Here is a 137,535-nt window from a genome sequence, read left to right on the forward strand (position 1 = left end):
AGAATTGCATAGCAAAGCCTGGTCATGTCATTTCAAATAACCAGGAGGGATGCCAACAGTGAATCTCAATACCTCAGGTTAAGAAGGAAAACATCTCAGACATTGGCTCACTTAAGGAGCTTACAAAGAAACTCAAGAGTAGAGTGGTGTATCAAAGAGAAAATGGACTTTCTGGTGAAATAGTAGGGTCTCAAATCCCAGTTCTTCCATCAACTAGTTGTATAGTTTGAACAAGAGAACCTGAACATCCTCTAAACACCTGCTTCTTTACCTATAAATAATATTAACTTATTAAAATCATGGAAAAATAGAATGTTATGTACCACCTCCTTTGTGTATATTATCTGTCCAATAATGGATTCTTTACATGAGCACCAATTAAGAGTTAAATTACAGTGTTCACTCATCTGGAAGAGAACCCCAACATGGCATCACACACTCAGCAGATCGAAGGGTTTGGGACTAGAACACCCATCAAAACACCACCCAAAGCCCCTACTGGGTCTTACAGTCAAACCAGCCATTCCTGAGCCCATTTTACCTGTTAGGGATTGAGTAGTATCCTCTACACTTCATATGATTAAATTCTAATTCCCATACCTCAGAAAATTATAGGAAATAATATTGTCTAAGATATAATTATATATACTAGATTGGGTCCCCAGTCCAATGTGAACCTACCAGAGTAAGGCACACCCTCAGTCCCATAGGACTATGTCCTTAAAAGGGAGTAGGGGGCTGGAGAGATAGCACAGCGGGTAGGGTGTTTGCCTTGCACGCGACCGACCCAGGTTCAATTCCCAGCATCCCATATGGTCCCCTGAGCACCACCAGGGATGATTCCTGAGTGCAGAGCCAGGAGTAACCCCTGTGCATTGCCAGGTATGACCCCAAAAGCAATAAATAAATAAATAAATAAATAAATAAATAAATAAATAAATAAATAAATAAATAAATAAAAGGGAGTGGGGTGGGGGGGTGGATACCACACAGACACTCACACAGGGAGGATGGAAAAGTAAGACTGCAGTAACACTGCCACAAGTCAAGAAATGCCAGAAGTTAGGAGAGATGCCTGGGATGGACTCTTCCTTCGAGCCTTCAGAGATACAGGGCTTGGTCTCAACTCTCAGCGTCTTAACTATGAGACAACACATTTCTGCTGGGCGGGGGAGGGTCCAGCTTGTGGCTCTCTGTATGGCAGCCCTGGGAAACTAATACACACCCCCTGTCGGAACCACTCTGCCATCTTACAGAGCCCAGACACTCTTAGCACAGAGACTGTACCCTCCACCACATGCCATCACCCCTCCTCCACCTAACGAGGCCATGATGCTCCCATCCCATCTTCCAGAATAAAAGTGGATCAAACAGGTCTAGTATGTGTAGACAGATGTAAGGGCAACCAGGACACAGTCGCTCAGCTGGCTGCACCTCATGGTCTCCTAGGCCCTGTCTGGTTCTGATGCCTCCTACAGCCCTTTGCCCATGATCGAGAGGCCTGCACATGCACAGAGCATCGTGGAAAGCATGCTACCTCTCCAGGATAATAAACAAGCATTCATCAGTGCCAAGTTCTTCCGATGGGTATGTTCATCCAACTCCTCCTTCCTATGACTTCCATTACTTAGTCTATCTAATCTCCCTTTCCTCCCGGAACGATGTGTAAAGAAAAGGGAAAGTCTAATCTCACAACTCTGTGACGGTTCCCCCAGTTCCTGAAGACTTTTACCCTGTCCATCCTCATTTTCTTTTGTCTCATCAAGTCATCTGACCTTGCTCACCTCCATTCTTCAAGTGAAAAGGCAAAGTGCTCGTGTGTACTGGGGAGGATTTATTAAGTCAATGTCTGGATCACCACAGCTTCTGAGGTGGGACTTTGCAACTTGACAAAGCAAGTCACATGACTGCTCCCCTCCAGCCTTTCTCCAAGATGGGAGTCGCATTTAGAGGAGTTCTCTGGAGGTGGGAGAGGACCCGGGGGCATTGGAGAGAAGTTGACACTGCTGATGGGACTAGTACTGGATCATGGTAAGCGTGAACTCAACTTGAATAACTATGCAAATCATAATGCCTTCATTTTTAAAAAAAATTAGAGACTGTGCCAGACCTGGGTACAGAGACCAAGGGGATTAAGACATGGTGGTGTCCAGACTATAGACTCCTAATGGGCAGCTGATCTTGGTACTGATACAATATGGCAAAAACCCTTCATCCAAAAGGCAGTGAAAGAAAGTTAAAGGGAGAAGAAATTAAGGTGCCCTCCAATTTAAAAAAGATTCTCAGAAAGTTTGGTTAGATGATTGTCCCCATTAGAAGAAGTAAAAGATGACCTGAAAACAACCCCTGACCTCATTCAAAGACTTCATTTTTACCCGATACCCAGGATTCCTTCCTGGAGTGTAAATTCCCTGAAAAGCCAAATCTTTCCAGGACATGAAACTGTTGGCTGCCCTTTTGAGGGCTGAGAGCAAAGAGCTCCGAAATTTATGCACGACATTAAGCGAGATGCCTCGGTATCCAACTAGGTTAAATTGCTTTCTATATTTAAATTGCCTGCTAGCTGGGTAGATGTGGGAGCCACAGCTGTGAAATGGTTAGTTCCAGCCAGTAAATAGAAAAGCATAAATCCTAATGGATTAATCTGTTATAATTAGACAATTGTATGACTTTGACACAGAGCCCAACTCTTTGGAGAAAGAGAGAAGGGTAAAGCCCCTCTTCAGGTAGGGGGGGCAGCACTTGGCAAAAAAGAAGAGTCAAGGATAGAAGGTGAGCCCTCACGGTGAGAGAAAGTGGGCAGCAGGTAAGGACCCCAGGGGCGGGGGCAGAAGGTGCAGAAAGTGGGAGCTAAGAGGCACCCTCCTCATCAAAGAAATCCACACCAGAACACAGACTCAACAGCGCTGAAAATATGAGATCTAAGCTGCAACATGCCCGTCCCACTGACAGGTAGGGCATGTGGTGAGGGCTGGGTGGGGAGGGAATATGGGAACACTGGTGGAGAGAAGTTGACACTTGTGGTGGGATGGGTGTTGAAATGTTATATACCTAAAACTCAACTATCAACTCAACTTTTTAAATCACCGTTCTTTAATTAAATAAAAAATTGCAAGTTTAAAAAAAATCCATATAAGTGGATCAACATGGAAAGTATCATGCTAAGCGAAATGAGTCAGAAAGAGAGAGACAGACATAGAAAATTGCGCTCATCTGTGGAATATAAAATAACAGAGTAGAAGACTAACACCCAAGAATAGTAGAAATAAGAACCAGGAGGTTGGCTCCATGGCTTTGAAGCTGGTCACACATGCTGGGGGAAAAGGCAGTTCAGATAGAGAAGGGAACATAAAGTAAGCTCTGGTTGGAGGACCCGCTCGGGAGGGGAGATGCGTGCTGAAAGTAGACTATAGATTGAACACGATGGCCACTCAATACCCCTATTGCGGACCACAACACTCAAAAGGAGAGAGAGAGAGAGAGAGAGAGAGAGAGAGAGAGAGAACAAAAGGGAATGCCCTGCCACAGAGGCAGGGGGGAAGGGCGGGGGGGGAGGGGAGATGGGATTGGGAGGAGGGAGGGATACTGGGTTCACTGTGGTGGAGAATGGACACTGGTAGAGGAAGGGGTGCTCGAACATTGTATGAGGGAAACTCAAGTATGAAAATGTGTAAATCTGTTACTGTACCCTCATGGTGACTCACTAATTAATAAAAAAAAAGAAATCCACATCAGAACCTGACCCGAAGACAGCAAACACAGCCCACTTCTCCCTCTCCCTCCTTTCCCTTGACAGTGGCAGTCTTTCCTTCTGCTCTTCAGAGGATAAATGCTCTTGAGAAACTCTCTTTGGGATGGTGAGTGGTGAGAACTTTCTGAACACTGACTTGAATGCTTCCCTGCACTCTCTCCTCCCACTTTGCCCTCTTGCCCCGCCCAGGAAACCCTCTCACAGGAGGCTTTCCAGGCATCCTCCCAAAGGCAGCTGGAGCCATCCTCACACGCTGAGGATGAGGTGTGGAGCCAGGCTGGGGTGGGCAGAAGGATGGAAATTGCAGTGTAGAAAGAGGCAGGACTTTTGGTCCAGAGCAGGTGCCAGTCATCCTTCAGCCCTGACTTAGGATAACGACGCTGTCTAGAGCCTAAGAGTTTGGTTGTCTAGGTCTCATGTGGGCTGGAGCAATAGCACAGCGGTTGGGCTTTCACCTTCCTCTCAGCCAACCTGTGTTCCATTCCTCCGCCCCTCTCAGAGAGCCCGGCAAGCTACTGAGAGTATGGAGCCCGCACGGCAGAGCCTGGCAAGCTACCTGTGCGTATTGGATATGCCAAAAACAGTAACAAGTCTCTCAATGAGAGACGTTACTGGTGCCCGCTCGAACAAATCGATGAGCAACAGGATGACAGGACAGTGACAGGTCTCGTGTGAGTTAAGATCTTGTTGATCTTAAATTCCAGAAAAATTGAAATGCCTCCAGAGATCATCCTTGGACCTCCAGGACCAAAATGACCTCTGTTCTCATTGTGCAATCCTGGGCCTCCAGGATAGGAAAGCTGAAAAATTATCTGGAAAACTAAACACAATGATTTCTCAAAAACATTATGAAAAATAAGAGTGATAAGAGCAAATCGCTGGGGCAGATGTTAAGATCCGCCTCAACTACAGGAAGCAAGTGTCTGAAAGCCAGGAAGGACCCATACCAGGATATTCAAAACTCAGGGCCCCCACATATTATTTATGGGCACATGCATCTAAGATTTTTTTAAAGGAGATATCATCACCAACCTGTCAGATAAGGGTTGTCTGTATCATTTGCCTAATTATTTGGTTAATAATTCAAAAAAAGCTTTTCATCAAAATTAATTCCAGATGAATGGATTTTATAACTCATAAATCATAATAAAGTCATAAGAGGAAACTAAAGATGGAAATTTAATTCATCATCAATTTGGAAAAAAGTGTCTATGCCTAAAGAGAAAGACTGAGAAAATGTTCTACATGCAAAATTAAAATTTGAGCATGTCAAAATCTGTTATAAATAGGCAAATGATACTGGAATAAAATAAAATAAAATGAGGATATAATTAAACACTGCTTTTTAAATTTTTATACAGTGCTCATATCTGAAAAAACAAAAAACATTTCAGTTAAAAATAGGGGCTGGTGGTGCTGGAGCCATAGTACAGTGAGGAGCTTGCCTTACACATGGCCGACCTGTCTTCAACATTCAGCACTGTGTAGGGTTCCCTGAGCACGGCCAGAAATGAGCCCGGATACTGCTTAATGTGGCCCAAAGACAGTACTCAGGACAAGGGAAATAGGGGCCAAAGAGATAGTTCAATGGGTAAGGCACTTGTCTTGCACACAGCCAACCCAGTTCAATTCCTGGTGTGGCACGTGGTCCCCTGAGCACTATCAGGAATTATGCCTGAGCACAGAGCCTGAAGCATGCCTGGAGCAGTGCCAGAGGTGGAAGAAAAATCAAATAAACAGATATATACAAATAAACAGATATATACATAGACAAAGTAGATATGTCAATAAAGAGATCAGACACCCCCCAAAAAAATAGAGACAAGGGGTCTAGATTACCACACGAAATACAACCAGCTATGAAATGCCTCCCTTCCCCCTGTTGAAGCATCTGTGGGGTGAGACCCCCCAATCTCGGCTGAAGGGCTTGCCAATCGCATTCCTTTGCTTGTGACCTCACACATTTGCTCTTGTGGGGAACATGCCCGACTAGGGGCTGGAATATCTTTTCTTTTTTAATTTAGTGCTCACCAGGGGGTGCCCCTTTAGTCAGTGCTCACACACCTCGCTGAAGGATCACTAGAAATCGCATATATATATGTACATGTATATATATATATATACACTCACATACCCTAGATTCAATCCCTGTACCATAAGAACAAAAAAATCCACCAAATACATATATGTATGTATACACACACACACACACACACATATATGTATACACATTCACACACTCAGAGAGAGAGAGAGAGAGAAGACAGAATGGAACTTTTTCATAGACAGTAGTGATTACCTGGGAGTGATAGAATCCGGGTTATTATCATTTTTGTCTTTATTTTTCTAAATTTTTTTAAATTTCTATATTAAACCTATCTCACTTCGGTAATTCGGGATTAAAAGTATTCAAGCTTAGTGAGAAATGGTTAGTCCTGTATTTCAGGAAAGAAGGAAAGCTTCAACTCTGACAGCCTCCTCAGAAACGCTCAGCAGAGGAGAGCAGGCTTCGGTAGGGGTGTGAGGCTGGTGGCCAAAGGCCGCTCATGCGCCTAAGGGGAGCGTCCTGCTGGATTCCCTCCTGCCTGGAGTAAATCAGAGCCCACCAGCCATGCCTCACTGACTGCTCTTATCCACGAAAATAAGCTGCACTGGATGCCCCTAATTGCACTCCCTGGCTGCCGAATGCACCACACACCTGCTGCCTCCTCACAGGCCCCAGGGCCCCAGCAAGCACCACCAGCCCCAACTGCCACCTCAACGCTCAGCCTGTCTCAGGTACCGACAGCCCCTACACTGCACTGATGGGCTCTCCTCACCTCACCTGTCCTTCCGTCTCAATGCCACATTCCCATCTGCCAGTCCTTCTCCTCCCTAAAGCACAGTGCTCTGTGGTTCCCAGCCAAAGCCATTCAAGGAACGGTGCTGAGCTAGCCCTGTGCACCAGGGACAAGAAGAGATAAGGGTATTGTCACTGCCCACAAGGACTGCGTATCAGGTGTGGCGGACACCCAGATCAAGGCATTATTTGAGGGGCTAGAGCGATAACACAGCAGGAGAGAAAGAGAGAGAGGAAGAGAGAGAAAGGAAGAGAGAAGAAGAGACAGGAAGAGAGAGAGAGAGGGAGAGAGAGGGAGAGACAGAGAGGGAGGCCCTGGGTGGGTAGTGGGTGGTAAAAAGTGGTCAGAATCTGAGCTGGAGTGATAGCACAGCAGATAGGGCTTTTACTTTGCACGCAGCAGACCCAGATTCAATTCCCAGCATCCTATATGGTCCCCTGAGCACTGCCAGGAGTAATTCCTGAGTGCACAACCAGGAGTAACCCCTATGCATTGCCAGGTGTGACCCAAAAAGAAAAGAAAAAAAACATCATTTGACCCAATGAGAACAATCATGAAGGACTTTCTGGAAGAGTTGGTGTCTGAGCTGCATCCGAAAGGCTCTGTAGGAATCAGTCAGATTGTGTGTGTGTGTGTGTGTGTGTGTGTGTGTGTGTGTGCGTGTGTGTGTGTGTGTGTGTGTGAGTTTCCGGGAAACAGTCTAAGAAACTAGACTGAGTAGAAGCCCAGCAGTGGGAAATTGATACACAAGAAGAAGCCCGAAAGAAGCCTTAAAGGGAAAAGAGGGAGTGTGACCAAAGTCAAGGTGTGCAGAACTGGGTCTACACCTCTTCAAAGTGCCTCTCCCCGCCTGGCCCCTGTTGGTTCGTCCAGGTGCCTTCCCCAGGCTAAGCACAAGGAAAACTGTCTGCCCAGATTCCCTACAGCCAGCCTGAGGCCTGCAGGTAGCTTCCTGTTTCCAGATAATTGATTCCTGGCCTGGTCCTCAGGCCATCTGGGGCTGGGGACTCTGGTGGCCCTCCACTTGATCCAGGTCATTCCTCTCCGGCCTCTCTCACGCCTGACCCTCTTGCTCCCAGATCTCCTCACTTGTTGACCTCAGGGTCGCTCAGCCCCTGCTGGCACCACGCTCCCACTCTCCAGTGCCATTGGCAGCACTGAATCAGGCTGGTCACAGTCTCTCCTGAGCTATTTCTTTAGTCCCTCCAGGGCACCATGTGCCTCAGTTTACCTCCCACTTGGCCAGTGCCTCCTGCTCGGTCTCCCCTTCCATCTGAACTCTCACTATGCCCCTTCCTTAGGGCTCTGTGGCATCCTGGTGGCTCAATCTGTCCTCATGATGGTCACACCAGAACCCTAACTCATACTCCATGGCACTGTGAGAAATGTCTCTTGGATGTCTTAGACTCAGCCCAAACTTAACAGAGCTGAAGTCCACTCTCCACCCTCCCCAGTCCTCCGGACGTCCAGTGGCCTCACATCCCCTCCCCCTCCCCCGCAGGCTTCTAGCTTGTTGCTTAAGTCCTTAGAGCTATAATTCTTCTTAGGAAAAAAAATATATATAAGAATAGCTTTCAGAGCCCTGGATTAGGAAAGGATCTTACAAATAGAGCATAAAACATGCTCACGTTCAAGGGAATATTGAGAGAATTATAAATAAAAGAACTTTTGTTCTTTAAAAATGTGTTATTCAAAAATAAAAGGCTGAAGTAGGAAATGATATTTTCATTTTATGTAATCAGCAAAGAACTTGTCCAAACTATCTGTCCAAATATATAAAGAACTTCCAAAAGCCAAAAAAATAAAAAGTAAAAAAAAGACAGGCCACCCACTTTTAAAATGGAATAAAGAAATCATTTTACAAAGTAAGTATGTCCAAATGGCCAATAAAGACACAAAAACCTGCTCAATCTTATTAGTCTTCGGGGAAATGCAGATTAAAACCACAATGAGACATTGCTATCCACCCAGCAGAATTGCTAAATGAAAAAATTAAATAAATAAAGACAAAGCCAAATGTGAGTAATGATGTGGAACACTAGAACAGTCATATTGTTGGTATGGGAGTAATTGGCATAAACCGTGTGAAATTGTTTAATGGTATCTATGAAGAAAACATATTTGTATAACCTATGACCCAGAAATCCCATCCTTTAATGCATACCTATGGAGCTGGGAAGACACCTTGAGCGGAAGAGCATCTATTTGGCGTGTCCAAGGCCCTGAGTTCCACTGCCAGGTTCCCATGTCCCCCAGCCCAGGACCTCAGCAGCTCTTATGGCTCTCAAGAACTGTCAGACCTGAGCACTAAACAGTGAGGTCCATGGCACTGGGCTGGTCATCAACTAGAGTGGCCCCAGCTGTCCCTCCAACACTACTGAGGTGTAGCCTCTATAAAAACATGAAAACCAACAAAAATATCTATGTAAGGAGGGCACTCAGCATCGCACACAAGAATATTCATAGTGTCATTATTTATAACAGCCAAAACCTGGAAGTATTCCAAACTGTCCATCAACATCATATTGGACAAGAAATTGAATAAGAAATAGTCGCACAATACAGCACAACAATGAAATAGAGTGAATTATCACTAAATGAATTATGACTAAGTGTCATAATTTTGAGAGAGGATATCAAACCGGGGGGGGGGGAATGGCACATTTTCTATGATCCTGTGTATATCAAGCTCTAAAGGAAACAATTAATTTATGGTGTCTGATTGAGATTCACGACCGCCTTTGGGAAGAAGACATCTCTAAGAAGTCTGAGAAGATGTCTTCTTCTAGGGACTGGACTGTTGATGTTTGATCTGGGCTGTGGGCATGCACAGTGTCAGTGTCTCTGCCCCTGGCCCTTCCAGTGCAGCCTAAGGTGGGACCCTGGGAGCAGAGGGGCTGGGAAGGAAGCAGACAGCACAGGGAAGGGGCAAAGCAAGGACACGCCATCTGTGGGATCAGCCTGATCCAGAGTCACAGCAGGAACTGTCCAGATGTTTGTCCTCCCCTTTGAATAGGAGACTGGTCTCTGTCCTCTGCACTGGTTGGTGGTTAGCAAGGAGCGACATAGGAGTAACTTCCCAGGTGAGCTCCTCACCGGGCTAAGGGCACCACTCTGGGACAAGGAGACAACTGTGAGTATGAAGCCACCAGCACTCAGAATCCATGGGGAGAATGTGCCTCTGTAATCCCTGGGATCCCCCGAGTCCCCACTGCATCACCCATTGCTACCGTTGAATCCTTCCTTAGATAAGGAATTGTTCAATCCCAGAGTGTATTTGGAGACAACTTTGGATCCAGCCTGCATTTCTCCTCTCTCTCTCTCTCTACCACTCATCACATCTGCACTTTCATGATTCAAGACAGATAAGGAGTCTGACCACATTTTTTTTTTTTTGCTTTTTGGGTCACACCCGGCAATGCACAGGGGTTACTCCTGGCTTTGCACTCAGGAATTACTCCTGGCAGTGCTCAGGGGACCATATGGGATGCTGTGAATCGAACCTGGGTGTAGGATAACATAGCCTCAGGTAGTTTAGGTTTATTGGGTTACTCCCATCACAGTGCTCCCATTCCTCTTTGTTTATTTTTAGCTTCTTTCTTAGTGTTCTGTTGACTTGTAAATACTGTTTTTCTCTTCTCCTTGAGTCCTTTGCATAGTTTATTCAGAGCAATGTCCTTTTTGTATGGACACAGGAAGACGTAGCAAATGCTATGCTTTTGTAACCTGGGAGTCATTTGACTCTACATGATATTTTCCTCCTGGGCATCTGTTCTCTCGACCTAAGCCTCAGCTGCCCTTACTTCCTAGCACCCCCAAAGCAGGGTCCCGACGAGGGACGAGACAGACCCAGGGCAAGCGGTGAGTTGTGTGCTACCCTGGCATCGAGATGGGCCTGGCCAAAGTGCCTAATGCTTAACTATAAATGTTGTCATGATCCAAACAGTGATAACTAGATTTGGACCCTGCTAGGGTGAGGAATGATTAATCTGGCCTGAGTCTGGCAAGATGTTGCCAGGAGAGCTGCCTTGCAAGCCTCAATGTATCTCTTGCTATGTCCATACAAAAATAACTAGTATTAAGATGTTAATAAGTGTTTGGACTAAGGAAAGGAAAAAACCTTAAGAGTCAGGAAGGGCTTTGGAATGCCCTGCCCTCAGGAAGGGCTTTCTTCTGTTGATTTTACTACCTGGCTGGGTGTAGCCTAGAGGGCAAGGTGGGAGAGACAAGTAGGAGGAGAGACAAGAGAAGAGAGCAGCAGTTGATCCAGAGAGAGGCCGGAGCTGGGAGTGCAGGAGATAAGAAAGATGGAAGATTGAATAAACGGTAACTAATCAGCAACCAGCTTGGTCCTCGTTCTTCCCTTGCCGGTCCTTGGCCAACGGCCGTCCCGATCCAGCCCATACACAGCGGTTCCGGAGCACCCAGCGCGGGCGGTGAGACAGAGCCGCCCCAAGAGCCCGAGAGTGCATACGCCCCTCGGCGAGCTTTAGTTTTTTTACAACCGTGTCCGCCGCATGCAAAGTAAAAGCCCTACCTGCTGTGCTATCACTCCAGCCCCAGATTCTGACCACTTTTTACCACCCACTGCCCACCCAGGGCCTCTCTCTCTGTCTCTCGCTCCCTCTCTCTTTCCCTCTCTCTCTTCCTTTCTCTCTTTCTCTCTCTCTTCCTCTCTCTCTTTCTCTCTCTTCCTCTTTCTCTCTCTCTTCCTCTCTCTCTCTTTCTCTCTCTCTTCCTTTCTCTTCCTCTCTCTACCTCTCTCTCCCTCCCTCACTCTCTTTCTCTCTCCCTCCCTCCCTCTCCTTCTCTCTCTCTCTCTTTCCCTCTCTCTCTCTCTCTCTCTCTCTCTCTCTCTCTCTCTCTCTCATAATAGCTCAGCCGCCAAACCCAGCTCGTCCTCCTCCTACCATGTGGTTAATCCCAATAACAGCAGGATTCCTTGACACCTCACCTGGACCTGTCCCTTCTCTCCCTACGGCTTTGCATCTCCCTTGGAGGACAGTCCTCACCACAGACTACAGGACCCTTCTGTGTGATCTGGCCCCATGACATCTCCAGTCCCTTTCCTTGCTTCCACTCCCCACTCGCACCCCATCCCCCGCCCCAGCCATGGGGTCTCTGCGCTGTTCCTGGAACACACCAAGCCCATGCTTGCCTGGAAGCTTGGGTTCCTCTGACTGAAAAGATTCTCCCCAGAGAGCCAGAGAACAAAATACCTCATTTCCTTCCTGGAAAGCTTTGCTCTGATACCACCCACACAGTGAGCCCAGCCTGGCCAACTGACTAATAATAGAGTCCCACCCATCCCCGTGCGCCCCTCCAGTCCCCATACTCCATGATTACCATATTTTCCCATGGCACTTATTATCTTCTAATGCACTCCATCATTTACATTGAATAATAAACATACAGCTATTCCTCGCCTGTCAACCTACTCACTTACGTTCATGCACTCACTCAATTTATACATACACTCAGACACACACATTCACACTGACAAGCACACACATGTTCATACACTCACAAAAACACATAGGCACACACTCACACTCACTGACACACAGACACTCATACACATGTACAGGCATTGGTCCACTTTGTGTCTAGGGACCCAAAAGATCTATCACCATATCTGAGGAATTCATGTGTTTCCCTTCATCTTTTTTTAGGGGATGATGTGTAGAGTCAGCAGCCCCCATTAATTTGCTCTTCTCACCAGGGGAGGGTGTCCCTGGTATCTCATCCTCCAGTCACATAAAGCACCTGGCCCAGTGTCAGCCACTCCAGAGGGCAGTTTTCCTTTTCTGGAAAAGGGTCGTCTGTACCAGCCCATTGCAGACATCTCCCCTGCTCCCTCTGGCTCCAACAGTGCTGGTCGTGGAGCAGAATCTGGCAAGTATTTGTGGGAAGGATGAACATTTAAGTTGAATTTAGAAGGTACCTTCTGCAATAACTTTAAAAGAGCTAATTACAGTGTGTCATCTTCACCCCCAGAGAGAACCCACAGGACTTCCACAAAATTTCCCCTTTGACTAGGGGACCGGGGATAGGTGGGAAGTAATGATAATAAACTGGCTGCAGCTCAGGTGGGTTTATCAGCCCCTTCCTGTTCACTGGGAGCAGGCCAGAGATAACCAATGGCCTGGAGCAGAGGGGAGAGGTCACTCCCAAGTCTCAGGGCAGGTGGACGTAGCGTCCCCCTTGCCATGATGGATGGCAGCAACCTTCAGCTTCTAATTGCTCCCAAAGAATTCATGTATGACTCTGGCCCCAAATCACACACGTGGGGAGAAAAAGGACAGAAGCCAAGGCAAGAGGTGAAGTCAGCAAAATTGGAATCACTTGAGAAATGGGGAGGAGGAACCCCCATCTCAGCCTGCCCTATAAAAGCTTAAGTGATGAATTTTCTTCCTCCGGTTGACTTTTTGTAAGTGTCTCTCTCCTAAGTCATTAATAACTAATTTCACAATCGCTGCATCATGTGACAGTCATAAAATATTGCCTGCGCTTCTCCCAGCAAATTCTAGTATTGAGCCAATAATTGAATCCAAATTATCTATTAAGTTAATTCTTTAGTAGACAATATTTTACACTTGAAGTCATTTTTCACAAGTACTCTGGAATGAAGTAATTGTGGAATTAGCGATGACTTTCCCCCCTCATGAACAAGTAAAAATAACACCCTGGGTTCAGCCTGGAGGGTGTCAGGCTCTGATGAATTTTTTTCTCTTGCATGTTTCCTCTTCCCACCAAGAACTAGTTCTATGTCCTCCCACGTCACTGGCAGGCCTCGTACATGATCTCCCCTGAGTCCTGGCCTATGTGAAACATGCAGTCACCTGGCACCCTGTCAGCCAGCCCTGGCTTTGTGAGAAGACTCGGTTGCTCTTGTGTTATTTAAGGCTGGTGCAGAGTTGGGGCTGCAGAGATAGTGCAATAGGTAGGGCACTTGCCTTGTGCTCGGCCGACCTGGGTTTGATCCCCAGCACCCCATAGGGTACCTGAGTATCACCAGGTGTGCCCCAAAGCCTACAAACAAGCAAACAAAAAAGGCTGGTGCAGAATGAACTTGGGAACGTCCCACTCCCCACTCCCTTCCCAGACACTGAACCTCCAACCTCCTTTGTAGCCACAGCCCTGCTTCACCCACACAGGTTAGAGTGGGCGGGCTGGCCCTGCTGGGGACATTTGCACTGAGTCCCTCTCACAGTCCTCTGACTTGGGGACAGAGGACCCGCCACAACTCTGTCAGCTCCCTAACTTAACAACGTGGAATTGTATGCACTTTGCAAGAAATAGTCACTTCTCGGCTTGCAAGTTCCCATGGGTCTGGGAAGACCGGAAGGAAGAGATGCAACAGATAACAAGGAGAAGGAGAACGACACCCAGCATGAGGGCCACGCCCGAGCATAGAGGGGCAGGAGTCCAGAGGACGGCTGGGAAGTGGGACGTGAGCCCACCTCCAGGGTTTGGGAAGTCCACGAAATCCTGGGTCCTCTCTGGGTCCCATTAAAACAGGCTCTGGTAGAAGCTGTGGGTTGAAGCACTGTATGCGTGAAACTCCCTCAGTAACGAAGAGTTCTGCAAATAATGGTGGCTCAAAGAAAGAAAAAAAATATTCAAAGTAAGTAATAAAACAAAATTGGCTCTTGAAACACTGGTGGAGGGTACAGTGGTCTGCAGCTATAAAATAACAACTTTGATTCTACTAGAAACAATGATACCTCAATAACTGTTTCACTGTCACTGTCACTGTCATCCTGTTGCTCATTAATTTGTTTGAGTAGGCACCAGTAACACCTCCATTGAGAGACTTGTTACTGTTTCTGGCATATCGAATAGCCACGGGTAGCTTGCCGGGCTCTCCAAGAGGGGCGGAGGAATCAAACCTGTGTCGGCCGCGTGCAAGGCAAACGCCCTGCCCTCAATAAAGCTCCAGAAATAAATAAATAATTTTTTCTTTAGCCTGGGACTTCTGCTGTATTTCAGGACTCAGTGATAAGATAAATCCCATGTTTCTACACAGGCCTCAAGATAAACCAAAACTCCTGAGGATGAAGGGACAGGGTCTAAGCTGACAAGTCCAGAAGCATAGCCCTGCCCCTCCGCACTGTCACCCCCTCTTCCTTCGTCCTCTGCCAGATGCTTTCACAAGGCATCTGGGGGCCCTCGAGCCCTTTCTCTCATGAACCCACCAACACTGAACCCTCACATGCAAAGCCGTGTGGAGTGGCCCGTTCATCCCTCCTGCGCACACGCCACACCCTTGGTGCCAGTGGCAAGACAGACTTGCTCTCATCCCTGCTCTGGACCAAGACTCCTCATTATCTAAAAGGAGGTCCTTGGGTGTGGGTGGAGACATACTTCAATACCTGGGAAACATGATTTGAGTGCAGGAGACCTAGTTCTGTCCCTGGCCCCCAGCACCTTCAAGGTCGGGCTTAGTACTCTCAAGGTCCCCAAGAGAACGAGAAAGCTAAACTAAATGAGGAAGATGTACTCATGTTTTCCTGTCAGATGGGGCCACTCTCTGCAGAGCTGATTTAAGTGAGTTTCTGTTATAATCCAACAAAAGAGCCTTTACCAAGGTCCTCTCTTGCTGTCCCCAACAGCTTGAGAATTGGGGGTCGGACCCGGTTCACGTGTCACCTTCTTCAAAATAAAACAGGGGGGCTGCTCCTCCCTCCTGTGGGTGCCGCCTTCGCAGTCACGACTTTCTTCCTGTTCCTAATTTACTGAGGAATTGGCTCTATCGATGGTTATTGCTAGAAATGAGTGTTGAATTTCATCTTTTTTAATTATGATTATCCTTTTATTATTAGTATTCTTAGAAGTAGATATTGAACTCCAACAGAAGCCTTTTTTGCAACTCGTGTGCTAATCATATGATTTTTTTCATCTTTGATCCATTAATGTGGTGGATTGCCAGACTTTTTGCTGTTAATTCACCCAAGTTGTTCACATAAACCTGACAGGATTACAGCAATTGTTTTTAATACAGCACTGGGTTCAGTTAGCTAATGTTTTATTTAGTATTGTTTTCATCTATTTTTGCAAGCTAAATGTGCCTATAATTTTTTTTCTCCTGTCCTTGCCTAGTTTCAGAGTAACAATTAAACTACCTTCATTAAATACAGCTTTTTTTCTTTTCCTATCTTGCAGAACAGCTTCTACAACACGAAGCTTAGTCCTCTATAAGCACTTCGTAAAACTCAGCTGGGAGGTGATATGGGTCCAGGACATTAAGTGGAAAGACTAACTATACTTTGAATTTATTTACTTATTACTGGTCTCTTTGGGTTTTCTTTTTATTCTTTGCCAATTTCCCTTTTCTTAGAAAACTATCTTGTTCATCTAATTGTTCAGATTTGTTGGTGTTTCATAACAGTTGTTTATAATACTATTGAGTTATTTTTTTAAAAGCTGTAACATCTGTCATTTTCCTTTTTATTTGGTTTTATTGTACTCAGTCTTGACAGAGTTTGTCTATTTTAGTAATCTTTTTGAATGACCTGCATTCAGCTTTTGCTAAGCTTTTATTATTTTAATTGTAAATTGCTATTCATTTCTTTCTGCCTTTGAAGCTGTTATTTTCTTTTCTTTAGACTTATTCTGCCACTACTTTTTTTGTTTCTTGAGACAAATGCTTAGCTTATTTATTTTCAGTAGTCTTTGTTTTCTAAGAAGTGGGTTTAAAGCTACACATGTTTTCCTAGTTCTATTTTATCACAAATTTTGCCATGTGACTCATTCATTTATTTAGCTCTAAATAGTTTTTCAAAGGGCTGTGTTATTTCTCTTTTGATACAGTTTTAATAATTTCCTTTTTGCTCTTCAATTTTTTTGAGATTGCCTTTATGACCCAATTTACAGTCATTTTTTTGTGAATGTTCCACACACAATAAAAAAACCTACATGTAAAGTTATACTATGAACACATTTAACTTATTAAATAAGCTGTTCCCATTGTTCTTAAACGGAAATTTTTTTTCTTCTATAAACTTACATGATATGAGGAATACGTTGAAAAATATTCATCTAAAAGTGTCGGTCTATCTCTTTCTCCTTATTTTGCAACTTTTAAATGTGTGCATATGTAAGTGGGTAGGAATGTATATGTTTTATAGAGAGATATGCATATATTTTTGTATTTTTGATTATTGTATTTTATGATCTTTTATTTCTCTTGTCAGATGTTCCTATCTTTTTCCTTATAAATATTTTTGTTTATATTTGACTGTTACATCTTCCTCTGCCCATGTGTTACCATCTTCTTATTTCATCTTGTATAAATTCCTAAACCTGATGCTTTAATCCAATTTAAGAGTCAGTATTTTGAATTATGAGCTTGATCCCCATAGATCATCGTAAGCTGATGTTATATTAAGAAATACGCTGTCATTTTACTTTACATTTTATATTACCTAGATTCCTTCTTCCCTCGCACTGGGTGGATAAAATTTCTCTTGGGGATCTGAAAACTCTATCTTCCATCAGATGATCTGACAGAGTTCTTCCATTACCAAGGCCAAGTTCTTAGCCTCACAATCTCCTGACACCACAACCACACACCCCACCCTTTTTTGGCTTAGTACTAAGGAACATCTATCATTCCATTAGATGTGTTTTCCGAGTACTGTCCATAATCCCTCTTTCCCAAGAATGAGAACCTTTGTTTTTTGTTCATTGTACCCATGAAAAAGTTCTGCTGAGGTCAACTGCTGCAAGATGGCCTTGGTCTCAGCCCTCTGAGACACCCCACCCCACCCCACCCTACACCCTCTACCCACCCATTTGCTGGCTGGGTGCATCCTTTAGCTCAGTCCTGCAAAACGCCAGCCTTTTTGGTTCTGAGAACTGCCCACACTAGGTCCAGCCTCTCCTGGAACTGCATCCAATCAGCACCTTTCCCGGCCCTTCTTCTGCAGCTCTCAGGCAGCATGACAAGGAGGTGGCTCTCCCTGCCTTTTCCCGCTCCCGCAGATGCCAGAAGAGGCTTAAGCTAGGGAGCAGGCTGGCAAACGGGAGAGAGGGGCAGCGTTAATGCTCCAGGAAGTGCTCCCTGAAGGGCCGTGAGCAGGATCAGCAGCACAAAGATTCATGCTCTTCACTGAACAGGCTCCTTTCGCCTTTGAAACCCAGAAAAGAAACCGCCAGACCCCCTGACTGCTCATGCAGGCCGAGATCTCCAACCTCTGGGCCTTGCATGTGTCCCCTCCCCGCGCCCCTTGCCCACAGCGCCTACCACTTAATCCCAGTGCGCATGCCCAGTGGCAGCCAGCCCGCTGCCGGGGCACAGTACAGGAGCAACCTCTCAGGCCCTGACCAGGTTGCGGCGTCTGGCTAGCGGCTGCCGTTTCTTCTCGAGGGGTCTACAGAACTTACCACCGTCCACTGAGATGGTGACAGAAAAAAAGAGGCGGGAGGAGGGAAAGGAACGTGCAGGACAGTGCTCAGGGTCAGTCTCATTTGTTTCCCCCCACTGAGGTCCACCCACCCTTGTTCATCCAGTCCCCCAGAATGGGGTGGGGGATGGGGCGGCAGCAGCTCACCCAGCTGAGAGCCTCCCAGTCACCGGTGGCCTCCAACCAGACTCTGCTCCCCACTTCTTAGAGACTTCTTAGAGCACTGGCCCCCACCAGGCCTGCACCCCACCATTCTCATCCCTACCCCACACCTGGCCCTGCATGCCATTCGTCCCATCACTAACCCTCACCATATGACAAGCACTTTTTTTTTTCTTTTTGGGTCACACCCGGTGATGCACAGGGGTCACTCCTGATTCTGCAGTCAGGAATTACCCCTGGCGGTGCTCAGGGGACCATGTGGGATGCTGGGAATCGAACCCAGGTCGGCCGCGTCCAAGGCAAACGCCCTACCCCCTTGTGCTATCACTCCAGCCCTGCCAAGCACATTTTTTCTGTCTGCACCAAACTCTGCTGCCCACCTGGGGTCTCTATCACCCAGGCGCTATTCACCAGAGCCCCCTTAAGTGTCTCGCACCCTCCGGGCCTGGACAGTGTCCGGTGCGCGGGGCACTCTCCAGCACAGTGAGGAAGGCACAGATGTCTACACTGCTATCCAATTGCCTTCGGATACGAACAAATTGCCCAGGAGGCTCGTCTGGCCTGGCAGGCGGGAGGAGCTTGGCTCCAGGCTCCGAGAGGACTCTGGGTTTTGGCCAAATGCGGATTCCAGAGCCCCTTCTTTCTTTCTAAATAATGTCCGTCCAGTTGAGAGGAGAGAAGGTGCCTCTCAAGGCCCGAGGAGAAAACAAGAAGGCCCCTGAGTCTAGAGTCTGATGGGACAGTGACAGCCTCGTCCCTGGAGGCCGCCTGCTAGGTGTCCTCCCCATACCAGACCCCCCAGTTGGACCTACTCTTCAGGGGCGCCCAAGGGGGCAGGGCTGCTCCAGGGCCCTGACGCCGGAAGTGGAGAGAGGGCAGCTGGGACTCTCACTCCTGCTCCGCAGGACTGGCCCCTCCTCTGGGCCTGGAGGCCTTCCTGAAAGGAGCCAGAGAAATGCGTGTGCCCCGGTAGGACTCCCAGGCAGCCAGTTCCCTGAAGAGTCCCCTTGCTAGGACCTTTTATCTGAAGGGTTCTCTGATGGGATCTCTGCATCCCTGCATCCCTCAGCACTCCTCACTCTCCCCTGCCCCTCCCCAGGACATCGTCCCAGGACTCTGCCAGCAGCACTGGCTGAGAGCCTGCCAGTCGTCGGGGGCCTCCAACCTGACTCTGCTCCCCACTTCTAGCACTGAAACCCACCAGACCCTACCTGTCCCACCACTGACCCCCACCAAGCCTTACACCCCACCTGTCTCACCACTGACCCCACCAGGGCCTGAACCCCACCTGTCCCACCACTGACCCCCACCAGGCCTTACAGCCCACCTGCCCCACCACTGACCCCACCAGGGCCTGCACCCCACCTGTCCCACCACTGACCCCACCAGGGCCTGCATCCCACCTGTCCCACCACTGACCCCCACCAGGCCCTACACCCCACCTGTCCCACCACTGACCCCCACCAAGCCTTACACCTCACCTGTCTCACCACTGACCCCACCAGGGCCTGCACCCCACCTGTCCCAGCACTCCTCCTCTGCCTGGCACTCCTCTCTTCAACTCCTGCCCCAACTGCCCTAATTCTGCCCAAAGGATATGAGGCCACTGATGTTCCTGTGGGGAGCCCACTCAGGGCCCCCCAGGGACTCCCCCATCTCTCTTGACCTTATTGTGTAGCTCTAACTACCTAACAACTGCAGTGTAATTACAAGCCCCCTCGCAGGCAGCCTGGCCCGCAGCTCCCAGGGAATTATGCACTACTTACCGGGAAAGTGTTGCTAATAGAAAACAGTAGATGAACAAGGGCTGTTGCCGGCACCTCGCTCCCTTCCCTTAATTTACAACAAACCTCTGTTTATTGAGCTGGTAACATATTTGAACACTGACTCATAAGAGGCCCTCTCGCAGACACCGTATATCTGGCACATAATTCCCCTTCCGCTGAGGTATGTGTGGAATTCAGCCCAGACAATTTACAGGGCCATGTGGGGAAGAGCGTGCAGGTGACATGGAGGATCCGGCCAGGCTGACAGTGGCGGGAAGCCCCACTGTGGCGAGGACTCTAGGCCCCACTCATGGGCAGCTCCCCGAGGTCCTGTTCTCATACTCATGTGGGGGGGTTGTGTGAGGAGTCTGGGGCCTGTCTGGGTCTGTACCCCCACTGGTGCTGGCCTGATGCTCCCATTCTTTGCTCTCACGAGGCCAGGGGGAAGGCCAGGCCAGGGTGAGCATGCCCATTGTACATATAAGAAAGCAGAGGCTGACAGCCACACGCTAAGGAGCAGCTTAATGTCACTGAGATTTTATCCTTTGTCCCGCACCTCCACATCCTGTCTCATTTCTTTCGGATCATGCAGAGAGAATAAAAGGGAACAGCTGCCCTCTCCACTGCCTCTGGCCGCAGGACACACAGCAGAGTGCCAGTGGCTGGCTGACAACAGGACTTGCATGAAGAAGAGGATGGAGAGACAAAGGCAACTGGCTGGTGTCAGAAGCGGGAGATGGGAAAGGTGGAAACCAGCTTCCCCAAAGCTGCGCCTTCAGGGCTCGGAAAAGACAGCTGCTAGGACACTACCCTCCTGGGGAGAGAAGGTGAGAGGATATGTGTCCCTCTATACACACAGCACACACACGCTCACACACATGTACTCACACTCACACTCACAGACTCACACACACACATAGACATGCACTCACGTACAAACTCACAATCACGCACACATACACTCACACTCACGCACTCACATACTCACACGCATACAATCCACGTATACACTCACACATACAGTCACACACATATACCCACACACTCACACTCATACATTCACATGCACTCACACATATACAATCACACACACATACACTCACACACACATACATATGCTCACACTCTCACATAGATACACATACATATACAGTACACATATTCTCATACTTTCACACACATACACTCACACCCTCAGATAGTCTCACACACATACACACACAGACGTACTCACACATATACACTCACACACAGAGACACACACACTCATATACAGACACACACAGTCACACAGTCACACTCCCACACTCCCACACACATTCTTCCTCCTGAGAAGCAGGCTCCTGAGGTTGTCCCATGCTCGGGAATGTGACCTCACTCGTGGGCTGCAACTGGTCTGGTTCATATGGAGCAACGGGAGAAAGGCGGGATCCTGGGGCCATGGGACAGTTTGCTGGAGGATCAGGCAAACTATCAGAGCTAACACCATGCATAAGGTTTGTATTTAACACACAGTAGGTGCTCACGGACGGGAAATCCCTTCTCTCTTCTCTTCTTTTTTTTTTTTTTTTTTTTTGCTTTTTGGGTCACACCCAGTGACACTCAGGGGTTACTCCTGGCTTTGCACTCAGAAATTACTCCTGGCAGTGCTTGGGGGACCATATGGGATGCCGGGGATTGAACCCGGGTCGGCTGCATGCAAGGCAAACGCCCTACCCACTGTGCTATCGCTCTGGCCCCCTCTTCTCTTCTTTCTTACTAAAAGGTAGCAACCTTCTCTCCAGAAAGTCTTCTCCCAAAGCTCCTCAGAAATACCCGATGTCCCGAGCCAGGATTCGGGCGGGAGTGACGCGCTAAAGATGCAGTTCCTGGGAACTTCTGGGAGGAGGGGGAGCACGGCTGGTCAGGGGCGCAAACCAGTTCCAGAGAGGCTTCCCGCTAAGGCCTTGGAAAGGTCTCCTCAGCGGGTCCCATAGAGAGGCCCTGATGGTGATCAAACGCCGGGCGTCCACTCCAGCACACATGCCAAGACCAAGAGCTGGGGGAGGAGAAGTGACCCCTGAGCCCCGAGAAGGGGCTTCTGTGCCCCCCGCTGTTCTCTAAAGGCAGAAGTGAGGAGAAGGTGTGCAATCAAGAGCTAACTGAAGCCAGGCAGAGGGGCGTGAGGGGAGAGGGGAGGAGGGGAGCTGGACGGAGGTGCCGTGCTCTTCGGCATGCAGGCAGGAGCACCCCTGTGTTCCACAGGGGCTGCGACAGGTCCCAGTTGTGTTCAGTCTCCGCAGGGTGGTGGCACCTGCAGAAAGGAGATGCAGGGAGGCAGGCGAGAAAGAAAATGAGGTCCAGAAAGGTGTGACAAATCACGCCAGGTCGCAGAACTAATTAATAGCAGCCTACATCACAGATTCCCAGCTCACAGTCCCTACCTCCTTCCCAAAATAGGGTCCCCGCGTGCACGGGCGGAGGCGCCATTTGCTGTCCATCTATAATGAGGGTCTGTCTGCTCTGCTGGAGTGAGGTGTGGGGTGGCGGCTCGGCAAAGACTCCTGAGAAGGCCCCTCTCGCCAGGACGCGCGGTTCCGGGGGCTCCTTTGTGTGAGTGGGGGTGAGCCCAGAGAGACCCAACCGGCCGGGGTTCCACACCTCAGTGTTGGTGTCTGTCTCTCCCTCCCCCAACATCAGGAGACCAGAAAGACGGGTGTGGTGGGCGGAAGGCATGGCCCTGTTCTTGTTCCTGGCCTGGTCGTCTCTTGGGCAGGGTGAGGAGGCGCTCAGAGCCTGAGCCCAGGGACTGGACACACACAGGCCCGCCCTCCCATTTGTGGGAAGCAAACACAGGACTTCCGGGAGCAGAGGCCCGTGGGGGACGCTGGGGAGCAGAACAGTGTCAGCAAGAAGCACTGCTGGGGGCCAGGACAGACAGGGACCCTGAGAGACTGGGGGAGGGCACACGGGAGGAAGGGACTGTCCCTCTGGGCCCCAGCTCTCCCCAGACAGCCTCTGGCCCCTGGGAGTGTGAGGTGATCCTGACAGCTCCCTTCTTCAGCTCAGCTACTGGAGTGCCAGAGCTCAGCAGTGGGGGAGGAGGAAGGGGGTCAAGGACCCCCCCCAACACACACACACACACACACACACACACACACACACACACACACTCATGCACACACTGACTGTATCTCCCCTAATGCTTTGGCTCTAGAACCCGGAGGAGACGCTGCTGCCTCCAGGAAGAGAGAAGTGGGCATCAGGAAAGAGACTGGGCTCCACTCCACAGAGTTGAAAGGAAATGGGGGAGGAAGAGCAGGCCTCAGCACCCCTGGGATTTGTGTATTCTCGAGGCTCCTTGATTCTCCCCAAGGTGCCAGGGAGCCAGAATTTCACTGGCAGCCTCAGGAGGCTGTCCTGGCTGCAGGGTTTCCCTCCGCCCTCTCTTTTCTGGCCATGAAAAGCTCAAGTCTGGGGCCACCAGGAGGAACCCCCCCACACACACACACACAACTTTGTCCCAGGGAAGCCAGGAGATGACCAGCCAGGTCTCTATTCCCGGGGTCGCAGGCCACAGGCAGGGGTGGGAAAGGGGGGGAGGGGGAGGGCCAGCATCTCCCTGTGTCTAGAAGCTGCTCCCCAGTGGAGGTGCAGCTCTGGGCCCTTGCAACACAGTTACAGAGCAATCATCATCATCATCACCGGATGGAGAAGACAGGCCAGTGGGGCTCGCTGCTCCTGCCATCACCTGCCACCCCAGACCTGCCCCGTCCCTTGGGCGACTCTAACCTCTCTTTGTCTCCTTGTGAGCAGCCTATCAAAAGCCGGGGCTTTTCTCATTCCATTTCTCTGAGACCAGAGGTGGGAGAGGAGGGGAACAGGAAACAGGGAGGAAACAAACTTACAAACTTTTTCCTTCTGGCGCGAAAGAAAAAAAAAAACTGATGATCAAATACCCAACTACAGGTACAGCAAGAAGTTGTGAGAGGACAAAGAATGGAAGACTATGCAGCTGTAAGAAATAACAAACTAGTATCTCCATGGAACCAGGAGATACCATGCTGAGTGAAGTCAGGAGGAAAGGGACAGATGCAGAGTAAATTCTCTCACATGTGGGACTTAGGAGAAGGCAGCAACAAAGATTCAAAGGCAGGGGCTGGAGTGATAGCACAGCGGGTAGGGCGTTTGCCTTGCCCGAGGTCTGACCCAGGTTCCATTCCTAGCATCCCATATGGTACCCTGAGCACCGCCAGGAATAACCCCTGAGCATCGCTGGGTGTGACCCACAAAGCGGAAAAAAAAAATTCAAAGGCAACAGAACAGGGGAACTAACAGAATAAAAATTGGGGCAGGTAAGAGGGAGGGTGAGCGAGAGGAAAGGGGAGAGAGGTGGGTGTGCTGGTGATAGGTGTGGTGCGGAAATATGTCCAGGAGAAACCATTTATTTATATATTATAAACCTACATAAATAAATAAATGGGGGAAGAAATAAAATGGGCAAACAGTGGCCAGAAGTCAACCACCTTGAGCACTAAGCAGAAGTAGCCCCTGAACACTTCCGGGTGAAGCCAGTGGGCCCCCATGGGCAGTTTCATGAGGCGGACAGGAGAGAGATGGTCACTATCACCTTATGCGCCTCTGCCACTCCGGGACCAGCTGGGAAGGCTAGGACTGATCAAGTCAGTGGAGGAGCCTCTGTATGGCCCGGGCCGGAGCCTCGCCAGCCCCATCAGGTGACCATCGAGCCACACCTGACGTCGACTTAGTCTTCTCAGCATGGGTGTTGATCCCCACCCACCAGTTTCTTGGAGCCAGGGACTCGGGCTGGGGCGAGGAATTGCTCTTCGCAGGAAGGGAAAGCCATACCTAGGCCTTACCAGGGTTTTTTGTCCTGCTTCACAGAAAGGAATTTCAGGAGTAAACAGCAGTGGAGTAACACAGGTTGTATTTGGAGGGCTTTAGGAAGGGGAAGGAGGGAGAGCGAAGGCAGAGAGAGTAACACGCTCAAGAGAGAACGTGGGTTCTCCAAGGGCAGAGAGAGCTCCAGGACACATCTCAAGAAGGGAGAGTTAGGGGCTGGAGCAATAGCACAGCGGGTAGGGCATTTGCCTTGCACGCAGCCGACCTGGGTTCAATTCCCAGCATCCCATATGGTTCCCTGGACACCGCCAGGAGTAATTTCTGAATGCATGAGCCAGGAATAACCCCTGTGCATCGCTAGGTGTGACCCAAAAAGCAAAATAAATAAATAAATAAATAAATAAATAAATAAATAAATAAATAAATAAATAAAAAGACGGGAGAGTTGTTAGTGTTGTTGCTAGGTCACACCTGTGATGTAGGCAGGCACTACATGCTCAGGCACCACATGTGCTTGGCCACGTGGGCACAAGCAGCACCTGGGCTCGGGTAGCATATGGCCACTCCTTTGTTCCAGGTGGCTTTTATAGGGCTTCTCCAAGCTACTCCCACATGGGGCTTCTTTTTTTTTTAATTTTTTATTAATGAATCACTGTGAGGTACAGTTACAAATTTATGAACTTTCCTGTTTGCATTTCAGTCATACAGTGATCGTTTACATTCCTCCACCAGTGCCCATTCTCCTCCACCAGTGTTCCCAGTATCCCTCCAACCATCCCCACCCCAGGATGCCTCTGCGGCAGGGCATTCCCCTAAGGATGTTGGGAGGACCCATTGGGGTTTCAACCATTGGGGTTGAAAGATGTTTGCCGTGTGGGGCTTCTAAGAAAAAGTCCGTTGCTAGGGTTGTTGCCTAGGGGTTAGAGTTGGGAGTGGCCAATGATCTTCTTTGAAATTCCTTTCCTGGCCTTTGTTCCTGCTGGAGCTTCTCCTGGAGGGAGGGTCCAACCTTCTCGGGGTCTGTTAGCACCAGGTGAAGTATTATCAGGCATGAGCTCATGAGGTGGGCTCTTTGCATCCTTGGGATATTGGTTTTACTTCCTAGGAATTCCATTGTCGTGGGGGCCCTTCCCTGTCTACCTGCCTACATCACAGGTGTGACCTAACAACAACACTAACAACAAAACACTATCTGGGAAGGGCAAGGGGCCCTGCTGGGAGGACCCCGTGCAGAGGCACAGAGAACCCTGCCTGAGATCCCCACCAGAGCCCCTCCTGCTCCTCCAAGCGGCTCTCAACCCACTCAGGCACCATTTCTTTTTTTTTTTCTTTTTTTTTTAATTGAATCACTGTGAGATACAGTTACAAAGTTTTCATGTTTGAGTTTCAGTCATACAGTGATCAAACACCCATCCCTGCACCAGTGCACATTTTCCATCACTAAATGTCACCAGTATACCCCCGTTTCCAAACCTCCCCCTGCCTCCATGACAATTTCCCCCATACTCATTGTCTTAATGATCCCTTCTCTATTCCAGCTGCCTTCTCCCCCAGCTCATGAGGCAGGCTTCCAACTATGGAGCAATATTCCTGGCCCGTATATCTACTGTCCTTGCATATCAGTCTCATGTTATGTTATTTTATGTTCCACAAATGAGTGCAGTCATTCTATGTCTGTCCCTCTCTTTCTGACCCATTCACTTAGCATGATACTCTCCATGTCCATCACTTATAAGCAAATTTTATGGCTTTGTCTCTCTTAACAGCTACATAGTATTCCATTGTGTCCATGTACCAAAGGTTCTTTAACCAGTCAGTCATCTATTCTTGGGCTTTTGGGTTGTTTCCAGATACTGACCATTGTGAACAGTGCTGCAATGAACATACAGGTGCAGATGTCAGTTCCACTGTGCTTTTCTGCACCCTCAGGATATGTTCCCAGAAGTGGTATTACGGGGCCATATGGAAGCTCAATTTCTAGTTCTTGAAGGACTGTCCATATTGTTTTCCAGAAAGGCTGGACAAGTCAGCATTCCCACCAACAGTGAAAGAGTGTACCTTTTTCCCCACATCCATGCCAGCACTTGTTGCTTTTATTCTTTTGAATGTGTTAGGGACCATTTCTGCTTAACTTCCAGGCAGCAGCCAGAGACAGGCTCCTCACAGATATCAGCAGCAAAAGGCCCCAAAGCAAAGCCCCACATTCCTGATCCAGCATCAGCAGAGCAAAGACAGCGTCAGTGCCCGAAGGACACAGCCCTTGCCGGGTACAGCTCCCAGGACAGCTCCCAGATGCGGGTGAATGCCCAGGGTCCGGCACTCCCCCAGGGCAATTAATTGCCAGTGTGACTCATAGCTGCCCTCTTTATACACAGGGGTACCAGAAACTGAGAACCAGCGTGTCTTTAGCAGGAAGCATCACTGTAGTGGGGCGGGGGTGGGAGAGTAGGAGGGGCACCCTGGGACAATGGTAGAGGACAGGTGGAGGGTGTGATGTTGCATGTTTCATGCATGAAATCGATATTGCAATTCACGGTGCCTAAATTAAAAAATGTTTTAAATAAAGGCGTTACCAGTGCTTCGGGAAGGGGAGGGAGGACTAGAGAGACCCCATCGCTTTCTCTTGCTCTGGGTGTGGGGGTAGGAGAGAGCTAGCTAGCTCTGGGTGTGTGCTCGGGACTGTCTCTTAGGACCCCCGAGATTACCCGAGCACTGCAGGAGGAAGAGTGGTAATTAGAAAAGACTTTTCCGGATTGTGCAAAACGTAAGTCATTTCACAACGTGAACTGTGATCAATCCACTCGACATCTTCGGAGCCAGCAGAGCCGTGATTCTCCTGCAGGGGAGAAGGACCAGCCTCACCTTAGACAGCGCAGGGTGGCCAGAGGGAGGAGAATATATCAGGCACATGGAGTATGGCCTTGGGCCTTGAGGTGTAGAACAGCGACCCTGGGTCAGAACTTGCAGGGGATGCTTCTGCTGACTGGCCCCAGCCCTCCCCAGGAAGGAAAGCTCCAAGAGAACATGCATGACCAGGCCCCTCCATAAACGAGCTGGGCTGATACACTCCAACATGCAGCCCGCACAGTCCTTCTGATTTCATTACATTAGAAGACGCAGACTTCGGGACAGGTCAGGTAATGTATCTGTATCCCACAAAAGCCCAGCCAGATGAAAAGGTGCACCCGGAGATGCCCGCTCCCGCCTCCGCCGTGCCCACGGCAGGAAGATAATCCTTTGATCTGGCTCTCGCTTATTTTCCAATGTTTCCTTATGCAAATGCAACACAAATGAACATATATTCTTATGACTCCCCTTTCTTTCACAAAAGATGCAATTCTATTTATATATTCAGCACCTAGCATTTATCACTTAACAAAGATGTCCCAGAGCCTCCCACACATCCCTGGCTAGAGAGGCACCTGCCTCTGCCTCGTGCCACAGGCTGCCCCACTGAGGAGAGGCACCCATTTGTTTAGCTGCCCCCTGTTGCTGGTCCAGGGGTTGTTGTCAGCCTTAGACTGCTGTACAGCACACCAGGGCATCCAGATTGTGCAGGTGTTGCTCTTGGACAGATTCCCGAAAGCAGGGTTGCTGGGCAGAAGAATGAGCACATCTGTGATGTAGGTTGTCATCATCCTCACTCCTCCTTAAGATGTTTGCGCTTTGCCCTCCACCAGCAATGGCAGAGACCCTGTTCTTCCCCATCGTGGGCTGAGTTCTGTGCTTTGTTCAGAACCGCAACTTTTACCAAAGCTAAGAGGTGAGCAATGCTTTTCTCTCAGCCCAAGGGTCAATTTCCATCTCGATCCTGGATGGGTTGAGCATGCATGCAAAGGGCAAAGGGCCATTTGCATTTCTTTTTTTTTTTTTTTGCTTTTTGGGTCACACCCGGCAATGCACAGGGGTTACTTCTGGCTCTGCACTCAGGAATCACTCCTGGTGGTGCTCGGGGGACCATATGGAATGCTGGGAATCGAACCTGGGTCGGCCACATGCAAGGCAAACACCCTCCCCACTGTGCTATCGCTCCAGCCCCCCATTTGCATTTTCTTTGGAGGAACTTGGTGTTTAGGTGCTTTGCCCATTTTTCTATGGGCTATGGATCGTCTTGACTTCTAATCCGATTTATATCAGCAAGATTAACTCTGTACAAGATAAGTTGCAAATACCTTTCAGTTTGCCTTTTGTCTTTGCTTATGCTATTTAGGTCATGCATACATTATTTATTTTCATATAGAGAAAAAATGTATTATTTATATAATTTCATATAGCTGAATATATAAGTTTAATGCATTTAAATTTCATAAAATGTTGACTGACACATGTTTTATGATAAATTAAGAAATTATTTTAAATCAACGCTTTCAGAAATTTGAATAAAAACAAATGTCTGTGCATTTATACAAAATTTATCTAAATAAATATAAAGTATTATATAATATGCTAAAAATATTATGCAAAAGATAAGGGACCAGCCTAAGTGTTATCCAACGGATGAATGGAACAAGAAGGAGTAGCCTGGGGGCCGGAGCGATAGCACAGCGGGTAGGGCATTTGCCTTGCACTCAGCCGACCCAGCATCCCATATGGTCCCCCAAGCACTGCCAGGAGCAATTCCTGAGTGCAAAGCCAGGCGTAACCCCTGAGCATCACTGGGTGTGACCCAAAAAGCAAAAAAAAAAAGGAGTAGCCTGTAAACACACTTGAATATTATTCAGCCATAGACAGGAACGAAAGCACCTGTGCTAACCAAAATATGAACATTAACAGAAAGGAGCATGAGACTAGTAAACCTCCAGGAAATCAAAGTGGGTTTTATAATGAGGTGGGGGCGAGAAGAGATCACAATCCAGTTATGGGGTCTGAAGGCAGGTGTGTGTGAGGGGGGTTGCCGAGTGCTCCCCATGTATGACCATCTCTGTGCCGCATACATACCATCTCCCCATGACCATCTCTGTGCCGCAGACAGACACCCCAGCGCTGTGCATTCACTCCTGTTATTTAGGATTTGGGAGAGGACCCCGGGAGAAGCCCCTCTAGACCTGTGATCTTATTTCAGTCCCTGAACATGCAATTTCGGGTTCGGGATGCCAGCGTCACTGTGGGGAGACAAACAAAGATGGAAAGTTTTGAGTTTGGGGGTGCTTCCTGCGTGCTAAGACTGAGGATGGGGGTTCTAAGGAAGTCTAGAGTTCCCACGCTCCAAGAGTGCTGGTGAGTCGGCAGTCTGAGGCTGTGTGAGGCAGGCCTGGAACGCTGGGGCACTGAGTCTGAGCCCAAACAGGCACCAAAGGACACTAAGACTGGAAGGCACTTAAGGGATGCTGGAGTGAGCCTCAGGGTGCTGAGGTCACATAGTCCACCATGTCCAGCTGTCCTCGAATGCCCTCCTCCCCAACCGCCTCCGGATGTGTCAGCACTATCCCATACTCCTGCGGCACTGGCTTCATCTCTGGGCATTTGCACATCCCCTGAGCCCCCCTGCCTGGCATCTTCTGTCCTTTTGTGCAGACTCAGCTCAAGCTAATGACTAAGAAGTCACCCTAATCATTTCCTGTAAGCCACAACAATGGGTGTTGAACTGTCCCGTCGTGCCCCAGGGCTGCAGAGCCCCGGCAAGCACTTAAACCAGACTGTGCGGTATGCTTTGCTCCAGAGAGGGCCTGACCTTTGGACTCTGAGTTCCTGAAGGACTCGGGGCCCCATCTGTTTCTGTGCTAGCGCACAGAAATCCAGTGCATTCGTTTATAAAAATAAATGAAGTGGCTCAACAATCTGCGTGAAGGGGTCAAATCGCAGCCCTCCACTGCCATCCCAACTAAGTAACCGTGGATAAGGTATGAAATGTTCCAGTTCCCATGCTTAGTATATAAAGAAAAAGTAATTTCTCCTCAGAGGGTTAAAGATGACACGTGAAATGCCCAGGAGGCACTGGGTGCTAATTACTCCCCTTGCCATGAATGAGATTTTACTTCATGAGGCCTGAGGCGGAGCTTTAACAAGAGTGTCCGGGGCTGAGTCCATCTGCCATACTCTGACCCTTCCGATAAACCTCTGCGTTCCAGCGGCGGCCAGAGCCAGCTAAGCCAAGCTTGAAGTTTCTCAAGTCAAGAGTTTTCCTGGGTTAGGAGCACCCGGGTATACCACAAGTTTCTGAAGTCTGCCGGCACTCAGAGCCCAGCAGGGCACCCACACAATTTACAGTACCGTGGGCTTCCCAAAGCCTTCATCAGAAACGCTTACTGAACAGCAAACCCCTACTTCACAGAAGGTCCCATCGGAAAACCGCTGACAAAGGCCCGGTTATGTAACTGAGATGGCAAATAATTAGCACAAATGCTCCCCAACAGAAGTGGAAGAAACACCCCCTAAGGCCTGAGTCATTCTCCAGAAACAGACCGCAGAGAACGTTTCTTGCATTAACCCAAGTATCAGGAAAGGATTTTCCTTCCTGGAACAGGCTTAATTGAAAACCTCTGGAGGACAACCGCCTCCATTCCAAAGGAGATAAGCCAAGGCCTGGGATCGTAGGGCAGGAGGGAGGGGGTGCTGCCAAGTCTTTCTTCGCTCCTGGACAGCGGGCGAGAGTGTGTGGCTACCAGTCACCCAGCACAGGACGCCTGGTTTGCAGGCCAGGACTTTTTTTGGTTTGTGTCCACATCCAGCAATGCTCAGGGCTCAGTCCTGGTTCCATGCTCAGGAGTCACTCCTGGAAGTGCTCAAGGGACCATAGGTGGTTCTGGGGATGGAGACCAGGTGGGCCGTGTGCAAAGCAAGTGTCCTACCCACTGTACTAAGGCTTCAGCCCTCGTGGCCCGGGCTTCCTCCCTGAACAGCCTCAGGTTCAGCCTGAAGAAGCTCTGGAACGGGTGATGAGGCATCATGTCCCCTGCTCTGTGCTCGGTCTGTGAGGACTTCAAGTAGGGCACCAGGGCAAAGGGGAGGTTGGCAGGCAGATCACTTCCCCTAGGAAGGCCCCCCAGCCTCCCCCGGTTGCCAACGGTACCCAAGACTTCTTTGCCTCAGGTACCCAGGGAAGTGAGATGCCCTGGCCAGGAGAGATTCTTTCTCATGAAGGGTTAATCCCAGCTTCCAGCCATGTGGCATGAGTTACCTCATAGATTTTAAATCGGCAAGGGCTTCATAAAGAGCTGCTGAATGAATAAGCTGTGTGCTTTAAAAGCCCATAAATGTGGATTTAATTTTATACTGTGATTCACATTTGGAATGTTGCTAAATGCCAGTCTGTGCGTGTGTCTCCGTGGCTGCTCAGAAAGGACACGCGTTGGTGCGTGCACGTGTGTGTGTGTGTGTGTGTGTATTTTGTGTGCATGCATGTGGCTACACGACACAGCCTCAGAGGCAAACTTCAGAGCCTTTATTTTCCGCACGCAGCAGCACCCAGTCATGTTAGTAATACTGTCTTTGCAACATTGCCTGTCAGAGCTTTAAACTTTGAATTTGGGGGCTGGAGTGATAGCACAGCGGGTAGGGCTTCTGCCTTGCACGAGGCCGACCCGGGTTCGAATCCCAGCATCCCATATGGTCCCCTGAGTACCGCCAGGAGTAATTCCTGAATGCAGAGCCAGGAGTAACCCCTGTGCATTGCCGGGTGTGACCCAAAAACACCTTTGAATCCAGCCCCTGAGACAAATCAAGGCCTTCAAAGTTAACGCCCCACCCCCATCCCTTCTTCCCTGATGCCTTCTTTCCATGTGAGCCCAGGGCAAAGGTCCCAAGCTGCACTTCTCACCGCAGCCCAGAAGGAAGGGTCCCCCGTCCCTCAGCCTCTCTGGCTTTCAGCTTTCACAGAGGCTCCAGAGGGAAGCAGCCGCTGGCCTACTTCTCTGGGATCCCTGGAGGGTGGAGTGATCACAGCTGCGAAACAGCACTGTGAAAGCACAAAGTGCCACACCTGCCCCTCGAGTCCAGCACGGCCCCCACACCGCAGGCCCGCCAGACCCACCTCCAGCACCAGCCTCCGTGGTCACCTCATACAGTACCATGGACTTTCCACGAGGAGCAGCAGGAGGGAGGGAAAGGTGGGTTTTACATGAGCTATGGACTGGCGCCACTGGAGCAACAGACCCCAAGTCCTCACCTAGTAAAAAGAGAAGTCAGACCACCTGACCTCAAAAGTTCCCCCCCCCCCGCCCCCGCCACATCTGTGTGAGCAAACCTGGAAACCAGGCTGCCTGCAGGCTCTCCAGGGATTTGTCATGCCCAGCACTGAACCAGGAAGTCAAGATTATCTAAGAGGACCCTGAGACTGTTCTCAATGGGTTTAAAGTCAAGTTCAAATGGGAAGATACAGCAGGCCATCAGATCTCTGTGCTAAAGATGTTGTTTTACTCATCATACAAGTTCGTTGGGTGCTTGCTATGTGCCAAGTACCTATTACACATTTTACTGACTTAAACTAGTCTTTTTACTAAGCGACTACTCTATAAGGAAAATATTGTTTTCTCCCTTTTTATAACTAAAGCAACAGGAGATCAGAGAGACAAAGAAACAGTGGCAAAGTTCACACAGCTGTCCAAGAGAGTCAAGAAAATCTGTTACAGTTTTACCCCAAAGTTTGTGTTCTAAATCACAAGCCTCAAGTCAGCAAAGATTGTTTTGTGGAAGAAATATTTATTCATTCATTCATTTACATCCACCCCACCCAATTCCCCAAAACTCCAAAGTAGTGTTGGTAATAAAAGATGTGCAATGGCTGTAAATGATCTAAATGGAAAATAGAAAAACCCACGCGCAGGAGGAAGACGATTCTCTCTGACACCTGAACTTCATGCCTTATTTAACCATTTGTTCATTCGTTCATTTGCAGTGCATCTAGTAGCACCAAAGTTCCAAATCCAAGTGTTTGGGGCTGGATTGTTGAGCTGACAGGGGTGGATGTTGTACGTGTGAGCATATAGGTATATGTGTACATGCATGCCTTATGTGTGTGTTTAAGCATCTATGTGCCTTGGGATGTGTACATGTGTGTTCATGTGTGTGCGCTGAGAGGAAGAGAGTGAGGCAAACTGCCTGACTGTGTGTGGGAGGGAGCAGAGAGGCAGGAGCCCCGGAGTAGTCTCTTTCCGAGACTTGGAGAATGAGGTTTCCTTGAAGAATGGATATGAAAAGTTGGGTAGTGCAACTATTCCAGACATCATAGCCTCTAGAGCGCAACGTTTAATTGCGTTTTCTGGCAACCCAGGCAAAATAAAAAGGAAATATGATCTGCTTCATAGTGGTCTAACATCAAGGAGGACTTTGTTTTCCCTATATTATCCCCATACTTAAGGGACGTTGCTTATAATGGGCAGTACCCTCTAGAATGCAAACCTTCATCAAACTACTGTGATCTCTAATGACACCCCAGGGAGTGAAACACGGAGGCTAGAATGTCCCCAGCACCCAGGGGACCAAACTAACACAGTCCTTTTATATGACTTTCTAATTCTCAAACTTGGTGCCACAATCGAGCAAGGATGTAAGCAGAGAGGAAATGAGAAGGGACCCTGCTTTTCTAAGCGCCCGCACTGAACCCTTCATGTACACTGGCTCATTCAATACTCCCAACTCTCCAAAGGGTCACCTGACACTCCCCCCCCACCACATTACAGGTGACAAAGTGGAGACTGCCGGTGGTTCTGTGACTTCCCTCTCATGGATACAGCCCTTGAGAATAGGCGTGCAGAGAACTCCCTGAAGGGCAAACGCAAGCTGGACCTGATCCAGGAGGACTCGGCGCCCAGTGGCCCTATCCTTCTCCCAGCATGAGGCCAGCTCCACCAGAAAAAAGGCAAGGAAAGTGGGGGGACCCCCGCTGCCTCCACAGCAGCTGCTTCTCTTTCCAGACACTCTCCGTTCATTTCTCTCGGGGGGTGTGCGCAAGAGTGGACTGGACAGCATTTTAGAAACCCCAATGAAGGAGGCTTAGTTAGACTCTTTGCCAGTTGCAAATGAGAGCAGCAAGGAAGCCAGGCAGGGGCCACTGAAGGAAATGGGGCCGAATCAGTGGGGTCACAGGACCTACAGAGTGGTCTCCCCAAGCACCCTCAAGGGCTGCTGGAGACCATGAGCAACTCATGGATCAGTGGAGGGTCAGACCAAGGTCTTTCTGTGGCCCGGTCACATTTCCAACCCACCTCAGTGTGGTCTGTTAGTCAGAGTCCCTCATGGAAACTCAGGGTTTGGTTTGGAGAATCGTAAAAGATTAATCAGTTCTAACCTCTCTGTGTCTGTCTGTCTGTCTGTCTGTCTATCTCTGTCTATCTCTGTCTCTCTTTTGTCTCTCTCTCCTGCCTCTCTGTGTCTCTCTGTCTCTCTCCCACCACCCTTGCCCCCGTGAACCCCATGTAAGTATTCTGGGTCCAATTTCAAGGTGACTGTGTGGGAAGAAGCAATTCCCACACCACTAAGCAACTCCCAGACCCCTTCCGGGTACCTGAGAAGGCCAACTGAGAAGGCCCACACTCCATCAGCAAGAAAGCGACAGGTGTCCAGGTGAAAGGCACCATCTCCCAAGACCACCCTCCCCCTAAGATGTTAGTTGTGAGCCCAGGCTGTTAGCTGTGCTTTTGAGTCAACTCGGTTGACTCTTCATAGAGTCCATTCATCTCCTCGGGCCGCTGAGAAGTCAGGAAACCCGCTGACTCACTGCTTATTCCAAAGGCTCAAACTCCAGAACGGCCAGATGGAAGTGTTGTGTCAGCCAGGGTGAGAAAGGAGTATGGCACTTCCTGTCCTCTGCAGGGCACATTCTCCCCAAGTGTCTACAAGTCCACCCACCTACAAAAGTTCTTTGAAACCCCCACTTTGAGCCGTTCAAGGAGATCTCATTACCAGGCCCACTGAAGAACTCGGTTATGGACCACTGAACTCAGCCCCTAACCCCGTCTCTCCCAGATGGCCCGGAAGCTCCAACCCTCTAATCACATGAATGCTTTCCCTAAAGTCACCCCCACATTGTGCCAAAACATGACTTTATTGCTCTCCAGTGCCAAGGAAATTCCAAGACTCTGGGGAGCAGAGAGGTGGAAACTGTGAATAAAGGCCAAACACATGTAGGAATTTGGCCTTTATTCCAAAGGGCTGGCGTGATAGCACAGCGGGTAGGGCATTTGCCTTGCATGCGGCCGACCCAGGTTTGATTCTTCCGTCCCTCTCCGAGAACCCAGCAAGCTACCAAGAGTATCCCGCCCGCACGGTAGAGCCTGGCAAGCTCCCCGTGGTGTATTCGATATGCCAAAAACAGTAACAACAAGTGTCACAATGGAGACGTTACTGGTGCCTGCTCGAGCAAATCGATGAGCAACGGGATGACAGTGACAGTGATACAGTGATACATGTAGGAAATATGATCAAAATACAAACTACACGTTTCTTTGGAGGAAGGGCCCTACCCGGCCTTTCAGAAGCATCTCCCAGTGTGGTGCAAAGCTCACATCCAGCAGCAGTAAAACCCGGGCCCTCCACACGCAGGGCAAGGACCATGATCCAGCTCTGAAGTTCCTGTTTGAACTCAGCACACAGTATGGAGGTGCTGCCTGTGAGGGCGCTGTGGACAGAGGAAGGAGCGGTCTGGTTTGAGGTGCCGGCTTCAAGCACACGCCCTCACACTGATCCCAGAGAAGACCCAGGAATCAGCATACACCAAGCAGTTTTCGAGTGGAAGATGATCTGCAGGTTGAGAGAGGGAGGGCAAGCAGTCCTGGGTACCCTCCACCCACCACTTCTTTGCCGCATCTGTGTGACCCCCGAGCTGAGGCAGAGATACATGATCATTTCCCTCTGCCCCTCTGTGTTCTCCCCACTGCTGGTGGCCGCTGACCCCAGCCCGGCCAGCACCCCTCCCTCTCCAGCACCCGAGGCTGGGAAGATCGTATCATCAGAAGGCTGCTCTCCCAAATAGTCTTTTCATGAAGTTGTGTTTGTTCACCGGCACACATTGGAATCTTTCAATTTTATCGTCCTCCTGAGATTGTATCTATTTCCTCCCCATTTCGAGAGGCAGCTGTTGATCTCGGTTATAATGGCCTGGTGATTTCTAACAAGCTCCTCGTCCCTCGGCTGATGGCCTTTCTCAATCACATACTTGAACAAGCAAGACTTGACTTCCCCCTTTATTATCAGTAGCTCTGGCTTAGTCAATAAAGCCGCCCCTTCTCGCTCTCTATCTTAGGGCCTGCCTTAACCCTTCAAGCTCGGGCCCGCTGGGTTTCTACACTACACGGTGGGTTTCTCTTTCCCCAGCCTCCCCGCACTCCCTCCCCCCCAAGCCATCTGGCCACTGTGCAGCGCAAGCATCCTCTCTTGGTACTACTTGGGAAGGCTGGTAGACAGCTGACTTTTCACAGCTGGAGCATCCTGTTTTAACAGGGAGAGCGAGACTGGGTAACCCAGGACATGTGGCTATTTGAAGGGACGGGGCGGAGAAGTCCAGCTGCCCATCACTTAATTCCCAGACGAGCTCCCTGCTCAGGAACTTAGCCAGACTTGCTCAGACAGATGTCCTGTCTCCCCTCCCCACAGTCATGGTGCTCCACTTCAAGCAACCTCATCCTCGCTGACCATGTCTGGGTCCTGTGCTTGCTGACTCAGCCCAGAGCGCCCTTCCTCCTCCCCACCAGATAGGGGTCTGCAAATTCATTCTTTTAACTGGGAACACAGGGGGTTGGAGGGATAGGACAGGATTAAGGCACATGTTTCGCGCTTATGCAGCCCAGGTTCAATCCCTGGTGCTGCATATGGTCCCCCAAGCACCAGCAAGTGGCCCTGGTGGTCCACAGCACCACAGGCCCAAAGCAGCACCACACCTTTGGACCATAGCACTGAACCCTCCACCCCCAGTACCACCAGGAGTGATCTCAGAGCCCCATGAGCATTATATGGGAGACTCTCCCAAAATTAAATAAATAAACATGATTGCCGGGGACGTATGGAACCACCTCAGAAAAGAAGCCTTTTCCTGGGGTGGGAGAATGTACTGGAAGCAGGAAACATATATGAGTCTGCATCTTAGCTCTGTCCTTGGACTGCTTTGGTGCGCGTGGGCTCTTGGAGACCAGAATTCACAGGGATTTGCTTTTTCTCATTCCATATTCATTGTGATTTCCCCCTGCTTCACCTGCTCTCTCCTGAGGCCCAGGAAACTGCCCACCTCCTTCCCCGCAGTCATTCAACAAGCACGTGCTAAAGGCCACAGCCTGCCTCATGGTGCTGAGACCACAGCAGTGAAACAGCCCCGGGCAGCCGCTCCTACATCTCAGAGCTGCTCTTGGGGTGGGAGGTAGCAGATCATAAACTGTCCACACACACCGACATGTATTGTCTGTCCAAAAGGGTAAGTGCTTTGGAAAAGTTAAGTCCTCAAGAAGGGGATGCTGGGTGGGAGGTCTCTTCCATCAGAGGCTTGCATTGAGTTGGAGTAGAGGTGCCCTACAATGACAGAAGGTAGGTCCTAGAGAACTAGAATGGCTTCGCAGGAGAGTTGGGGGCTGTGCCGGCTCTCGGGACTCATTCATCTTGGGTATCGGCTGGCAGGACATTCGAGCTCCCTACCCCTGTCCCAGAGCCTGCCTGGGGAGAGTGAGCTGGCACCACAGGCAGAACTCAGCAGGGCTTGGACACACGGCTCCTGTACTGGGCTGATGGGGCCATGGATTTCCAGTGTTGAGTTGATGCCTTCCTAGTGGGTCCCTCAGGATTCAGTCATCTTTGGCACACCTTGGCTCCTACCCTAAGGGCTGCTGCCATGAAACCCTACCCACCCACCCCCGTCCTCTGCCTTTTCTGTCTCCTCCCTGCACTTGTAGATACTCTCTGGCCCCCAAGTATGCAGGCAAGTGTGGGGTGATACCCAAGATGAATGAGTCCTCAGGAGCTAGCACAACCCCCAACTCCCGTGGAAGGATCCCCGGGATGTCAGGGTTCTCCTCACCCTGTCCTCTCCACAGTGGCCTGCAGCCCCAAGGGGGAGATGTTTGCACACATTTGAGTGGCTGGCAAAGGGTCATACCCATCACTGGGTGACCCCTTTAGCCCAGCTCCAACCATCACTAAGTTCCAATCTCCTTCATTAGAGGAATCCTTGACTCCAGCAGCTACCTCACCGCCATGCGCCCCAGGAAGAGATGCCAACTCTGTAGATACACCTGGATGGGGCCTTCCGTCCCTGGGAGGCTGCCCAGGCTCTTCACGTGGGGAGATGAGAATGATCACAGGTCACTGAGGGCTTCTATTAGCCCCAGTGGATTGAGGTAAAGGCTGGCTGGCCAGAGCGGCCATCATGGGGATTACTGAGTCCAGCAGGCTGGGCCTGGGTGAGGGCCAAAGCCATTACTGACACTGATACCCCTTGCACATGGAGAGAGGGACAGGGGAAGTCCAGGAAGGCTCCTGGAAATTTCTCCCCAGCTGCTGGGGCTCCCTCAACCTCAATGCTGCCAGCCAAGGTGCTAGTGCCAACTTCCACAGAGGCTTGCGAGAATCCTCCAGGGCGGGGGCCTCGTACAGGAGACCCAGGAGCTCAGGCGCCACAGGCTTGGGTTAGAAGGCAGGAAAAAGCAGACACCCCACGCAGCCCCGGGAAACACTGTCTGGCCAGGAGAGAGGCAATGCCAGCCAGAGTTGTGGCAGCGTCCATAGACTTGCACAGGTGTTTGGTAAGAACCTGGGCAGCCAGCAGGGCACAGAGCACCAGGGGGGAGGGGAGTGACACCTCCTTCTAATCATCCTGTATCATCCTGTGCTGGGCTGCAGGCTCCACTCGAGCGCCGTGGAGGGACCCCAGGAATGATGCTCCCTCCTCAGGGCAGAGGTCCATGGTGGGCTCAGGGAAGCATGGAGGGGATAAGCCAAATTTCAAGCTCCCTCTGGCAGCACAATTTCTCGGTGAGCATGCAGCCTCATGCTCCAGCCTGCACCTCTGGGTCTGCCTGGTTTCAGACCCCAGGCAACGCCTCCTTTCCACTTTGTTACTCTCCAACTAGCGTGTGAGCCCACCCCTCTGTCAGTACTGGCATCTCACCACCCCTCTTCCCCGCTCAGATGACTTCCTCCCCATCAAGCCACTCCCTGCTGCCGAAACCTGGCAGGCAAAGTGCTGCAGCTGGGGCTCGGTCTCACAGAAATCTAGAACAGATCTTACAGAACTTCTCAGTATGGCCCAAGACTGTTTTTATAGATGCATTTTTTTTTATGGGCACACAACAGGGCTCATTATTTACCTAGCGCCTCTGACTGCTTTCAAGCCGTGATGGCAAGTTGGTACTGACAACCAAGATGGCCCCGGGGGGTCTACAGGATCTATTACTGGGCACTTTGTAGAGAACTCTTGCTGTTCTCTGATGTAAAGCAGCTTCCTCAGGCCCAGGGAAGTCCTGTGACTCCACGGAGGTAACTAACTAGCTATGAAATAAATGGCCAGGTCACCATTTGATCCCCTTTCTGGTACACCCCACACTTCCTACAGAGAGGAAGTGGACTGGGACGTGTCTTCAGACTCAGTTAGGAAGTCACGCTCTGGAGAGGTGATTGTCCCCAGGGAGCGTTAAGGTGACTTGTTCCTGACTCCCCAGACTGGGTTTGGGGGCCTAGGACTCTGTCCCTTTACACAGTACCCAGGAACCTGTGTAAATAAAACTAAGTTAAACTGCTCTGCTCTGGCCCCAGGGACCCCTCGGCCTGCCTGCTGTCATGGGGGCATCTGCCAGCCCCTCTGTCCTGCTTCAGTCCAGCCCGTCGGAAGTTTCTGGTTCACTCTCAGAGCTCCTAGCCCTGCTCTGTAGGTTGGGCAGGAGCATAGCTGGAAAGCCCAGGGGGTAGTCTTACATCACTCCAAGAGAGAGGATGCTTTAGCCTGCACCATCACAGTCCACCACGGGCTACTACAGGCCACCAAGCCCCAGCACTGTCCAGCACAGACCACCCCAGGCCACCACAGGCCACTCTACGGCACCACAGGCCAATGCTGGGCCGTTGACTGGACAGTGGCTAAAGCCATCTGTATTTGCATCTGAGCGCTGGCCCCCTGCCCTCTGCACCGTGCTGACCGCAAAGAACCTCCTCTCTGCTTCCGTCTGCTCCTCTTTAGCTGGGGGTACGACTTCCCTGCCTGAACCCCGCAGGGAGGTCATGAGTTAATACAAGGCCACAATACCGGCATTTGTTCTCAGTGATGCAAGTAAGATCCTTCTAAAACGTCTGTGCCCTTTTCTGCTCTGGGAAGCACAGCCCCGCCCCTTCGCAGGGAACTGCAGGTGGGGCGGCTGTTGAGGCTGCTCAGGGGGAGCTTTCAGAGGCGCTTGCGACAGCTCGTGCAGTTTCAAAGCCCTTTCAGTCTACGTCCTTGCTCTGTCGTAGGTGCAGTGACGCAGAAGTGCGGCTGGGTGCTTTAAAAACACATCATTGCTGCCAGATCCAAAGCAGTGCTCTGAGCAGCCGGGCTGCAGAGCAAAGCGGGGTGGCGGCCCCATGTCCCCTCCCTGTCTCCTCCTCTCACTCCCCGCCCAGGGCGCTTGGTTATCATCTCAGGAAGGCAGCAGCAGGGCATGGGCACAGGCTGAGCCTGGAGTCAGAGCCCCCCTTCCTCTGAGGATGTCGCCTACCTTATTTACCAGTCTGGTCTCCAAATGACTGGCTTTTTCTAGAAACTCAGCCATGTTTAAGAGATCGCTATCTCTCCACTGCGTCTCTAAAAGAATGGTTAGTAGGCTATAAATACACTCGCATTAACAGCATGTGTGACCAATTTTATCCTGGGCATCCCAGCCAGCTTAGGAAGGAGGCCTGATTTAAACGCACCGCCAGAGCAGAAAGGGTGCTGCGAAATTTCTCCCTTCTGCCAGCCACACTGAGTTTGCCCTCACATAGGTGAAAGCGAGTGTGTGAGGTCGGGAGTCGGGGACAGGCCTCCGAGACCTGTTCTTTGGGCCTGCAGTTAGGCCACCAAGACCACCAAAACCCAGCAACCAGCAGTGGACCAGCACGAGAGGCGAGGCAGGCCTGCTGGGGGGGGAATCACAGAGCACTGCTGTGACTGGGCAAGCAGAGGGCCGGTCTGGAGAGGCCAGTACCGGAGCAGAGCAGAGAGGCTGTACCAGCTAGAACCCAAGCCTGCGCTGGACTCCTGGACTGTGCTCTCGGCTGGATGCAGCAGCTCAGGGGGTCTGTTTGCTGAAACGAGGACAGAGGGGTGCAGGCCAGGCAGAGGGTTGGTGTGTGGGTCCTGCCTCAGCCAAACTGCCCATGTCGGAAGCTGCTCCAGGGAGGGTCCTGTGGGTTTTCACACGGGTCCTGGTAGGTAGCCTAGGAAACCAGACGAGCCGCCTTGTAGACAAATGAAGCACCCAAATCAGCAATACCACTCCTGGGAAATATCCCGGGGAGGCAAAAAGGTATAGTAGAAATGACATCTGCATTTGTAGGTTCATTGCAGCACTGTTTACAATAGCCAAAATCTGGAAAAAAAAAAACAAAGTGCCCAAAAACAGATGACTGGTTAAAGAAATTTTGGTACACCTATACAATGGAATACTATGCAGCTGTTAGAAAAGATGAAGTCATGAAATATGCATATAAGTGGATCAGCATGGAAAGTATTGTGTTGAGTGAAATGAGTCAGAAAGAGACAGACATAGAAAGATCGCACTCATCTGTGGAATAAAAAGTAACAGAATAGGATTCTAACACCCAAGAGTAGTAGAGATTAGGATCAGGAGGTCTGCCCCATGGCTTGGAAACTGGCCTCACATGCTGGGGGAAAAGGCAGCTGAGATAGAGAAGGGAACACCCAGTAGAGAATGTTGAGAGGACCATTTGGGTTGAATGATGCGTGAAAGTAGACTATAGACCAAACAGGATGGCCACTCAATACCTCTATTGCAAACTACAACACCCCAAAGGAGAGAGAACAAAAGGGAATGCCACAGAGATGGAGTGGGGTGGTGGGGGCTGGGGAGGGATACTGGGATCATTGGTGGAGGAGAATGGGCACTGGTGGAGGGATGGGTAAACAATCACTGTATGACTGAAATGCAAACACAAAAGTTCATAAGTTTGTGACTGTACCTCATGGTGATGCACTAATAAAAAATAAATAAATAAATAATAAAAATAACTGATAATTACCATTTTTTAAAAAATCAGGAATCCCCAACAGGCACAGCCACAGAGAGAACTTTCTGTCGACTTCTCTGACCGGGCAAAGGCACAGGGGCATCTACATTGCATGTGGCTGCCTCTCCCCACAGAATGATAAATGGAGGCACCATCTGCTGATGCATTTCTCTTCTCTCACCCAGTGCCAGAGTTTAGGCTCTGATTCCCGATGTTGCTAAGACACGGCCGCTGGTACAGTCAGTGCACAGCCTTGGTAGAGTGCAGCGACAGAGCCGGAACCAGGAACCGTGTCCCCCAGAGGAGCACAAGCGAAGCGAGATTTCCCCATGATCCCGCAGGAGACGCCTCACGGCTCAGCCAGGCTGCCGGCATCTGTTCCTCCCGCCCTCCTCCCTTTATCCAGTCCAAACCTTAAGTCCCACACCTGACGCATGCCCATCCCACCCAGGATTGGAGGAATGGTCACGTGGCCCCAGTGTACCCACTTGGACAACTGTCACTGCAGAAGAGGCAGCTGACCCCCTAGACCCAGCTTTGAGACCTGTTTGGTTCCCATCGGCCCGGAGCCTCCCACTTCTCTTTGGCTCTCTGAGCCCTGGGTTAACCCGCCTTTGCTGCTTTCGAAGAATCAACTCCCCCGTGGACTCCTCGGCCACCTGGACCCGGAGCAAGGCTGCAGTGGCTGGGATGAGGGTCAGCCCAAGCCTCCAGGTGAATTCAGAGTTCACAGCAGCTCTCAGTGCTCGCCACCATGCCAGATGCTCCCCGTGCAACCAGAAGGGAATGCCCTTGGGAGACCGAAGGACACCCCAAGGCTGACAGAGTCGGAGAGGCTCAAGGGCAGCCAGAGGGACACGCCCACCCAGATGTCTTCCCTGCCCCCTCCCACCAAGTGCAGCACACATATGCATGTGAAGACAGACATGCCTGCACGCACGCGCGCGCACGCGCGCGCACACACACACACACACACACACACACACACACACACACACACGCTGGCACACCAGCCCAGCAGACTCTGGCTGCTCCTCTTTGGGTAACTGGGAGAGGACAGCAGGCCCGGGTCCCAGTGAAGTCTGAGTGGCGAGTGGAGGAAGAAGAGAGATGAAGACACCACCATGCAGGGCTGGGAGTTCAACCCACAGTTGTTCAACCCACAGTTCTCTGCTCCCTGGAGTAACTCAGGCGAGCCGGCGCCTGCCTTCGCTCCAAACCCAAGGCGAGCCTGAACCCCCAGCACAGCCACACACCAGCAGGGCCGTCCCGGGCCAAACACACTCACCCCACATGTGACTAGTCACCCCCTTCCAGGTGGCGACAGCCATTGGCACTGACTGGGAAGGGGACTTCCAACCTGGTGACAGCCCCCCAATGGAGCCCTCGTCCCAAGGACACAGCACAGGAGACAAACTCACTCTCACCCACACACTCTCCCCAAGCAGCAGGGAGGCCCAGCGGAAGCGCCAGGCCAGGAACAAAACCGGCGCAGCAAGGCGGAAAGGCAGAGGCAGACTGCGTCCTAGTACATTTATTGGAGCCTTGGCTGAGCATGAACACGGATCAGGACCCCCTTCCATGGCCCGGTCAGCCGACAGGCCAAGAACCCAGGGATCGGTCTGTTTTCCCGCTATAGACAACATTATTAAAAAAAATAAACTTTACAATAATACTTTTTTTCGCTCATCTGTTGGGTATTACTTTGATAATTTTGTTTCTTTAAAAAAAGGAAAGAAAGGGGAAAGCACATGATATATGTATATGGGTGTGTATATACATATATGTTGAGGAGCCTTGTTATGTACATAGAGGGGTGTCCATCTCCAAAATGAGGGCGCATCTGTGAAAGAGGGGCGGGGGGATGGAGAAGAGACATCCGAGACGGGAGCCTGGTGCAGGTCTGGGCTGTCCCCCTCAGCAGCCCCTCCCCACGATGAGACGCCCCCATCTGGGCCCACGAGAAACCCCAGGAACCCACAAGGTACCTTTTCTCCTTGATTTCAAGACTCTTGGTTTGAAGAGGCAGCATCTGGAGCCGGTGCCAGGCTGCGTTCCCTTCCCCACAGGGCACCTCCCAGTTTGGCTCATCTTCCATCACCCCCCTCCAACAGGCCCAGAGCCCACCCGTGGTATCAGGGGGTCAGCACCGCGCTCTCCACAGTCAGATGCAGACCTGCCTGGGCAGAGAGGGGGGACAGCAGGAACTCCATCCTCCTCCGAGCCGAGCAGACAGATACGGAAGGCAGTGGCCCCGTGCTTCCTCGGCCTTGTACTCTGCCATCCCCTCGCCAAGGGCCCGGGAAGGGGGAGGGGCAGAGGTCCAGGGCAGCAGTGTGGCCATCCTGCCCCGGCCTACTGCAGGCCAGAGGCCCCCAGCCCCCGGAGCTGCAGGGGTCTCATCCAGATCTCTTGTCAGTGGGGTCCAGAGAGAAAAGAACACCAGGAGAAACGGAAGGGTATTTCTAGAGCCTTCTGCCCTCCTCCTCAGCACGCGACTGCCCTGGCCAGACCTCACGGCCAGCTCTCAGGTGGACCTGCCTGCTATTCTGTTTGGTTTAGAAAAAAACTTCTCCAGAGAAGAAAGCTGGGAGGAGACAGTTTCAGAGACAAGGTGGGGGGAAAACTTTTTTTTTTTTTTGCAAGGTGTGTGTCAGTGTGTGTTTCCATATTGTCCAGAGTTTCCATTTCTTGTCCAGGGAGCTTCCAGAAACCTCCAACACAGGTCCCAGCGCCTACGAGGCGAGCTTCAGCATGAGGAGGGCCACAGTGGTCAAGGCAGCCGACGGTCGGACCCTGCAGGGGCCTGAGTTCGGTCTGATCACCTTGTTGCTCCCCGGAATGATGTTCGTTGTGAGCTGCGGCCCAGCCGAGGGAGGCAGAAACAAAAGACAAAACCACACATGTCAGCAGGACCAGGGCCAGGCTAGAGAAGGGCTCGAGGGACGCTCCAGCCAGGCGAGAAAACCTGGCCTCCCCGGAACTGGGCAGCAGTCCCCAGGGCAAAGCATGGCCTCCCCGGCCCTGCTCCAGGCTAGCTCTGCCAGGAAGAGGCACCCAGAGCTCAGGGAAGCACAGGAGAGGGCAGAGCCCCAACCCTAAGTGTGTGGGTTCTGCCCCTGCACATCCGGCTCTTGGCTCCTGCAGAAGCTCCCTCCCCGTCTCCCCCCACTTCCTATCACCCACATTAGGCCCATTCAGCACGTGGCCAGCAGGCCTGGTCCCAGCAGCTCCTTTTGGAGACCTAGTGACCTTTTCTGTCCCTCCCTTCTGGATCCCAGAGTCAGGACACGGCAAACGCCACAACGTTTGTCACCAAGTCAGGGCGGGGGTGGGGGGCTCTGCTCAAAGGAGCCCCTTCTGTCTTGTGCTTCCACCTTTCCAGCAGAGCGAGTGGAGCACCCACCCGCCCACACCCCAACTCCGGTCTGGTCCCCTCCAACACCCGACCCCGGGCCTCACTCACCTCTGTGAAGCACAAGCTAAACTCTTTGGAGTTATTGGCCTTCAGCTCCTGCTCCTGTGGGGGGGAGGGGAGAGAAGGTAACACTCAGGAGGGTCACCAGGACCCTGTCCACAGCTGGGACGAGCACAGACACTCCTGGCACCAGCTCCATTGCACAGAGCACAAGACACACACACTCAGTGCTGTGTCTCCTGGGAGCTGCAGATAGTGCCAACTCTGCTCTCCAACCACAACACAACAGTCAGGAAGCAGCTGTGCGTTCAGTGTCCAGGCACAGACAGGGCTGCCCTCAGCAGGGCGGGGACTGCCTGTGTTTTCTTGCACTGAGCAGGATCCCAGCCCAGGAAATGCCTTCCTAGGTGCACGCATGAATGAATGAGTAAGTCGGTGAATGAATACATGCATGCCACAGGACAGAAATGGCCCCGCTGCCAGCTCCCACAAGAGGAGGAGGAGCCCTCTGGAGGGAGATGTCGGCCAGCAAAATCAGGTGCTGCTCTTCCACCCTCAACAGCTGTGTGAGCTGGGACCCCACGAAGGCTAACTTAGTGGTGACTCGGGATAACCACTTGGATGCAGACGCAGAGGCAGAGGCGGATGGAAAAAGCAGTTCCTTTGTGTGCAACGCCAGAACAGTGATCCATGACAACCAGCTGAAGGACCTGGTGTTTCTCTCTGGCCTCAGGTGGCTCATTTCCTAACACACTTGTTGGGAAGATCTGGCCACCAGATGCCACCGGGAAGCCCAAGAAATCCAGGCTGAATAGCTGCTCTTGGCCGGGAGTATCAACAATCCCTTGGCCTTCAAAGGCAATCCACCACCCAGGGCATCTGGTCAGCTAAACGAGGCCCCGGCTGTCACACTGCAGCCCCAGCCAAGAGCAGAGAGTGGAGCCGAGGCTGCACGTGGAGTGTGACCAGGAGGGAACAGGGCCCAACCCAGGAAGAGCCAGTCCAGAGCTCCAGGGAGCAGGATCCAGCCCTGACAGGCCTCCCACCCCATCCCCAAACAAGGACACGTGTGGCTCCAGCTAGAATCTTGGGAGCCCCTGCTCGCCCCTCTGCAGTAGCGGTGCTGTCACCACTGTCTTCTGCCTGACCGCCCCTCAGTCACCTCCCCAAGCAACTCCGTGCTCCTGCAGCCTCCTCCTGAGACACGGCATCCTGCCCCCTCGCTCCTGTGCTCCTGTGCTCCAGGACACCCCAGGATCTGTGACTTCTTCCTGGGCCACCCCCTCACCCCCAACACTCACTAAATTCGGAGCCTATGAAGAGTCTCAAGTGACCACTCTGATTGAGCGCTGATTGGCTGCTTTCTTCACGAGCCCGGGTCATGCACAAAGCTACTCGTTACTTAAATATCTGTAAGGTTTCAGCAAACAACCGAAGACAACACAGAGCCTCCTGTGATGGGGCACTGGCCACACCTGCATGCTCTGGGTGGTGTGGACACATCCAGGTCAACCATGCCAAGAGGAACCCACAAAGCCGGCACCAAGCCCTAGAGAGGGAGTGGGACTAAGGGCCTCTTCTCAAGTGGAGAAGGGGTGCAGGACTCTCAGCACCCTGTGTCAAAGGCAAGGGTCCAAGATAAGAGGACAGTGACAAGACAGCACAGCAAGGACAGGACACAACAAGGCTGTACATGGAGCCCATAGTCATGGAGTTCATGTCGTGGAATCCCCAGTCACAGAGTCCACATCATGGAGCACACAATCATGGAGTCCTCAGTCACGGAGCTCATGGTCACAGAGCCCACAGTCACAGAGTCCTCAGTCACAGAGTCCACAGCCATGGAGACCTCAGTCACGAAGTTCTCAGTCACAGAGTCCTCAGTCACAGAGTCCACAGTTATGGAGACCTCAGTCAGAGAGACCTCAGTCAGTGTCCACAGTCACAGAGTCCACAGTCAGAGTCCTCAGTCACAGAGTCCACAGCCATGGAGACCTCAGTCACGAAGTTCTTAGTCACAGAGTTCACAGTTATGGAGACCTTAGTCAGAGAGACCTCAGTCAGAGTCCACAGTCATGAAGACCTCAGTCACAGAGTCCTCAGTCACGGAGACTTCAGTCACAGAGTCCACAGTCACAGAGTCCTCAGCCACAGAGTCCACAGCCATGGAGACCTCAGTCACAAAGTTCTTAGTCACAGAGTCCTCAGTCACAGAGTTCACAGTTATGGAGACCTTAGTCAGAGAGACCTCAGTCAGAGTCCACAGTCATGAAGACCTCAGTCACAGAATCCTCAGTCACGGAGACTTCAGTCACAGAGTCCACAGTTACAGAGTCCTCAGTCACGGAGCCCACAGTTAGAGTCCTCAGTCATGGAGCCCACAGTTAGAGTCCTCAGTCATGGAGTCCACAGTCATGAAGCCCTCTCTCAGGGAGTCCTCAGACAAGAAGCCCATAGTCATGGAGTCCACAGTCGTGTGGCCCACAGTAATAGAGTTCTCAGTCATGAAGCCTTCAGTCACGGATCCTCAGTCATGGGGCTCACAGTCCTTAGTCACAGAGCCCACAGTCATAGAGTCCTCGGTCACACTGTCCACAGACAAGACTCAACCAAGCTCTCTTTGTCACCTGGTGGTTCTAAGGAAAGTAAGGGGCCGGAGAAGAGCTCTGGGTGAATCCCAAGATGCAGGAGCCGTCCATTCACCACAGCCCAGAAAGTGAGGCACTGAGAGAACTTCCTTGTAAACTCCAGAAAGCACAGGGAAGGCTACAGGACCCCACCCCTCCAGCACAGGCTGGCACCCCTCCCCAGTCCTGACAGACTGGGAGTCAGGAGACTGGATAAAAATGGAGGATGAGTTACTGTGACAATTACTCTGAAGATTTGGTGCTTGTGGGGGGAAGGTGGGCCCAGGCCCACCCACTGAGCCCCTGCAAGGGGTATTTGGGGGTCATATGTGGAGAAAAGTCCTGCCACCCAATGCCAAACCTCAACCTTCCCTGACAAGGAACTCCACCCACCTGGTCCTCCCAGCTCCAAAAAAGGGAGGCCTAATTCTGCAACTACCTCCATGAGAACTACCCTCGGTTACCTCCACACCAGGGAGGTAAATCAGAGGACTACAGACCTGACCTCCAAGCCTGAGGAAACACCCCACAGGGCTGCCTTTAGTGTCCCTCTCCCACAGTGGGCGCTGCCAGGCCCTGGGCTGGTGCAGACTCTTCTCCTCCTGGAACCCTGAATGCTTACTGAGCCACCTTTATCTTAGCTTTCCAGAAGTTGTGATTAACCATCAAAAGTACATAAATCAGGCACATGATGAACCAGATACACAATCAACAGATCCATTACTTCACACCTTCACCTTTTCCTCTGGGGGTGAGAACACCCAAGACCTGCCCTTTTAGCAAATCTCAGGTACAGAATATTGTCACCTACGGTCACAACTGCACACCAGCTGTCCCCCACCTTACTCATCTCTAGGAGAGTCCAGTGAACACCCACTGCTGCTCCTCTGGCCTGCCTCCCCTCCCACCTTCCCCACAGCTGTGTCCCCACAAGCTGTCCTTCAGTCCAGCCTCCCTGTCCGTTCCAGCCCAGACTCCTCTAAAACAGCACCCAGGAGCCTACTGCTCCTCCCTCCTGTGCACTCGCTGTTGGTCTACATTGGGCCCGATTTGTTCTGGGAGTGTGTGACAGAAAAAAAACAGACCATGTGTTCTAACTAGAACCAACCTTCTAAGCAAAAGTTAATGCTATAGCTAGTAAGGGAGTTACAAATAGCCAAAGGGCAACAGAACTGAAGAGTTGATCCAAAGAACTGCATTGACATGAGGGTGGGAGGGTGCATGGGAGGGGTCTTTGGGACACTGGTGGAGAGAAACAATCTGGTGGTAGGTGTGGTGTTGGAGCAATATATGCATGAGACTACCATTAATAGAATCATAAAACATAATATCTCGATAAAAACGGAGGATGAGTTACTGTAGCAACTACTCTGAAGACTCGAGGGGAGCTTAGAAGGAAGGCTGTGTGAAGAGCCCTATGATATGCCTCCGTGTGCCACAAGAGCCCTTCATGGCTCAGACTGTCAGATGCTTAATGAGTTGCCTGACCCTCCACAAGACCACAGGACCACAAACATACAGGCCACTGTCAGCCTCATTCACTGATGCCTTCCTAGCATCTCACAGAAGACTTGGGACACATTAGATGCGTGGATGGATGGATGGATGGATGGATGGATGGATGGATGGATGGATGGATGGATGGATGGATGGATGGATGAGTAGGTGGATGGGTGGATGGATTGTAGATAGATGAATAAATAAGTGGATAGATAGGGGGTGAGGAGTTGGTAGGTTGGTGGATGGATGGGGGATAAAGAGTTGGTGGACTGGTGGATGGGTAGGTGAATGAATGGAAAGAGAGGTGGATGGATAGGTAGCTCGATGGGTTGATGGGTAGATGGATCAACAAATGGGGGATAGGGAGATGGACAGATGGGGAGGTGGTTGGGTGAATGGGAAGGTGGATGGGTAGGTAGATAGATGGGAGATTAGGAGATGGGGTAATGGATAGACAGAATGACAGATAAGCAGGTAGATGGATGGTTGGGCAAAAAAATGAATGTCCCAGATTTTTTTCTTTTTCTTTTTTTTTTAATTTTTATTAGTGAATCACCGTGAGGTACAGTTACAAACCTATGAACTTTCATGTTTGTATTTTGTTTACATCCCTCCACCAGTGCCCATTCTCCTCCACCAATGTTCCCAGTATCCCTCCCACCACCCCCACCCCAACCCCCACCACCCCACCCTGCCTCTGCGGCAGGGCATCCTTTTGTTCTCTGTCCTGTTGAATATCCCAGATTTTAAAGTCAGGTAGAGATCTGAAATTTCAGTATACTATTAACCAGCCACGTCTGTTGTGGGAATGTGGTACAGGTCTCTGAGTAGCTGTGCAGAATAAGAAGGTACACAGCTCAGTACATGAGACCAACTGACAGTGCACACTAGCCGTAGGAGGTGACCATTCCATCCCTGGTGTTCCCATGGTTCCAAGTCCCAGCCTGTGACAGAGCAAAGACTTGCAGGTGTGGGCTTCCAGTTTTCTAATTTCCCACACTCACCCCTGACATCCCCGGGCTTCCCTAGGCCTGGTCCCCTCACCTGGACAGACGTGCAGGTGGTGATGACACTGGTCCCCAGGCTGGTGCTGTCACTGAGATCATCTGGCAGAGAAGGCGTCTTCTCCAGCCGAGGGGCCTGCGTCGCCTGGGAGGAGGGGCTTTTAGGGGACAGGTTCACATCAGTGCCGTTGCCAAAGGCCTGGATGGCATTCCCTGCGGGAGGTGGAGAGCAGGGGGACAAAGAAATTAGAGGCCTTGGCTGGCACGTCTGTCCCTCACCATCCCTGCAACTGGCCAGAAGCACAGGAGGGTGGGTGGCATGTCCCAGATCAATTAGGCCGAAGCTCCCCTTAGACACCCATGTGGTGGGGACAGGCAGCACCCTCACTGTGACCTCATCCTCTCCTTGTCCTCTCGATGGCACTCCTGTTTTGCCCCATGATGGGCTCCCCTGGCCCAGACACTTCCAGGTCCCTCCACTGGCAACCCAGGACGCCAGATTCAGCACCCCTCCCTCTCACAGCACTCGGGGCGCTACACCCACACCCACACGGCCAGACAGATTCCCCAAAGACTGACTAACTGGACTTCCTGGATACAATCTGCCCCCCAAGACTTCCCCATCTACCCAGGAGCCTAAGCAGTTCCCAGCATGGCCCAGACCCAGCCATCCCGTCTGTTTCCGACCCAAGCCCATTGCCAACATGGCCAGCCCCTGGATTCTGGGTACCATCATCCACCCAGGTTTCCTAGCAGGACTCCCAGACGCCCTGCAGGTCACGAGCCAAGCCCACAGCCCCTAGCTCGCTCCCCATCTCTCCTCCCACACCCCCTGCCCTATGGGGGTCATGTCTTCCTCCTGAGCACTGACCCGCCCTTCCTGCGGACTCTGTGTTGGGTCTGTGGTCAAAGCCACATCCCGCCATGCAAGAGAATGACTCTTCTGAAATGCAGCCCTGCGCACAGCACCATCGCTAACCACCGGTGGCTAGTGCAGGGCCAGCAGATTCAGGGCAGGGAGGACCCTCTAGGGAGGACCCTGCTCCACAGCAAGGCAAGGGGTCCGCACCACCCTAGAGCCACCTTTCCCCGATGGAAGAGGCTTCATCTGCCCAATGTCTGATGCCCACCCGTGAGAAGCCTCCGAGGTCTCCGAGAGCGGATGGTCATCCCACCTGCTCTCCTGAGGAGCCCCGAGCACACCCTCTAACACTGCTCCTGCTGGGATCAGGGTCCCTGAGGGTACACCTCCATCAGAGTATAAACTCCTCCCCAGGGCCCCATTGTATCTAAGCCCTGTATAAGATAAGGGCACAGAGGTGGGAGAAGAGGGAAGGAAGGAGGGCCAGCTCTAGTAGGGGGCACCTGCAGGCTGTGGGGGGCACTCACGGAGGCACGGGTTCTCGGTGAAGTCGCTGAGGAATTTCTCGCACTCTGCCTCCATGTTCCCGCTCCCGCGACAGTTGCACCAGGGGGACACCACGATGCCAGTGGGGCTGGAGTCCACGTAGTTGGGTGTCACGTCAAACCCTGGGCAGAGAACGGGGAGCAAGAGAGAGAAAGCAGTAAGAAGAGACCCAGGACCTCAGAGGATCGGCTTGGGTCACCCCCTTCCTTCGGGCCCCCTGAACACACACATACACCCCAACTTACAATCCAAACCACATCGAATCTCAACAGCCACAGGGCGGGTGGAGGGGGGGCATCAGGGCAGGGATCCGGACATGGAAGTGACAGCCCGGGGCCCCTCCCTGGCCCCCTGCCCTCACTCTTGTGCACACAGCAGCATTCTAATACTGCTTCCCAGTACGCACCCCCAAGAACCCATGCAAGGTCCCCAACCCCTCATGCAGCCTCAGTCCCCCTGTGTGATCGATACAGTGATAGGAATACCTCCCCAGGTGGGGGGATTCATGTCAGAGTTAAGATCCCATAGATAAAACAATCAATGATACTAGTAATGAAAAATACTAGTATTGAAATACTAGTAATGATGTTAACTAACGATCATATCAAATAATGGTCACTAAGTCGTGGAAACCGCTTGGCAGCCCCTGAAATGTGGGACCTGGGAAATCACTGATGTGACCCCCTTGCTTCTAGAGTCCTGCAGCCCACTGGCCTCTCCTCTGGTTTCCCACCGCAGCTCAGCAGCACAGAGACCGCTGGGTCCTGCTGTCCCCACCGGCCCTGCTCTGGGCCTGCCCGCTGTCCGCAGCTGGACTTCTGGAGGAGCCGTGTGCAGGAGGCAGCTTACCGATCATGCCAGCATAGGAGCCCAGACACGCCTGGTAATTGTCCGCAGGGCAGCTGGTGACTGTCTGGTAGGAGGCGCGACAATTGGCGTGGAAGTCGGCCAGCCGGGACCTGAGTCAGGAGGAGACCCGTGAGGAGAGTTTAGTCCACGGCTTCCTCGGTGTGAGGGGCCCCCAACCCCCGCCTCTTGGCCCCAGGAAGCCATGAGGGGAAACCAAGTCCCAGAGCTCCTTGAGCGCAGACTTGGCTGGATCATACAGGCCCGGGGAAGCTGGGCTCTGCCTTCTGCCCACCACCCCGGGGTGACTTTGCCCACATCAGTCCTTGAACACACTAGGGACTTTCTATGTGCAAAACGGGGTCCGGCTTCCGCCTGGGATTCCCCTGGGGCTCACAGGAGCCAGTCCCCAGGCAGTAGAACTTAGAGTGGGGTAGGGGGTGGGGGTCCTGTGGGTGTTGCTGACCAGGCTTGGTGCCTTGGACTGGACCGAAACCTCCGCGGCCAGCCCTCAGATGGGCCGAGGTGGAGCATCCCTGCTGTCATCATGCCTCTGTGGGCACAGGGGCGCTGCTGCCACCTCCACTCACTGGACCCAGAAGGCTGGTGCCTGGCACCGACCCCTGAGGTGGCGAGAAACAGGGAGCCCAGGGCACCCGAGAGTGACCCGCACAGCAACCTGCCATCTCTGCCGCTCCTGCCCAGCTCAGGGACCCACCTCCCTCATGCCCACCTCACCCTGGGCCCTTGGCTATGCGGAACTCAGACCGGTCACTTTACTTCAGTCTCATGGGCCCTGCAAGCAGAGAAAGAACCCGGCCAGTGGCAGACTAGCAAGCAGCCTCGGGCCTTCAATGCCCCTGTGGCCAGGGGGAACTCTGCGGGGAGACTCCGGACAGGGTCAACAACACCCCATCACTAACCCCCACCCACAGTCTGTCCACACCACGACACTTGCCCAGGGGCCACCCCAAGCTCTGATCCCCACCTCCTGTCACTCTTAGAAGGAGCAGGTAGAGAAAGACCAGAGAGTCAGACCGGAACCACCTGGGCGGAAGGACGTCAGCTCAGGTAGCCGCATCCCACCGTGGGTCAACTCCCAGCTCACCCCATGCTCCAAGGCATGGGGTTTTGTGGTGGGGAGAAAACAGCCCTCGGGGCTCCCCCATTCAGCTCTCTTCAGCTCTTGGGGCACTTGCTCCCCAAAGGACTACCAAGGGCTCCTTGTTACATGTGTCATAGGTGCTTTCTCGGGGGTCCTATGGGTGGACCGTGCAGAGCACAGAGCGCCTGGAGGGCCATTAACATGTCACAGTCGTAAATCACATGGTTCCGGTTTGCGTCATTAGGAATACGATCTGTAAAGATCCCCCCACACCTACAGTTTCTCAGCCCATCTCATGAGAACTGCACTGAGGACAGGCTCCCCGACTGGGCAGAGGCAGCTGCTCGCTTTAGGAAGGACCAAGAGCTTGTCAAGGTCACCAAGAGACTGAGCAGCTGGGCCGAGAGCTCCAGCCACAGACAGATGCCCTTGATGCTGGTCCCCTCACCTGTGCAAAGCTCTTTTTTTTTTTATTTTATTTTTTTTATTAGTGAATCACTGTGAGGTATAGTTACAGAATTACAAACTTTCGTGCTTGCATTTCAGTCAAGTATCCATCCCTCCACCAGTGCCCATTTTCCACCACCAATGGTCCCAGCATCCCTCCCACCATCCCCACCCCACCTCTGTGGCAGGTGCATTCCCTTTTACTCTCTTTCTCCTTTTGGGTGTTGTATTTGCAATACAGGTACTAAGTGGCCATCATGTTTGGTCTATAGTTTACTTTCAGCACACATCTCCCATCCCAAGAGAGCACTCTAAGCATCATTTACTTGATGGTCCCTTCTCTATCTCAGCTGCCTTTCACCTACCTCCACCCCGATTGACATGGAGAGTATCATGCTAAGTGAACTGAGTCAAAGAGAGAGGGACAGACATAGAATGACTGCACTCATTTGTGGAACATAAAGTAACACAATGGGAGGCTAACACCCAAGGATAATAGAGATAAGGGCCAGGAGGATCACTTCCCGACTTGGAAGCTGGCCGGGAAGGACTCTTATTTGGAAATAAGTTCCTTATAAATATGACGGAGGGGACTGTGGGATGGGGGAGGTCCTTGGGATAAGGACAGGGACCTCCTAAGAAACGCAGAGGAGAGGCCAGGGGAAGACAAAGGCAGACACCCACAGTTCAGGACACCGAGGTCTGCAGGGAACCACAGGGCTTGGCTAGGAGTGATTTCCCCTCCAAGCCTTCAGGGTGTGGCCCTCCTGGCTCCCCGTGTCACAGTCCTGCCTCAGGAGTGTGAGCCAGTCTGTGCCTGTTGGAAGTGGCCCAGTCTAAGGAGCGGCCCCAGGGGCTGGAGCTATAGCACAGCGGGTAGGGCGTTTGCCTTACACATGGCTGACCCGAGTTCGATCCCCAGCATCCCATATGGTCCCCCAAACACCGCCAGGAGTAATTCCTGAGTGCAGAGCCAGGAGTAACCCCTGTGCATTGGGTGTGACTCAAATAGCAAGAAAATTAAAAAAAAAAAAATTTTTTAAAGAGGAGCTGCCCCGACCACTGTGGGGAACCCCTCTGAGACAAGGCTGGCCGGCTGTGTCCCTGCAGAAGGATCTGTAGGGACAGGGTCGGGCAATGGGGAGGGCTGGAGGCACAGAGAAGTCAAGATCGAGATCCGGCAGAGTGGGGCAGGGATGCTGGCCGGATCCCGCGCCTCCAGCAAGCGCCCAGGATGGAGTCCACCCCAGTGCCGGCTGGTCACTGAGGGCTGGCCGCCTCCTGCCTCCCCAAGGCCCACCGCAGCCCTGCAAAAAGTAGCCCCCTTTGGACCAGCCCTGCCTGGGCTGTTCCTGGCCGCATCTGGTCTGGACCAGTGACACTTAAGCATAGACGGACGGACGGACACCGCCTTGTCTGCTCCAGCTGCAAACCAGCCTAGAACGGGAGACTCTGGTCTGTCACCACTCCCATCCTCCAGCCCCGATAGGCAGGCCAAAAGAGGGGGCACGCCCTGTGTTCCTCTCTGCTAGACCGAATGCCCGACCCGCTGTGATCGACAGACTGACACGCATGCCAGTGACATGCATGTCAACACAGCAGCAAAAAACAGGGGTTGGCAGGATGGCGCAAAGGGTTGAAGGCTTTGCGGGAAGGAGCCCCGGGGAGCACCTCTGCATGGTGGGACAACACCCATTTCCCTTGCCGAGGCGAACCTGGCTCCCACACAGCTGAGTTCAGAGCGTCCCTTTCCTCAACCGCAGATGGCCAACAGCTACCGCAGATACCCAATGTCACTCTCCGTGTCACACCGAGGACACTGGAGGAGGTGCAGTGACTCCCTTTACCAGGCCCTGGGGGACCCACCGGGCAGGGCCACTGGGCCCCTGAGCCTCGGCCTCCTTCCAGCAGGCACGATGGCTCCGCTCAGAGCAAGGGAGGAGGAAGCAGGTTGCAAATGGTCCATGTCTCCCTTCCCAGCTCCCTGTGGCCTTGGCTGGAGTGTGACATAGGGGGCCCTGTATGAGGTGCCCCGTCCGAGTGCCTCTGACCACTCAGTTTCTCTCCACCCCTCGGGACATGCCCTCCGCAATAACGTCCGTTGTCTCCAGTTGTGACATGCTCCACCCCAACTCCGGGCCAAGCCTGCGCAGGAAGGCCCCGCCAGCCTAAGATGTGCTCCTCGAGGCCCAGAGCTCCACGGTGCCCTGCCCAGCAGGCCAGCTTCGGGCTGGGGCCACTTTCCTCTGAAGCTGCTGGGAGGTCAATGGTCTCCCAGAGCTATTCTGGCTGCCAGGAACAAATGTTTCCTGGGTTCCCATCGCTCTGCAGACCTCTGCCCCACAGAGCCCCAGGAAGAGACCGTCTGAGAGGAAGGAGGGAAGAAAGGGGAGGGAAGTGATAGAACAGACAAGGCAAGAGACAGGGAGCCATGGGGCTGGAGAGACGGTACAGTGGGAAGGGCACGCTCCTTGCATGCAAACGACCTGGGTCTCAGCCCCGCTCCTGTGGTCCCCTGAGCACAGCCAGGAGTGATCCCTGAGTACAGAGCCGGAAATAAGCCCTGAGCAGCACCAGTTGTGGCCCAAATACAGAATAATAGAACCAATATGAAGAGCCGATGAACCCCCGCCAAGTCCATTTCAGCAGCACCCAGTGAAGACTGCCAAACGCGCTCAGGGCAGCAGGTGGGCCTGCCTGAATCGCAGACTCGCCCTGGGCTTGTTTAAGTCACAGCTGTAGCCTATTCAATCACGGCAAGCTGGAGAGGGGAGACGGAGGGAGAAACTGGCCCCCCGCTAAATACTAGATCCAGTTGGTCTGAATCTCTGACATGCCATGATGGTTTCTAGTGCAAGTACACCCTGTGCAGTTTCTGGGACCTACGTATCAAAACACATTTTCATTGTTTATTTAGAACTTCAATGTATGTGAGCATCCTGTGGTTGAACCCACTGGATCTGGCAACCCTATTTTTTGGGGGGCAGCGGGGGGTGGGGCAGATGGGCAGAAGAGGGAGGGCAGCATGTGCATAGAAGCAGAAATCACTCAGACGAGGGCACGGCAGGGATGTCATGGAGGCAGTGGTTCTCAGAGGGGGTCCTGAGACCATCGACATCAGCACCTGCTAAGAACTGTGAGCATGCTACTCCCTAGACCCACAGCAGACAGCCACAGCCCTGAGGACGGTCCCCCTAGGGGTTCTGAGTGGCCAAGGATAGAGAGGTGATCACTTGCAGAGCTCTTTGTGTTGAACCGGGGGGCCCCTGACACCCCATTCCTTGCTCTAAATAGATTTTATGACAGAAAGGGCTCCTGTCACATAATGAAGTGAGCAGGAGCTCACACACACACACACACACACACACACACACACACACACACACAGAGGCAAGCTACAGTGAGGATGAAGAAACTGGACCCCCACTAAATACTAGATAGAGTTGGTCTGAATTTCTGACATACCATGATTGTTGTCCTTCTGGTCAAGAAGGCACCGTGGGGCAGAGCCCAAGAATGTGAAGCTACTGTTTGAGCCCCGTCACAATAACAAAGAAACATGCAGCCATACACAAACACGCAGACACACATGCACACACACATGCATGCACACACACGTGCTCTCGTGCTATGTTTCAAACTTAATGAGGAGAAAGCACAGGCACCCTTATCCAGGGGCCCTGCCTTGATCCAAATTGAAAACATCTTCCCCCACACAGACTCTCCAGCCCCTCTGGCCGAATTACACCGCCATGAACTGCTCCTGATGAACCCAAACCACCAACACATACGCTTTGGGTCTGAGTTCCTAACAACTTCACAGCATTTCCATCGACCAAGCTGCTGCACCTGTTCTGTCGCGGCCCCAGGAACCAGTGGGTGGATGACACAGCAGCTGAGGCAGGCCACACACCCCGCTGCCCACACACCGAAACCCAGCACCTGCCGAGAACAGGCGGCTTCTGTCTGCACAGCGGGTACCTGCCTCGTGCCATGAAAGGGCACTGGAATGTTTCATGGCGGTGCAAGGTAAAATCCCCAGGGATGCGCCTCAAAGACCATTTATGGCAATGCCCAAAGAGCAACTCTGCTAGACCCCGGTGCCTTGGAAATGGCTGTTGGAGGCTCCCTCCAGCAGTGGGGAGCTTGGACACACACATTCAATATTATGTGACACCAAAAAGGGGAAAATGGATTTCTGTCACACGGCTGATTTCTGACACCTCCAGATGTCACACTGAGATCACTGAGGCCACCAGAGCTCCCTCAGGGGACTGCCACCCTTCTCTCAGGAAATCAAGCACCCACTTGACTTGGCTTAGTCCCTTAGCTCACGGTGAACATTTACTCTTTCTTAGGAACAGCAGCTCCAAGCCCTGGGGTGAGCGAAAGCTACTTCCTCCCTTGCTCGGCTGTTCTGATAAGGTATTCTAAAGCCTCATGGCTTCAGAGGACACACAGTCCAGGGCCCAGAACGTTCCTCATGGCCCACTGACAGCTCTGGCTTGAGGAAGTAAGCCACGCCAGGCCGAGGGGTCCCTTCCCTGAAGCTCTCCTCCTGCTCATCCTTGAGCACTGTGGGCGGAGCTCAGGAACGTGAGGCTATTGTAGGCACCTCGTCACAATAACCAAGAACCATGCAGCCAGCCTACACAAAGCAGTAGACACAGGGGACATGGTGCGGGGGGCCGGAGGTGGCCTTTACAGAGAGATGAGCTGGTCCAGGCAGTGGATGTGTATGTCCAACGCCTGAAACTTGCACCACTACTTTAATGTTACCTTAAAAAGGTGGTGGCGGGAGGGAGACGGAGATGAGAGGAGAGGCGCTAATGATTTATATTTGGATCCTGGAATACATTCCTGCCCCTTCTACAGTGGACTGCAAACCAAGTTCCTTTCTGTATCGTCTGAAGACAGCTGGGGCTCTTAAAACAGAAGCACAGAGCTTTGCTCTCTGATTTGATTAAGATCTTCTCCATCCCAGTTCAGATCATCCAGAAATGGCAGGACAACAGAAAAGGACACGGGCATGCAGGAAGAGTCCGTCTCACATGCAAATGAGCCCATCTTCAGGAGCACTTCAACAAGAGCACCTTGGGAACGGCTGATGGCAGGATTCAGGAAGAGACAGAACTGGCCTTGAGTCTCTCCCTCTCAATTAGAGAGGCCCCGTGCAGATGAACGAGTCCCAGAAAGCCTCCATGGCTGCTCAAGATGACAAGGACGTGAATTGTGCCAGTGTAAGAAAATTCAAACATGCAATCATCTTGAGGGAGAGAAAGCAGGAGACAATGCCGCGTGCGCACTCTGGCTATAAGCGGGGAACAGTCAGCATATACACTGCCGAGTCCAGAAGTAACTCTAGCAGATAAAAATAGAAGACACGGTTCCTTATGTTCTCGTTTAATACAGTTGCTTCAGGATCATAATTATTTCTTTGAGTTTAATTGAACGACGCCTCAGGAATCCTGTGATTATAAACAATGATTTTTCTAAGCCTTCACTTAGAGAGTTTTATTTGTTCCAGAAATTCAACAGAGCCCGTCTGCCAAAACAGAAGCTGGGAGAGGAGAGCTACCACCTGACGAACTGGTTCCTGCAGAGGCCACCTCCAGCTCCCCAGGGAGCCTGGAGGCTGAAGACAGCCTGGGGACTAGGAAGCCAGACCCAACCTCCCGGAGGTGACCAAGACCTCAGCACAGGCCGCTGCACGTGGGAATGTAGGACCCCTCTGATGGGCTGCTACCTTTTGAACTCTGAGGCTGCTCAGTCTATCCAGTCCTCCAGGGAAGGGCAGTCACTGTGACAGTCCACCTCCCAGACCAGCCTGGTGACCCTGGCTCAGCTGCCCACTCCTGAGGGACCCTGAGTAAGTCGCTCAACCTCCCAAGGCCTCTGTCCTCTCCTCTACAGAATGAAGGTGACTAGAGGCTACATGGCCAGGGTTGGGTCAAATGGTCAATGAGCCATGTTACTATGCTTAACCAAAGGCAGCAGAGGGGTGGGGATAGGGGGTCTGCACCATCAGGGGACACCACCAACCATGCCAGACCATGGGTAGTGTGTGGCGCCAGCCCTCAACAGGACCTAACATCTCTGATCTACTAACCAGCACCCCCCTACATCTACACAGCCTCACACTAAATGCTTTACTAACTCGCCATGTTCCACCCTGGCAACCCTTCTCCGAGGTTAGCCTCCAGCCCCCCATTGTAGGGATAATAAAACAGAGGCCTAGAGAAATCAATGACTGACTTAGCTTAAGAGCCTTAAAGTCAGCCCCTCCCCTCCCCCAACCAGCTCTGGAAAAGCATAAAGGAGGAAGGTGATTTCTCTCTCGTGTCACTCCAGGGATCAAGTAGGAACCCACTCCTCCAGCACACCCTCTTTCTATTCAGTCTGGAGCTCATTCCCCTCTCCTTCAGGTGAGTGACGCCAGGAGCTCGGGACCTCACTAACCAGATGCATCAATCCAAGCTAGCCTCCAGCACACACTCAAGCCTTCTTCCAGAGTGGAGAGGGACTGCATGGGCCAGAGCCCACCTGAGCCCACTATAATCCCCCACCATGGACCAGAGATGGATGCTTGTCATCTGGTAGAGACAGTCATTGGTTGGATTCATTGGGGTCCCATGAAAACCCAGGCATTCAGAACATACCCTTTCCCCCCAATCCCTTCACCTGTGTTCCAACCTATTATTAGGCAGTAAGAGGAGAAAAGAATTAAACGTATGCATCATTTGATTTTAATTGAAGGACTGTTCTATTTCATTGAACTGCTAAGTAAGCTGAACAAGAGATTGTGTTTACATAAGCAAACCCCGAGTCACTATAGACTTGCTGTCACATTAAGTCAATACTTATGAAGGCTCTCTATTTAATTATTCAGTGAGGATTGACTTATTATTGTGTTAAGAGTGTGGTTAGCCTTGAGCTAGGTAGCCAGCCAGCTGAAAGATTTCTTTCAACTTCGTCTGAATGCAGATATGGTTCTGGCTTTGAGTAAAAGGCTATGTTTCCCCACTCCCCTCTCACCCACACCTGCCCCTCTCCCGGTCCAGCACAAAAGACTCCAGGTCCACAGTCCTTCATTCACAGCAACTGGTGAGAAAACTGTGCCAGGAAGTGGGCAAAAGCAGCTGACAGTGGCTGTCCCTGCCAGAGTCTTCCTAACCCTGGGCATTAGTCCTAGGACTCCACCCTGGAGTTCCGTGAGCTTTGGGCTTGTTCTTAGTTTGAGCAGCTTTTATCCCTGCCATTCCCGACACTGAGGCCCTCCCACTCAAAGAATGACTCCCTCCCAGCATCCTTTGACTCCAGCCTCCTCTGAATGTGCTTCTCGCCCTCACACTCCTTCCAAACCCACCTATGGCCCATTGTTAGATATCAGCCAGGTTCTGACATCAAATCACATTCCCTGAAACCCTACACATGAAGGAAATTTTGTCAAAGATATATAAGGCACAGGTTGAACTTTACAAGAAAAATAAACATCCAACCCCCATCAAAAAATGGGGAGAAGAAATAAACAGAAACTTTCTCAAAGAAGAGATTTGAACGGCCAGAAGGCACAGGATAACATGCTCTTCATCACGAATCATCAGGGAGATGCAAATCAAAACAACAATGAGATATCATCTCACACCACAGAGACTGGCACACATCCAAAGGAACAAGAGCAACCCGTGCTGGCATAGATGTGGTGAGAAAGGAACTCTTCTTCATTGTTGGTGGGAAGCCCAACTGGTCCAGCCTTTTTGGAAAACAATAAGGACATTCCTCAGAAAAACTAAAATTGAGCTCCCATTTGACCCAGCAATATCACTTCTGGAATTATACCCTTGGGGCCCAAAAACATACAGCAGAAACACCACCTGCACTTCTATGTTCACTGCAGCACTATTCACAATATCCAGAATCTGGAAACAACCTGAGTGCTGACAACAGACAAATGGATAAAAAAAACTACAGCATTTTTTGAAAAACAATATGGACATTCCCCCAAATCTAGAAATTGAGCTTCCATATGACCTAGCAATACCTCCTCTGGGAAAATATTCCAGGGATGCAAAAAAGCACAGTAGAAATGACATCTGCACTTGAATGTTTATTGCAGCACTGTTTACAATAACCAGAATCTGGAAAAAACCTGAATGCCTGAGAACAGCCGACTTGTTAAATAAACTATGATACATCTACACATGGAATACTATGCAGCTGTTAGAAAATACAAAGTCATGAAATTTGCTTTTAAGTGCATGGACATGGAGAATATCATGCTAAGTGAAATGAGTCAGAAAGTCAGTATTGAATGACTGCACTCATTTGTGAAATATAAAATAACATAATAGGAGACTAAACATCAAGGACAGTAGAAACTAAGGCCAGGAGGATCACTCCATGGTTGGAAGCCTGCCTCATGAGCTGGGGGAGAAGGCAGCTGTGATAGAGAAGGGATCACTGGGTTAATGATGGTTAGAGGTATCCCTCGGGATGGGAAATGTGGGCTGAAAGTAAACCAAGGACCAAACATGATGGACTCTCAGTATCTGTATTGCAAACCATAATTCCCAAAAGGAGAGAGACAGACAGACAGACAGAGACAGAGACAGAGAAAGACAGAGAATAAGAAAGAAGGTGCCTACCACAGAAGCAGAGGGTGGGATGGGGATAAGGGTGGCAAGAGGGATCCTGGGGAAATTGGTAACTGGTGGTGGAAAATGTGCACTGGTGGAAGGAATGGGTGTTCGATCATTGTATGACTGAAACTGAATCATAAAAGCTTTGTAATTGTATCTCATGGCGATTCAATTTTTTAAAAATTTAAAAATCATGCATTCACAAAAAAGAAAAAAGAAACCATGGCACATCTACACAATGGAATACTACACAACTCTTAGGAAAAATGAAGTCATGAAATTCACCTATAAATGGACATCTCACACTGAGGGAGATGGAGGGGGACAGACAGAATGACTGCATTCAACACACACACAATAAAAGACTAACATCCATCGGGGCTGGAGCAATAGCACAACGGGTAGGGCGTTTTCCTTGCATGCAGCCGACCCGGGTTCGATTCCCAGCATCCCATATGGTCCCCCAAGCACTGCCATGAGTAATTCCTGAGTGCAGAGCCAGGAGTAACTCCTGAGCATCGCCGGGTGTGACCCAAAAAGCAAAAAAAAAAAAAGACTAACATCCATAGCCAGGGAAAACAAGGGCTAAGAAAACTGCTCAGTGGTTGGAATCTACCACAAATGTGCATATAGCAGAGGGTAGGTAAGATAGAGAAGGGACCAGTATGACAGTAATAGTTGGAAATGATCACCCTGGACAAGATCTGAGGGTTATAAGTAGGTAAAGGGATATAACTGATAACCTTTCAGTATCTGTACTGAAAACCACAATGCCCAAAAGGGAAGGGCTTGGGGTGGGGGTGGGGGGGTGAAGAGAGAGAGAGAGAGAGAAGTGCTGAGAAACATACACTGATGGAGGAACGGGCATTGGAACACTATTCATGAGCAGCTTTGTTAAGGGTCTATCTCCGAATGATTCAATTTAAAAATCTTTTAAAAATTAATTTTTTAAAAAATGGGAAATGGCCAATGATCAATCTCTGTTGATCTGTGTCACCTTAACTCTTTACAGTCCTCCTCCTGTCTCTCACCCACAAGCCCTTAGAGTAATACCAAAAGGTATACATGTGCCAGTCACTAAGTTTCATAAATCTTTCCCGGTGGCATTCCTCCTCCTAACACCCATGCCTTATCCCAACTGATTCCTCTTTACAACTTCTTCCCCTTCACCTTTCCAAACCCCACTCTTCTAGGACATTTTCTGTGGCAGTCACCGCAATAGTGTACATGGTCCGCAAACTTTAATTATTGTTCTTGCGCCACCACAACATCTTCTCTTACGTGTTTCTCCTACTAAATTCTGAGTTCTCTCAGAACAGAAACTATCTTATTCAAGTTTATTTCTTCAGTGACCACAGTGTCTGAAATTGAATATAGACTCTGGATGGAGAGAGAAAGGAAGAAGAGAAGGAAAGAATGGATGGGAAAATCTTAGATGAATGGGTGGGTGAATGGCTGGTGGTTGGATGTGTAGTAGACAGGTAGAAAGATGAGTGGATGGGCAGGCGGGAGGATGGATACGTGAGTGGGTGGGTGGGAGTGTCAATCAATGGCCAATGAATGAATGAATGTACAGATGTATGAATGAATGAATGTGTTTAGGGTGGAGACAGCAACTGTATCTGGAGAAAAGGATGACTTCCCTCTCGTTATAGTCAAGTCTCCTAACATTTCCCACAGAAAAACATAATTACAAGGAAATCTCCATCTGAAAGCTCAACAAAACTTATCAATGTTGCATTAACTTGGGCAGCATCTTTGCCCAGTCCCCCAAAATGCCCCTTAGCTGGTCTGTCTTCCTCCCTCCAAGGATCCCCCTTGGGGTCTGTTAGGAACTTGGAAGGGATCCTCACTATCTCCGGTAATAGCCCTTCACTAAAGGAGGCCCCAGTGGCCTGCAAGCATTAACACACATCCTTAAGCACCACTCTTAACATGAGGAAGTACCTTGGGGACCTGCAGAGGAAACCCAGTGGGTCCCCATGGAGGAAAGCAGGGTAAACCGTCCGTTCTCATACATCACAAAGGTAAAGGGAGGCAGCGATGGGGCAGAATATTCAGATCCAAAACCTGCTGCGGATAAGCCATAAACTCAGGGAATGTTGCTACACCTCTGTACAGCCCTGGCTCTGGGACCTGCTCAGATGAGTGTTTGATATGAAGCCACAGCTACAAAAGGACAGATGCAAAACAAAATTCACAGCATGCATGCTGAGTCTTTCCCCAGAAATGATAGGAGACAGAGCATTATGGGATTATTGCACCCGAATTTCCTTCCACTGGCTGGGCTGAGAGCTGCCAAGGCAGGAAGCAGAAGTGGACAGGAGGCAGGTGTGGCCGAGGGCAAGAGGACTGTAAGCAGCGGGCCAGACCCAATGAGTGGCAGCTGGGGTCTGCTCTCCAACAGCACAGGGAAGATGTGAGTCTGCGCACGCACACACACACACACACACACACACACACACACACACACACACACACACACAAATACTCCTCCAGGCCTTCCAGAATAAACTGCATAGACAAATATTTTTCCTATCAAGCAAATGTCCGGGTAGCTATGCCACCACTAGGAGTCTTTCTCATTATATAGACTAATGAGAATGCCGAGCTTCTTGGGAGCAATTTATCAAGGCAACATCCATTATAAATGACATTTTTCCTGAACTAACAAAGGATGGGAGGCCGGGGAAACTGGTCAAAAGAAATGTTTATCTGATTCCAGAAAGCATTGCAAATGAATAACCCTCCCCCTTGCTGGCCCCTCTGAGCACTGGCACCCTCCCCCACTAGACCCCACCACCCACTCCGGGCCGCAGGGCAGAGGCTGGGAGAAGGGCTGGCTCCCGGGAACGCACCGCCTGGGAAGGACAGCAACGTCCTAAGCGGCGGCATCAGTGAAGCATATAAGACCAGATTATTTGTGGTCCCAACTTGCTGATGCAAGATGAAACTACAGCAAACTGCAGCTGCTGAACTCAGCTTGTTTGGCCTTTTTCTTCCTCCTTTCTCCTTCGCTGAGGTTAGTGCTTTACAAAAAGGGCTTTAAGAGAATAAAATCTATAAAATGAGGGGTACCAACCTGTCAGCATAAGGGCAGGCAGCACCACCCAGGTAGGCGGTTACGGTTTCATTCTAAGGGCTCTGCCCCCGATGACCGCCCACCATACCACCACCCCCCCCCCACCACCCCCATCACAGGCCCATCCTGGAAGGCTTGGCCATGGATGGGTCCTCCTATTTCCATCCTCCAACTCCAAATCAAGCCACAACTCCAGATCCCCCTTGACATGAGAAGGCAGGGTGCCAGTCCCCCCTAGGAGCCATGTTCCTGCCCAGGCTCTATTTCCACCGATGTCTCGAAGAGAATAGCTAAAGACCAGTGAGGACACAACACAGCCATGGACAGCTGCTGTCCCTGAGCCCCGCTGGGTTGGTCACCAGCCCTCTTAACCCGGACCGAGCTTCTCAGGCACCTGGAACTTCTGCAAATGTGAGCTGAAGCTCCCAGCTTCATCCAAGGAGAAGACGAGGTGTGTCATCACTCCCACAGGTGCCCTGGAGTCTCTCTGTGAGGGCCACGGCCAGCCAAGGAAGGGGAGGACTTAGCTCGCCGAGTAGCCTACAGGCCTGGCAAAGCTCCTCCCGGCTCCCACCAGCCACCCCTGCCCTGCATGGCTCTGTCAAGCTCACTGGATAGGGACAGGTCACAGGGGCACAAGCGGGCATGGTGGCAGGAGATCAGTGGAGCTGGCAAAAGCCGAGGGTGCATGTGGAGGTTTTGGGGGCAGTATCAGGGCAACACTCCCAGGCCTGGACAAAAAGAACAGAAATCTTGCCGGGCACCTACACTCCAGCCAGAGGCTGAATGGGCACAGACAGAAACAATTCCTGGTGGGACTCCCTCATGAGGGTGAGCCCCCCACCCCACATGGGCCCAGGGAGCCCCCTTGTCTCTTCCAGTCCTGGGGGTCACAGTGAAGAGATGGGTTTCCTTATCGGGGGGAGCAGCTGTCAGCTCACATGAGTCTGCTGGCTCCTTGGTCTACGCGGCCCAGACTCCAGCTCTGAGCATGCGGATGGGTCACGGCTCAGCTGCCCAGTCGTGGCCGTGGTTCTCAGCACGGTCCACCACCAGGCTCTCCTTCCTGCCAGGATCCAGATCTGCTGGCAGAGCTGAAGCCTCCCAAAGGAAGCCTGAAGTGAGGGGCGGCGGGCCACGATTGCTCCTGCACGTGCACCTCTTCCATGGCCACCCACCACGAAGCCCAGCTCCACCTTCCTGACACATGTGGGTTCCGGTGCCCAGCTCCTGGGACTGCCATCAGCATGGGGAGCAGGCACAGCTCGGCAGGTCCACTCAGGTGGTCCCCACAACAGCTGGCCCCTGACTCCCTAGACAAGGCCCCTATGAAGAATTGAACAAAGGGCTGGAGTGATAGCACAGCGGGTAGGGCGTTTGCCTTGCACGCGGCCGACCCGGGTTCAAATCCCAGCATCCCATATGGTCCCTTGAGCACAGCCAGGGATAATTCCTGAGTGCATGAGCCAGGAGTGACTCCTGTGCATTGCCAGGTGTGACCCAAAAAGCAAAAAAAAAGAATTGAACAAAGCAGGAGAGACGGGTTCAGAGTACAACCGGGAGGGCACCAGCCTTGCTTGCAGTTGGCCCGGATCGTATCCCCAGCAGTCCATAGAGTCCCCTGAGCCTGCCAGGCAGAACCCCTGAGTGCAGAGCCAGGAGTAACCCCTGAGCACTGCCAGATGTGCTGCCCCGCCCCCCCGCAAAAAAAAAAAAACACCTGCAGGCAATGGGAAGGCACCAACTGTGGCCCAGACTCAGGAACAAGGCAGCAGCTATGTCCAGTTGGTGCTCTGTGGAGGAAGCCTGCAAGGCTGCCCCCTCGGGGGCCTGAGCTCAGAGAGGACCAAGCCCACGGAGTCGGCCCCGGGCCCCAGGCCGAGGTCCCACAGCTTCCTGTAGGGAAGCGAAAGTCCCCTAGGACACTGTGTGCCCGCAGGTGGCCCTCCACAGCATGCACAGCTTCCTGGGCCCCTCCTTGCTGCCCCTTAGCCTACTGGGCACCAACTGGGTTCCTGAACTTCCTCCAGGTGCTAGTGCTGGCACAGAGGTTGCTGTGCCAGGGAAGGAGCAAGTAGGGTTGGGGTTCCATGAGCTTCGTGCGGGTGAGTGGCAGCAAGGAAGGCGGTGCAGGGAGGAGCGGCCTGCACGCGCATGCTGGGTTCAATGGGCAGCATGATACCACATGTGTCCATGAACACCGGAGGACAGTCTCAGCCAGAGCCCTCCCAAACCAGGAATGGCGATTTGAGATCCAGAGGGCAGGTGCTCTGTGGGCAAAGGGTCACTGGAGAATGCAGACGCCCAGCTGAGGACTGAACATTGCCCCGAAACAGAGCAATCGAGCCCGAAGGCTGGCAGGTATGTTGCCCCACACCCCTGCGATTCAGACGCAGGAAGCACCTTCAATGTCCTCCGCCAGCAGAGTCCTGGGGGACACGTGAGGAGCCCTGGCTAGGCTGTGACAGGGTCATCCAGGCTCGAATTGGGACTGGCCTCCACTGACCATCCTAGAGCTGTCTTTACCCAGTGCATCCGTCAACCCCATCCTGTCCTGGAAGGGGGTGAGGGGCCAGCAGCACGCACCAGAGGCCCCTCTTCAGGGCAGAGCTGGACAGGTTCAAAGCAGTCACTCCTTGCAAAAGCTGAGTTTACACCAAATCTGAGATTCCCAGGGCTGGGATGGGAAACAGGCCACCCTGCTTGGACTCAAGGCAATAGGGGGCCCCCAGGAACAGACTGAAGAGGCTGGGAGGCTGTCTGGGCGGGGGTGGGGCAACGGTGCTATAACAAAGTGGTACCCAAGGGTGGAGGAAGGCCCCGTGGAAGCCAAGCCAGCCCTGACACTCAGGACAGGAACCACAGAATAGAGGACTTTCCATAACGGTCCCGTCAGCTCCGCCTCTGCATCACTGAGACTGACCAAACTCAACAGGGAGAGCTCACAGTTTTGAGTGTCCACTCAGCACTGCTGAGAGCATCGACTCACTTCATCCCCATCCTCACGCACGCCTTGAGAGAGGCACCTCACACTGGCCCCATTACAGTAAAGGAGGAGGTTTGAGGCAGTGCAGGCCTGGGACTCGAACTCAAGCCTGATCCCGGGGTGGGCCCCTGGCCCTGTCCTCTCAGCCATGTGGACTGGACAGGGCCACTGTGCCTAGCTGGGCTGTGACTGTGTAGACGGAGAGTGGTGGAGGTGGCAGAATCCCAGACACTCCTGCAAGGGCAGAGGGTGCCCTTGAGAGTCACACCAGACTGTGTGGGGGTCCCTGGGCTCTGGAGCAAGGCCCATCCTGTGGGCCCCGCCAAGGCCCAGCAGTGCTTGGTGGACACACCACGGCAACCACAGAATAGCCCTTCCCAGCCTGCCCTCTGCCCACAGAGAATTGTACCCACTCTCTCCCATCCTCAAAAAATAACCCCCTGGATTTCCAGCCTTTCTTTTTTTCAAACGGGTCCTCGTAAACAGTGCTCAGGGGCAGCGTGGGGCCCACACTGTTGGGAGTGTTCAGAGACATGCCCAGGGAAGAGGAAGGACACGCAGTGCAGGGAGCAGGCCAGGTCCCTCCCCTGGAGCGTCCCTCTGACCCCCAGTCTCCTGTACATCTGAGCCGTTTCCATCCGCCCTCATGGATTATTAACTCATAGAATATACCCTCAAGGGCTTTTAACTGACGTGAACTTGGTAGGCCACTTATTGGGTGGAGGGGGGGTCACAATGATAGCAACAAGCTGATCTGTCCTGGTAACCCCCACCCCACCCCACCCCCATTCAGAGAAACAGAAGACCCAACCTAGTGCACCGGGACCCTCGGCTGCTCTGAAAAGTCCCGGGCAACCCCACTGACCTAAGTAACATGGGTTTCCCCTTGGCGAGAGGAGGGGGGTGTCAGAGGGGGTGTGGCCACACGCTCTGCAGAGGGTTTGGGGAAGCTTCCCACTGCAGGACACCGTGGCATTCTGTGGCAGTCTGCGGCATTGCATGGCAGTCTGTGGCAGCCCCTGGCACGTGGCTGCATCGCTCCCATGTCAGCCTCATCTACGTGTGACAGGGTCTGCTCTCCTAGTCTAGTGATGCTTGTCACAGGATTGAGGCCACCCCATCTGTCTGACGAACCCATCATCTCCGCAAAGATCTATGAGGACACCCGCCAGGCCCCAGTGGAGGGGTGGTCCAGTCCAAGCAGGGTGGTCCAGTCCAAGCACACTCCCTACTGCCCTCCCACCACCACAAGATCCTGGCCTCCCCTCCCCTCCCCATCTGGCCTGGGGGGTCACCTAACCCTGGATGACTTTTACTCCCTGGGTCTTGGTCTATGCTGCTAGCCCTGGGCCAGCTCCCCTGGGGACACAGGTTCCCTTGGCCCTGTTAGAGGGTTATGGGGAGCCACTGGAGAGAAGCCAGAGTGTCCCCCACATCCTTCCCTGGGACCTGAACACTGCAGTGATGCTAGAGGCTTCGAGTCCCTCTGGGCGCCGAAGCCCTACCCGAGCACAACAGCAGAGGGCCCAGACCTCACCTCCTTGGGTTCCAGATGCCAATCCCAGGGCTCAGAGAGGCCAGCAGGAAGCCAGGTCTACTCGAGTACACTCTGGGGTCAGCCAGACCCAGGGGTAGCCACGCTCCCTCCAGCACCCTCCTCTGCTGGCGCCACCCTGTTCTGACTCAGAGCCTGGGCATGGCTCCTCCTCAGGGCCCAGCACACCCTGCCAGCGAGGACCGAGGGCCACAGCACAGCCCCACCGAGAAGACAGAAACCTGGGAGCCAGGAAAGACGGGCTTCCCGGGTGCCACACCCAGGGATTCCGGTTCACTGCGTCTTAAGAGGGATCCAAGAATCAGCCCTTCAGATGACTAAGACGTGGGCCATGGCTGGGGACACAGGAGCACAATGAAGAGTCTTTGGATTGGCCCTGATTTAGGGGCTGCTCCAGCTTTTACACTGTGTGACCTTGGGCATGTCACCTGCCATCTCTGGTCCTCAGCGTGCATGTCTGAACAGGGAGAAATAGTGAGTGCCTATCCCGGAGGGCTGAACAGAGCACGAGGCGTGTGCTCCTGGCACGTGCAGGGCCAGACACAGATGCTTCTTGTCGGGTGTCCGCAGCCCATCTGCCTGGATTGTGTGACCCGTGAATGATGCTATAAACAGCCAAATGCCCTTGGAAGAAGCGAGGTTTCCCACCCTGCTGGAGGACAGTATCGCTTCACTTAACATTGTTTCATCAAAATGTTGATGAGAAAAAACAACCCCTGTTGATGTTAAACAGAATACGGTTATTCAAGGACCTGCCCTCATCAGACATGAGTTGAAAAAGCCATTTTCCAAGAAGTCACTGCCGCTGTGGCAATCCCCTTGTTCGTAAGCCCTGTGTGAAGAGATTCCCCAGGGGTGCCTACCTGCCCCGTGGGGCAAGAGCCAGGCCACGTGCCAACAGAGAATAGACACAGCAGGCTAAAGCCGTGTTCATCTCCTTTTCTTCTTTCCGTGTCCATCAGCCACCTGACCCACTGAGCTGGAGACTTCAGGCGTTAAAGTCTGTGCCCTCCAGCAGTCACTTGCACTCCGAGACACCCTCGGGTGCCTGCGGCAGGCACGGCTCTGAGCCCTGGCCACCTGGTCCCCCCTCCATAGAAAACAGCCAGAGGAGCCACTGAACCAGTGGCAAGAGGGGACCAGAGACACAGTGAAGGACACAGAAATGCCCAGAAAGCAGAGCCCAGTGACAGGACTCCAGCACCGGGGACACCCCGGGTCAGAGTCACCCAAAAGACTGCCACCGCCCCATCCATGCTGCACAGTGTTAGGTGACCTTCCAGGTCCACATGGGGACACGGCATACACTTGGCACCTCCCAAGCATCGGCGGCAGCTGTTGGGACAGACAGGTGCTCAGGCCAGGCAGGGGAGCAGGCTGAGAAGGGACCCGCACTCCCCCCTATAGCTCCCGCCAAGGGATTGAGATGAGAAAGGCCCAAAGCTGTTTCCCCTTCTTGCCTCCATGTTCCCTTCCAGAAGGCCGGTGGGAATTTTAGGTCTTTGCTTCTGCAACCTCATGAAGGCAGGACCCTCTCATCAAGTCTCACCGAGTCTCCCCAGATCTGGTGAGAGGGGAGTCAGCGGAGGGGGCAGTGTACACCCCAGACAGGAGAAAACCTGGGTCCCCTGTCCTAGCCCCAAGAAGGGATGCTGGTTGGTTTCTGGGAACGAGATCAGAAAGTTTGGGGTCCCTGGTCAAGTTTAGGTGCTTGGAGCTATGGACCAGGGATGCTCACTGTGGGGCCGAAACCCTGCTCCCCGCTTCCCGCACCTGCAACCCCCAGATTCCCAAGCTCAGAGAACAGGGATTGTGCATGCGACCGGGCAGAGCTGGGGTGGGAAATCTGGAGCTCACCCCAGAGCTCTGCAGGGGGGAGTCAGAGGCTTTAAAGCCTCAAGACATCTGCAAGGGGCTGGGGCCCGACAGGAAGGATGACAGCTTCCGGAACACGGGCTTCAAAGACACACTGACCCCTGACTGAGAGCTTCTGCCTAGTTAGGAGGGGGCTCCAGGCGTGGGGACAGGGGCTGCCCCTGCAAGATCCCAGAGGCAGGAAACCAGCGGCCTGCCGGTGACAGGCTGGAGTGCAGGCCCCTTGGGAAGTGGGAGACACGGGGGGGCGAGGGGGCACTGCGGAGGTAGGCAGAAGGGGCTCAGTCAGGCCCCAGGTTCCCCTAGAGCCTGAGCAAAAAGGTTTGGGCTGGAGCACTTGCACATTTTGTTCTGAGGATTTATCTGACGGCTGCTTGCTGCTGGCCGGTTTGATGGCAAAATCCATTTCCAAATGGCAGCTCCTCGCCCGTGAGCCGCGGGGAGCACGGGCCAGGAGCAGCCCAGCTGCCTGCCGCAACTGCTGCTCCCCAGGGACCCACCCAGCAGCGGCCCACCCCCACACGCCCCCGGGCTCCTCCCCAGTCTCCAGGCATCACAATGGGCCCGGGCCTGGCCTGAGTCGGGCAGAGGAGGCTGCTGTCGTGCGAACGGTGGCGAGGCCTGCTGTCCCTCAGCCTCTGGGCAACACAGAACCCCCGGCGTGCCGCGGCCTCCACATGCACCCTGCCTGCCTGTGCTCCTGGGGCCCCGGAGACAAAGGAAGAGAAAGCCTGACCCCCCTCCATTTGAACCACCTGGCAGGTGAGGCCCGCGGCCGAGCTGGGGGCCACTGGAAAGCCTGCTCTAGTTAAGATACATCTATCTGCAGCATTCAGAAAATAGCTATCTACAGTATTGCTTTCAGCTATAATGGAAAACTGATGGCTTTTATCTCCCCAACTTTATGACTATTGATGGGATAGAGGCTGAGGTTTGATGACCATTTAATAGCCGACCCTGTGCAGTTAGAGGAGCATCAGAAAGCAATGAAAGCGCCGAGATGATTGTCTGGCAGAGAATTCTCCGCTGAGGTCCAGGAAGCAAAACAACCACCCTCCCCAGGCTCCCACAGAAGAAGAAGAAAAAAAAAAAACCAAAGTCATCATCCTTCCCTTTTCTTCCCCTTCTTTCTGCCATTGACCTCTGGGAGGCTGGTTGCGGGTGAGCAATGCAGGCGTGAGCCCTCGTGGGCAAAGGGAGGAAAGAGGGGGCGGGCTCTGGACTAAGGACCCCAACAAGGGACCACATCCCCCAGTCCTTCCTGCCCATGTCGCAATGCATCAGGGATCAGCTGGGTTTCTGGCAGGAGCCCGTCCTCTGGATTTGCCTCACAGGCTTCTGGGAAAGGGCTGGAAGGGATGGGAAGGACGGAGAAGACTGACCCAGCCCCGGGAGCCAAGTGTTCTTAGACCTTCCGTGTTCAGCTGGCAGCCAAAAGCCACTGCCGATGCCCGGGCCACCCACAAGCCTTCCTGCCATCTGCCCTCCCGGGTCTGGGCTTTCTGCCCCGCCCCCAGCTTCACAGCTCCCCCCTCACCCCCAGGTCCACAAACCAAAACCCTAGAGGGAAACCAGGCTTTCAAGCATGTGGGGAGAAGGAGGCAATTTTTTTGCAGTGTTCTAGTGCCTTCCCCAATATTCTCTCATTTTCCACAATAGCCCTCGAGGTGGCCAGGATCAACTTGAATTCTATCCAGCTCTGAGAAGAAGGAAACCGGGAAACCACCACTAGCAGCATCGTAAATCACACAACTTCAATCAATAAAAATACATGGAAATAAATGATTTTTAAATAAAATTTAAAAAATGAAAGAAGGATACAGGCTTCAAGACGTCCCGAGTCTCGTGTCTCAGGCGTCGGGCCCCAGTCTTTGCCCAATTTGCCCTCCACCCTCCCGGCGGCTTCAAAGAACAGGGTGCTGGCTGGGGAGGCCAGCGCGGACACTTTGTCCCCCTCCCGACTCCCTAGCCATGCCTCTTGGAGCGGATGCCTTCACCTCTCTTTGCCTCCATTTCCCCATCTGTACAGTGACATCTTGCCAGGATGCACTTCAGCATGTCCCCTGGCTGTGCTTTGCGATGAAACCGTGGCTCTGTGGATAGCCACACAGACACGTGTCCAGACACAGGATGCCCTGCTCTGCCCACAGCCTCCGCCTCTCCCGAGAGCATGCCCCTCCTGCCGCCACAGGCCACAGGAAGCCACAGGAAGCCCACCTGCCTGCACAGAGGTCACCCTGGGCTCTCCAGCACCCGCCCCGCCCCCGCCGCCATCCTTCAGGCAGTGCAGAGCTCACCCCCTGCCATGGGTGCTCAGACCCATGGTGACCCCGCAGCCCTCTCCTTCCCCACCCTGGGGCCCACTGGGTTCTCTCTCCGAGGGCTGCTCAAGCAGCCAGAATGCAAAGGCCGGTCCCCGGAGAAAGCAGCAGAAGGATTGTCCCTAAAGCCTCCTCCTCTCCGGACCACTGTGCTTCCAGCCAGAGTTTCTGTGCGGGTGGTGTCAGGAGTGAGCAGAGTCGCCCAGCCTGCTTTTCTTCACGCCCCTCCCAAGAGCTCCAAGTGCCGGGAACCAGCCCCCCCGCCCCCCACCACCACCACCAGGCAGGGCCCTTCACGGCAGCTCTCCCCAGGCAGGGCCGAGCAGGCCCGCACGACCTCTGTGGCTGGAGCAGCAGCCTCCGAGCTCACGGGTCACCACGGGGCAGCAAGGACTTGTTGATCTGCCAGGGAGTTGCAGACCTCTCTGCAGGAACCAGGGGAGAGCAGCGAACGGCACTCATGGTCCTGCTTTTGTCTGCTTAGACCTTCCCCCAGAGACATGAGCACTTAGCGGAGAGGAGCAGAATACCTCCACCGCACCGCTTCTTCCAGACTCCGCCCCAGCACCCTCCAGGTTTCTCCACGGGGCCTCATGGCCCCTCAGCACCACCGGCCAGCTTTGTTTGTCTCAATGATGCCAAATACATCCGTCCCTCTCGCTCTGCCCCAGGGTGCAGCACTCCTATTTGATATGATGCGGCGGGTCATTTCAGGGGACGCAGAAGTAGCAGCAAATCCATGAATTCACCGACCAGGAAGGTACACCCTGGCTTTGGACAGCCGGGTTCCTGCACAGATGCGACCCTGCCCCCTGCCCGGTGACTTCACAGAAGGAGGCTCCCCAGAGCCTGTCCTGAATCTCACGGGCTCTTCAGCCCTTGACCTGTATGCTCTACACCAGAGGAGAGTTCTCACCCAGCCAAGGAGAGCCCAAACCCAATATGGAAGCTACCAGAAACATCTACACCCACTGAGACGGGATGCTAGATTCCCAGGCCCTAAGCATCCCAATGCTGGGACGAGCACGTCGAGAGCCAGGAGCTCTTCTCATGACATGGGAGTCCCCCTATCGCCTCTGAGAGCCAGGGAGGTGCTGTCCCCAACCCATGTCTGGGCTCCCAGACGGGCAGGGGTGTCTTACGTGACAGCGAACCAACGTGAAGACCAAGAGCAGGGTACCACACGTAATCACATCGTTTTTCCTGTGATGAGAACTTTCAGGCTCAACTCTGAGCAACTCTCCCCGGAGATAATGCCGTACTGCCAAGACAGCCCCCCAACCGCACCCCTCGGGAAAACTAGGCCACCTCTCCAGTCCAGTAACCCTGCGTCCTGAGGCGGGGAGCGTTAACAATCTGTTTAGGGAAGCAGAACAGCTTACCAAATAGCCCGTCGCCTCTTTGTGGAAGGAGGGAAGGAGGGGAGTGCATACTTGAAAGGTCGAGCAGTATATGCTCCCCCAAATGTTAACTGTGACTTGTTTGGGGGGTGCTGCAGTGTGTGCTCCTAAGTGCGTGCTGAACATCAGCAAAAGCAATCAGGAGAATTTCATATTGAAAATCTGGTGTGTGTGTGGGGGGGGGAATTAAAGAGGGACAGGAGGCAGGGAGGCAGCGAGTATGAAAGGAAAGGAGTGGGGGGAGGGGGAGTGTCTCCAGAGCATATAAGCCCTTCCCAGGACTGAACCCCAGGGAAGAGCAGCTCACAGAGGGCCTGAGGAAATTATGGGGGCCCAGAACGGCCCCCTACCCAGACACTCCGCTAAAGCCTGCAAGGGCCTCTGGTCTCTCTGTTCTCTGCCTCTGAGGATGGGAAATCACTACTGCAGGCCTCATTCCCATTTCCGGGAGATGTCAGATTGGTCAGACTAATGAGCAGAGGAGGGACCAGGACTGCAGCGGTGTTAGAATCATCTCAATGGATGTGTAATTAACATATAACATTATTTTAGCTTTAGGAGCACATAATTTAATATTGCTACATATTACAAAATAATCATCATAATAAGTCTAGCTGATATCCATCACCAGACATAATCACATAATTTTCTTTTAAGATCGACTGAGCAACTCACATGTACAATGAGGTAGAGCCAATACAGCCCCCAGCCCCACACTCAGTGCCCAGACATACTTTTTTCTGAGACCCCACATTCCGTGCCCATGACCCCCTTCTCCCAGTCCACCTGTTGTACCCCACAGCAACACAATCCATTCGTAGGTGGAGTGGGGGGTTGTTCTAAGTTTTAGATTCCACACACACATGATCACATGGCTTGTCTGTCTCCAGTTCAGCAGAGGGCCCTCGAGGGCCAACCGGGTTGTTGTAAATGGTGCATTACTGCGTGGTACACATTCAGCACATTTCTTCAGTCATCCCAGTATTCCACAGAGAGCTAACCCCGGACTCTCTCCCAGCTCTCCCGGAGTGCGAGGCCTGGAGGGTCCTGGGGCGAGGGGCTGTCTGCTCAGTGTCCCCGGGCACCCCCGAGCTCTGGCATCTCACATGCGCACACAGACACACTCGTGCACACTCCAGCCCACTCTCTCCCTCACTGGCACCCTCACCGCACCCAACCTTCTCCTCCGAAGTTTCCTGGGGGAGCCTCTTCCCGAGTACCCCCCCCTCCTCCCAGCTCCAGGACCCGACCCCTCGCCACCTTCGGAGGTTCTTCGGGCCACGCTGCTCCCTCCGAGTGCCCCTGGCCAGGGTTTAAGCCTTACAGCACTTAATTAAGCAGGGCCTCCTCTTCCTGTTTAATGTTTTCACACGGGTGAGCCCCGACTCCCCAAATGAGCTTATAAGCTCTTTGAAGGAACTAATGTTTACCGTGTGCCTGTGTGCCCGGCCCAATGCTCACTGTTTTTCCTGATTATTTCACTTAATCCCATAATCTCCATCTCAAGCCCCGACCTCTCCCCTGAACCCTGTCATATATAAACACTGCTCAGTTGCAAGTTCCAAAGGCTTTCAAACACGTTTGAAACCCAAACATCTTCCCTATCTCCAAACCTCCTCCTCCTCCTCCTTCCTCCCCCCTACTCCTCCTCCTCCTCCCCCTACTCCTCCTCATCCTCTTCTTCCTCCTTTTCCTTCTCATCCTTCTCCTCCTCCCCTCTGCTCCTCCTTCTCCTCCTTTCTTCCTCCTCCTCCTCTTCTCTTCCACCTCCTCCTTCTCCTCTTCCTCCCCCACCTACTCCATCTCCTTTCCTCCGCCTCCCAATACCAGTCCCCAGGAGAGAGATGGGGCCCCTCCCTGGCTTCTCTCCTCCCCCACGACCATCCTTGAATGTCCTGGTGTCTCTGACTCGCCTCTCCTCACTCACCCCACCCCCATCCCCAGCCCGACTCAGGCCCCATCACAAAAGCCCGCTGTCCTGACCCACAATGCCCACAGCAGCACACAGACCCTCTTAAAACCCCACATTATCATGTGTGTCCCGTGCTTCAAACAGCTCATGGCTCCACATTGTTCACTAGGAAACCCAGGCCCTGTCGGCACACCCGTGGGATTCTATGCTGGCTCCCCGGCCCCCCTCGGCCCCTCTTTTCCATACACAGTGGCCCTGCAGGGAGCAGAGGGCCAGGCAGGCCTGCTCCTCTCCCGTTCAGCTCAGTGCAGGGGTCACTTCCAGCCCCCAGCAGCCTGGGGTTCACTCCATCTCCCGCTGCAGCGCCACCTGGAGGGGCTCACGGGAGCACTGTGCGGGCCACCGCGCTTCCGGCCAGGTGATGCCTCCCTACTCCGACGAGGGCCACAGTCACCGCAGTGCTGCTGAGCTCCACAGGAAAGCCCGAGAGGCTCAGACAGGACTCCCTGCACGCAGGCTCACAGGAGCTCCAGGTCACAGGGCCAGGCCAGATGGGAGCCCAGCGCCCCAGACTCACCTCCTGCTCCCGCCTGGCCTCTGTGGGTAACTCAGGCTCGCCTCCAGACAGGGGGTCTAAGACTATCCTACCCCTGAAATAGTGTCTTTGGGTTCGCCAAGACAGATGCAAGAGGCACCTAAGGAGCACAGCTGGGCCCAGGAATCGGGCTAATCCCACTTCTGAAGAAGAGGCACAGGCTCTGCCCTAAGGACCGTGAAGACAAAGGCGGGTCCTGCTGACCTGAGGAAGTCATGTTCCTCCAGGGACAGGAAGCCCCTGCAGACACCTCTCACACCCTCCTTCGACCCAGAGGCCGGGACAGTGGGCTTCCTGGGCCACCCCCAGCTGTTCTCTCTGAGTCTGCCCGGGGCATCACACGGAAATGCCTCTCCCTCTCCTGAAGAAGCGTGAGCCCTGAAGCTGAATCCATAGCAGCCATCGGGTCCTCAGGAGAGGGGCAAGTCAGGGTCCTAACCACACTGTCCTGGGGGTCAGCATCAAAGACCCGAAAGCAGGAGTAGTCCTGACTGACCCTGAAGAGCTGTGGTCTGAGGACTGCAGCCCAACACAGCCAGCCCAGCCGGCTCTTCCCAGAGCCAGGACAGCACTGGGCTCTCCTCAGCCACCTCACTGACGGGACCCGCGAGCAGCTTCTCTCCATCAGACGTGCTCCCTCTCCACAAGGACCTTCCCAGGAAGCGCTGACAAACAGCAGGATGTCTCCGGGGTACCCATTTACAGGGGCTCAGCACCCAGGGCTGAGCTGACCACGGGCCGGCCCACGGACAATCCCCCGGTGCAGCCTAGTGAGGTGGAAAGCCAGCCCCTAGGGCTGAGAGAGGTCACCGACTTCTTGAGCCCGGTGGCTACTGAATGTCCTCATGTTCCTGAGCCTCTCCACAGCATCGGTCACAGCTGCCCACGCGTCCTTTTTCAGAAGTCTCCTTGAGATTCCGGAGTTGTCGTTAGGACGTCACTACACAACAGCACTCAGAGGGGCTGGCACACGCGCACACACACTCGGCCACCACTCGGCCGAGTCTCTCCTGACCCTTTCGGCACCACAGCTATGCAAATGACCACACAGTTCCTAGCTCCAGTCAAGCTCCAGAGAGGAATATCCCACGAGCATCTCAAAATGAATGTGCCTCAAACGCGGGTCCTGCTGGAGCTCCCCCGCCAGGCCGGCGCCATCTCAGAAAATTGCCCCATCACCCAATTTGTTCAAGCCGGGGAGCCAGGGAGCTGGCCTCGAGTTCCTGGGCGCTGGCTCCCACATCAAGGCCTATCACTGCTATCTCCAAAATATCTCAAATTGATCCACTTATCTCTCTCTCAGCACCCTGGCCCGAGGGACCATCGTCTCTGATCCAGTAATACCGAAATAACCGCCTCCCCCTGTCTCTCTGAGGACATCCGGGCTCCTCCCCTCCTCCCCACACAGGAGTCAGAGCCACCTTCAAACACTGTCATTGCAACACCGTCACGTCCAGGCTTCAGAAGCTTCCGACACCGTACGGCACAAGCCACAACCTCACAGGGTTGGCGGCCCTGCCTCCCCCCCACCTGCTCCCACACCTCTCCCCGAGCACCTTCTGCCCCAGACACTGAGTCTCCTTTCTCCTCCCCAGCAGACCTGCCCAAGCATCTGCAGCTGCCACTCCCTCTGCGTGAGCGGGACTGGTCCCCTCTCTGCTGCCTTCCCCCCCCTCCTCCAGGTCTCAGTGCAAATGTCAGCTCTTCCTGATCTCCCTCCCCTGCAGCGCTCTCCTTTCCTCACTCGACAGTCTGCTCCCTTGGAACACGGTAATACCATGCCGTCTGCTCACGGGATCGTTGTCCATCATCGTGCCTGATGCAAGGGGCCAGGGACTATCTCTCTTTTGTTCTGCAATCAAAAGCATGTCGAGGGCCGTGCCTGGCACTTCTCAACAAATCGGCCTGGCAGTCCCATAGAATATAAAATATCAGAGACTGAATGGAAAGGAAATATAAAATATCAGAGACTAGGAAAGGAAAGCACATGATCAGTGCCATAGGACACGGCATGTTCCAGAAAGCATCCGTGCCTGCAGCAGTGAGGAGAGGGCTCAGGGAGAGGAGGCTAGAGGCTTGGAAAGAAGGGGGAGCATTGCGGGTTGGCTACACACAGCTGATTTTATGAATCCCTAATCCCCAGCGTGGTGGCATTTGCAGGTGGGGCCTTGGGAGAGAAATCTGGTCATGAGGATGAAGTCTTCCCAAGCAGCCAGGCACACACCTCCCTCTCCTTTGCCCCCCACTGCCCTGTCCCCAACCTCTGTGTGCTGGTCCCAAGAAAGGCTACATGACGGCACAATCTAGAGAGCCCTCGCCAAGAATCTGACATGCAGCCACCCTGCTCTTGGCACCCTGACTTAGGCCTTCTGTCCACATCTGAGAGAAGGGAAAATGCTTATGGTTCATACGCCATGTTCCTCCACCCCCAGCCTACAGAATTTTGTTATAAAATTCCCCCTTGCAAGGGGAGAGTCCACGTCGAGGAGTAGAAGCAGAAGACACCAAAGAGCCCAGTATGCACAGGCAAGAGCAGGGTTGTTGCAGGTGTACAAACACCCCGGCAAGTGCAGGGGACCCTTCTGGCCTGAACCCTCCCCAGCTCATACTCTGAGTCTCGAGTCTCGACTCACCGGTGGCATCTCCCCACGTGGGTGGGTCTCTGCCAATCTCCCAGTGAGGAGAGGGCTCCCACACGGAGTCACACACGGGAGGACTCAACCAGACAGGCCCTCGCCCTCTCTGGAGGGGGGAGTTTGCAGAGCTCAGAACCAGAACAGTCCGGTTAAGGGCAGGCTGGAGACTGGGCCGCCTCGTCCTGCTGATCTGGAGTGTCCAGACCGGGAAGAAACATAAACCCTACTTGTCAACTTGGCGCCTCGGTCTCCACTTCTCTGTTTATTTCCCCGGGGTCTTTCGTAAAGGGAGGCTCCAGGTCCCAGCCTCATCTCAGCTTGTCACAAAAAATTCCAGGGAGAGCCAGTTGAGCACCCTTGTCCCAGGGCCAGCAGCAGGAGCAGTGTGAGACCTCAAAAGAGAAAGTCCCTGGCAGGGCTTATGCCCCAGACCCTTGACACAGTCAGTCCCCCGTGCACTTCAGGAAGAAGGTGACTGCTCACCCAAGGGCCCCCTGGGGCACTGCTCTGCTCTGGGCGGAGGGGACTGCTGGGCTTTTAGCTCGTCCCCGGTCTCCTCTCCGCCAGAAAGGGGCTACTCCCCACAGCAGACAGGTCGGGGTAAGAACGAAGCAGGCTTTCGAGAGAACCTGAGGGGACATGGGGTCTTCCTGCTCGTAGTGTGGCACTACTCTCAGTGCAGAGCAGGAAGCACAGTGCTCGCTAGACAGGAAGTGCCCGAGGGACAGAGCCCTCTGTCTACTGCATGAACTCGCCAATCCTGAAACCACTCCGAGTGCAAGGCAGGTGCTCAAGAAACAGTGTCAAGGGGCCAGAACAATAGTACAGCGGGTAGGGCGCTTGCCTTGCACACGGCCGACCTGGGTTCGATCCCTGGTATCCCATATGGTCCCCTGAGCACCGCCAGGAGTAATTCCTGAGTGCAGAGCCAGGAGTAACCCCTGAGCATCTCTGGGTGTGACCCAAAAAATGGGAAAAAAATAGAAACGGTGTCAAGTGAATAAAAGAACAGAACCCCCATTCCTATAGAAAGCACAGGTCAGGGGGCCTTGTGAGGTCAAGGGAACTTTTGAGAATCTAACAAAAAATAATAATACTAAGTTTCTCTTCAGGAAACACACACACACACACACACACACACACACACACACACACACAAACCTTTCAGAATATTCAAGAACTGTTCCATTCACGAATGAGTGAGGCAGAGCATATGCCCTGCTTATATGAGTTTGATCCTTGGCACCGCACGCCAGCCGCCACCACCCCAGAACCATTGGATATGACCCTGGTGACCTGACAGAATTGATGACCAGAGCACTGAAACTTTGGGGCCACAATGTAGGGCGGAGTCTCACTGGGAGGGGGGTCTCGAAGTCCCAAAGCAGCCCTGGGGAGAGCCCTACAGTGACAGAGTATTTTAAATAGTAAAGGCAGAAAAAGCCTGAACACCCCACAATCTAGAGTCCTTCACAGATAACCACTTGATGGCACTTAGAGACCTCCTCAAAGAAAAAAAAATGTCACCCAACAAATTCTCTAGAGAATCCAAAAGAGGCCAAGTCCCAAGGAGGCAAGAATGGGGGCTGGAGCAATAGCACAGCGGGAAGGGCGTTTGCTTGCACGTGGCTGACCCAGGTTTGATTCCCAGCATCCCATATGGTCCCCTGAGCACTGCCAGGGGTAACACCTGAGTGCAGAGCCAGGAGTAACCCCCTGTGCATCGCCAGGTGTGACTCAAAAAGAAAAAAAAAGAAACCAAGGAGGCAAGAATGGAGACCAGACCTGGCCAAGCACACTGCCCGCAGATGCCAGACCTGCCTCTGGCACGGGGATCCCACACCCTGTGACAGTCATGCGTGTCGGGACCCCCACTCCCTGCCTACCCAATGTTCTCGAACAAGGACAGTGTCCACTGCACAGAGGGGCCTGGCCGGGCAGGGAGCCCTAGGGTAGAATCTATTTATACACATTGTCAGCACCCAGAGGTTAAATTACAGCCCGGGATGTGGCACCGAGCCAGCGCAGAGCTATTTATAGCCTCTGGGCAGACCGCGAGGACAGGCATGTGGCCGCCCCATCCAGAAGAGGCCTGGAAGGGACACAATCCATAGGCAGCAGCAACGGCATCTTCCCCCAAGCCCCCCCCCTGCATGTGTGTGCGCACGCACACATACACACATACATCGTACGCACGCACACGTATAGATGCACACACACGCACGTGCATGCACACACACACACACACACACACACACACACACAAACTACTCTGCGAGAGAGAAACCTGAGACTGTGTTTTAAAGAAAACAAAAGTAGGTCATGTTCCCCTGGGTGTGGAGTGAGAGAATCCAGTGGAATTCCGTGGATTCATTCCAAGAGATTCTCTGTGCTTTCCAAACTCCCTCTCCAAAGTTCTTCCCCAAGAAAAGCCCTTCCTGGGCTTCTCGGGCTCTTGGTTGGCCTGAGCGCGCAGCCCTGAAGGACCCAGGGTGGGAAGCACAGGTCCCAGGTACAACAGAGCAGGAACCCGTCCACACGCCAAACAGAATCAGGACCCAAAGGTGGGGGGCTGGCTGGGGGTGCGTCAGTAGCCCCACGCCCGGCACGGAGAGCTTTCCTATCTAACCTGAAGCCCTTCAGCCCATCACTGAGACAGCCGCCGAGACAGCACAATGCATCTGCTCAGTATCCCAGAGGGGCCGCCCACGGCATATGGCACAGCCCCCACAGGACCTAATGCGGTGCCAGGTTGAGGAAGGAGAAGCCCGAAGCACAGCTGGAGCAGCTCCCTAAGCAGAGGGCCGGGAGGGCACGCAGGTGAGGGGCAAGAACTATGTAACATGAGGGGCTGGAGTGATAGCACAGCAGATAGGGCGTTTGCCTTGCACGCGGCTGGCCGGGGTTCGATTCCCAGCATCCCATATGGTCCCTTGAGCACCGCCAGGAGTTAATTCCTGAGTGCAGAGCCAGGAGTGAGCCCTGTGCATCACCGGGTGTGACCCAAAAAGAAAAAAAAAAAAAAAAAAAAAAAAACTATGTAACACAGGACATGGGTATGTTCTGGAGATGGTAAGGATAAGGGCCCCATTTCCAAGGAGACAGTCCCCCAAGAAGCTTTCCTGTGACTCCCACAAAGGCTAATTTGCTCGTTAAATAAAAAGGCTGGAGAGGGACTGGAGCGATAGCACAGTGGGTAGGGCGTTTGCCTTGCACGCGGCTGACCCAGACTTGATTCCCAGCATCCCATAGGGTCCCCCAAGCACCACCAGGAGTAATTCCTGAGTGCATGAGCTAAGAGTAACCCCTGTGCATCGCCAAGTGTGACACAAAAAGGAAGAAGAGGAAGAGGAGGAGGAGGAGGAGGAGGAAGAAGAGGAAGAGGAGAGCGCCCCAATTACTATTCCAAACATCTTGACTGGGGTTCTTCCATTGCCACAAGACAGATTTCCACCTGGGGCACCCATTTGGGCATCCTGGAGGAGGCAAGACCACGACGGGACGGGAGAAGCTCTACACCATCCTCCCTGAGAGGTGTTGCTCGAGGATCCCGCTCCAGCCAAGAGCCCATCCCCCCAGAAACGGAACCAGTGCAGAGGGCAGGCAGCACCCGAGGAAGCTGCTTCCACACACTCAGGTCCACAGGTGGAGGCGCCTGGAAGGCAGGAGAGCTGTCCTCAGGGGCTCAGAACAGGCCACGCACACGGGCAGTGAGATGGCATCACTGGACCCTTTAGGAGGGAGGAGAGAGGCCCTTGCAGCCCACCAAGGTGACCCCACTCACTCGGGGCCCCTGTCCTGAGGCCCCCCAGCTCCCTTCAGGCCAGTCCACACCCAGCCTGTCATTCCACAGACTGTGCACAGCTGACAAGGACATCTCCGCACCAAGGACGGCGAGAGACTGCACTCAACCCCAAACCCAGAGCTCCTTCTGTCACGTCCCAGTGAATACGTGGCCCATCGGTTTCCCCTGCACTCGGCCACCAGGAAGCTCAGTGCTGTCCCATCTGCACACCTGCCCCTCTGAGGGCTCCTGGTTCTTCCTCTGATACCCTTTGCCTGTGTGCCCTTATTTTAACTCCCCCACCCCATCTGGTTTGGTAAGTGACCGGGGTGTATTTTTTAACTAAGCAAAAGAGAAAAGTCCACCTTCCGGTTTCACAAAATCAATGGGCCCTACAGCTAGCCACAGGTCAGCGTCCTCCCCAGCTCCAGGGGGGCTTCCTTCAGGGCACACGGCCCGCACACACACTCACGCTTCCTTCTGGGTGCAAGGAGCCCCCTCCAAGTCTGATCCTCTCCACAGACTGCATCTCTGCCTCATCCCTGCCTCCTGCAGGCTTGCGCCCACCGCAATGAGCGTCCCCACTGCCCACTCACACAGGCACAACACATTCTCAGCCACACAAAGGCACACTTTCATACATATTCCAACACACAGGCACACTATCACAGTCAAAACATAATCTTCCCTTCACACACACACACACACACACACACACACACACATCTGGGCTCACACCCCTTTCACACATGCACATTGCCACACTCAAACATAATCTTCCCAGGACTGAAGCAACAGCACAGCGGGTAGGGGGTTTGTCTTACATGCGACTGACCCGGGTTCGATTCTCAGCATCCCATATGGTCCCCTGAGCATTACCAGGGCTAATTCCTGAGTGCAGAGCCAGGAGTAACCCCTGTGCATCACCGGGTGTAACCCAAAAACAAAAAAAAACAAAAAAACTCATAATCTTCCCTCCACACACAGCCATGCTCACACCCCTTTGCACACACATGCACACTGACACACATCTCACACTCTTTATCTCACTGTCCCACACACAGAGACACTTAAACCCACACTCACACACCCCGTCAGGTTCTCTCAGACACTTTAGGGCACCACTCCTCAGTCACGCCCTCCCTCGGAGCCTCCTTTCTCTCCAGGTCCTGCTGCTCCCCCTCCCTGGCCGACTCCACTTCCTTTGTCCTTCCCGTAACTGCTATTCCCTGCAGACATCTGCCTCCCTGTCCACACAGGAGCCTGATGACACCCGCAGACATCTCCCATCTCCCTCCTGGCCACCCCCGACCCTCCCTGCACGGCCTGGGCGTGAATCACATGCCAGGAGCTCAGCAACAATCCAGCCACTGCCCCAACTCCAGCCCTTTGTGTTGAGCTCCAGAACCACAACTCTCATCTGCGGCGCAGACACTGCCCAGGGTGGGGTCGAGGCTGACCGCCCAGATGAGTCCCATCCACACATGGAGCAGCTCCGTCACGACAGTGACCGGGCAGCAAGCACGGCCGGCTCCTCCTCCTACCCCCGCAGCCCACGTGTGGGGCGCGCATGAGGGCACAGCACACAGAGTGGAGAAAAACCAGGAGCGACTTTCTCTCAGCCTTCCCTTCCCTCCGCCCCACAGCAGTCTGAGTCCGGGCCAGCACAAATGCGTGTGAGGAAGGGGAGGAGTCTGGACCCAGCTCTGGCCTGGGCCAGCGCGAGCCCTCGGGCGAGTGGTTTCTCCATGCCGTGTCCTAATTTTGCAAAGACCAGGCAGTACACCGCTTCACAGCCTGGTTGCTGGAATTCAGCCAGGTGAGAAGCAGAGCAGACCAGGGTCTGGCAGAGCGAGCACCCCAGCACCCAGCCCCATTCCATGTGACCCCCCCCCCCACGTCAGTTCCCACCGTCCAGCTTTGCCCTCCAACCCTCCTGTACGTTTCTGGCTGGCCCCGTCCCCAGCTTTCTCCTTCTCCGAGGCTCAGCCCCACGGCCCCTCTCTGCACCCCCAGGCTGAGCCAGATGCCACTGCCCAGATACCCTCCCTGACAACCCACAGGGCTGGGCTCACCGTCTCCCTGTCTCCCCTCCCGAAGCAGTGCTCCTCCAAGCACCCCTCCACCTGCCTAGGATTTACGATGCAGCACTGAACACAAATAGGGAAAACATGAGAATTATGAGAAGGTAAATTTCTACTGACGGCACCACTAAAACAAACAACCCCGTGCCTTTCTGAAAATTAAGACTCCACTCAGTAGCTTCAGTCTATGCAGACTCTGTGCAAAATTTCAAGCATGTGTCATCCTACCTAATCCTCACAATAACCCATGATTCAGGAACTTACACTCCTGCTTCATGGGTGAAGAGATGGAGGCTTAGAAAATTTTTGAAACTTGCTCTATGTCACTCAGCTAGTAAACAAAAGAGCCAGTATTTAAAAATCAAGATCCACAGTCCACCCCAAAATAGATTTGAGCACTTCTCGGTGTGGAATGAGCCACCTCGATGATTTATGGGAGCCCCTTCCGTGGTGACCACATGACCTCTGTTGAAATATATATGGACCTTCCTTAAGGGGTCTTTCATGTTAAATGATAAACTCCTTAGCTTGTTAATCTTAGTTTCCACAGTGCTCAGCATTGGGGTGGGCACAAAGTAAGCAAACCTTAAACTGTGCTGAATGAATGAATGGGTGAAGGGAAAGGGGATTAAAGCAGATAAAAAGTGGAGTGAATGAGGAACGAGTGGATGAAATGAACAGAGGGATAAGTAGACGGAGTGAAGGGAGGGATGAGTGGATGGAGTGAATGAAGGAATGAGTGGATGGAATGAATAGAGGGATGAGTGGATGGAGCATGAATGGAGGGATGAGTGGAACCAGTGAATAAAGGAATGAGCAGATGGAGTGAATGGAGGAGTCAGCGGATGGAGCCAGAACAGAGGGATGAGTGGATGGAGTGAATGAAGGAATGAGTGGATGGAGTGAACTGAGAGATAAGTGGATGGAGTGAATGAAGGAATGAGTGGATGGAGGGAATGGAGGGGTGAGTGGATGGAGTGAATGAAGGAATGAGTGGATGGAGTAAACTAAGAGATAAGTGGATGGAGTGAATGAAGGAATGAGTGGATGGAGGGAATGGAGGGGTGAGTGGATAGAGTGAATGGAGGGATGAGTGGGTGGAGTATAATAGACTAACGATCATTTACTTTGCACTTGCCCCCGCCCACCTTCCTGCTGGGTTCAGAACCACATTCCAGTGGCCCCGGTCAGTGGACCAGAGACAGCACCTGGGCCAACACTCCCAGGGTCACGGCAGTGCTCACCGGCAGAGGTGGTCAGTCCGACATGCACCGCGGAGGTCCAGGCAGTTAGGTTTCTCCTTGTCCTCATAGGAGCAGCTGGGCAGGATGGTCTGCCGGCGGCGCTCGGCACACGCCTGGTCCTGACAGGAACAGAAGAGCATGCGGTAGGTGTACTCGCTGGGCACCCGGTCGAAGAACTGGCGCAGGGCCTTGTGGCACTTGCGGCGGTTGCAGCGCTCCGTGGGCGAGATCTCCCGGTTGCAGATGGAGATGTAGGAGGAGCGGAGCTTCTTGCAGTTGTCATTCAGGTTACAGGCCTTGGCGGCATCCAGGCAGTGGTTGCTCTTGGTGCTGACCACCGGGTCCACCCCTGTCCCTGCAGCAGGAGGAGAGAGCAGGTCAGAGAGCCACACGGGCCTTGGGGAGACCGCAGTGCCCACCGGCTGGCTGGAGACATCGTCCGGAATTTGGTATGCCCTGGGTCTTAGTTTCCTCGTCTGGGGCTAGTGGGCGTCAAATGATGCAGGATGACAATTCACACGCGAGCTGACAAATTAGGGGCTTGGGCCAGTACCTGGTGCTGGTCGTTATGATGTGGGCCCTGAGTCCAAGGTCTGAGTTTGGATTAGCACAAGCCTAGAGGTAAGCAACGAGGTGCTCACAGCCGTGCTCACTCGTGTCAGGAATGGGGGTATCGGGGACCAGCTCATGATCAGACAACTTGGCTCCGTGGAAGAGCAAATGCCTCAAATGTGTGAGACCCTGAGATCCGTGTACCCAGCCCCGGGGCGAGGGGAATCCCACAAGAATGTGGCAATTGAACTGTGACAGGCCCAGCCCTGAGCACCCAGCAGTGCCACCCCTGAGCAACCTCTGCTTGAACGCCACGGCATGCGGGGGTGTTCAAAGGGGAGCTATTCTCATTAAGGATACAGCCAGGGTATAAACAGCATCACTGACCCCAATCTCAGCCCACCATCTTGGGCTGCATCCTTGACCATCATCACCACCACTGTCACTGTCACTGTCACTGTCATCCCGTTGCTCATCGATTTGTTCAAGCGGGAACCAGTAACGTCTCTCATTGTGAGACTTATTGTTACTGTTTTTGGCATATCCAATACGCCACGGGTAGCTTGCCAGGCTCTGCCATGCAGGAGCAATACTCCCGGTAGCTTGCTGGGCTCTCCGAGAGGGGCAGAGGAATCGAACACGGATCGGCTGCATGAAAGGTGAACGCCCTACTGCTGTGCTATCGCTCCAGCCCATGACCACCACACATGTTAAAATACCACTGGGACCCCTGCAGGGGAAGGGGCCCTCCTCTCCTACAGGACAGGATCAGCCACACACTACACTGTCCCTGTCCACTATCATGCTGCCCGTTGGTAAGGAACGGCAACCTCAGGGTGATGCCCACACAGACTCTAAGCTACCAGCAGGTACTCCTTATATCTGCTCTCCTTGAAGGCCAAACTCCTGTGGGCAGGGCGAAAGCTCCAGGGGCTACTGGAAATAGCTCATGCCACACACTGCACAGTCCCGAGCACTGCCAAGAGTGATCCCTGAGCCAGGAAAACCCCAAAGTAAATTAAAATGTCAAAAAACAAAGCCAACCCCCTCGGAGCCATCTGTACCCAGTCTCTTCCTCTCCTTCCTGCTGCCTGGACCCGCCGCGGCCTGGAGCTACAGATTTTGTATTTTCCTTCACCCTTGTCAAGTGGTCAGGGGCCCCGGGCCTCTCCTGCTCAGTAGCAGCGCTGGACACGGCTGGTCACCCGCTCTGACCCCCACTCTCTGCGGGCCTTCCTGGTGGCCACACCCCTGCCCTTCCCGACCTGCTTCACAGACCCCCCACCTCCAGCAGCAGCCAGCCTTTCCCTCTGCACTGAGCCCCCCGGCCACAGCTGTCTCAGGACCTTCAACGGCATCTACTGGGGTTTCCAATTCACACCCTCAGACTCACACACGTCAGTGGCTGCTCCCCAGCTCCACCCGGAAGGCTATCACCGCACACCAGATCTCACTCATCCCGGTCAAACAGTCTCCTCTGGACCCCTGGGCACCCCGCCCCACCCCCGCCCTTCTTGCAACGTCAATCGTCGAGCACCTTAGCCCTTCCTTACTTTACTCTGTTGTCCATGAATCGGGGAAGCCTGCTGTGTGCCATCAAACCCATGCAGAAGCCGCACCAGCACTGCCACCACCCAAGCCCCGTGTCACCGGCCTCCCTGAAGTCCCTGCCCAGTCCCATCGCTGCCAGTCAGCACCTCAGGCATGGAGGGAATGAGAGGCCAAGGCCGGGAGCTCACACATGGGCTCCCTCTGGCACTCGCTCCCCAGCTCCGTCAGAGGCCCGGGCAAGGCACAGGCATCTACAGCAATATCTCAGTCGCTTCCCGTCAGGGTCTTTCCCAAGGCCTCCGGTCCTTCTGGGTGTCCCCCCGAGCCCCCCCATTTACGTAAGTTCCACCTGTAGCCCCTTTAGAATATTTCAGACTGAGAGACACCACTCCAGATTGTTGGACTTGAAACAAGGGCTACTCGACCCACCCTCGGCACCATCTTGCTACATTCAACAGAGAAGAGGCCAGGCATTCTGGTGAGCAACGTGGCTGGAGAAATGTTCCGGACCCAAAACCGGGCCAACAACACCGGGAATCCGGACGGAGGAGGTGCAGCCACAACACCTTCTCCAGATGGAGCCCTGGCGACACTGAGCAGCAACTAACACGGGTCCGGCTTGTGGGACTGGGACACATCCGAGCCACGCGGCCGCTAATGCGGCCGCGTGACCTTTTCTAAAAACTGAAAACATGCAATCTTTTAATGGAAAACCAATTATCAAATGCTTCCTTAGTAGGGCTGTCTTTCTTTGGGGGAAACTCCAACAATAGTGAGTTTTGTGTTGCAATATGGAACGTAATCAAGGTAAAGAGCAAATGAAGTGAAATTCTTCAGTTATACAGTTTGGGGTGGGGGTGCAGGGGCGGTGGGTATACTGGGGATTTTGGTGGTGGAATATGGGCACTGGTAAAGGGATGGTGTTTGAATATTGTATAACTGAGACATAAACCTGAAAACTTTGTAACTTTCCACATGATGATTAAATAAAAATTAAAAAAAGAAAAAAAGAAACAAGGGCTAGCCAAAACAAGATGTGCTCACGCACCCTGAGAATACACACCAGATTTGGGAAACTTAGAAACAAATGTGAAGTATTTCATTAATATTTTTAAGTCCGATTGCCTGTTGAAGCAATACTCTGTTGAATATACTGTGTTAAATAAATTCTTGTAACCACTCCCATCTGCTGCTCTTTTACTTTTTGAATGAGACTATTGAAAACAGGGATTTACACGTGTGAAACACTTCATTTGCTTCGCCAGTGCTGCCCTTGAGGACGCCACCTCCTGCTTGCCCTCCAAGCACTCCGCTTGCGTCCTGGCCCCCAGCTCTTCCCGGAACTGGCCCTAAGCGGGCTCCTCCCTCAGCCAGGGGCCTCCCGTGGACAGCCCCTCAGCCTTCTGATTGTTTGTTTCTTTCAGGTCTCATCTTACTCTTGAGGTACACACACACACTCACACACACACAATCTCCTCACCCCGGTCTCTGACTCTCCCCAGCACCACACTCGCCCCCACGAGATCCACGGGCTCTTTGTGGGCACATTAGCGCTCCATCAAGAGGGTCCGTGGGGCTGCAGCAGCACCCAACGCTCCCACTTCTCGTTCAGAACACGTGCCTGATGGGTAAAAGAGCAAGTTGCCTTCAGGCTACCCATGGGATCTGGCACCACGAGCCTTCGGTAAGAGGTAACATGTTATATCTCATTTTACTTTTTGCCTATTTGCCTGTAACGCAGCTATCGTCTCGGAATTCTTGTCTTTATATGCAAAAGTTCTTACAAGGAGACCAACTCATGAAAAGACGTTCTCAGTCATACAGTGTTCCAACACCCATCATCTCTCCACCAGGGAACATTTCTCACCACCAATATCCCCCATATCCCTCCATCCCTCCTGCCACACCTCCCAACAGCCTCCCCTCTATGTACGCTCGCTCTCTCTCTCCCTCTCCTCCCTCTCTCTCTCCCTCTCCCTCTCCACCCCCACCCCCGGCTCCTTTTGGGCATTATGGTTTGCAATACAGATAACGAGAGGCCATCATGTCTGATCGTTTGCCCACTTTCAGCACACATCTCCCATCCGCAGCAATCCCTTCCAACCATTATAGTCGTAATGGACCCTTCTCTGTCCCAACTGCCCTCTCCCCCAGCCCTTGAGGCAGGCTTCCAACCGTGGACTGAAACTCGATCATGAAAGCTTTGTAACTATATCCACGGTGACAAGATGATTCAATAAAAACTGAAAAATAAAATTACAACAATTTTTTTAAAAATTGTTAACTAAAGAACCACCATTAACGGATTCTTAAATAAAAAGAAATTAGAATGCACTTTTTGTCTAAAAAAGAAAAGAAAAGAAAAGAAGATCTGAAAGACTAAAAAATAAAAGAACAAATGTGTTGGCATAATGCTTGATTCCTAACGAACACCCCCACCAGTGCTGCTTTGGTATTATTCAGGTGCCACAGTGCAGGCACCAAGAGTGTCCAGTCAAGGACCGAGGTGGGCCCCTGGCCAGAGGGGCTCCCTCGGAGGCGGGGCTTCTCCTCGAGGCTGCCCCTCACCCGCTCACCCTGTAACAAAACCCTTAGGAAAGGGGAAAGGAAAATCCCCTCTGCTCTGCTGTAAAAGAAAAAGAAGGAAAGCAGAAAGGGAACCCAGGCTTGCTCTCCTGATCCCTCCATGAACGAATCTTTACTGAGGGTCAGAGTGTGCCAGGCCGGTGGCAGAGACCCGGGGGACAAAGGCGGAGGCAGAGAGAAGGGGTGTGTGGGGCGGGAGAACGTCCTGTCCCACCAGAATCCCGGCAGCGCCCTTCGCTACACCCACCGGCGGAGTCAGGGGAGAGCAGAGGGTGCGGCAGGCACAGGGCCCACCCCGGGCAGGGGAGGGCAACTGGCCTGGGGCTGCCCCTGCACCACACCAGGCCACCCACGGAGCCTCTCCAATGCCCCCCGCCCCGCGCTTTCCTCCTTCCCCCCACCTGTCGGGACACAGCCCACGTAGAGGTCCGCCACGTGGTGGAAGGACAGCAAGGACAAAGGGACCCCGGAGAAGAGCAGGGTGACAGCTGCCCCAGCACAGCAGCTAATTTAGGCCTGCGGCCTCTCCTAGGGCCACAGGTGTTCAGTCCCCACTCCTCTCAGCCAGTCCTGGAGCTAAGGCCCGTATAATTATAGCCTCCCCCTTCGTGGCTTCCATTGGGAGGAATAGGAAAGAATTGGCTAGAGTAGGAAAGCTTGTGCTGGGGGTGAGAAATAGACACCCCTGGGCCCAAACTTGGTAAACCCCTAGAAAAATAATAATAATAATAATAAAAGGAGGGGGAAAAAAAGAAACACAAAAACCATAGCAGGTCCGGAGCGATAGTACAGCAGGGAGGGTTTTTGCCTTACACACAGCCAACCCGGTTTCAATCCCCAGCATCCCATCTGGTCCCCCAAGCACCACCAGGAGTAATCCCTGAGCATCACTGGGTATGACCCAAAAAGAAAGGGGAAAAAAAAGTGGCCATCGTATGGCAATCGTAACAGTAAGCCACCTAGATGCCCAAAAGATGCCCTCTGCTCCCGCTGAAGTGTCACCACTCTCCCAGGTCCCACAGGCCACTTTCTCCAGCAGGCCTTGGCTCCACTGCCCTCCGGCTAGGACCCCTGGGCCCTCTGCACGGCCTCGCCAGCCCACCCACTGCCCCCTGACCCCAGGCTTTATTTTCCTCTGCAGGTCACAGAGCTGAACGAAGATGCCCAGAGGACAAGGCCTGACTCCCACCGCCAGCCCCTGCCACCCCCCACCATCCGGGTCCAGAGCAGAGAGGCCCGAGACCACCCAGGGCCTGGGAGGGATTCGGGACTGGAAATTCACCCCAGACTAAGCCCAGCGGCCCACACTCCAGACTCCTTCCCGCTCCCGCCCAAGCACGTTCCCCTCGGAAGGGCCAGAGTAAGCGGTCACAGCTGCTGAGGGGGAGGGAGGAAGCGAGGCTCAAGCCCAGCGCCTCCACACCTCTGGGGGGCCAGCCGCCCAGCGCCACTCCAGAGACACACTCACTACTGCTGCCCCAGGCCTCCTGCCCCTCCCATGGTGAGGGCAGAGCGAGGGGGAGCACAGCAAGGCTCTCTGGGGCAGAGGGAGGCCTGAGGAAGCAGGAGTACATCCCCAGGGATGGAGCCAAGCCCGGCCCACCTCCCCTCCTCCCTCAGGGGCACCACTCAGAGGCCATGGGCAACCTGCGACTGGTCACTGGAACCATCTGTGTGGCCCTTATATACAACTAGTGACCCAGTGCAGGCCCCCACAGTACCACACCCCCCGCATTCGGCCACATGCCAGGACCACATGTACCAAAACGTAACTCCTTTGCATCCCTGAATTCTTAAATGAATTTTTTGAATTTCTTCCATTGGCTCATTTTTTAAATTCCTCGACTCCGACCACATGTGTCCTAAACAACAACATCTGCGTTCGTTCTGCATTTTCCTAATGAGCATCTATGAGACACCATGATTAAAAAGGAAGCTCTTGCTGCCATTGTCATCGCCCAATCCCAAGAGCAGCATCTATGTGCGCAAAGAAGGGGAAACTGATCCACTGACCGGGACAGCCGGCACGCCAGGACCCCCGGCAGCCAAGCTGGCCGCTCTGTGGCCGCAGCTCAGGAACCAGAGCTTCACAAGCTCCCGTGATTCCCAGGCTGCTGCCGCCTTCAGCCGTGGAGAAAAATGACACAGAACACAGGCTTTGCTCCCTAGGGTGACGCCCTCACCTTTCAAAGACGCCGGGCTGTGGCTCTCCCAAGACAATGGGCCCCGGGAGCTTCCGCTTCCCCCTGGCTTTCTAGGAAACCGTCCAGCTGCTGTTTTGCCTCTAATCCTGTTTCCAGCTGTGAGGTCAGCCCTCAGCCCCACAGGCCCCTGGTACGATGCTCTGCAGTTCTGCACTGAAGTGGAAGTCAAGCGATAACCCTCATCCTGTCCGTCTGTCCCGCCACGCAAAACCCCAAAACCCCAAGCCTGGCCCTCTCTGGGTCTCCCTTCCCACGTGGAAATAACATCTTTTGAATTCCATGTCTGCCCGCACAGGCATGCACTTACTGGCACACATATGCATACACACCCATGCAGGTACACACACACACACACACACACACACACACACACACACACACACACACACACACACCAGTGCAGAGCTCGGGGTGTGGAGACATGATAAAGCAGCCATGTCCTATTCCTACAGGCAGGGTCCAAGGACTCTTCCCCGGCTCTGGGCAAAGCCAGCAGGTATGCACACAACACAGCCCCGGTAGACACACGAGCATACTCTGCCTCCTCCACGCGTGCCTCCCACATACCCAGCAGTAAGCAACCAGGCAAACAGCTGTCAGTCAATCAATATTTCCTGTACTGACTACAGGTCCTGCAAGGCCAGCTGTGAACTGAAAAGACAGAGACCCTGCTCTCCAGAAGCCTTTGTTCCTCTGAAAGGGACACTGGTGATACACAGAGAAACAAATGTGTAAGGTCATTTAAAGGGCCAATAAGTGTCATGAAAAAAATAAATAAATAAATAAGGAAACTCAGAGAAAATGAGAGATAAGGGAGGCCTTAACCTATAAGGCAACTTCCAAGTTCAGATAGAATTATCAACAGCGGTGAACCATGTGGAAAAAAAAAAAAAACATTTTTTTTTTTCTTTCCATCCAAAGTAAGACAATCCCAGGCAAGAGAAAAGCAGGTGCAGAGCCCGGAGACAAGCTAGAGTCTGGTATGTCCAAGGCACAGGGAAAGGTGACGTCGCTGGGACGTTGAGGGTGGAGCAAAGTAAAAGGCCGTGTAAAAGCTCGAGATTTTATCTGAGGATGAAACGTGTCTGAGGGGCTTAAAGGAGGGGACTCAGCTGAATCCCCTCACTTAGGCTAACCAGACAGAAGACAGAGTATGCATTGAAAAGGGGGTCCAGTTAGGAAAACGGTTATAGGCTGTATCAATAGCAGGCAGAAGATGGTGGGAAGTGAAATGAACGCTGAGATGTGCCCCCAAATGAATCCATCCTGCATATGATTTAAAGATAAAGCCAATGAGATGAAATGGAAGCTGAAAAGGAAGTGAGAGAAATCATGGCACGCTCTTGGGTTTCCAGCCTTCAGCACCAGGTAGACGATGGAATTGTTTGTTTGTTTGTTTGCTTGCTTGCTTGCTTGTTTAAACAGGACAGACTGAAAGGGCAAGGGCAAGGGGGAGGGGGCTAAATGGATCATTCCATTGTACGTCTCAAGCATCTGACAGAGACAATAAAGCACAGAAGGAAGGACTGTGTCATTCAGCAGAGAGGTTTGAACTGGAGAGAAACACTACTCATAACTGATACTGGACACGTGGCAAAGCCATGTAACTAAATGTAGCTGCCCAGATTAGGAGTGAAAAAGGGGAGAGAGGTTAGGACAAGATTCCAGGGCACCACCACTGAATGAACTAGTGAGGACTGAACCCCAAGATGGGAGCGAAACAAGAGGTGGTGTTGGTTTCACAAAAGACAAGTGTGAGGGCCAGAGCGAGAGTACAGCGGGTAGGGCATCTGCCTTGCATGCAGCAGACCTGGGTTCAATCCCCGGAGTCCCACATGGTCCCCCAAGCACCACTAGGAGTAATTCCTGAGTGCAGAGCCAGGAGTAACCCCTGCGCATCGCTGGGTGTGACCCAGAAAAAAAACAAAAAGACAAGTGGTAGAAAAGGTCAACTGAATGCCAATACTCAGGAACAGACACACAAGCAGAGAAGCAAGGCTGGGGACAGAGAGATTAAGAGGAACCTCACCTCTCCTGCTGGACTGCAGCCACCCTGACCAGTGCCTCTGGACCCTGGGTCCATGCCCAGCTCTCCACCAGATGTATTTACTTCGACACCCATTGCTTTGAGGAGCACCCGTGGAAAAGTACAGTCAAGAGACCAATGGAGGGCGGCGGGTTGAGTTTCTCCCCCTGCCCCAAGCAGAGCCCCGGCAGCCGAAAACCTCCAGAACCCAACCGCTGCCATGCTCAAAGCCACTCTCCACACCCTCAGACGAGCCTCACCCGAGAGGAGACAGGCCTCACCCAAGACAGGATGAACCTCACCCAAGAGTGGACCGGCAGGAAAACCCAGATATGAGGGAACCCATGACTGAGACCTCCAAGCCTCCTCGGATCAGGACTGGGCCTCCTCCACCCCCAGGTCCCCAGTTTTCTAGTAGCTTGGCAGTCACACCCACAAACTGCCCCAGGCGCCATGTAATCTCATCAACAGCCAAGACCCAGAGACTATAAACTAAAGCTTCCGGAAGAAAATGACACAGAATTTCCTAGACATTGTATTTTATCCATAACAAGCAATAAAAAACACATCATCAAGCATTGCCTTTTCAGCAGGTTTGAGTGGTGGTGGGATACTCGTGTTGAAATATGGGCGGTAACCAAAGTAGAGAGAGAGTATGGGGGAAATTGCCACACAGGCAGGAGAAGGGTTGGAACGGGGTGGGGGTAGGGGGGCTGGAGCAGGGGGATGCTGGGGATTTTGATGGTGGAAAATGTGCACTGGTGAAGGGATGGGTGTTTGATGATTATATGACCGAAACTCAAACATGAAATCTTTGTAACTGTATCTCAGAGTGAATCAATAGAAAGGGGGAAGAATGAATAATAATAAAACAATAGGGGCTGAAGCAATAGCACAGTGATGTTTGCTTTGCACGCAGCTGACCCAGGTTCTATTCCCATATGGTCCCCCGAGCACCCCGTAATTCCTGAGTGCAGAGTCAGGGGTAACCCCTGAGCATTACCGGGTGTGACCCAAAAAGAAAATAAATAAATAAATAAATAAACAAATAAAATGAAATTAACATTCTGAATTTAAAAAAAAAGTAAGGTGGAGTTCATGCCCAATTCAATCAGCTTAATCAATGGCTGAATAAATAGCAGTACTCCTACATTAGAAAAAAGAAAAAGAAACCAAGGGAAGCTTGGTTTGCCCCAGCCCTCGCCTGCCCTTAATTCTCTGGCTTCTCCATAGCCACACTCAGCCCCACTCAGGACTGGGCTGGTGGGCAGCACTTCAGATCCAGCGGAGGCTCAGGAGGTGGGTTCCTGCCTGGGCCACCCACTGTGGCCTCTCGGTGCCAGGAGTGACCCTGGGACACCGAGTTGGGAGTGAGGCCCACACAGCAATGTCTCTTCAGCCCCTCCCCCCCCCAACGCGGCCTTCCCCACCGCTCTGGGTGCTCGGGGCTCTGTTCTCCTCAAACGGCCGTGCCAGTGCTGGGCCAAGCCCTCACACCTCAATTTTCTCTGGAACTTTCACTTGAGGCCCAGACCCCGCAGGGCCTGCAGCCGCCAGAGCAGCTGTGTTTGCGGAAGCAGGCCAGCCCGCCGAGAGTCAATCTGACAAAAGGCAAATGCGCTGAAAATCTATTCAAAAGAAATCAATTGCTTTTGAATGGCATTTTATATTTTCTCAAATTTGAGCCACCTCCAAGGGTTCTTTCTCCACTCTCTCAGGAGACGTAGAATGTATAGTTTTAATTTTGTGGTTCTGGTAATTAAAAATTAAAAATTTTATTATTTCATAGTTAAAGGATCTTTTCCAGCCATCTTTGAGGGTTCAATGTCTTTTTTTTTTAATGGTTTATAATAAATTTAGGATTTTTACCATTCTGAGTGATAGCACAGTGGGTAGGGCGTTTGTCTTGCACGCGGCTGACCCGGGTTCGATTCCTCCGCCCTCTCAGAGAGCCCAGTAAGCTACCGAAAGTATCACACCTACACAGCAGAGCCTGGCAAGCTACCCATGGCGTATTCGATATGCCAAAAACAGTAACAACAAGTCTCACACGGAGATGTTACTCGTGCCCGCTTGAACAAATCGATGAACAACGGGACGACAGTGTGACAGTGCTACAATGCTACCATTCTTACACCAATTCCTAGAATGATGAGTCCATCCTAGCTCTGTATTCATAACAGATTGATACGTAATATAAAGAAAAACAGAATGGGGCCAGCCCCAAGAAACCGCAGAGTGAGGGTGTGGCGGGTCTGGCTCCACATACTTGCAGGCACAGGAGCGGGTTGAGACAGACCGAGTCACCTGCCCCAGGGCCGGAGAGATGGGACAGCCAGTTGGCACTTGCCTTGTGAGCAACTGACCTTTTTATCCCTGGCACCACATATGACCCCCCCGCAGCCCCACCAGGAGTGAATCCTGAGCACAGAGTCCGGAGTAAGCCCTGAGCACTGCTGGGTGTGGCCCCCAAACAGCCAAGAAAATAAAGATGAGGCACCTGCAGAGAAGAAGGTGAAAGTGCAGGGCTGAAGTCCCCCATCAGAACCCCAGCACCCCACCATGTTGTCATCACCCCTCCTCAGCAAACACCCAGCACCGCAGCCCCTCCTCCTGCCAAACGCTTCCCCCCCACCTGGCACCGTCTCTAGTTGGCCCCTGTGCACCTCTCCTTCTTCTGCTGCTCTGCCTGGAAGTCCCCGAGCCCTCAGACTTTATGGAAAACATAGGTCAGAACCTCCGATAGACTCTCTCTCGTGTTCCCACCATGGCAAGACCAAGTGTGTCCCGGGACAGCTCCGCTCTGCTCTCCAGAGGAGGAGCAGGCCCTGTGGTGTGCCGTGGGCCCGTCCTTGCTCCTGAACTCACCCTTGCCCCCTGCTCTTGCTTCTCCCTCCCTCGACAGCAGGTCACTCTGCGTAGTTCTCAACAGCCACCATCACCACAGAGCCTCCTGTGACCTGCATCCTTCCACCTCGTCATTCCCCTTCACAGAGAAAAATAAGTCACTGGATGCGGGGCTAGAGCGATAGTACAGCGGGTAGGGCACTTGCCAACATGTGGTCAACCGTGTGTACACGCGGCGGCCAACCTGGGTCCAATCCCCGGCATCCCGTCTGATCCCCTGAGCACCACCAGGAGTGATTCCTGAGTGCAGAGCCAGGAGTAACCCCTGAGCACTGCCAGCTGGATGACCCAAAAACAAACAAACAAATCACTGGATGCTATTTTTAACCTTCTCATCTCACATCTTTTCCTCCATCCACACCCCCCGAATCAGGCTTCCACTCTCTCCTCACCCACCAAGCTCTCTCCTGTCCAGGTCACTAGTGGCTCCATGCTGCTAAATCAAAGCTCCGTCCTCCAACTTCCTCTTCCTTGACGCCTGAGCTGCACAGAGCAGCCTCAGACTTCAGCCAGTGCTCCCCAGAGCCACACACACCCCGCTTGCTTCCCTCCCCAGTTCTACCTCCATCTGTCTACACAACTGCCCCCTATCAGCCCGCTCCTTCTGTCGACATGCTCCCATTGCGACCTCGTGACTCCCGGTGCTGTAAAGAGCAGCTATATGCTAACAACCCTCAATCTCTCGGTCCTGACCTGTCCAGAGCTCCGGGCTAATCACCATCTGCCAACTCGACATTTCTGGGGAGAGGACGAACTACCGTCTCAAGCCCAGCTGGTCAAGAGCACTGCAGCGCTGTCATCCAAATTCATCAATTTACTCGGGCACCAGTAATGTCTCCATTGTGAGACTTGTTGTTACAGTCTTTGGCATATCGAATATGCCACGGGGAGCTTGCCAGGCTCTGCCATGTGGGCGAGATACTCTCGGCAGCTTGCTGAGCTCTCCAAGAGGGGCAGAGGAATCCAACCCGGGTCAGCCGCATGCAAGGCAAATGCCCTAACCGCTGTGCTATTGCTCCAGTCCTGGTCAAGAGCCCCCTGTTCTTTCTCCTCTCTCCCCCATCGTGGTATATGGTAGTTCTAGCCTAAAAAGTAGTTATCCTTAGCATCAGTCCACATCCTCTCAACTCGGCCCCAAGACTGATCCCATAGCTGTGTCCTCTCCATCTCGCTTATGTCTCAGGCCACGGGTCACAGCACAGCCTCCACACAGAAGATGATCTCCCACCCCCCAGACCCCTGCCTCTGCAAGAGAACAGAAAGTGTCCCAATTGTACCCATCTACCCCCGCCCATTGGACATTTCCAGCATAAGGGGTGGGGGCGTCAGCCGCTTGGGGAGACACTGACTCAAACCCTTGGTCAAGCATCTTGTATTTGTAGAGCATGGGATCCTGGTCCCGAACATCAACCAAGTTAACACTTTGTTTACTGACCCAGAAACCTCCACATCTCGCTCAGAGACGACTCCATCAACCACCGCCCCTCCGGTCCCAGCAGAAATGGGATAGATCTCAAAGCTAGGAGGAACATTTGTAAAATCACCCACTTTGGGAAACACTAAACCCGGACTCCTGCTTCTGCTCTTCCCCGGGTGCATCATCTGGCCCCGTGATCCAGTCCCTCACGGCGCCAGACTAATCTGCTCCAACGCACAGATCACACCGTGCTACTCACGCGTGGAAAATCCTCCACTCCGAAAGGAAACTCGAGCCCCAAGCCTGCGGCTGCGTCTCGGTGATCAGGGCTTGCCTGTGCCCACCCACCCCCACCGCTCCCCCCTCACTCACGGGTCCCAGCGACAGCGGCCAGCCCTCCCACTCGCCTGCCCTCTGCCGACCCCAGCACGGCTCGATTCCCGCTCCCCTGGCCATCCGCAGCCTAGAGCAGCCCCGGTCACCTCCGTCTCACCATCCTACTTAAACCCTCGCTTAGCATTCATCGCAACCTCCCATTTTTCTTGCAAATTTGTTTGTTGGCTTGTTTTCTATTTCCCTCTGCCTCCTGCTAATCGAACACAAACTCCAGAAGGACAGCAGATCCTTCTGTCTTGTTCCCTGACAGCCTCCGCACTTTGGAACAGGGTGGGCTAGGAGGCCAGGAAATGGGGGGAGGGGCGGCCCGAGGGGGGCAGGGGAGGGATTCGCACCCATTCCTTCTGCACAGAGGGCCCCAACGTGTCCGACCTCAACAGCACAACCTGCACTCCCCAAACACAAAGGTCAAGCCAACCAGGCTGCCTCCCATCGTCTACTCCTGTACCAGCAGGAACGGGGCATGGCTGCGCCCTGGAGGAAGGCAGAGGAGGCCCCGTCACTCTCCACCTCTGCCCAGCTTCCTGCTGAATCCATCAACAATCTAAGACCACTTGCTCTAAAAATCACAGTCGCACACAATACACACCACACACACACCACACATCAAAACCCATATACACACACAGCCTCACTTCATGTCCCAAGTAGAAACCACACACCACACACATGACCTCACCATATACCCCATCTATACACACAACCTCACCACAAACCCCAAATACACATCACACACCCCACACACATAGGACCTCATCACTTACCCCATATATTCATACAACTTTACGATACACCCCATGCATACACAACCTCACCACACAACCCATATACACCGGCAACCACACACACAACACACTCCATACACAACCTCACCACACACCCCAAACACATAGCACACAACCATGCCCACAACACACAATGTCATCACTCATCCCATATATGTACAACAACCACACATAACCCATATACACACATCTACAACACACATACCACACACCCCATACACACATAACCTCACCACACACCCACAATACAAACCCCATACACATCACAACCTATACCCCATACACAACAACCACACATCCCGACACATATTTCATATACACACACAACCCCACACACAACATACACCCCATGCAGCATACACCCACAACATACACCCAGTAACAGACACATCTACACACACCACATACACCAAACCTCATCACAGACCCACAAAAAACCACACTCTACCCTCACCATACAACCCCACATACTCACAACATACACCCCATACACACAACAACATGTACCACACCCACAACACACACACCAAACACCCACAACACACCCCACCCACACATATCAAGCATACAACCCACACCAGCATGCAGGCCACAGGACACACTTTATACATACCATACACAAATTCACAGCATGCACACACGTAAGCACACAGGCACTGCACACACTTGTACTCTCCTATACAGGCACACTGGCCGTGCACACAGAGGTGGCCAGGGAACCCCTGCCAGGTGGTCACTCACACCACCCCATTTCCAGGTGGAGAGGTGGGCAGTTAGTGGCTGAGCCAGGAGCACACTCAGGGGTACAGAGCTGGCAGGGCATCTCAGGGGCTCCGAACCAGCCTGAGCAACACCCCCTGCCCCCATCCTGCTGCTGGCAGAGCCTTTCATGCACCCCAGGAGCAAGCAAGCACCACTCAGAAAATACCTCCCTCCCCCAACTCTCACCCAACCTGAAATCCCACCACCCAAAAGCCTTCTTTGGGGTTAAATTGCATTTTCTCCTGCTCTTGTTGTGCGTTGTTTTGTTTGTTTGTTTTGCTTTGTTTAGGGCCAGAGGTTGTGGGGGGTGGCAGGGGGGAACCCTTCTTCCTGGACACAAAGGAGACTCCCCCCCCCAACTCCGTGCCAGCAGCCCCTTTGGCCAGAGGCTGGAGGGGGGATGGGAAGGGAGCAGTAAATGAGCCATAAGAGGTAGAAGAGGCGGAAGACAGTTCTCCAGTCTTCCCCCCCTAGTCCTCCGCTGCTTGCTCTGGGCTGTGGTCAGCAGCTGAGACCACTGGTCACCTGACCGCACCCTCCTCTCCTGGCCATCAGACACACCGTCCCTGCAAGGGGAGGAGAAAGAGCTGGCAGGGCCGCAGCTCAGCCCAGTTTCCACTGACACCCGGAGCCTCTGACAGCTGTTAGGAGGAGACTGTGATTCTGAAATTTAAACAACACCCTTCTCGGAGAAAAGCTGGGAGGGAGGCCGCCTGCTGACCCAGAACCCCCTCCCCCTCCCCACAACTCCGGGAGGGTCTCCCCAGGCTCCTGTCCAGCCACATACCCAAGCTTCCCCCTCTGCGGATGAGGAGAGACACACTGGGCGCAAAACACGTTCCTCCGAGATCCAGCCCACCCCACTCTGCCGTGTTTCCACCCAGCCAGGATGCCCTTGAGCACCCCCAGGCAGCACCCCGGGACGCTGGCACCTCCTTTCCCTGTGCAGAAACATCTCACAGGCAAGCACAGAGCTGGACGCGCTTCAGGCCCACACTGGGTGGGGCCAGAGATGGCAGGGGGCCAAGCGAGCCAGGCTCTCGCCTCCGGGAGAGGGACCAGGCCCGTGCCTTCTGCTCTTCATCCACGGTTGCATACGGGAGTCAACCACAGCACCGGGCACCGGGGGCAGCAGGGAACGGGCACCCACAGCCCAGCGCCCACACAGGGTGACAAAAGATAACTGCCGTGGCCCCCGGGCAAGGCTGCCATTGTCTCCCTGCAGCCAATCACAGGCTTTCCAGCCTGACCCCCCTTCCAACAAGGACATCCCTGGAGCTTCCCTGCTTCCATCACCCCAGACACTTGCCAGGCTCTGCAGGGGTCCCCTCACCCCGCCACCCCTCCTTCCTCCAGTGCAGGGCCCAGGCCCAGCCTCTCTCCAGTCTCCCTATGACCCCACAGGCAAGCCACCCGGATGCTCCAATCCCCTGAACATGGACGCCACCTCCCACACCTCAGGAGCGAGAAAATCTCTGTTTCCCGGAGACCAGGCCCCAGCTGCCCGCCCCAGAGCCCAGAGCAATTGTTGCGAACATATTTCCAGTAGCCGCGGACCTGTGGTGCAGGTGAGGCCCCCGCCCACAGCCACATGCCGACCTTACGCGCACCCTGTGAGAGGGACCCCGGGCCTTGAGGGAAGCCACTGCCTGCGTGCGTGGCACGGCAGAACCAGCTTGAATGCGAGGCGAGTCCGGCCCTATTCTCCACATCTCAGTGCCTCTCTTGCCGGGTGGAACAGGGCCCAGGTGACTGCTAAGCTCCCTTCCAGTGACAGAACAAGGAAAACTTACCTCTAGGGACCCCTCCCTGCCCTTCCGTCTGCAGCACTTCCCGCCCCTGCCCCCAGGGCAAGGCCCCACAGGCCCGCCCGGATCAGAAACATCGGGCAGCCCTGCTGACCTCAGAGGCCTGTCCCTCAGGCCTGGCCACTGAGCACTGCCCATGTCCTCAGCCTCGCTCCTGATGGCCACCCTCCGGTGGATGGGGCCTTCCTGCCCCCTCACTGTCCCTCTGACCCTTCCAAGTCTTCCCTCCGCAAATCAGCTTCTCTGGTCTCTCTTCTGCCTCCTAAGAGAGCGACGGCGAACCCTAGCATGTTCCCAGGCTCACACACTCAGGGGGTCTGAGCCCTCCCCCTGAGCTCCCCACCCACTGCATGGCCTCCACAAATATCCTGTCTCTGCCCCCTTGGCACAGAGCCACGGCCGAGTCACTCTGGCTACAGTGGGGTTTTTTGTTTTTTGTGGTTTTTTTTGCTTTTTGGGTCACACCCGGTGATGCACAGGGGTTACTCCTGGCTCTGCACTCAGGAATTAACTCCTGGAGGTGCTCAGGGGACCATATGGGATGCTGGGAATCGAACCCGGGTCAGTCACATGCAAGGCAAACGCCCTACCCGCTGTGCTATCGCTCCAGCCCGTCCTGCGTTTCTTCTGGGCCCCAATGTGGGTGACGCTCCCAACCCACACAGACACGACAGCCCCTCCCCCCGGGGCCCCCAGCAAGGGCCCTTGATCTCTGGCCCCACCAAGCGTCCAACACCGCAGTTGCCTGTGAGGTGTTTCTGCACGGTGGCTCAGGGGCGCCAGCGTCCCGGGGTGCTGCCCGTGGGTGCTCAAGGACATCCTGGCTGGGTGAAAACACGGCAGAGTGGGGTGGGCTGGATCTCGGAGGAACACGCTTTGAGCCCAGTGTGTCCCCAGTGCTCTGAACTGAGTCTGGGGCCTGTGGGACGGGCCACTTGCCAGTTTATTGGTGGCCCAAATTCTGGGGAGGCTGTGGGTCGTGGTACCTCTGGAAATCAAATTCAAGATCACCCTCCTAGCCCCCCAAGTAGCCAGGCCAGGGTGCAAACCCAGGCCTGCCTGCACCTGCTGTCTCCCTAAACGCCACATCCCACAGTTCCGGGGCAAGAGGAATCGCCACGAACCCCAACAGATACCCTTCAGGAAACCGCCCCCGCTGCCAACAAGGCAGGACAACTGGACGCTCCCAACAAACTCAGGACAGGGCCCAACTACTCTCCTCGGCCTGGACTCTGGACGGAGCAGACCCGGGAAGGCCAGGCCCAGCGGGGAGAGGAGGGCGGTCTACTTCCCAGGCCGCCGTGTCCCAGGTGCGGGATGCAGCCGCCCGCCATGTCCCTGCAGCCGGGAGGGCAGGAGAGAGACCAAGGAAGGGGGGTCAGTCCCAACACCTGACTTCTCAGCCGACAGACGAAAAGCGGACAGTGTCAAGGACACCTCCGCGTGACAGCAGCACCCTTCCCGGGTCCTGGGGTCGTGGAGGACGAAGCGCCCAGTCTCTGTCCACAGAGAGAAGGACAGAGCACAGCAGAGAGTGGGCGGGGCGGGGGGGGAGGCGAGGCTGCCAGCCAGCCCGGGGAAACAGCAGCCTCGCAATCCTAGAGCGTCAGGCAGGACCCCGGAAACCCACCGAGCAGGAGCTGTGAGCAGGTGACACCACGTTTGACGGCCAGTGCACTTGCCTAGAAGCCCCAAAATGGCTACTGTCCAGCAGAAAACAGCAAGCCCCGCCCCACGCTCTTGATCCTCACCTGTCAGGAGACGGGGGTCCACGGGGAAGAACCTGCCCGAAGCCCCTGTGGAGATCTGTGGCCAAGGAAGCCCTCAAGCCTCAGCCCCACGGTACTCTGCACCCCCTTTCCACTAAGTGCCCTGGACATCACCCCTGGCTTCCCGGTGGCAGGGTCAGGGGTCTCCCCACCCACCCCACCCCCAACTACAGACCCTCATCCCCCCAGGGGGTGGGTTTCTCTACCCACACACCAACTCCAGGGCTACTCTGGGGGGAGCAAGGCTGACTCGGGAGATGGGGAGGCTCTGCAATGCACCCCAGGTCTGGCTCCCACCTGGAGAGTGCCTCCCCCCACCCCCCACCCAGGATCCAGGGTGGCTCAGGGCCCAGCTGTATTGAGACAGCAGGTAAAGGACGCCAAGTGGAGGAGCTGAGACCCAGTAATTTCCTCATTTGTCTTGTCAACGTGCTTGTCCCGCAGAGTGTCAAGTTCATTAGCTAAAGATTTTCTGCTAAGAAGATACTTAGTGCAGGCCCAGGAAGCAGCAGGGGCCCCGACTTAGATGGGGACCTCTGACCTCCAACCTTCAGGGGGCAAACCCGAGCCATGTCCCCACCAGACACAAAGCGACGGCCTGTCTGTCGGGCACTGAGCTCAGTGGTGAAGCACACACCTCCCCTGGAAACAGCCGGCCTGCAGCGGCACCACCACCAATGTTAAAGGGGGGGGAATCCCACGGGCCCCCCGTGCAGTGGTCAGCTGGCCCCCGAGTAGGTGGGAAAGCGCATCCATACCCTGCTGGCAGCCAACATCGTCCTCAATGCCCTACCCGCCTCCCTCCGCACAGCTCACATGCCCACACGATGGTTCCTGTCCACAGGCAGCAAACCTAAGTGACTATGCTGCAGGGACACCTGGCCGGTCACCAGCCTGGCCCTCCAGATGGGCCCACTCTAGCGCCAACCCAGCGCCCACGGGGCAGCTTCTGCCTTCCTCACCATGCGTCCCGGCAGAACCCAGGACAGGGCACTCAACACAAACGATACAGCACAAGTGGAAGGGCAGAGTGCCAGGTGAATTTAGTCAGTCACTTGAAATCTCGCCCATCCAACAGGTAAGGACCGAAACAGATAACCCATCAAAATAGATAACGGGGTGGCTGTGGGCAGGAGATGGCAGCAGATAAAAGCCCCAGCTCGCTTTCTCCTCTCTCTCTCTCTCTCTCTTTCCCCCTCTCTCTCTTTCTCCCTCTCCCTCTTCCTCTCTCTCCCTCTATCTCTCTCCCTCTCCCTCCCTCTGTCCCTCTCTCTCTCCCTCTCTTTCCCTCTCTCTCTCTCCTTCTTTCTCTCTCTCTGTCCAACTCTCTCCCTCCCTCCCTCTCTATACCTCTGTCTTCCTCTCTCCTCTCCCTCTCCCTCTCTTCTTCTCTCTCTTCACACTCTCTTTCTCTCCCTCACCCCACTCTCCATACATGCCTCACCCCACTCTCCATACATGCCCAGGCTGACTGCAGGATCTGGTAGGTGTCCTACGCACCTGGACACGTGGCATATTCAGGCCGGGACAAGCACTGAGCACAGGAGTCTCACCCACGCACACCACGGCTGTGGTTAGAGACCAGGAGAGCCAGGACCGGGTGACAGGAACTACCGAGGTACAGCTGAGAGAGCCACAGAGCCTGAGATCACTGAGAGGCACAGAGCACTTGTGGGCGAGCATGGCATCTCGCCCACGAGCGCACGGCGGCAGGCCGGAGACTGGAGAAAAGTCAAGAAACTATGTCAGAGAACCACGGGGGCACAGCCCAGGAAAGGCCCAGGGACACAGTTCCAAACTAGGAAAGCGTACACCGGACAGAGAGTGACACCTGGGACAGAATCACACACTGGGGATGAGCAGACGGCACGGGGCGGAACTGGGAGGTTGGACATGGGTCGGGACTGTGCAGGACTGGATGAGTGATGTCACCCACGGGTAAAGCAGAGCCCTGGACATTTGGGGAGGGACACAGACCCATCTATTTAAACTGTAAACTCTTTTAATCTCTCGCATTGTACATGCAAATCTTTCATACAATTCTCAAGCACCCGCCAGTGCAGGAAAATCCACTTTTACTCTGAGATAGTGACCACCTCTGAAGCTGTAACCACCGCCACCAGGGCCCGAGGCCCACGCACATGAGCACCCGGTAGTTGATGCCTCCCTTCACATGCGGGCCCAAGACTCTCCCCAACAGGGACCTGAGATAATCCGGGCTTAAAGTCTGAGGGCAGAAGTTGTCAGTGGATCAGGGGAGCGTCACCCTCAGGGAAGTGAAAAAAAAATAAAAATGGTTTTGGGATAAGAAAATGCAAGTGCACAAAACAGCAGTTTGTGACCATCCAAAATTTAATCTTGGGGCTGGAGCAATTGCACAGCAGGTAGGGCGTTTGCCTTGTACGCCGCCGACCCGGGTTTGATTCCCAGCATCCCATGTGGTCCCCTGAGCACCGCCAGGAGTGATTCCTGAATGCATGAGTGCATGAGCCAGGAGTAACCCCTGTGCATCGCCAGGTGTGACCCAAAAAGAAAAAAAAAAAAAACACAAAATTTAATCTTACCCATAAGCTGTTTCCTGTCCCACTACCCTTCTCCCTGCTTCCTAGCTCCCCTGCCAGGTGATGCCCAGTGAGAACTCCAGAGCGTGTGTGGATGCGTGCATGCAGCAGGAAGAGGCTTCCTGAGAAAACAGACCTGCTGGGCCTGCAATCTCAGGCACCAGCCTCTGGCGCTGTGAGTGTCTCTGTCTTAAAGAGCGTCTCTGTTGGAAGCTCTGGTGTGTGGCATTCCGCTACGACGTCCCAAGCCAACCGAGATAGTATTTCTCCACGACAATTAATTTTTCTCCTCAGGGAAGCAATAAGGGAAAAGGGAGAAAGGGAGGAAGCCGTGGCCCGAGAGAATCCTTCACCTTCCAGTCTTGCGCGAGAGCACTCCGTTTCCCCGTCCAGAGGCGCACACTGGGACACTTGGCAAGGGAAACCTGGCAGGGCTGGGGGGAGCAGGCAGAGGCCGGGGCTGCCACTAAACCCCCGTGCAGGGGCTGGAGCGATACTACAGCGGGTAGGGTGTTTACCTTGCATGTGGCCGACCTGGGTTCGATCCCCGGCATCCCATCTGGTCCCCCGAGTACCACCAGGAGTAATTCCTGAGTGCATGAGCCAGGAGTAACCCGTGAGTATCGCCAGGTGTGACCCTCCCCCCCCAAAAAAAGTGTAGTGAACAGGATGGCTCAGCCCTAGGATGGAACTGCCAGGTCGAAAGCTCATGAGTGCCGCTGCCTGGTTTAGAGCAAGACAAACGTCGGGAATAAACCGCCACCATGCACTGCCCGGATGCCAGACCTGCACTCACACACCCCAGGGAGCAGCCTTCCCGGGGCACTTGACCCTGGGGGACTCCAAGAAGAGCCCTCAGTCCCCAGAGAGCAGAGCCCAGGACCCAAAGCCGTTCCCTGAGCCCAGCAGGGCTGCGGCCCTGGACCAGCTAGCGTGCCCAGGCCTGAGGAACAGGCTGAGGAGAAGGCACCTCACCTCCCCGGCGTCCGGCAGCAGAGCCGGAGCTCCCTGGGGAGGGTCCTAGCTTGCGGATAGAGGCCTCCGAGGCACCCCTCAGCGGGGTTCTGGAAACAGCGCCTCCCCTCCGTGAGAGGGGAACTGGGAGAGCAGACACAGTGATGCTCAGGACAAGAGAGGGCCACGCCCGCGTGGACAGCAAGCAGAACACCAGCTCATTCGGACCTGGGACAAGCAGGGAGACACTGACTGTCCCCTCACGACTGGGGAAACCAAGGCAGGGGGCAGTCAAGCCGCTGGAGGAAGGTCCAGCAGGGTGGGATGCACGACAGCAGGAGCGTGGCTCCGGGTTTCAGGCGACAGGGGAGGCCGTCCTGGGCAGCCCCCCCGCCCCCCGACAGTGCTGAGCACAGTGCTGAGGCCGGCTGGGGGTGTCGGGGTCACCGTCCCCCTCAAGGCCGGGAAGCGCAGGCTTGCTGGTGAGGGTGAGCCAGGCCCGGCCCAGCAGCCGCTTACCTGAGAAGATTGAGGCGAGCCTGAAGATGTCGGAGAGGCGGGAGGTGGCCGGCTCGTAGGGTGACGCTTCATAAAACTCCTCCCCTGCAAGAGAGAGCGTGGGGGGGTGGTCAGGCAGCTGCTCGGCTCTGCCTGCCCCTCCCCACAGCACCAGCCCTCTCCTCACGACTTCCAAAGGTGTCTAGAAAGCAGCACCTCCAGGGAAGGCCAGGTCCCCATCACAGGTCCCACAGTCATTCCATTCGGGCCTGGCACAGGGCACACAAGAGGCTGAAGTGGCCCAGAGAGGGGAGGCAACCTGCCTGATATCACACAGCAACTCACAGAGGAGCCACAGCGCTCCGTCCTGGCACCCCCAGAAAGCAGAATTGCCCTTTGCCCCTGTCCCAATAGCAGCAGAGCCTGCTCCTCCTCCTGCCCTCCCTACCTGCCTCCCACCACCACCCATGGGCTCTGTGGGAGCACTCGAGCCTGGGAAGGGAAAAGCAAGCGGGTGTACCCCACACACACACCCCGCTCTGCCAAGGCCACAGCCACAGAGGAAACACCCTCCTGAGGCATTACGTGGGGAGAAAGAAATCAATGCAGCATCACTCAGCCGTGTGCAGGCGTCAGGAGGCAGCCGACCCTCAGCCTCGCACATTGATTTTCCATCCTCCTCGGGCCAGCCCACAGACCAGCGCCCCCAGGGTGCTCTGCAGGAAGGAGCCCCTGTTCCGGAAACGCGCCCCAAATCCTGCCTAAGGGGCTCCTTCTCCCATCCCGTCCCGTCCGGTGAGTCAGAGGCAAGACTCCTGGCCCAGGCCAGCCCCCCGCCGGTCCACACAGCAAATCTGCTACAGCCCAGACCCCCAGGAAAGGGCACAGACTCCCCCTCCCCGCCAGGGAACACGCAGCTGCCAAGGCACAGGGGTCCCATCTGGGCTCCTTTTCACCTCCAAGGCCGCCTTCCCTAGGGCCCGCACCCCGTGGCCAGTGGGATCAGTCTGCCCCCCTACCCGTGGGCTCCGGAAAAACTCCTCGTGGTGGGGGGGCCCAGCCACTGCTATTTGTGGTTGGCTCAATCACATGCGATGAGGGACGACTTTTACAAGAGAAATAAAGCCACGCTGTGCTGTCCATGTGCAGCTGCAAAGTACTTAGAGACATCAACCCCTGCCGTTCTTTGTTTTCCTACGGATCCCATGGGCTCCTGAGGCTGGGGGCGGGGGGCGGTTCTGGCATTGGGGGTAGCAGGATTCTAAGGAAAAGAAAAGCAGGCGTCTGTTCTTCCTACAATGCACTGGAGGAAAGGGTCTCCCAGCCTGGACGGCAGACTCTACTCTCTCAAGTGCTGGCACCTCTGAAATATGACGTAAATGCCAAAGAGATACTTACCGAGGGCCAGGCTCAGGGATCAAGGGGTGCGCAAGGCCCAAGTTCAAACCCCAGCACCATAAGCACCCCCCCAGCCCTGCCAGGTCTGGGCCACTACGGGGTCCAGGCATTTGTACCTCCTAAGCCTTCCCTGGTCTGGGCCACTACGGGGTCCAGACAGCTCAGCATCCTCTGGCCGTACCATCAAAGCGACACCAACTTGGTGGATTCAAAGGGCCACTGGTGGTGCACAGGCCCCCTGGACCCCACTTTGGGTAACCTGCGAAACTAAGGATACTTGTGGACCCAGTGCCTGAGAAGGACGTGGTCTCACAGGCCGCTGGGTGGAAAATGACACAGGTACGGGCTCACAGCCACCAAGGGGCAGCCAGGGACTGAGGGCCAAGGGACCGCACAGACAGTCATGGCCTTCCAGCCATCAGTCCTCTGGCCCATCCCACAGCTGCTGAGGGTTCCCACGCACCCACTGCCCAGGATCACGAGGGGTGACCGTGAAGGCTGGAAACCAGTGCTCTAGAGTCGGCCCAGGCCTGGGCTCCAGGGAGAAGGTTCAGCCCAGGGACTCTGCTCCAACACACACCTCAGCGCCCACCTTGAGGCAGGCCCTGCCCTGAGGAGTCACTGTCCCCTCACCTCTCAGAGCCCCCCTGGGAAAGGCCCTATTCTGAGGAGTTATTGTTGTCCTCTTGCTTCTGAGTGACCCCCTGAGACAGGCCCTGCCCTGAGGAGTCACTGTCCCCTCACCTCTCAGCGCCCCCCTGGGAAAGGCCCTATTCTGAGGAGTTATTGTTGTCCTCTTGCTTCTGAGTGACCCCCTGAGACAGGCCCTGTTCTGAGGAGTCACTGTCCCCTCACCTTTCGGTCCTCCCCTGAGGCAGGCCCTGCTCTGAGGAGGCTTCAGGGCCACTCCCACCTCCTTCCCTCCCTGACCCACGAGAGGGTTCTCCCCAAATCCCTGCTGGATCCCCTCATCCCACCTCACTAAATTCCAGCTCACACCTGATCTCAGCTGGCGGGGGGCGGCAGGGGGCTGGAGGGTCGTCTCCCTCAGGAAGGCGCCTTAGATCTTATAACAAGGAATGAAATGCCGCTCCTCAGCAGCGCTTCCCCACCCTGTGACAGAAACCCCTTATCTGCTTGGGCTCCTGGAGGCAAAAGGCTACCGCAGTGTGCTTTTAACTGTTCCCACCATCCCAGTCAACAGCTGCTGAGTGAATGAACGAGCAGCGACCCAGTCACCCCACAAGGCACATGCAAGGCCTCCCCCTCCCGGCCAGGGAAGCCCGTCCTGGGTGGTGGTGGGGGGGGGGGGGTCAGGGAAAGTGTTGTCTGCTTTGCAGGTCTCACCACAGGACGTGAAGCCGAGTTTGGCAAGGGAAGTGGGGGTGCTGCCCTGAGAAGGTGCCCAGATCAGCCATGAGGTATCTGCCAGGTATCTGGCTGGGAACTCCCGCCTCTCATTCCCCCTGCCAGCGGCCCTCCTGCCCTGCCCCTTACCACCCCCCGCCCCACCCTCCACCACCCTCCCCTCCATCCGCCATCAGGACCTCCCTCAACAGCTGCTGCCCTGCTCAGAGGGCAGCTACTTCCTCTGGGCTCTAGGCTGTCCTGAACAGCAGTGACAGCGGTGGGCGCCCACCTCCACTGCCCCCTGCCCTGAGCTCGGCCCCGGGCCCAGGCTCACCCTCCGTCAGCCCCAGGTGGATGCTCCAGTAGATCTGCAGGCACTGCAGCTCCTTCTTCATGCCCCGCTTGCAGCGGCAGTCGTACAGCGGGCTCTCCTGCAGGACCTCCAGGGCCGCCTGGCACTCCTTGTTGGCCAGCATGGTGTTGCGGTCCCGGCCCGCCAGGCACTGCCGCAGCGTGCGGTAGCGGGAGATGCAGTTGGATTCGGCCGCGCACAGCTCATTGGCCCGAACACAGTCCACTGGGGGGCGCCAGCCGTGGAGCTCGGGGCCCTGCGGGGAGGAAGGGCTGGCCAAAGAGCGGAGGGTCTCGTCTGGGTGGTGGGGAGGGAAGACAAGTGTGAATGAGGGTCACCACCAGCTCTCCCCCGAGATGTAGGCCCGGGGGCGTGGGCCCTCCTGGGGCCCGCACGCCCAGCACCTCCAAAGCACAGCCAGGAGGACTCTGCTGTCCCACCCAGAGCGGGTGAGGGGCCCGGGCAGCTGCAGGACCCCGACAACTCAAAGCCAGGGCACATCTCCTGCTGCCTTCCACGCTGCCCGGGGGTTCTTGCCCAGCTCCCCGCACCCCTGCATAGCACAGAGCCTGGAGCGGGGAGAAGTGGACGCAGCCTCAGCAGAGAAGGGGCTACAGGGCCTGCTGAGTGGGTGAGGCTGGACATGCCTTTTGGGAAAGGGGGGCGAGGACCTCCCCCCGACACCTCCCTCCAAGACAGAGGCCCATTCTGGAAACAACAGAACCTCCCTGGGTTGGACCTAGAACCTGTTTGGTCCAGCCTGTGTGGACCTAGAACCACGTTCTATCATGGAGACATGGATGCTCAGGAAAAGGAATGACAACTCAAGGTCACACATGCGGACGGAGCAGCCCCTTCAGCCCTCTGTTTGGGTGCCTGCGCCCTCTGGGAGACTGGGTGTGCGGGGTGGTCTGAGGCCTCCCAACGGGGAGAACCACCCCTTTCCCACCCATCCCCACACACACCTCCCAGTTCGTCTTCTGGAACCTTCAACAGGAAAGGAGAATGCGGGGCGCCCGCCTGAGGAGCACTGCCTCTCCCCTGCCTCTCCTCCCCACACTTCTCCCTTCTCCCGCGAGGCCTGCGTCTCCGTCCTGTCACCTTCCCCTGAGATGGCCTTGCTTCCTTTTTCCTTCAACCTTCCTCCTCTCTCTCTCTCCCTCCTTCCTTCTCTTTTTCTTTCTTTCCTCTCCCCGCACTCCCCTAAACCCTCTTCTTCCCTCTATCTCCTTTCCAAAATCCAAATCCGCCGCCACCTGCAGCAGGGGATGCGCCTCCTCCTCGGGTACCGGGTCCCGGCACACGAGGCCTCTCGTTCCTCTACAAGTGCACAAGCACCAATCAGTTCACCCGAGTCACCCGTCACCCCAGAGCAGCCAGCGCCCCCCACTCTCGGAGCTCAGCGGCGAGGGGCCGGAGGGGCCCACTGGGTCCTTCCCATATCGAGCTCACAAGACGGAACCCCCCCTCCGGACAGAGACGTCTTGCCGGCCTGCCTGTGCTCCCCCAGCCCCTCCACTCCAGACCCTGCCCAGCAAAAGCCCAGGCCCCGGCCAGGAGCAGGCCTGCCTCGCTCAGGACAGGAGGAGTAGCCGAGGAGGCCGACTCCACTCTACCCAGCTCCCGGATACGAAACTCCCAGGCCAGAAGCCCCCTCCTCAGAATCCCAAGCACACGGCCCCCCTCCCTCTCTACCCAGCTCCACTTCTCCCTGCTTCCCCCTAGGAGGCCCGCTCAGGGGGGAGCTACCGCAGGGAGACAGCGACACCTAGAGGCAGAGCGCGGCGGAAGGACGGGGATCCGGCTCCTGGCGGGCCCTCTCAGGCCTGCGCAGCAGGAGACACCAAGAGGGCGGAGACTGGGGGGCGTTGGGATGGACAAGGTCTCTCGGAGGCCAACGCAAAACACAGGACCTTCCCCGTTGGACCATACCTCTGGCTCAGGACAGGAAAGCTGAGCAGGCTATGGCCAGGCCCTGACCAGACTGGTGAAGAATTCAGCGGAGTGCAGGCAGGCCTGGCTGGTGGGCATCTGCCCTGCCCGGCGCCGGCTGGAGAGGTTCGCTCCCTCCAAGCCGAGGCAGCAGCTTTATTTCCCAGATTCAGCACATCCTAGGTCCCTAAGCAGAAGTTGGCTGCATCTGGGCCACCCAGGAACAGCTGAGCCCAGCGGCTTCGCGTACACCTGCTGCCCCCCTCCCCAGCCAGCCCGCATGCTGGACACTCAGTAGTGTCCAGCCCTGGCCCTTCCACCACGCCCAGCCTCCCACCTTGGCTGCACCAGAGAGGTAGCCTTAGACTGAGTCCACGGGCTCAAAGGTCACACACTAGCCTTGGGGCAATGAAGACACCCACTCTGCCGGCCTGCAGGGACGTTGAGGCGATCCTTCCAGAATGCAGGGCTTCCCTGTCACCCAGGAGCCGGGCGGGAGGGCACACAGCCAAGGGGCTGCTCTAGCCTCTCACCCTGACTGCGAGTGGGCTACCTGACCCCGGGATGCCATCGAGACCAGCCGGAGAAGGAAACCATGGCAACTCGAGCCTGCAGCTCGGAATTCTAGGGAGTGAAGGGTCAAGGTGACGTATCCAACTCAGAGGAGAGACGGGCGGACAGCACCTGGAGACAGGAGAACCGAGAGACACCCAGCCACACTTGTCTGCCTGCACGAACTGTGCTGGCAGGAACGGGAATGCAGGTGGCCTGGTCAACAGGCCTGCCCCCAAGTCACTTCCCCCGCTGATCCCCAGTTCTCCCCTGCACAGGGCGACCAGGGCTGAGGAAGGCTGGGCCAAAGAGGCCCTCTGCAGAGCCCACCTCAGATCCCTGGCAGGGGTCACTGCTTGAACCTGCCAATAACCTCCCCAGAAAAGCTTCTGCCCGAGTGGAATTTCTGTCCAGCTCCCCACCAAGGGCTCCCTCCCAGGCAGGGGGGGGCTGGAGCTGAAGTTTTCCAACCAGCTGCCCCTCCCCCCACTCCTGGGGTCCAGCCTCCCCCTCCTAGAGCAGGAACTGAAGGGCTGGGGGACCCTGCTCCCCCAGACAAAGCAGCAGCCATGGGGCTTCTCTGAGGCTGACCACCCCCCCACACACTCACACATACAGGCCACTGCACCTCACCAGGAAGCACTTCAGCTCCCACCCTCTGGGGGGCTGGAGGTGCCTGGAAACCCAGAGGCACCCACATGGGGGGGTGGGGGGGCGCACACACTGCCTTTGCGTCTCTGGATTGGCTTTCTTCCTTCCCTTCTCGGTCCTGCTCCCTTCTGACCCGGGAAAGCTGGATTCCCAGCAGCAGCGGGAGAAAGGGGCAGGCCTCTGAAGGAGTCCAGGGCAGCCAGGTGCCAGGCAGGCCTGCCCGCACGGTGGCCACACCTTCCCAGCCTCCCCCTCGGCCCCTCCCACCTGGCAGTGCCTTGGGGGCCAACTCTGAAGGCCACACCCTGGGGCTATGCTCCCCCCCACGCCCCCCACTAGTGCCTGAAGGAGGTAGCAGAAGATGCGGGTGGACAAAGGGCCACAGCCCGGCCAAGGTGATCTCAAATCCCCTCCCGGACAGGAGGAGGGACACTCACTGGACCACCCACCTCTTTCTGGGCCCAGCACCAGCCTCTCCCCAGTCTTCCCCCCTCCCTCCTGCAGGAAGGAAACGGTACACTGACCACCACTGGCTCTCAGGAAGCCAGGGCCACTGGACCAGCACTGACACTGAAGCAGAGGTGAACCGCAAACATGGGGTGACAGCCCCTCTCTCTAGCTCCACACACAGAGACACACGGACTGTCCCTCTACACACACACACACACACACACACACACACACACACACACACCCTCTGTTTCGAGCACACACATTGCCCAGTGGTTCTCTCCTGGGCACCTACCCCAGGCAGCAGCCTTGTCTGGTAACCCAGGCACAGGCAGTCTTGCAAGCACCCCTCTTCCCTCCCCTCTACCAGCCCATGGGTGGTGGTGGGAGGCAGGTAGCGAGGGACTGTCTCTCTCTATCCCATTTCCCAGGCAGCTGAGCTCTCCCGCATAAATGGGGCCAGGGGCTGGGAATTCTGGGTCCAGGCATCAGCCTCCCTCCAGAGGGGCAGAGGGATTACAATCCAGCTGAGACCGTCTTTGTTTCCGAGGGGGTGTTTCCTCTCAACCTTCTTGTTCACCCAGGGAAACAAACTTTGGCCTCCCTCTCTCCCTCTACAGCGGGAGGGAGGGTCCGAGGCCCCCAGAGAGAACAGCAAGGAGGTAAAGGGTTGCTCATCACCCTCCACTCCGGTCCACCCTTCTGGCTAGGGCTGGACAGAGGAGGAAGGGCAAAGGGAGGAGTGAAACTGTTGCAAAGTCTTCCCGAGAGCGGGGCCCCACCAAGAAGGAGGTGGGGGGAGGGGAGCGGGGTGCGTTTTCCAGAGGCTGATTGGCAGCAGGGGGGAGGGATGACTCCCGCACTCCCCACTGATGTCCAAGCAGGAGCAGTTGGAGACACCCGAGCGGAGCCTTCCACCAGCACTGACTGGGCGCCCACCGGGAAGGAGGGGCTGGCAAGCCTCACCCCTCTCTCCCGTCTCCCTGAGCAAGAGTTGGGTGCTCGCTTCCCCCCTCCCACCCTTAAGTTGCCGCAATTTGAATGCATTATTCTGAGAGAAATGAGTGCTAACCTGTGTGTGTGTGCGTGTGTGCACGCCGCGGGGGATGCTTTGCTGTTTGAAGTCTCCTTCCCCACTCCCCGTGTCACCAGCCAGCCGGCTCCGTCCCTCGCCCGCGTCCCCACCGCCCCGGCCCATTCCGCGGCGCGCTCTCCCCCGCCGGTGCCCCCCAACCCCAGCGCCCAGCTCGCCCCCTCCCCGCATCCCCGGCCTCTCGCTGGCGCCCGAACGCGCGCCCCCCGGGCCCCCCAGGCTTAGGCGGGCGAGAGCCGCCCTCGCCGCCAGCAGGTACTCACCTAAAAAGAAGAAGAGGCAGAAGGCGTTTGCCAAGATCATGTTAAATAAATCCCAGTTTTGTTTTGTTTTGTTTTGTTGTCTATCTCCCTCGAGTAAAAAAAATAATAATAATAACAATAATAATGACAACGATATGCCCCAAATCCAATGCGGAGATCCCAGCTAGTCCACTCGATGAAGCTCCGGAGTCCCGCGTCCTCGCCTCTGGTTTGGGGGATTGCGAGGCGGTGGGCTGCTCTCGACGCCCCCAGTGCCCACTGTAACCAAATGGCACGTAGACGTGTGCAGATGCGCTTTCGAGGCGAAGCGGGTCCGGAGGGCTGCCCGAGCCGCCGCTGGTCCAGGTCCCGGGAGGCGCGAGTCCCCGCGGGGCCGAATCCCCCCGGAGCTTCCCAGGAGGGGTCCGGCGATCTGGGGAGGGGGGCGGCGGCGGTCTGCGAGGGAGGGGCTGCAAGGAAGCAGCGAGGGTGGGGGGTCAGAACAAAATGCAAATGGCAAAGAAATCCGCCGGCGGGGGTCCGCGCCAGGGAACCAACAATCCAAGTGGGAGCTTCGAGGACGAGAACCCAAGTCGCTTCTTTCGCACCAAGACGAGAAAAGATTCCCCCCCCCAAAAAAAAATACAAAATAAAAATAAAATTAAAAAATAATCTTCTCCCGCTCGCCCTGGCTCGCCTCACTTTTTCTCCTGGAATCCCAGCGACCGTGTGGCTGCGTGCGTGCGTCTCGGCGGTGCGCTCCCTCCCGCGCCTCTCCCGCCGCTCGCCTTTGCTCTCGCTCGCCAGCGCTCCCTCCCCGCTCCCTCTCGGCGCTCCTCCCTCCGCCCGCCCCTTCCCCTGCGCGGCTCCCTCGCCGCGGCCCAGGCGCCCGCGCCCCTCTCCTCCGCCCCGGGCTGGGCGCGGGGCTCCCCGGGCGCGGGGCGCGGCGCGGAGGGGAGAGTCCGCCGCGCGCCCGCTCGGCTCCGATCTACCCAGCTCCCGGGGCTCGGGCCCTGCGAGCACCCCCTCCTCCCTCTCTCTCTCTCTCTCTCTCTCTCTCTCTGCGGAGGCCTCGCCCCTGCGCCCCGCGGACGCCGACCTCCCCCTCGCTGCCGGGGGGCCCGGGGTGCCCCGACCCCACCGAGGCGTGGGGGAAGGGTCGCTGGCAATCCAGTGGCTGGATAGCCGGGGTCCGCGGCGGTCTGTGTCCTCCGGCCGGGGCGCCTCTCGCCCCCTCCAGCGCCAGCCCCCCACCCCCCGGGTCCTCGCGCCACCTGCCCGCCCGGGTCTAGCCCCGCGCGTGCCTCCACTGCTGCTCTCCACGCGGAGCTCGAGAACTTTCCCCAACGCCGCGGCCTCGCAGCCCTGCGAGACTGACTCCCCTTCCCCACGGCCACCCCTCCCCCCGCGTGGGCAGCCGGTTCTGAGGCCGGGGCGCCCTGACCGCCGCCCCCTCGGCTCCCCATCTCCTCCGGCCGCGCCCGAGGAAGCAGCCTGGGCCTCCCCGTCCCCGCCGCGGCGGGAGCGCCCCGAGACCGACCCCAGGCCAGGGCTCCGCGCCAGGCTCGCGCTGCTGGCTGGGCTCCTCCGGGGCGCTCTCCCGAGACAGCCGCTGCTCCCCGCTTCCGAGACTCCCAAGTGGGGGGTTCCCCACCTCCCCCCTGCCGGGGAGGGGGCGAGTGGTCCATCTGTCGTTTGGCCGGGCTTGCCGGCGTGTTTTAGTCACGGAATTTACAATAAACGCCCAGACGCACCCAAAGGAAGCGTCTGGCTGGGCAAAGACTGAAGCAGAGGTGAGGCGGCTGCCTCGTTCCAGCAAGAGGGCGAGCGCCAGGCGGAGGGAACGTGGGCACGAGGGGCGCCCGCCCGTGGACGCCGAGCCTGAGTCCCCGGCTTCACCTTTCAGTCTCCGTCCTGGTGTAGCCTGGGCTGGCTGCATTAGAGCAGCCCCGCATCCCTAGGCTCTCCCTCACCCTTTCCTGCAGAGAGCTCTGCACACCGACCCCTGTGCAGGGGAGGGGTACTTGTAGTGCCTAAACTTTCCGGGCTGGCCCTCAGGAATCAGGCTGGAGGTATGGTGTTCTCTAAGATGCTTTCTTAATGAACCCGACTCTGGGAAAGTGTGAGCCCTGGAAACCAGCCGGAAGGGAGGGGTCCCCCTCAATCCTGCCTGCTAGGCCAGGGACAATGTTAGAGGGAATGAAGTGCATCATGATGGAACAAGACTTCTCAGCGAGCTGCCTTGGGTGTGGACAGCCCCGCCCTCCCCCTCTCCTGTGGTCAACTATTGAGTGGCCCTGCCGGGCCAGTATAGGACCTGGACGGAAGGACTCAGCGGTTGGAGCTGGAGAAGCTCCTTTGGGCATCTCTGAATGGTTCTAAGAAGTGACTTCACATCTGTCTCCTGGCTCATCCCAATCATTGGAGACTTGAGGCACTGACTGACTGGCTTTAGAGGAGTTGGTTAAAGGATAAAAAACCACAGGAAAGCCAAGCCCTTGCCCCACTCCTTCAAGGGCTTTCTGCCATTTTATGCCATCCTCCACCAGCCCTGTGCATCCCCAAGCATCCCTCTCTTTCCCCTTCTCCCCCACCCACCCAAAATTTAAACTTTTGACTGTGACTGGCTACATGAGGTCTCTGGGACACACATGAGCTGACAAACCAAGGCTGCACACCCAGAAGTGGCTCCTTCGGGTGAATCTCTGGTCCTCCGAGTTGGAATTAGAGAAACAATCCTGCCGAGATGAGATGAGGTGACCAGAGATTCTGGCTTTCTCCGAAACAGGGGCTGGCACGGGAAGGCCTCACAGGCAGATGCTCAGGAATTAACAGTGTGAGTCCTGCCCCTGATCCTCCTCGCCCCCCTCGCCCCCCCCCATCTTCTCCAAGGGCAGCTCTGGCTGAGGGCTGAGGTGAGCTAAGAGCCTTGGAGAGAGATGGGAGGAGGAGAGGGCCCAGCTGAGTGGCTGATGGCAAGTTAACTGGCGTGGCTGCTCTTCCAGAAGACTGTGTGGCCCCGGCAGACACATGCCAGATGTGTCTCCCACACTGCACGGCCACCTGCAGGAGCCACTTCTGGGTAAGGCGTGACTCCCTCCTCCCTCCCCAAGTCAGCAGCTGACCCCCCCTCCTTCCCACAGACCCAGGAGCTTTAGTGGGGGGACAGGGAGTGGGGAGTGAAGATGAAATCACATAGCCTTTCATTTCTTCCCTTCTCTGCAGCCGAGAAAGGAAAAGACCAGGACACAGCCAGGGAAGGGGTGCTGGGAGGCCTGCAAGAGTGACTGGGGTGTATGGTGAGGGCTGTACCCCAAAGTCATGGACCCAGCAGCCTCAGTAGGCTACCGCGAGTGTTTGAGCAGGAGAGTGACTTGATGAGAACAGTAGATTGACCTGACACCTCTGTGAAGAATGAAGACAGGAGACAGACAGGACAGAGGAGGCACCAGCAACTGTCTCTGAGGTCATAGTGGCTCCTCCCAGGAGACTGTGGCCGGGCAACTGAGAGGAAACAGTTGTCAGAGGCACTGTGATGAGGAGTGGACAAGACGGAGGTGATCGCCTCCACAGATGATGCGTGACGAGGTCTCCTGGCCACATAAAGTGAAGAAATCAGCCCTGCCTTCTCAGACTTCAGATTTGCTCAGGGGACCATCTGCCAGGCAGCCTGCTTTCAGGCGGACACGTGCTGGCACTCCTTCCACTCTTGTGATGTCTGTGGGATCGGGACTGTCATAGCCCCTGTTCGAACCAAGTGTGACTTAATTTACCTACGGTCATGAGGGGTAGAAGCAGGACCAGCACCCCCACTAGTTAGACGCGAGGTCCCACCCTGGTCACTTCTGTGCCCTGGATAAATAAGCAAGGTGACCGCTTGGGGCCATCCCTATATAAGTAGCCCATTTCCAGTGACCTTGTCCTGGGGCCTGGGGGTTCACAGAAGAGCTGCCTGGCTCAGTGCAGCTAATGCCCAGCTCCCCTGTGCCCCAGTGCTATGCCCGGGCGTCCCTATCTCACCCTCGCTCACGTCCCCACCCCGCTGGGCCACTGCAAGGCCCAGCCCCGATGGAGTCAGCTAGACTTGGAACGACACCCACAGGGATTGAACTAATCACCTGATCCCCAAAGAGTAAGCAGGGCTGCGGGGGCCAGTGTGTGGGACGGCGAGGGAAGGGATGCACACAGCACTCGGGGTATCGATTGCTCTAATAGATTTTCGGCCCCATGTGCTCCTGCTCCATGCTTCCTTTTAGAGATGGCACCGCAGGCGGTGGGAATCTGGCTTCACTTAGACTCTCACCAGGACCCCCACATGCCAGGGAGCCCCAAGTCCTGGGATGACCCATGTCAGGGGAGCTGCCACTGCAGCGGGCATGCAGCAATGCAGGTAGGAAGCCCCTGGGGCTGGACGCCCCCCATCCCCACCCCATGTGTGCATCTAGCACCCACCAAACAGCCCCAGTCTTTCTCCGTGACTGCAAAGCCCTCACTGCATCCCAGGAGGAGGTGAGGCAGAATGTCTTCCCTTCCAGGTGAATGCACTCAGGCTGGAAATGGCTAGGCAGGTGGCCCCAGTCACAACATGACCAGCAAGTGGCAGGGGGGCTCCCCAACCTCCCTTTGAATGGAAGTAAACATTGGGTAAGCACCCGGTTCTCCGCTGTATTGACTCTTTTTTTTTTTTTTTTTTTTGCTTTTTGGGTCACATCCAGCGATGCACAGGGTTTACTCCTGTCTCTGCACTCAGGAATTACTCCTGGCAGCTCAAGGGACCATAGGGGATGCTGGGAATTGAACCCGGGTCAGCCGTGTGCAAGGCAAATGCCCTACCCACTGTGCTATCGCTCCAGCCCCTGCATTGACTCTTAGAAGATGCTGGGGAAGAAGCCCAAGGCATCCTCAGACAGTCTGCCGCAATGTCTTTCTGTCCCATCCAGGACTACTTCTCCAGAACTCTCTATCACCCAGGGGTCCTGGGCAAGCTGAAACTCCTTCCCTTCTTCCTCCTTGGCAAGCAGGAGTGACCTGGAGAGTGGCCCGGCTGGTGAGCCTGTCGGCTTAAAATATCCGAGGCCCGGCAAGCCTTCTCCCCGCCGCCCACCGGGCGGCACTGAGTGTCTGTTGGCATGATCCTGGCCACGCCCCAGCCTGGTCTTTCTGCCAGCCTGAGGCACGGCCGCCCCCAGCTGCCTGCATCCAGCCCACCGCCTCCCTCCCAAACACACGCCCCCACCCGGCGCCCAGGCCCTGGCCAGCAGCCAGGTTACCCAAGGGCAGAGCAGAGTCCAGGGAGAGGGCAGGGACTGCTTCTGCCAAGCCATGGGGAGTCCGCCCCTGCTGCTCGCGGCCCCCCGGGAGAGCTCTCAGCCCCAGCAGCTCTCCACAGGGACCGTGTCTTTATTTAGCAGGCCTAGCCGAGTGGAGCAGCGGGCTGGCCTGAGACGGACTGTCACGTAGGGGCCTTTTCTGGCTGCAGGGGCAGCTCACAGAATACCCGATCAGGGCCCCCCCAAGCCCATGCTTCCCTGCCTGCCCACCTCCCTCACACGGCCTCTGGTCCTGGGAGCTTTTTTCGGTCACCCAGAATGGTGTCTCCTGTCCATCGCACTTGGGCCTTCCGTGCTGGCCTCTCTTGTCAGAGAGAAAAGATGCTGCTGGGGGTCGGGGGGAGTGGGGAGGGGCTGCACTGGGCCCCAACGAAGGGATTTCTGGTCTCAGTCATCTTCTTAGAACCTTCCGGAATCATCATCATCATCATCATCATCAGTCCTCCACACAAAATAGCCTACAGGGCTGCTTCCCAAGTGCATCTTCCTCAGTCTTCTAAACACCCTGGGCGAGGTGCGGGAGGTGGGGGGGAGAGGGGTTCCTATGAGAAACCTTCGAGCCTGCGGCCTTGTTGGAGGCCCAGCCCAGAGCTCCAGAGAACTGAGGAAATTCTTCCTTATGCCAAGAATGACAAAGCTGGGAAGCATGGGGGCGGAAGCCCCCAGACAGCTCATGTCCATGGATGGCCAGCATCCCCTGTCCCTGCGGCACGGGCCTGCTCCGGAGGCCACCTGCTTCCAGCAGGTCCAGCAGAGCCATCACCTCCATTCCAGTCCCTGCAGCAGCCCCTGCCCAGGGAAGCAGCCCTCCCATCAGAGAAGCGGGCACCGCCTGGGCCACGGGGCCACTCCGGGGGCCAAGCACCTGGTGCGTCCCCACTGCACAAAGAGCAGGCTGCTTCCTGCCCAGGGTCCAGGGGCTGTGGGGACACAGGAGCCTGCCCTGCTGACGGTGATGGGACAGTCTGGCTCCTGCAGACCCCCCCGGCCCAGAGGTCCTCTCCTGGGGTAACTCCCCACTGGCAGAGCGTGGCACTGTGGAAAGAGCTGGAGCAGAATTCAAGTTCTGGGCTTGCTGGCAGCCCAGAAAAGAAGAGCAGCAGAGTTCGGGAGGTGGCCTGGTGCCCAGAGGGGATCCAGGAAAGAACAAAAGAGGAGAAAGGAAAGGGAGAGAGGGAGGGAGAGGGGACCACGAGAGTGTTATTAGCAGCTCTGCCCTCCGTGTCTGTGCCCCAGCCTCAGTCCCCCCCTCCCCTGTTCGCCTGCCACCCACCAGACCCCCAGGAACGCGCCACTGTTAGGCCTTGACTCCAGCTCTGCCCCCGGCTGCACAGGTGCCCTTGGGCCCTCTGGGGGAACAATTCCCCCAAGCCCTGGCAGGTGCGACTGGGAAGAGGCAGAGTTCACGAGACACTGTCCAGGGCACGGCACGGCTTGGACATGAAGCGGGCGCAGTTATGGAAGAGATACTCACTGCGTTTTGGGCGGCCCAGGGTGAGCCTCCCCCATCTGCCCAGGGCTCGGAACCCCCAGTGGCTCTGTGGTGAAGGGGAACAGTTTCTCCTCCTCCCAGGCGGAGCCTGGCACTGTTGAAGGTGCCTGTTGGCTTGTGGAGACTCTTCTTGCAGGGACCAGACTCGTCTGCGTGGGCAGCTTCCTGCACCCCCCACTCCCACCCCCGGCTCTCAGAGCCTCCAGGCTGCACTCGAGGGTTTCTCAGCCCGTGCCTGTTGGGTGAATGAATGAATGAATAAAGAGTGAGTGACTTTAGCTCATCCAACCTCAGGCCCAGATTCTAACCTGGTTCACAGCACTCGCCCCTACACCCAGGCTCACTGAGCCTCAGTACAACGGACACTTTGGCTCTCCTGTTCTGTTCTCCCCGGGAACAATAAATCTGTCCCAAGGAAGATTTTGCCACGAAAGTCCCTTTAATTCGTGCTCGCTTGATTTATGCTCTTCCCCTTAAAGTTCAGTGCGGTAACAGGAGGCGACTTCTCAGAACCCCCAGAGCCCACACAATGAGCTGCCTGTGCTCACGTGCTGGTGGTGTGATCCCCGGCTCGTGCCCAGCAGCCCCAGTCACCCCCAGTCTGAAGGAACAAAGCTGGTGTGACCTCAGCTGTCCCTCAGCCTGACCCCCTGACGTGGCCGATGAAGGCAGAGCAGCAGTGCCAGAGACACGGGGTCCCCGCGCCCGGCATCTGACACTGCTGGGTAGAGCCTGGGCTGGCAAACCTCTCCCCCCGAATCCCATAAGGTCCCCTCTGCAGCTGTGTGATGTGCATAAAAGGGGGTCACCTCTCATTCCTAGCCTTCTCTTCCTGCACGCTGGCCAGCCCGCCCCTCTCCTCTCAGCCAGCTGCCACTTTGCAGGGCGGTCTGATCAAATGAGCCTCTCCCGAGTGCTCATCTATGTCACTTAAGAGTTGCCAGCACAGTACATTCCGGAGCTGGCCAAATGCATCATGGTTTGTTGTTTGTTTGTTCTCCTTTCTGCACTCAGTCCTAATCAATCAATCACTGGATTCTTCAGTGCCTGCTTGCTGCTTCTCTCTGACACATATGCATCTTAAAGAAATATGAACACAGAGACCGAGCCTTAATGCGAGGTAATGGCTCTCTAATAGTGGCCGTCAGGCCCCAGGAAGGAGAAGGGATTCAGGCCACGCACGGGGAGAAGACGAGAGTGGAGCGTGCGGCGGCAGTACCGAGCCCCCACCTCTGCTCAGGGGGAAGAGGCCGTTGAGGGGTCACAGCTGACGCCCTCGAGCACTGCTCTGGGTTGCCACAGCCCCAGCCAGGCGCTGCCAGGCCCAGGGTTCTGGGAGGCTTTCTGAGGACCCTTCGTGTCCAAGATGGGGGTCTGCAGGTGACTGGGAGGCGACTCTGCACTCTGAGGTGTAGCCTGCCATGCGTGTGTCCTGCCATGCGTGTGTCCTGCCATGTGTGTGCCCTGCTATGCGTGTGACCTGCCATGTGTGTGTCCTGCCATGCGTGTGTCCTGCCGTGCGTGTGTCCTGCCATGCGTGTGACCTGTCATGCGTGTGTCCTGCCGTGGGGTGTCTAATGGGGGTGTCCAAAGACTCTTCAAATGAAAGCCACCTCCGCACACATGAAAGAGAGGGATAGGTTTTGTTGGAGGAGATGGTTGTGCCAAGAAAAATAATCAGGGGGCTAGAGTGATAGGACAGCGGGTAGGGCATTTACCTTGCACACAGCCGACCCGGGTTCGATTCCCAGCATCCCATATGGTCCCCTGAGCAGCATCAGGGGTAATAGGGGTAATTCCTGAGTGCAGAGCCAGGAGTGACCCCTGTGCATCACCGGGTGTGACCCAAAAAGCAATAAAATAAAATAAAAATAAAAATAATCGGCATGGGCTGGAGCGATAGCACAGCAGGTAGGGCGTTTGCCTTGCATGCAGCCAACCCAGGTTCAATTCCTGGCATCCCAAGCACCACCAGGAGTGATTCCTGAGTGCAGAGCCCGGAGTACCCCCTGAGCATCGCTGGGTGTGACCGAAAAAAGCAAAAAAGAAAAAAGAAAAATCATTGGCATGATTGGCATCTGAGGACTAATGTGTGCAAGTGCCTGCTCCTGCAGGGGGCACTCCTCCCACCAGTTCCGAGGGGAGGACACCGCTGCCCCCACGCACCGCCCCCCCCCCCCCAGCGCCTGCAATGCTCCACCCTCCATCTGGCCTTGTAAGATGAGGATGGAGAGCCGCCCTGCCTGGAGCCGGGGCTGAGGGGGCAGGAGGGCAGGGCTGAGGCTGTCGGTGCCCTTGAGCTGCCGACAAGTCTTCCCTGAGCCCCACAGCCCACGGCAGCCTCTGCAGTGAGCTCAGTCGCAGCCCTTCCCCAGGAGAACCATCTGAGAGCCCCCAGAGGACAAAGGCAGCCTGGGGAGGGCAGGACGGGAACTTCAGGGCCCCAGACCCCACATGCTCCCAGCCCCCGCCCCAGCCTTGGCCTTCGTCCTCCTGCTTCCTCCGCTTTGCCTTAGAGAGTCTGGCACCTCCGCCACTCAAGGGTGAGGTGCGAGGTTCAGCGCTGCCTTCACTCTAAGGTGAGGTTCAAGGTTGAGTGCAAGACAGGTGAGGATCCTCCCCAAGGGGCTTCCTGCCAACCCTCTCTGCCACCCCGGTGCCGACTGCCTCTTCCCGAGACCTCCACCTGCCTCTCCTGACTGATCTCGGAATAGGCACAGCACAATCAGGCAAAGGCCCAGCCAAGCGTCCCAGCCACCACCACCTGGTGTCATTCACCCTCGAACCTGCCTGTGCAGTCAACAGGCCACCATGCTAGTCGTGATTGTGGGGCTCCTTCTGGCCCTGCGCTCACTGGCCATGTGGCCCTGGACATGTCCCTGCACTGGGCTGTGTCTGAAATGAAGGTGGACCTGCCTGCCTGCCTCTCACAGCTGGTGACTCCCTGAGACACTGGAGCAAGATGAGACGTGTCTGGCGGAAGGACCAGCTGCTGGGGACCAGGGCATGGACAAAGAAGCCAAAACTCTCTGTATGATCCAGTTTGGGAGCTCCTGTGGCAGAATCAGGGTCTAAGAACGAGGAGGTGGGTCGAAAACTGGAGGTGTGTAGAAATGGGGGTTTTAGAGTAGTACTTAAAGAAATAGCACTGAATTCTCACTGAGGGCATTCTCTTACTCAGAACTGTTCTGAGGACTTAAAAAGAAACGGTCTGGCCTGCCCCACAGGGAGTCGTAGCTTGCAAGACTCCTCCTATCTTTCAGTTAACTAACGTAAAACGCCAGGCCTCAGTCAACCTAACAGAGAGACGCACCCAGCTGTGTGTGAGACCGTGTGAGATGCATCCCCTCCCCCAGCAGCTGTGTCTGCAGGCGTTGCACCCCAAGGTTTATCCCAGTGTAAGTTCTGGGATCACACTAGCTGGTGGCTCTGCTCTCTCCCGTGGCTGGACATGAGCCCCTTTGGTCTCTGACTCCAGAGGGCTGCAGTGGGAGCGGCCACACCATGCAGGCCCCCTCGGCCCATAACTGTCTGGCGATGCTGGTTTGGCACACATGCCTGAAACAGCTAGAAGGTAGGGAGAAGGCGGAGGCACCCACGTCTCTACCTCTTGCAACTCTGGAGGGTCTGGGTCATGGCAGAGCCGGTCGGAGAGCTAAGCATCTGCTCCCAGCAGGCCCACGAGTCCTATAGGCACAGGACAACCTGTATTCTTTGTTTTTCAGCTAAGGGGACTAATAAGTGGTGTGTATGGAGTCCAGGGGGCACTTCTGGTGATTCTCTGCCAATTAGGTCGGATGGGTCCACGTGAGTACCCAGAATACCATGCTGCTCGGGCCCTGCGGTCGTAACATTGGAATTGGTCCAGGTACAGACACGCTGACCACTGAGCTATCTCCCACCCCCACAACCTGCATTCTTTTTAAGTCCAAACTTCAGACTATTCTGTGACTCAGAAAAGCCCAGACGTAGAACAATCACAATCAGGGCTGTACTTATTGAGCTCGGTCTGTCCTCACCATATTGTCATCCAGGGAGCTCGGGGCATTGTTAGCCAGAGAATTAGAGGAGGATGACAAAGAAGGTCAAGGTGTCCTTCCCCTTCGGTGAGAAAAATAAGACCAGAACATGAAATGCAGAAGTAACCAGTCTCCTAAAGCTATTCCTCTTACGGCCTAAGGATGAAAGTTAACAGAAAGTGCATCTGCTACAAATATGTGAGGCCCTGAGTTTGATCCCTTGGCAATGCACAATAAAAATGTTTTAAATTCACTTTACGACCAAGCTACTTCATCCACGGCAGAACCCTATACACACTCATGGCGTGCAGTCCCAAGAAATGGATTCTCAGCCTGCTTCTCTTACTGGCTACACGGCTTTGGGCAAGTCACTTCACCTCCTGTAACCTCCACCTCCTTATCCAAAAAGTGGGATTATAGAAATACCTACCTCCTGGGATGGTGGGGGAATCAAAGTCCTACCTCCAATTATCTTACAGGAGTCATTTTTGTCAACTATAGATGTCTCTGCAATTTCACAACCAAAAATAGTGGTGGATAAGAAATCCCCTGCATGGGAGAGAGGTCAATGCTGCTGCAAGGGGAACAAGGCAGGGCACCCCCACCCACTGTCCTGAAGACACTAGCTCACGCACCTGGGAAGCCCCTGAGCTCCTCCTCTGCTCACTCCTCCTGACTCTGCCCCAGCTTCCTGGGCTCCTTTCTCCTGCAGAAGGTTATGCAGCCTCTGTCCTAAGCGGGACAGTGACACCAGGAGGCCCCCTCCGGTTACAGAGCAGCATCTGGTGATGCATGGGTGCTGGTTCACACACACACACACACACACACACAGGAACACACTCAGACTCACATCCGCTCAGACACATGTACACATTCACACTCTTCACACATGCACACACACTCATGCACACATATTTGTACACATCTATTCACAAAAACACATACAAACACACTTGAACACATGCACATACACACAATCGCATGCACACATTCTTAGACACATTCACACAAACTCACTCAGACACCCACAAACATACAATCACAAGCACACATTCTTAGACACATTCACACAAACTCAGACACCCACATACACACAATCGCACAAACACATTCTTAGACACATTCACACAAACTCACTCAGATACTCTGACACATACTCACGTACTACACTCACATTCTTACACACATGTACACAGACACACACACACACTTTCTCACATACACTCTCCCACATGCCAGAGGCTGACCTTCCCTGACCTCCTACTCCCTTCTCTTGTCCAACTTTCAGATGCATCTGGCTCAAACATGAGGGGCCCACTGCCACACGTGCAACACCCCCCACCCCCACCCCCGCACCCTACAACAAGCCCTGCAGGTCTTACCCTTCCCAGCCCAAGCCTTCCATCTAGAATATCTTCCCACCATCTCTGCCTGTCAAGTTCTTCCCCAGGTACTTAGAAAAATGTCAACAGCAGTTATCGTTGGGTGATGAGATTACAGATTATCTTCTTTCCAATTTTCTCTATTTGGGGATTTGGGAGAGGGAGCCGTGTTATTTTTATAATCAGAAGCACACAATGAAGTTTCTGCCTTCGAATCGCTGCTCCCTGAAAAGGCCTTCTCATCCCAGCTTCCCTTTCCCTCTTTGGAGCCCGACAGCTCCAAGCCTGGCGTGGCGGGCTTTGCACTCTGTCTCCACAGCCATGCTGAAAGGAGGTCTGATGTCTGCAAGCTGATCTCAAGTATGCTGAGAACAGGGATGTGGAGGCTGCACTGCAGTTCTTTGAAGAGGGAGAGCCCCCCCGGACACTGGGACCACTGCATGCCCTCATGTGGGGGCTTCAGAAAGGCATCCTGGTGGGTCTCCCACCAGCTTTAAGAGGAAGAATCACAGGAAGTTAGCATGAAGGGGGCCTTGCCTTGGACAGGCTGCTGCTGCCTGATAATTTTCCCACTAATAGGATTTTATTACTCCCACCACTTATGTGGCCCAACTAAGGTCTAAAGAGATAAAGGCTTTGGCCCAAGAGTCCAAAACCGACATCTTCTGTTACCCAGCCCAGTGCTTTCACCCCGAAACCACAACTGCCACTGCAAGACCTTATTAATAGTCATTTCTACCCTAGTCAGCGGTTGGACATGGCTTGCCAGGTTAATAATTTGTTCATTAGGCGCCTAATGAATTACTTGTTAATTGCTAACTTGATGAACAGCCAGCAGTCCCCATCTGCCTGGAGAAATGGCAGCAAATAATCCAGAAGGGCCAGCCAAGCCCCAGCTGGGGGGGCTGAGTTTTCAGCCCAAGGGGGCGGCGGAAGCTCCCCAGGATGAGGCTGTTCAGGCTGGTCACCCACGCCCCAGATTGGGGGGGTAGCCTCCCACCCCCCGCCAGCTTCTTGGCAGTCCAGCCCTCACTAGGCGCCTCTTGCTGGACCTGCGGGCGTCCAGGCCAGCCCACATCTGTGTCTCCCCAAGATTTGAAGCCCCCGTTCCACGAAACTTCCCACGGCAACTTCCTTCCTTCTCCTCTCTAAGCTTCAAGCATGTCAGCGCTGCTCCACCCAAACCTCACACACACATTTCATGTCAAACAGCAGCCTTGGCTCTGAGCACTGGCCCAGTGGCCTCGTCTTAAAGCAGCCGTTGTTCCCTGATCAGACTCCACCATGCATCCTGTGCACAGATGCACAACCCTCTGGGTGGTCCTGTATCCCCAACAACATCACCTACAGCCCAACTGAGTCAGGACTTGTGAAAGGAGGGACTGATTCTTACCTCCTTCAGGTATAAATCTGTATTCATCAGCTCCGATGAAAACACAGCCCCTAGACCGAGTCGCTTGCCCTAGAAACTGTTCTCAGAGTTCTAGATGCCGGGTATGAGTGAGGGTTTGCCTCCTCCTGGCGCCTCCTTGACTTGTCCACGGCCGCCCTCTATGTCCGTCACAGCCATTTCTCCCTCTGCTCATCCCTGCTGCCTCTTGAGGTCCAAACTTCCTCTTCTTCTGTGGACACCCTTACAGGTTTGCATGAGGGCCCACCCTAACACCCTCATTTGAACTTAATCACCCCTTTAAGGATCTGAGGCCCAAATACAGTAGTATTCAGAGGTACTGGAGTCTGAGGACTTTTCTCTGGGGCATCCCAACGTCTCACCCAACAATGGGGGTGAATATTAAATACTCAATACACGCTCCAAAGATGATACACAACCCCATCGTCTCTGGAAGGACCCTTCTGTAGTGGTCTGCACAGGCCCCTAAAAAATTTTCCAGGGTTGAGTACGTAAGGCGAGCCCCTCTTAGTCTTGTCAGCTCCCAAATCCTAATAGCTTTGTTATTTTGGAAACCGCTCCGGAGCAGCGCTGAATAGAGCTGATGATTTCTCACATTTGCATAGCAATTTTTCTTATCAGAGCACTGTCTCCTTTATCCTCCAGCATTGCTACGAGGGAAGAAGAGGTGAGTTAAGATGTCCATCTTATGGACAAAGAATTGAAATAAGAGGGAATTAATCTGCTTTCCCAAGTCACACTAAGCCTGATATGTGGCTTCCACCTCCCAGGTTCCTTCCTTGCCACCCCTGAAGGCCAGGACTCTGCTATTTTCATCCCTAAGTGAGGAGGAGGCACGCTGGGAACCTTAGCTATGATGATGATGATGATGATGATGATGATGATGATGATGATGATGATGATGATGATGGAGCTCGCTAGGACTGACCATCCTCGAGCATCCAGGCAAAGCCATCAGGTGGACAGCCGGCTTCAGAGTCTGGCTTCCAAGCCGGGCTGCCTTTCAGTCAAGACCCTGAAAGCCAAGGTTAAAACTGAAAATGAATCCGGGGAATAACATATCTATTATCGCTTTTGCACTGCTACCGGTGACGATAAGGAAATGTGTTTACAGAACAATTGCAAAATGATTTCACATATTATTTATTTTTATCCTTTTATATCACGGGTATTTTTAGAAGCTGCCTGAAACCTATTGTGGAATGAAGCAGGATATGAATTCTTTTAAATAATTCATATTTTCCTCTGAATATTCCTTTAAGGCAGAGAAAGGCATCATACCCATTTGCCAGATGAGTTAAAGCAAGGCAGAGAGAGGCCACAGGGGGCCAGGGAGTAGAGCAGAGCTGGGCTCGGATGCTTGGGTGTGGAAGGAATCCCCTGGGACCCGCACAGGAGTGGCTCCTTCTGAGGGAGCAGGAAGCAGAGGGGTCCACGCCAGCAGGCGCCAGATCCAGTCTAGAGGCATCATCTTTGCAGATAACTCGTCACACCCAGTGATCTGAACCGGTACGAGAATGGTTTCGATTGAGGTGCCGTCTCCCTCACGTCCGCAGGCCATCCCACACTGGGCATCCCCCTTCACCGTGCTCTCTGGTAGCCATGGCTATAAAGCCTGAGCCCGCCCCACCTGTCAACCACCGCCCTGCCACGAGCTCCCTTCGCAGCCCAGCAGATGCACAGGTGGAGCGGTCTCCTGGCTGGAGACGGGGTTCAGGAGGAGCTGGGGAACAGGAAGTACAGACCCCACAGCCCACCATTGAGCAGCAGCAGCGGAGCCACGCCAGACCCTTCCTGCACCAGACGATGGAATCAAGCCCCCTAAACGTCTCTGGTCCTTCTCCCACTTGCCTGGGCATCGCTGAGGTCCCGTTTTCACCCTCTGTGATCATCCTCTTAACGTGGTTTGAATAAACCAGTGTGGCCTATCAGCAACTCACTCGGCTCAGCCCCGAAGTGCCGGCGGGCCTGTGAAGATGAATGCAAAGGCACAGAGCAAACCCTTCACAGTGCCACCGCCCACCCTTGCTGATGGCTCCCCTGTGAGCCCAAACAGCCTCTTGCAAACAGCCCCTGCCACCATCACGAGCAGGGCCTGTGGGAGTGGCTACCTACCTGCAACCTACAGGCCCCTGCTCTGCACGCCAGGCGTCTGCCCCACCCTGGGTGCACTCAGACTCCCCCAGGCCCCCTCTCTTAATTAGCCCGAAGCCCTGTAGCTGCTCTTTTATCCTCCAGGGCGGTCCCCTATCTCTTCAGAGGCTTCCCCTCCCTGGGGCCAGAATCCTTCTTGGACATTTGCTGGTAGCATAAATCAAAATCTGTGGAGGCGGGGCTGGAGCAATAGCATAGCGGGTAGGGCGTTTGCCTTGCACGCTGCACGCAGCCGACCTGGGTTCAATTTCCCGCATCCCATGTGGTCCCCCGAGCACCGCCAGGAGTAATTCCTGAGTGCAGAGCCAGGAGTAACCCCTGAGCATTGCTGGGTATGTCTCAAAAAGAAAAAGAAAAAAATCTATGGATGCTCACAGATCAAAATCTATAGCCCCTGAGTGCTAGTATTCAAGACCCGATGCCTCCTGGAGCCCTCTGCCCCCCTAGGGTGCCTGCGGGCTTGGGGAAAAACCATTGTCTCCCTCTCACTCGGGCTCTACACTAGACACAGACAGCCCCTTATTTAGGTTTCAGCTCGAGAATTTTCAACCTGATGATAATGAAAATCTGATGATAATCCCTCTTCAGTAGATACCTGGCACTGAATTTTGAACTCTGACCTCGCTTGGGGCTGGGGATCTGATGTTCCCACTCTCTGGTGTTGCTGGGCTTCCTCGGGCAGCTAGGAGACCCCAGAGAACCTGGTTCTCAGTCTCAGGATGATGTTCAATGAGGACGGGCCTCAGGCAACCCTTCTCCCTGGTGGGTTACCCTGCCCGGCTCGGCGAGTGAGAGTGCTCTGAGCACGTGTAAGATAGACAGGGCTGAGGTGTAGCGAACCTCTCACAACTTGAGGAAGATCTCTATTCCCAGATCCACGGCCCTGTGCCATAAACTCCCCCAAATGCCCGGGATTCTGGGGTCTTCCTCCATCCCCAGCCTTGCCCCTTCCCCACTACAGGTTTTGCCTAGGAGTGACGGAGTTCTCCGCTCTGCTCCCTGGGCCGGGGGATCATTGCAGAGTCTGGGCCAGGTTTTGCTTCTTTTTCTTAGACTTACAACCAAAATGACAGGGCCTGCAGTCACTAGACCAGGGGAGGCCAGCATGCCCGCCCTCAAAAGGACCTCAGCATTAAAGATTCCCCACTTTGCACTGACTGTAGACAAAGGCCATGCTCCAGTAAAACCTTCTTCATAGAAGTGGGCCAGAGGCCAGATCCGGCCTCCCTGTGGAGGTCTGGCAGTCCCTCTAATGGACTGAAATCCCTTGTCTGACATTCTTGTTCCCTGCCATTGCTCCAGAGCTGGGATGTCCCAAAATGGAGAAGCCGAGAACACCAGTCCCCAAAATTGCTTGCTTCTGTGTCTCCTCTGTTCTAGAAAAAGATATCATTGAGCTCAGACTCTGCATAGCAAATACTGGTTTGATAACAAAGTGTATTCTGAGAGTGAAAATGAAAAAAAAAGAGTTACAGGAAGTTGTAAAACTAAACAACAGCAAATAGAACAGCCCAGACTGGTCATACCCAGTGCGCCCAATGCACAGAGTCGTACTACTGAGGACTAGCACCCACCGGCGCCTGGGCTACTCCAGACCCAC

General features: G+C 54.3%; 1 protein-coding gene across 2 annotated transcripts; it reads right to left on the minus strand.

The window, feature by feature from the left end:
* Window positions 1–44,402: 44,402 nt before the first annotated feature.
* GFRA2 (GDNF family receptor alpha 2) lies at window positions 44,403–120,907 on the minus strand. Of its 2 annotated transcripts, XM_004610084.2 has the most exons (9): window positions 120,169–120,907; window positions 115,210–115,524; window positions 112,149–112,232; window positions 89,352–89,706; window positions 53,690–53,799; window positions 52,822–52,962; window positions 51,473–51,645; window positions 46,350–46,403; window positions 44,403–45,741 (listed from the first exon to the last, which is right to left on the minus strand). In XM_004610084.2, the coding sequence occupies exons 1-9, from the start codon at window positions 120,206–120,208 to the stop codon at window positions 45,619–45,621; spliced, it is 1,395 nt and encodes a 464-aa protein (XP_004610141.1). In that variant the 5' UTR covers window positions 120,209–120,907; the 3' UTR covers window positions 44,403–45,618. The 2 variants fall into 2 exon arrangements, with proteins under 2 accessions (XP_004610141.1, XP_004610143.1); XM_004610086.2 differs by lacking the exons at window positions 112,149–112,232; window positions 115,210–115,524.
* Window positions 120,908–137,535: the final 16,628 nt, after the last annotated feature.

The sequence above is a fragment of the Sorex araneus genome, chromosome 7, assembly GCF_027595985.1.
Source record: "Sorex araneus isolate mSorAra2 chromosome 7, mSorAra2.pri, whole genome shotgun sequence".
NCBI classification, from domain to species: Eukaryota; Metazoa; Chordata; class Mammalia; order Eulipotyphla; family Soricidae; genus Sorex; species Sorex araneus.

What these genes read in the sequence shown, in the direction of transcription:
- GFRA2 (XM_004610084.2), bottom strand. Translation starts at nt 120,208, where the DNA reads ATGATCTTGGCAAACGCCTTCTGCCTCTTCTTCTTTTTAG. An exon ending in CGGACTGACCACCTCTGCCG is followed by an intron (nt 53,800 to 89,351) that starts GTGAGCACTGCC and finishes CTCCTGACTCAG; the next exon opens with GTCCCGGCTGGCCGACTTCC. An exon ending in TTAGCTTGTGCTTCACAGAG is followed by an intron (nt 45,742 to 46,349) that starts GTGAGTGAGGCC and finishes GCTGGGCCGCAG; the next exon opens with CTCACAACGAACATCATTCC.